Source organism: Pan paniscus, chromosome 1 (assembly GCF_029289425.2).
Source record: "Pan paniscus chromosome 1, NHGRI_mPanPan1-v2.0_pri, whole genome shotgun sequence".
NCBI classification, from domain to species: Eukaryota; Metazoa; Chordata; class Mammalia; order Primates; family Hominidae; genus Pan; species Pan paniscus.
The window spans coordinates 46,382,274-46,506,575 of record NC_073249.2 but is presented as its reverse complement, the minus strand read 5'-3'; the positions used below and the strand labels follow the sequence as shown (position 1 = coordinate 46,506,575).

At 43.6% G+C, this 124,302-nt stretch overlaps 4 protein-coding genes and 1 pseudogene across 10 annotated transcripts; all 5 read right to left on the bottom strand.

The window, feature by feature from the left end:
• Window positions 1-4,144: 4,144 nt before the first annotated feature.
• On the bottom strand, window positions 4,145-15,308 carry RABIF (RAB interacting factor). 2 transcript variants are annotated; one of them, XR_010111112.1, is made up of 3 exons: window positions 15,110-15,308; window positions 6,661-7,387; window positions 4,145-5,279 (listed from the first exon to the last, which is right to left on the bottom strand). XR_010111112.1 is itself a non-coding variant. In XM_008976613.5 (2 exons), the coding sequence occupies exons 1-2, from the start codon at window positions 15,233-15,235 to the stop codon at window positions 7,142-7,144; spliced, it is 372 nt and encodes a 123-aa protein (XP_008974861.1). In that variant the 5' UTR covers window positions 15,236-15,308; the 3' UTR covers window positions 6,620-7,141. The 2 variants fall into 2 exon arrangements, 1 of the variants encoding a protein (XP_008974861.1); XM_008976613.5 differs by lacking the exon at window positions 4,145-5,279 and having other exon boundaries at window positions 6,620-7,387.
• Window positions 15,309-17,260: 1,952 nt separating this feature from the next.
• On the bottom strand, window positions 17,261-54,708 carry KLHL12 (kelch like family member 12). Of its 2 annotated transcripts, none has more exons than XM_003823004.5 (12): window positions 53,215-54,708; window positions 51,100-51,339; window positions 45,886-46,039; window positions 44,301-44,518; window positions 37,169-37,318; window positions 35,130-35,244; window positions 22,999-23,105; window positions 21,667-21,862; window positions 20,730-20,888; window positions 20,323-20,421; window positions 19,378-19,564; window positions 17,261-18,798 (listed from the first exon to the last, which is right to left on the bottom strand). In XM_003823004.5, exons 2-12 carry the CDS (start codon window positions 51,292-51,294, stop codon window positions 18,672-18,674), a joined length of 1,707 nt encoding a protein of 568 aa, XP_003823052.1. In that variant the 5' UTR covers window positions 51,295-51,339; window positions 53,215-54,708; the 3' UTR covers window positions 17,261-18,671. The 2 variants fall into 2 exon arrangements, with proteins under 2 accessions (XP_003823052.1, XP_063457407.1); XM_063601337.1 differs by having other exon boundaries at window positions 54,621-54,704.
• A 14,591-nt stretch (window positions 54,709-69,299) lies between these two features.
• ADIPOR1 (adiponectin receptor 1) lies at window positions 69,300-86,857 on the bottom strand. 4 transcript variants are annotated; one of them, XM_034943888.3, is made up of 9 exons: window positions 86,643-86,854; window positions 82,689-82,755; window positions 79,403-79,637; window positions 76,783-76,899; window positions 74,910-75,081; window positions 73,455-73,641; window positions 72,230-72,417; window positions 70,494-70,687; window positions 69,300-70,170 (listed from the first exon to the last, which is right to left on the bottom strand). In XM_034943888.3, the coding sequence occupies exons 3-9, from the start codon at window positions 79,541-79,543 to the stop codon at window positions 70,042-70,044; spliced, it is 1,128 nt and encodes a 375-aa protein (XP_034799779.1). In that variant the 5' UTR covers window positions 79,544-79,637; window positions 82,689-82,755; window positions 86,643-86,854; the 3' UTR covers window positions 69,300-70,041. The 4 variants fall into 4 exon arrangements, with proteins under 4 accessions (XP_034799779.1, XP_054965512.1, XP_034799777.1 ...); XM_055109537.2 differs by lacking the exon at window positions 86,643-86,854 and adding an exon at window positions 86,366-86,614; XM_034943886.2 differs by lacking the exon at window positions 82,689-82,755 and having other exon boundaries at window positions 86,643-86,857.
• A 3,479-nt stretch (window positions 86,858-90,336) lies between these two features.
• Window positions 90,337-95,791, bottom strand: LOC100967245 (NADH-cytochrome b5 reductase 1). Of its 2 annotated transcripts, XM_003823002.5 has the most exons (9): window positions 95,663-95,791; window positions 95,221-95,370; window positions 95,000-95,072; window positions 94,359-94,465; window positions 93,836-93,965; window positions 93,073-93,156; window positions 92,102-92,187; window positions 91,530-91,629; window positions 90,337-91,163 (listed from the first exon to the last, which is right to left on the bottom strand). In XM_003823002.5, exons 1-9 carry the CDS (start codon window positions 95,675-95,677, stop codon window positions 90,991-90,993), a joined length of 918 nt encoding a protein of 305 aa, XP_003823050.1. In that variant the 5' UTR covers window positions 95,678-95,791; the 3' UTR covers window positions 90,337-90,990. The 2 variants fall into 2 exon arrangements, with proteins under 2 accessions (XP_003823050.1, XP_034799796.1); XM_034943905.2 differs by lacking the exon at window positions 95,000-95,072 and having other exon boundaries at window positions 94,359-94,484; window positions 95,663-95,724.
• An 18,506-nt stretch (window positions 95,792-114,297) lies between these two features.
• LOC100995910 (alpha-1,3-mannosyl-glycoprotein 4-beta-N-acetylglucosaminyltransferase-like protein MGAT4E) lies at window positions 114,298-115,910 on the bottom strand (annotated as a pseudogene).
• Between the last annotated feature and the right edge of the window lie 8,392 nt (window positions 115,911-124,302).

The following is a 124,302-nucleotide window of genomic DNA, read 5'->3' as shown; positions in this document are numbered from 1 at the left end:
TTCTCCTGCTTCAGCCTCCCAAGTAGCTGGGATTACGGGCATGCGCCACCACACCCGGCTAATTTTGTATTTTTAGTAGAGACAGGGTTTCTCCATGTTTGTCAGGCTAGTCTCAAACTCCCGACCTTAGGTGATGCACTGCGCCCAGCCATTCCAGGATTTTTCTAGAGCCTGGCAAGAGCTCCTGAACCAGTTTCATTTCTGTCTTGCTGGTCTATTAGTGTTAAGTCTTGAGCTAGAAGTGGTTTACATTTACACCTGTAAATTTATTCATTCTTTTAATTTATGTGTTTTTTGTACATAATTCTCAATTTTCAAAGAGATGACCACAAATTTTGGTTTTCCACTGTTATTTACATAAGGAAAAATAAAGTGCTGCGGTAAACCAAAAAATAAATATAATTCGCTCTAACCTCTAGCTCCATTTTCAAAAGTCTGCATGAACTTCTTTAAATTAGTCCCATTAAAACGATAACACTACTCAGCAGAGTTTATTTTAAATTGTCTTCAAAACTATTTACTGAACTATTATAAATTTGTCAGACACTAGGCCACGCACCAAGAGCAAATAGGATATTCTGAGTCCTTATTCTTATGAAATTTATCATCCTTAGAAGTGAGGAAGTAGAGTCAGGCATTTAACTTTTTTTTTTTTTTTTTTTTTGAGACGGAGTCTCACTCTGTCACCCAGGCTGGAGTGCAGTGGCGGGATCTCAGCTCACTGCAAGCTCCACTTCCCGGGTTCACGCCATTCTCCTGCCTCAGCCTCCTGAGTAGCTGGGACTACAGGCACCCGCCACTGTGCCCGGCTAATTTTTTGTATTTTTAGTAAACCCCGTGTTCTCTATCTCCTGACCTCATGATCCGCCTGCCTCGGCCTCCCAAAGTGCTGGGATTACAGGCATGAGCCACCCACACCCTGCTATTAACTTTTAAATATGTATAAATTTAGGAGATAATGGAAATGAAATGCTATCTGATTTTGAAGGGAAGAACTGATGTTTAGAAAAGTGGACTTTATATAGAACCACTACTTACATTCTTTTAAAAATCTTACTGTCACCAGGCATGGTGGCTCACACCTGTAATCCTGTAATCCCAGCATTTTGGGAGGTTGAAGCAGGAGGATCACTTGAGGCCAGGAGTTCCAGACCAGCCTGGGGAACACAGTGAGACCCCATCTCTCCAAAAAAAAAAAAAAAAATAGCCAGGCACGTCAGCATGCACCTGTAGTCCCAGCCACTCATGAGGCTAAGAGGCAGGAGGATCATTTGAGCCTGGGAGTTCGAGGTTGCAGTGAGCCACCATCGTGCCATTGCGCTCCAGCCTCGGTGACAGAGTGAGGCCCTGTCCCAAGAAAAATAAAAACCTTATTGTGAAAATACATGTTCAGAAAAGTAACACAGAAGATGTACAGCTCACTTTATTACAGAGCAACTATCAAGATCTTTAAATGTAGAACATTACCAGCATTGCAGAAGCTCTCCTCATGCCCCCTCCAAATCATTACTCCTACCTTTATCATAAATCAAGTGTCCTATATGCATGGGTCTGTTTCTGAGCTCTTTTGTTCCATTAGTCTCTCTATCCTTGTGACAAGCTACACTGTCTGTCCAATAGAAAAATTCTCCCACCTTGTTTTTCTCCATGACTGTCTCGGCTACTCCTCGTTCTCTGCATTTTCATTTAACTTTTGCAATCAGTTTGTTGAATTTCACACACACAAACTTGAGTTTTTGACTGGGATTTACTGAATTTATACATCAGTTTGAAGTTGAGATTGTTAACAGTATTAGGAGTTAACAAACTTTTTTCTTAAAGGGTTAGATAAGTATTCTAAGCTCTGTGGGCTGAGGCAGAATTGGAGATATTATATACTTACATAACCATTTACAAAACATAAAAACCGGCCAGGTGCGGTGGCTCACACCTGTAATTCCAGCACTTGTGGGAGTCCATGGTGGGAGGATCACTTGAGCCTAAGAGTTTGAGACCAGCCTGGACAACATGGCAAAACCCTGTCTCTACTAAAAATACAAATTAGCCGGGCGCACTGGCACATGCCCGTGTTCCCAGCTACTCAGGAGGCCGAGGTGGGAGGCTCACCTGAGCCTGGGAGGTTGAGGCTGCAGTGAGCTGTGATTGTGCCACTGCACTCTAGGCTAGGTAACAGAGTTAAGATCCTGTCTCATAAAAAAAAAAAAGTAAAAACTATTTTTAGCTTGAAAGTTTCTGAGCCTCAATAGGTACTGGCTGAATGAATTTGGCCTGTGGGCTATAGTTTCCTGGCCCCATGAATTTGTTTTCTTTTACTTTCTCTCAGTAATGTCATATAAGGTTTTGTGTTGTGGTCTTACATATCTACTGTTAGTTATGTCTAACCCCTAGTTTTCTAGTTCTCTCCTCAGTTGTGCCTAAGCTGCTGTTAAAGCATTCCAGTGAACTTTAAATTTAGAGACAGGGGCTCACTGTTGCCCAGGCTTGAGTATAGTGGCATCATCATAGCTCACTGAAGCTTCTAACTCCTGGGCTCAAGTGATCCTCTCACCTCAGCCTCAAAAGCAGCTGGGACTACAAGCAGGTGCCACCACACCCAGCTATTTTATTTGTTTTTTGTGGAGACAGGGTCTCACTATGTTGCCCATGCTGGTTCCACTGTATTTTTTCTTTTGTTGAGACGGAATCTCTCCCTGTCCCAGGCTGGAGTGCAGTGGCACGATCTCGGCTCACTGCAACCTCCGCCTCCTGGGTTCAAGCGATTTTCCTGCCTCAGCCTTCGGAGTAGCTGGGATTGCAGGCGTGCACCACCATGCCTGGCTAATTTTTGCATTTTTAGTAGAGACAGGGTTTCACATTGGCCAGGCTGGTCTTGAACTCCTGACGTCGTGATCCGCCGGCCTCGGCCTCCCAAAGTGCTGGGATTATGGGCATGAGCCACCATGCCCAACCAAGTTTCCACTGTATTCTTAATTTTGATTATTGGATTCTTACAAATTCTAGAATTCACTTTTTAAAAAAACATGTTCATGTAGCTGCTGAATTCCCAAACTAGTGTCTCTCCTTGAACATGGTAAGCAGTTATTTTAGTCTGATAGTGCCGATGTCTCCAGCCACTGTGGGCCTGCTATCTTGTCTCACGTGCCTGGTTACATCTTCTTGTACTCAGGATATTGTATTAGCAAAATTGTAGAAATAATCTGGGTTTAGGATAACAACAACATCCTCTAGAGAGGGGTTTTGTTTGCTTATCCAGACTTTGGGCAAACTACCACTCTGGGATCACCTTAATCTAATTTCAAGGATTAAGATCCGTAATCGGAGGCTGGGCTGCAGTCCCGAGAGCCTGTTTCCTACACCGCCTCACCCGTATTCCTGGGGTGCAAAAGACTGAGGGCTTCAACCAAAAGTGAGTAACACCACCAAGTCCATCGCCCTTTCACAGGCCCCATCCCCTACTTCTGAAAGGCTGCTAAAATCACTGCTAAGCCTCTGAATCGCCTCCAAGTTTGGCAAATGCTCCCAGGAGAATGGTGGCCCTCACACCAAGCCCATCTCCCAGGGTTCCCATCTCCTCTGCTGTCCTGGTTTAGCAATTCTTCAAAGTCATGTCGGCTCTCTTGGTGTGTTCACACAGATTTCTAAAGTATTTTGTCCAGCCTTTCTAGTTAACCAGTGAGCTGGGTAGTCCAAAGGACCTATCCACCATTATCAGAAGCAGAAGTCCTCATAGTTACTCAGTTACATGTGTAGCCTCATATCCAACATGGTGACAATTTGTGAAATGTCAGTACACCACTGCCCATCTTTGATTCCATGTTTTTGTAAAACAACAGACAATTATATGGAAACAATCAGGCTTTCACAAAATCAACTGCTCTCCCCAATAGAAAACGGAAGTTTCTATACTCGGAGCAGAAAGCACAGGTTGCCTCTATCTACCCACAGCAAATAGCAGCTGATTCACAAGTATGTACTGAGAGCTTATTATGTGTGAGGGAAATGAAGAAATGACATTTGCATTTTATAGCTGACTAGATAATCAGTTGGTTGACCTTAAGCTAAACCCCAAGGTTCAGGTTTCAGCTCTCCTTTGTTTTTTCAATTTATATATTCTTCCCAAGGACATGCAGAAATCTAATTTCCATTGCTTAAATGCCTTTATTTCTTTCAGATCAAACTGAAAAGGCAGAATAGCAACCTGATATTTTTGGCTACTAGGGCAACATTTGGCAGTTCTCAAAAAAGGAAATAGAAATGACCGATACGTATATCAAAGTTTCACTAGAAATAAAATAAATGCAAATTAAAACAATGAAATACTATGGTTTCCTATTCAAGTCGCTATATATATTTTTTTGTTGTTACTGTTGTTTGTTTGAGACAGGGTCTCACTCTGTTGCCCAGGCTGGAGTGCCAGTGGTGTGATCTTGGCTTACTGCAGCCACCATCTTCGGGGCTCAAGTGATCCTCCCACCTGAGCCTCCCAAGTAGCAGGGACTACAGGTATACACCACCATGCCCAGGTAATTTTGTTCATTTTTTAAATAGAGATGGGGTCTCACTATGTTGCCCAGGCTAGTCTCAAACTCAATTTAAAAAATGCTTAGCTTAGGTTGTGGCTTGTGATGTGAGGGGCCATGTGCCCCTAGAGGCATCTACTTGGGTTTTGCTCCTGACTTGAGTGGATAACTCTGTTTTTCTGCACATGCCATAACGATGGACACGTGACCGTTTGTCGGAAAAACACAGTTCTCTCAATTGCTTACTAAAGCTCATTCAGGCTAATTGGAGAAGGAAGCCATCTTTCCAGGGGAGTAGGTTGGTTGCAAAACTGTGCCCAAGGCCAGCTTGCACTGCAGTCGGGGAGCCCTTAGAAAGTTTGGGGGTAAAGGAATGAGGAAGCAACTAGAAAACAATGGAAGGGACTTCAGATGGTAAGGTTTCTGTTTAGTACTTATTTCAATTTTAGGCCTCCTGAATAGTAGAGGTGGTGACAGGAGGATACCTGAAACCTTGGTTATATAATAAACTTCCTTCTATGACAGTGAGTCATTTTAGAATAGAAATGATGGAATAATTGGAAATCAAGTTGAAGGCTTAAACAAGTCTGCTGATATCAAACTGTTAGAGCAGCCCCGGAGCTATGGAAATTTGTATCCATGCATCTGGATGGAAGTTTGTATCCTGGGTTGGCACAGAGATTCCAGTTGAACCAAAACTCCATGAGGACCATGCCCAGTAGGTTCAGTAAATGATACTATCCATTAAAGAAGTCTTGCCTGTGGGGAAAAGCAAGAGAGATCAGATTGTTACTGTGTCTGTGTAGAATGAAGTAGACATAGGAGACTCCATTTTGTTCTGTACTAAGAAAAATTCTTCTGCCTTGAGATTCTGTTAATCTATGACCTTACCCCCAACCCCGTGCTCTCTGAAACGTGTGCTGTGTCAACTCAGAGTTGAATGGATTAAGGGCGGTGCAAGATGTGCTTTGTTAAACAGATGCTTGAAGGCAGCATGCTCCTTAAGAGTCATCACCACTCCCTAATCTCAAGTACCCAGGGACACAAAAACTGCGGAAGGCTGCAGGGACCTCTGCCTAGGAAAGCCAGGTATTGTCCAAGGTTTCTCCCCATGTGATAGTCTGAAATATGGCCTCGTGGGAAGGGAAAGACCTGACCGTCCCCCAGCCCGACACCCGTAAAGGGTCTGTGCTGAGGAGGATTAGTAAAAGAGGAAGGAATGCCTCTTGCAGTTGAGACAAGAGGAAGGCATCTGTCTCCTGCCTGTCCCTGGGCAATGGAATGTCTCGGTATAAAACCCGATTGTATGCTCCATCTACTGAGATAGGGAAAAACCACCTTAGGGCCGGAGGTGGGACCTGGGGGCAGCAATACTGCTTTGTAAAGCATTGAGATGTTTATGTGTATGCACATCTAAAAGCACAGCACTTAATCCTTTACATTGTCTATGATGCAAAGACCTTTGTTCACGTGTTTGTCTGCTGACCCTCTCCCCACAATTGTCTTGTGACCCTGACACATCCCACTCTTCGAGAAACACCCACAAATGATCAATAAATACTAAGGGAACTCAGAGGCTGGCGGGATCCTCCATAGGGGATCCTCCATATGCTGAACGCTGGTTCCCCAGGTCCCCTTATTTCTTTCTCTATACTTTGTGTCTTTTTCTTTCCCAAGTCTCTCGTTCCACCTTACGAGAAACACCCACAGGTGTGTAGGGGCAACCCACCCCTACACTTGCCTACGAACAAAGGAAGAAAGTTACTTGTCCAGATGTGGCAAATTATAAACTTTTGTATAATGTGGCAAAGGCCTAACCCTCATATCCTACACCCTCCACTCTCATTCTAGGAGAGCCTGAGTAAACAGCCAGGGCTGGGTTTTCCTTGAATGGCTGCCAGATGGGGTTAAAATCTGCTTCTCACCTTCTAGGCTGTAGCAGTGAGGAGCTAATATAAAAAGAAACTACAAGATTTCAAGGGAAGAGGGACCACACCCATCTTCACAATAAAATGTCATTCTCAACCTAGAGCAGAGGTGCTCAAACATGGTATTAGAGATGCATCCAAAGTAATGTTTCTGGTTAGTGGTTTAAATACTGAGTTTTGAAAATGCTTTACTTTTAGAAAGAATAAATTACCGTAGATCACAAGGGTAGCCATACAACAAAGTCACTCTCAGATATTTGTATGCCTTCTTGAATGAGAAAAAGGCAGACTTTCAACTATTAGTACATAAGCATCTTTTGTTATGTGTCATCATAGCTAAAAGGTTGAATACTGCTCTTCTAGAGCAAGAAAAAGAGGGAGCCCCTGGGCAAAACAGAGCCTAGGGAGAATGCCAGGGAAGAGATGAGATTTTTGGAGGTAAGCACAGTGTCCCAAAACTGGGGGAAAAGGGAGCTTAGGAAATGTGATACAAAGTGAACTAAGCAGGAGGCATGTACTTGAGGCTTTAGGAAGCAGGATTAACCCTCTGCATGTTCAAGTGGACATGCTGGTACTCAGTATTTATATTAGCACAGACAAGAAGGCAGCGGAACAGTTATACCACATTAAAGGCCAGTTCTTGTGGGGAGTAGGTTTATCTTTGGAGGTGGAGCTGAGTACCCTTCCCCTCAGTTACTCATGGGAAACTCGTTCCAAGGCCACATAGAAACTGTTCTTGTCATCTAGGCAATGCCAGCCAATTGGTCCAATTTCACAGTCTGCGCAGACCAGAAACTTGATGTTGCCCACGTCCTTGGTGAAGCCCACATTCTCAAAAATGAACATGTCCTCAACCAGCCAGTGTTCCTGGAGGAGATCGCCGTCAGGATTGCTGCCATCAGACAGAGCTGGCTTCTTTCTCATGGAGGGAAGGAAAAGCTGCAGTGGGAGAGAACATAAAGAACGCAGAAGTTGAACTGGCCCAGTTCCATCAACACCCCCTTTCTAGGTACACTTCACATTGCTCCCTAGCAGGAATGACAAAAAAAGAGAAGCCCTCTCGTTAAGCTGTAGACGATGATGCTGGGTGGCTCTTCTTTGCCTCTGGTCTCTGCCCTGATTCTTTTTTTTTTTGTGAGACAGATTCTCCCACTGTCGCCCAGGCTGGAGTGCAGTGGCGCGATCTCAGCTCACTGCAACCTCCGCCTCCTGGGTTCACGCCATTCTTCTGCCTCAGCCTCCCAAGTAGCTGGGACTACAGGTGCCCGCCACCATGCCTGGCTAATTTTTTGTATTTTTTTTTTAGTAAAGATGGGGTTTCACCGTGTTAGCCAGGATGGTCTCGATCTTTTGACCTCGTGATCTGCCTGCCTCGGCCTCCCAAAGTGCTGGGATTACAGGCGTGAGCCTGATTCTTAAGAGAAATGAAAGAGGGGCACCAGCTGGGTGGTCTGGGAACTCGGTTTCACTGCTGTCCTCAACATGGGCCCCACATGGTCCTAGTTTCCCCGGCTCATAATGCTTCAGGCACACTGGCTTTCTTGCCTTCCTCAAACAGCATTAGTCTGTTCTGCCCTCAGATCTTGGCATGGCTAGCTCCTCCTCAGTAGTCAGCTCAAACGTAGCCTTCTCAGGAGGTCTTCTCTAACCAAACAACCTGAATTAGCTTTACTTACTGCCCACTGTATTTTGTTTAAATAGTTTTATTGAGGTATAATTGACATATGAACTGCACATATTTTAAATGCACATCAGCTTGGGCAACATAATGAGACCTAGTCTCTACAAAAAGTAGTTTGAAAAAATTAGCCAGGGATAGGCGTGGTGGTACACACCTGCAATCCCAGCACTTTGGGAGGCTGAAGCAGGAGGGTTGCCTGAGCTCAGGAGTTCAAGACCAGCCTAGGCAACATAGTGAGACCCCCATCTCTACAAAAAACACAAAAATTAGCAGGCTGTGGTAGTGCACACCTGTAGTCCCAGCCACTCATGGGGCTGAGGTAAGAGGATCGCTTGAGCCCAGGAGGTGGTTGAGGCTGCAGTGAGCTGAGATCACACCACTGCTCTCCAGCCTGGGTGACAGAGCAAGACTCTGTCTCAAAAAAAAAAAAAAAAAAAAAAAAAAAAATTAGCTGGGCATGGTGGCAAGTGTCTGTAGTCCCAGCTACTCAGGAGGCTGAGGTGAAAGGATCACTTGAGCCAGGGAGATTGAGACTACAGTGAGCCAAGATCATGCCACTGTACTCCAACCTGGATGACAGAGTGAGATCGTCTCAAAAAGTAATAAAATAAAATGCACAGTTTATTTCACTTTAGCACATGTATACTGGTGAAACCATTATCCTAATCAAGATAATGAACACATTCATTTCCCCTGGAAGTCTCTTCATGCCACTCCTACTTGTTTACTTATTGCTTATTTTCTGAAATTATCGTATTAATTTATTGGCTTACGTATTTACCACGTGTCTACCTCAACTAGAATATCAGCTCCTGGAAAGCAAGGAGCTTACTTTGTTCATTACTAGATCTCTAGTGCTTAGAATAGCAACTGGTATAGAGCAGGATCTCAACTATTTGTTAAGAGAATGAACACAGAATATCGGCTTTGATCTATTCCATCACTATTAGGGATATACCGGATTTATCTTATAAAAAGAAAAATCTAGTTCTACAATTTGGAATTATTAGCTCTAGGATGCTTGTACCCTCCAACCTATATGACTTCTCAATCATTAGGAGAAGGCCTCTGGCACGCACACATACAATTGCTTTAATTTCTTCAATATGGATAGTATATACACTCTTAGCTGTCCCAGACTACCGCAAAATATCATGCCAGCCAAGTTTGTTACCCCTCTGCTCCTCATATGGCTGCTGTCATATCACTTATTTCCCATTTCCCACCCCACGATATACTTTTTTGTTTTTTTGTAATTAGAGATGGGGTCTCTCTACATTGCCCAGGCTGGGTTTGAACTCCTGGGCTCAAGCAATCCTCCAGCCTCAGTCTCCCAAGTAACTGGGGTTACAGTACAAGCCATTGTGTAATACTGTTACTCCAGTCATTCTTTTTGCCTCATGTTAAAGGTGTCCTTAACACTTTGTTCTACCTTAAACAAAAACAGGAACAAGTAGAGGCAAAGAGAGTTAGGAATCAAAATTAAGGAACCAGGAAACCTGAATTCTAGTCGCATCTGTAACTTTCTGTGGGCCTCAATTTTCCTAAATGTATTTCTGGCTTATCCCCTATACTGTAGGTGTGAAATCTCACATATCTTCACACAGATGGAGTAAACTTCAGTGGACTAGTTAAGACATCTAACCAATCAACCAAGAATTCAGTGTGTCCAACAAAACAGAAAACTGACTAAAGCATTAGTGTTCAGGAGGTGCCCAACAAAAGATCACCACCTTCCCTCTCTTGGTTCCCATTTGTAGCACAAAGCATCACCTGTCCAGTTGTCTCTCCTTTGATTTGTGATTTAAAGGTACTACTATAATTAACGGTCCATTCAAGGCATCATATTGGGTCCTGTTTGCTCTATTCCTCAACATTCCCATTTTAACTTAGATCATCTAAGTCAGGCCCACAAGACTATACTCATATATATGCATATGTATGTGCATCTCTGCCTGGATCTCAACCTATTCACTGCAATGCCAAGGACCATTGCTAGGGCCAGGAGATTAGCTATAACATCCGGAATGTAATGAGGCTTTCTGGATAGACTACTGGGGATGGCAACAAAAAAATTAGTATGTAATTTGAGGCAAACTCAACTTGGTGCGAAGTTGCCAGTGAGATCCCTGACCAGATGGGTTGGTTACCTTTGTTCTGTCAGGACCCCAGCGAATCCTGGACAGCCTCTTCAGAAACAGACAGAACACCACAACTCAGTGAGACTCTGCTGATATACTACTAACAGCACCCTTTTAAAAATAAAATACTACCTTTCTCATTGTAAAAATACATTTTCATTACAGAAAACTTGGCAAGCATGCTATAATACAGATGAGAATAAAAACTGTTACAATACAGAGTACACTTCTGTTAACTTTTTCGTAATTTTTTCCCTTCTGGGAATTACTTGTGTTGTTTTCAAAACACATCCGAAAATTCTCTGATAATCCTTCCACCAAGAGTGGAGTCCATACCCCTCTCCTTTGGTCTGGGCAGGCCATGGTGATTGCTTGATGAATATATGCAGTGGAAGTGACAGGCTGGTTAGAAAATGGCATGCAACTTTTGCCATTTCTCATGGGACACTTGCGCGGGGAGCCTTCAGCCACTGTGTTAGAAGTCCGGCTATCCTGAGGGTGCCATGTGGAGACCAGGCTGGGGGGTCCATGTAGGGACGGAGGTGGCCCCAAATCCTGTTCCAGTGCTCAGGTGTGTGAGCCCTCCCAGCCCACAGGCAGACGCGTGACGGAATGACCTCTCTGATTGCCATCACATCAGAGACCCCCAGTGAGAACTGCCTCGCTAAACCCAGTCAACCCCTAAATTCCTGAGCAAAATACATCATTGTTCGGGCCGGGCACAGTGGCTCATGCCTGTAATCCCAGCACTTTGGGAGGCTGAGGTGGCCGGATCACCTGAGGTCAGGAGTTCAAGACCAGCCTGGCCAACATGGCGAAACCCCCATCTCTACTAAAAAAATGCAAAAAATTAGCTGGGCATGGTGGCGGCACCTGTAATACCAGCTACTCGGGAGGCTGAGACTGGAGAATCTCTTGAACCCAGGAGGCGGAGGTTAGGTGAGCAGAGATCGTGCCACTGCACTCCAGCCTGGGCAACAGAGTGAGACTCTATCTCAAAAAAAAAAAAAAAGAAAAGAAAAGAAAGAAAAAGATGCTTAACAGCAACCCTGGCTTCTACCCACTAGATGCCAGTAGCACACCTCCCTCATTCTGACAACTAAAAATGTCTCCAGATATTGCTACATGTCCTCTGGAGGTCTGGGGATGCGGGAGGAATCGAGAAACACATTCCTTTAGACTAAAGAACTCTGGAATGTAAGATACAGTAAGTGCTAGGCCCTGGATCACCTCAAAGGTAGGATTGACAGTCTAGTTCTCCAGTTGTTCCCATCTGCAGACTGAGAGAAAGCTGTAGGCCACCTCTAGCCAGACTCCTTACACCTTTCTGCAGGCTTAACGGCTGGGAGCGCTCCTTTAACACCTGCAGAGATGAGTAACAGCCCTGCTGTAACTGCCCTAATGGTGGTTTATCTGCAATATGTCACAGTTATGACAAAAAAGAGCTACCCCAAACCTTTACGGGGTTTACCCCAAAGCTTTAGTTAAGGAGCTCAGCATCTCAGAAGCTGCTTGTTCTAAGGATGGAACTGTTTTTCCCCACCTTAAAATGTGTGACACAGAGCAGGGAAAGGACTAATAAATAACTGGTTAGAATCTTCCATGAAATTTTCTACCTTCTATTTACATCATGTCCTAGAAGTTATATTTTTGCTGAAATTAGTATTTGAGAAAAGAAAGGAGAAAACAATTAGGACTGAGAGTAAGGAGAACACTGGGTTGGATTACAGCTGAGTTGCTCGAGTCCAGAAAAAGGGCTAGGATTCTTCCAACAGTTCTTTCTCAAGAAATAGGAAATTTCCAGAAATATTGAAGCCATTGTTAAAAAACACAACCCCCCCCCCCAAAAAAAACCCACCTTTTTGCCTTTTTAAAAGAGGGAAAACATTTTAAAACACATAAAATGCATTAAAAAAATTCTTAGGCCCCTTTCTAGAATAGGGGCCACTGTGTTCGTTGAGAAACAAAAAGAAATGTAACATATATAATTTAATTTGCTCACACAATTTTTGGCAAAATCAGTTTAAAACAGCATCAAACAAGAATTAAGAATTTTGACTGGTTGGAAGCTGTAGTGAGTCATGCTTTTGACAGAGCACAACAGGGAACGCGGACGGGGAGGGGAGGGGGGAAGGGAGGGGGGGAAAGGAAAGGGGGGGAAGGGAGGGGAGGGGGAGGGGATGGGAGGGGAGTGGGAAGGGAAGGGAGGGGAGTGGGAAGGGAAGGGAGGGGAGGGCAGGGCAGGGCAGAAGGTAGGTCCTGCCGGGCGGAGCGGCTCACCTGGCCAACATGCTGAAACCCCATCTCTACTAAAAATACAAAAATTAGCTGGGCATGGTGGCGTGCACCTGTAATCCCAGCTACTTGGGAAGCTGAGGTAGGAGAATCACTTGAACTCGGGAGGCGGAGGTTGCAGTGAGCCAAGATCATGCCACTACACTCCAGCCTCGGCGACAGAGTGAGACTCCATCTCAAAAACAAAACAAAAGAAAGATCCTGGCCAGGCACGGTGGCTCATACCTGTAATCCCACCACTTTGGAGGCCAAGGTGGATGAATCACTTGAGCCCAGGAGTTGGAGACCAGCCTGAGCAATACAGTGAGAGCGTCTATGTTTTTTTCTTTTTCTTTTTTTTTGAGACGGAGTCTCGCTCTGTCACCCAGGCTGGAGTGCTGTGGTGCAATCTTGAACTTCTGCCTCCCGGGTTCAAGCGATTCTTGCCCCTCAGCCTCCCAAGTAGCTGGGATTACAGGTGCCCACCAACACGCCCAGATAATTTTTGTATTTTTAGTAGAGATGGGATTTCACCATGTCGGCCAGGCAGTTGTTGAACTCCTGACTTCAAGTGATCCACCCAACTCAGCTTCCCAAAAGAGCTGGGATTACAGGTGTGGGCTATGTTTTTTTTTTCTAAAGAAAAAACAATTAAGAATTTTAAAACAAACTATAAACTCCATTTAGAAGTCTCTTAATTTATGTCAGTTTATAAAATTAGACAAAACCTTGCCATGGAAAAGGAGTATGGGAACTAACCTATATTATGGGCTATATACTCAGCACAGTGCTAAGTGCTTTTATACAAATTCTTCCCTCTATCATCATCTTCATTTTACAACAAGCTTGTCCAACCCGCGGCCGGCATATGGCTCAGAACGGCTTTGAATGCGGCCCAACACAAATTCGGAAACTTTCTTAAAACATTATGAATTTTTTTTTTGCAATTTTTTTTTTTAAGCTCATCAGCTATCATTAGTGTATTTTGTGTGGCTCAAGACAAGTCTTCCAATATGGCCCAGGGAAGCCAAAAGACTGGACACCCCTGTTTTACACAATAAGCAACCTGCATCTCATGGAGGTTAAATAACTTTTTTTTTTTTTTTTTGAGATGGAGTCTCGCTCTGTTGCCCACACTGGAGTGCAGTGACTCAATCTCCGCTCACTGCAACCTCGGCTTCCCAGGTTCAAGCGATTCTCCTGCCTCAGCCTCCCGAGTAGCTGGGATTACAGGCTTGTGCCACCACGCCCAACTAATTTTTGTATTTTTTTTTTTTTTAGTAGAGATGGGGTTTTGCCATGTTGGCCAGGCTGGTCTCACACTCCTGACCTCAGGTGTTCCGCCCGCCTCGGCCTCCCAAAGTGCTGGGATTACAGGCATGAGCCACCGCGCCCAGCCTAACTCTTTTAATGTTAATGAATGATAGTCAGGACTCAATTCCATGTATGTTTCAATTCCAAGATCCATGTTCTTTCCACTGACTCCATAATGCCACTAACTTCGTAAAATTAATTGAGAACTCTACTCCTAAACCTTGAAGTCTTAAAAGAACCCCGGGACCTCCACCAATCTCTAGATCAAAAGTCATCAAAATACCTACAAAACAACAGACACAGATTCCCTTTTTTCCTCCTTTGATGAAAGGCTGTTTTGGAGGAATGGGTGCCTCTTGCTCTTCTACTAGACATTACACTTCACCATCTGTTCAAACACGTGAAATAAAATGATCTGCATATTTTTAGAAATAATTTTGAATGATAGGATGTGTCTATGGTTGAAATGACATTATATTTGCACTTCAACACAGTTTACCGAAATAATTTTTTTTTTTCAATTTTCTCACTTGCGATGATGGTGGTAGGAAGGGTATTAAAATCCCTAAACTGAAGGGGAAAAAAAAGTTTTTCTTCGAAATTTACTTCCAGGACGTCAGGGATCTACTGCACTTGAAATATGATTCATCTGGAAAACCAGAGGCTTCCACTGCCTCGGTAAAGTGGGTAGGTTACCAGGGTTATTTTGCCGCGTCCCCAACACCAGTTGTTCCTGGGGATCCTCTGTGGAGCAGATAGGTGTCCGTCATAAATGAGACGGTGAATTCAGGACTGGCGGGTGAGGTCTAAAGTGGGACAGGAACCCAGCAACACCCGCGGTGAGCGGCGGCCGAGAGGCACCTGCCGGGTCCTGCAAGCTGGCGGGAGCTCCGAGAGCCGGAATGGGGAGCCTCCCTTCCACGCGCCCGCGGAGCACCCGCCCTGGACGGCGGCGGGGCGCACAGCCCGCGCTCGAAGCGGCCCCGGGGGCAGAGGGCCGGGCTGGCTGGGCCGGGTGGCCCAGGGAAGGGTTCCCGCGGCAAAAGATGCCGGGGCGGGACCCGGTTCCCTCCCTAGCCTTCAGCGGCCCCAGGGGCGGAGCCTCGCCGAGCTGAGGCCCGAGGGGCGGGGCTTAAGGCCGCGCGAGGAGGGCGCGGTCGCCGGAAATTGAGGAGCCGGGGTTCAGATTCTGACTGCGGCGGCTCGTCGGGGAGACTCTGGGTGTAAACGGCCTCCAACCTGCCTCCCTACCTGTCGGCGAGAGAAGAGAGCGGTCCCTGGCTGCAGCACCCGGGAGCCGCAACGCTGGCACAGCACCGCCTTCCGGTTTCGGCCCTCGGCTGACACTAACTCGCTCAGCTGCTCCGCTGGTTCCATTGCCGCTGCCGCCACAGGCTCCTCAGCCACGGCTGCGCAGACGCTGTCTCTGCTGGCTCGTTCTTCACTGCGCTGGCGCGGCTTGGCAGAGGCGGGGCGGCGAGCGGACGGTCACTATGTCTCTGCGCAGGCGCCCGCTTCCCCGCTCTGGACTCTACTGCGCAAGCGCCTTCATTCATTGCCTAACCTAAGCGGCTAGGTGTCGGCAGGCTTTGTGACAGGGACACTTCTTGGCACCAGTGACACATCTCCATACCCACCTGGTCACTGGGCTTCACTTAATATTAAAACCTAGACAAATCATTAGGTTGACCTTACTGTTTAGTTTTCTGAGATCTGAATTTAGTCTCCTGAATAAATGGGGACATTATTGGGGGCAATGTGAAGGGAATCTGGGTCGGACTTCCCATCAAGTTTTAGCCACATTAGCTTCTTCTATAGGAAACTACTTAGAGGGGCATGTATCTTTTCGGTATTGGAAAAAGATAAGTGGAAACTTTAATTGCTGGTCTCTTCTACTCATTGTGACCATTTACTATGCGGCAAAATGTGTCAAAGCGCCTTTAGAAACTTACTAGATCATCAGTTTCCTTACGGGGTCGGCACGCTTGTGCACAAAATGAGAAAGGTAAAGATCAGAAAGGTTGCAGCACAACTCTAAAGCTACTGCTCTTAATTAACTAGGATTGTCAGGAAAGCAAGATTATTTCAGACAGAACAGTATTATATATGAACAAGGGTGAGAACAAGTTTAGGAATGGTTAGTAGACCACTGTGGCTGACCCACATTACACGTGGGGAGAAGTGGTAGTAGAGGTAGGTAAGGCAGAGTGGGCCCAGAGCTCCATGGCTTTAATGTCATGCTAAGGAATTTAACATTAATAACATGAACAATGGGAATCTGTGGAATTTTAGGCCAGAAATAACTGTTTGATATTTACTGTCTGCTGTATGTTAAGTACTGTAATGATCCTGTGCTTCAGAAAGATAACCTATGAATAAATAGAGGGGCTAGATTGAAGAGAGGAAAAAGAGTAGAGGTAAGGTATCAGGTAGCTATTACCTCATCAGTCTAGCTCAGAAAGGCCCTGAAGCTAGCAGAGGGAACAAAGATATGGGAATGGAGTTGGAACAATTAAAATTGTACAGAACTTAGAAACTAGCTGGATGTCTGTATTGTGATGGGGGTGACACAAAGCAACTGCTGGTTTTCCCAGGTTAGATAACTAAGTAGCTGGTTGCCAGTTATGGGAGCTTAAAAAAATAAGATGAACCACCAAAGTAGGGGTATCTCTGTATATGTATGTGAGCACATGAAAGTGTGTACGATTGTGAAGAGTGAAAAAGGAGCTGTTTTACGTGTTGATTTTTCTGTAGAACATACCATTGTGGCTTCAGTGTATGAACTATTTGTGAAGTTGGTCTGAAACTCATTAGTCAGCACTGAAGACAGCATAGGAGCCATCAGTCCTTCACCCTCCCCTGGATCTCTTCCTGAGATAGGAAAAGTCACGTTTTATAGGCTTTGGTTTAATTAGCAGGCGCAATCCATCTGCCAAAGTTGGCAGGCATCTTTTAAGGAAAATAACTTCCTCATGTGGCTCCTCCTTCCTTTTGCTCTGGAAGCATCAGGATTGTTTCAGTTTTGCAGGCCTTCTGCATAGCTGTTTATATCACATGCCACAATTCAAAGCAAATGGAAGAAAGGACCGGTGTGACTGAAAGCCTAAAATTCAAGTGGGTGCTAAGTGAATTCAAGATGTCTTTTCTGTATTCCTTTTTCAAGTAACTCCAAGCGTCAGAGGGGCTAATGAATATAGCAAATCAGGTAAATATTTTACTGATGAGAATCTCCAAAGTGTAAAGTGGCTACCTCTTACCTGTGTCTAACAGAGAAATAGCGGAACTAGTTGGCAAACACACAAGATGAACAACTTGAAGAGACAGGAGCTACAGCTGATCCCTACATCTTTCCCTCCCAAATATCTACTAAAGGCAATGTTGGTTAGCCACAAACTCTCGGCATTTGAGACCGCTGATTTTTAATATTTTCTTAAAAAAATACAAAGGAAATTAACTCTGTAGGTCAATACAACTCAGGGAAAGAGGGAAAAATGGAATTTCAGAGCAAAGGTTGTTTAAGTTATCACATTCCCACACTCCTAATACCCACAAAACAAGAATTTCACTCCATGACACAGAGGAACATTGAATGATAGCTCAGAAATGTTGATAGCTGAGGTACTGAAACTAACAAAAGGATTTTGGTTGTCCTTGATTATCCTGTCCTGTGATGAATAAAATCTACACTAAAGGACAGGTAAGGAAAACTTATAGCAGAAAAAAGACTAAATGTACCAAACACAGCAGTACAAACCACTCCTTGGCAGACATGTGCTTCTAAAAGAATGGGGCAGTAATCAGGTAGCTGAACTACTAGGCTACTGTCACTCCCAGCCCATCCCCAAATAAATAGTGTGGAAGTGTAATAGTGTAGTAGTATTTGACCCAACAAAGAAAGGCTTTCACCCCCATTCAAGGCAAACATTGCCATGGCTAGATGAGCCCTGGCAGGTAATAAGATGACTGTAAAATCACAGGTACTTCTAGTTTATCCCCAGTTATACTGAACTCCCACATTGATGTCATCTTCTCTCATCCCAACATTTGTTCACTCTTTTATGCTGTCTCCAGTGCGAAAGACCTCGGGGAAATAAACAGATCCTTCAAATAATATACCCTTCTCAGTCTTCCAGGTTATGTAATACTTCAGTGCTGTTCTAGGTTCACTCACAATCAAATTCAGTTTAATTCACTTAATTCTAACTTCAATTCTGATATACAAATCCTGACCTCCAAAAGAAGTGTCAGATGAGTCTCTCCCTTGTCCCCAAAGTTTTGTGGGGCTCTCCCTTTTGTTTCCCTCTAGAATGGAACTGTGTTGCCCCTAGCTACCTGTAGATGAGAAAATGTAGTTGTTCCTGGAAAAAAAAAAAAAAAGACTTGGATTTTACCAAGTTTACTTAAACTGGTATCTTTCCAATCATCTAGGCTGGATATTGCCCATATCTAGTAGGCTATACTCACCTTAGTTCTTTGCAACATATGAGGCACAACATACATATAGTACACCAAGCATGTGGTAAGTTAGAAATGACAGGAAAGTGCTCCCCAAAGCAGTGGGAGAGGCAATGTGGTCCCTCACATCCATTCAATGTGCATTCTTTTTCCTGGAATATCTGTTACCCACCCTTCTCAGGAACAAGAACCAGGACGACGGGGAGTATGTGTCAAATAAGTACAATCATCACTGCACTGATGCCTGTAATCACTCGGTGCACGTAGTGAGAAACAGACATTCTGGAAAGGATTTTTGATTCTCCCACTAACTGTCCACTGGACTGGTCACTAGCTCTGGATGGTGCTCCAACAATGGTCACTTCTCGCGGAGAACACAAACACCAGCATCACAGCGCTGGGTTCCCATGGATGTCACGACTTCCCAGCTGTCGATGATAGGGTCATAACATTCAATGCTACTTAGCAGGGAATTACCATCATATCTGAGTGGGAAAGAAGCAAAAGAAAGAAATGAGTCAGCTGCGTGCAGTGGCACGTGCCTGTAATCCCAACTATGCAGGAGGCTGAGGTAAGAGGACTGCTTAAGCCCAGGAGGGAATTTGAGACCAGCCTGGGCAACATGGTGAGACCCTGTCTCAATAAAATTTAAAGAAAGAAAGAAAGAAATTTGCCTTCTATTCCTTTCCACACAAGTCCTTTATTAAGGCTGCCACTGGAGGCCAGGCATGGTGACTCTCACCTGTAATCCTAGTACTTTGGGAGACTGAGGTGGAAGGATTGCTTGAGCCCAGGAGTTGGAGACCAGCCTAGGCAACATAAAAAACTAGTCTGGCACAGTGGCGTGCACCTGTGGTCCCAGCTACTCTACTCAGACTCCAGCCGGGGTGACAGAGCAAGACTCTGTCTCTAAAAAATAAAAAAAATCTAATAAAAAAAATCAAGTTGCCACTGGAGATGTCTACCCCTACCCAAGTCTTGTCTCTGTCCAAAAATGAGGATCAGATCACATAGACTCTTGCTCTGGCTACATATTGAGTCTGGATTCATTTCTAAATCCTCACCCTGCAATTGCATAGAGTCTCCCCCGAAGCACTGTGGCCCCTACATAGCATCGTGGAGTGGTCATACTGGTGACAGTTGTCCAGGAATCAGTGCGAATGTTGTATGCTTCAACGGAAGAAAGGTGGGCTGTACCATCAAATCCCCCCACCACATAAATATGGTCATTCAGCAGGGCTACTCCTGCACCTGGGGAAAATGAAGGCATTAGCAAATGTATGGTACTAAGCCTAGAATCTGAATTACAGAAATAAACTATGGTCACTAATGACCAGCTGAGTTCTACAGTAGATGAGGGATATGGACTGGGCCCACACGGGCCTAGAATAATCTAGTCCAGCACAAGTTATTCCATCTATAAACCCTTTGGCTTGGACTTGAAATTATAAAAGATAAATAATAAAAATGGTTCTCTTCTTTACTTTCATTAACTCAGAGCCCAACCCTTCTAATTAGGAGAAAGGGAGGAAGTGAAAAAAAGGCGGCAATAAAGGTAGATGGAGGGAAAGGAGTTGTGATTATGGTTCTGAAGCAATTTTTACCCAGAGTAAGTAAACTAGAACAGCACAGTGCTCTCTCCTTTTCTATATCCCAGCCTGCTCCACTTCAAAAAGCTCTCGGTGAAGGTAAGTAGCTACTCTTTTGTCCTTATGCATTAGAGACTTTATTTAACAGACATTTATTTAACATGTACTACACAGGCAAAATTGTACTAGATATTCTAAAACGTAGGGAGAGAACAACGACATGAAGGCTTTTGCTTTCAAATTTATAATCTAGTTGTAAGTATCAACTGTCTTTATCCTAATATTTAGAGAAAACAGAGACAAGGAGGAGAGCAGAATCTCATTTTTACATTAATCTACGGTTTGTCCCATGCACCACCATTATATATGTAAAGGTCTGACAGCATCGCCTATTGTCCCCTCCCTCAGATCTGGTCTTACCAGAACGCTTGGTGGCCATTGGTGTAACATTAGTCCAATGTCCTGTATGAGGGTCATATTTCTCAACTGAATTTAAGATATTCAAGCCGTCATATCCTCCTGGAAGACAGAGACCATTCCAGAAAGAGTGGTAAATCCTCATGCCCATTCCGGGTCGGTTTTTTTCTGAGTGCTTCAACTAATTATTTTAGTTTCAATTTTCCCACAAGAGTTCCAATAACTCTAAGAGAAATCTGACATTACGCTTATAAGAAAAAGATAATCCCAATTAATGGAAAATATATTAAGACACACCAGGGTTTTAGTTGAAGGGAAGTCTATGAACATCATTCTGGTAAAAAGGAATCCTTACCCACAGTCCATTACCCATTGAGTTCCCTCCCATTCCTGCATCCCAGACTCAATACCTAGACAGTAGATCACTCCACTGGCCACTACGAGTCCGGCACCTTCCCGGGCTGTCTGCATATCTCCCAGCATGCTCCACTGGTCAATGTTTGGATCATACCGCTCCATACTGGTGTGACGCCTGCTTCCATCAAAGCCTCCAGAGACATAGATCATATCTGCTCAGAATAAACAAATTACAGACTATTAGAGAATGAGAGATTTCTAAGAACTCTTTCCTCTACAAATTTTCCAAGGGTCCTTTAAAAGTCTGAGAGCAAAAACAAAGTATTTTTTAATGAGATAAGTCAATTAAGTTTTATAGACAAGGAAGACATCTAAAAAGAATGGGGTAAAATAAAATCCTTAAAAGCATTCAAAGACCACCTAGGAGTTTTCAAAAACACAACTAGTGCCAGTTCCCCACCCAGCACATTGGAACTTGATTTGCCAACTTTGTAGTCAATACTGAAACATCCATGAATATTGAACAGCTTCTATTACACTGATATTTCTGAAAGCAAAAAGGAGTATTTGTCGGCTGGGCACAGTGGCTCACACCTGTAATCCCAGCACCTTGGGAGGCCGAGGCGGGTGAATCACTTGAGCTCAGGAGTTAGAGATCAGCCTGGGCAACATGGCGAAACCCCGTCTCTACTAAAAATACAAAAATATAGCTGGGCATGGTGGTGCATGCCTGTAGTCCCAGCTACTCAGGAAGCTGAGGTGGGAGGATCGCTTGAGCTTGGGGAAGTTGAGGCTGCAGTGAGCCGTGATCACACCACTGCACTCCAGCCTGGGCAACAGAGAGAGACCCTGTCTCAAATAATAATAATAATAACATTTGACCTTAATTTTTTCTCCGTATTTCATGCTCCTGCCAGACAACAGGAGAGGTTAAAAACCCTGGTCCAGCCACAGTAAGATGGAAATAATTGCCCTGCACATCCAGCCTACCTCCCAGGGTGGTGGCTCCAGCAAGACCTCGTCGGACATTCATAGGGGCCACAGAATACCAGACCCCATCCTCATCTGCTGTGTAGTCTAGACATTCCACTGAACTAAGGCGGGAACGGCCATCATAGCCACCAATGACGTAGATCCGGTCATGAAGGGACACTGAGGCCACATAACGTCTCTTACGAGTGATGCTCTATGGATTTGGAGAGAAGAGGTACAGAGCATTTCAGTTAGGCAAGTTTTGGGCCTTACCTTTTGCTATCTTCCCTGTTCTATCTGCACACCTCTCTGCTTCTTCACCTGTCATCATGAACCCTCCTTAAGTGGTTCATCCTCAAGTGGCTCCCAAATAGCTACCTACTGAACGAAATGCCTGTTGTGGTGCTCTTAAAGATACAAGCTTTCTGCATCTCTGCCTCTTTCCAAGGCTTCCAAAAGATGTAACAGCTTTCTGTTATCCAGTATCTGACTCCTTTCTTTTCCGTAAGGCACTGGGCTAAGAGACTGATATCCTTCCATAAAGTAGAAAAGTATTCCCACATTGCTAATCAAAGGATGAGGATTTATTATAAGAACCTTAAAAGATAGGAGGGTTGGATTTCCATGTTTTCTCAGAAATTACTATTGTTCATTCAGCACTGAGAGACATGCTGAGGGAGACAGATACAAACTTTTTTTTTCTGAGTTGGGATCTCACTATCACCCAGGCTGGAGTGCAGTGGCACAATCACAGTTCACTGCAACCTCGAACTCCTGGGCTCAAGCAATCTTCTGCCACAGCCTCCCAAGTAGCTAGGACTACAGGCGTGCACCACCATGCCTGGCTAATTTTTTTGTTTACTTTTTTGTAGAGACAGAGTCTCACCATATTGCCCAGGCTGGTCTTGAACTCCTGGCCTCAAGAGATCCTCCCATCTCAGCCTCCCAAAGGGCTGGGATTATAGGTGTGAGCTACCACGCCCAGCCCAAACTTCTGAGCTCAACTAAACACTGGGTTCAATTCAACACAATTTAACATTCAGTTCAGTTTAACACAGCACGACCAATGAAATGTGCTAGGAATTATACAGACAGCTTAGAAAGGCACCTAACTAGTGGTGGCCATCTGAGTTTCCCTTGACACAGGGCCACTGACATTTCTAAGGCATAATCTTCTAATCTAAACAGTCAAAAACTGTTAAGTAAGTACCTACTATACGCACAAGACTGTTGTAAGAAACATCCTGTTATTAGGCTTTTCTACTCTTAAGGCTGGATTAGCTATGATCTGGAGGCAGAGACTGAGGACATTTAACATCCCTCCCAACGAATGGTTTCACCATTATTTACTGGCAAAAAGCTCCACTCCTGAGTCTTGGGGTCATATTTCTCTACCACATCAATGGGAGACTGCTGGCTTCCGAAGCCCCCAACCACCAAAAGCACTTCATTGGCTCCTGAAGACAAAGGCAGAAAAAAGATGGGTTAGTTCAGCATCCCTGGATGGGTAACTAGTCACAGAGAAGTGTCAACAGAAACAGTTCTAGGATGTCTTCTTTTATGTGGCTGAGGGATGCAATCCGAAATAGGAGATAATCATAAGGCTGACGAATGGGGAGTTATTTTTCCTTGAGGCTGTAGCTCTCGAGTCTCTGAAACTTAAATTTCTGGACATTAAAACTCTAGAAAGCAAACTTCAACATGACACTGCACCATTTCTTTTTTTTTTTTTTTTTTTTTGGAGACAGAGTTTCGCTCTTGTTGACCAGGCTAGAGTGCAATGGCATGATCTCGGCTCACCACAACCTCTGCCTCCTGGGCTCAAGTGATTCTCCTGCCTCAGCCTCCCGAGTAGCTGGGATTACAGGCTGTGCCACCACGCCCAGCTAATTTTGTATTTTTAGTAGAGATGGGGTTGGTCAGGCTGGTCCCGAACTCCCAACCTCAAGTGATCCGCCAGCCTCGACCTCCCAAAGTGCTGGGATTACAGGTGTGAGTCACTGTGCCCGGCAACACTGCACCATTTCAACCTATTGAGATGACTGGCTGACATAATCCTTGAGGTCTTAAGTGCAGGTGAGAGGCTAAAGGCATTCTCTGCATTTAGCCTGAAAAACTCAAATTGGGAGGCTTTTTGTTGTAATGGGGCAAGAACTCTCCTAACCTTGTCACAAAAAAAGCTACATGTTGAAACTTAGGATCCAAGTGATGGATTTAAAATCTCTTTTTCTTTTTCTGAATTGAGAAAGGGTCTCGCTATATTGCCCAGGCTGATCTCAAACTCCTAGCCTAAAGTGATTCTCCTGCCTCAGCCTCCCAAAGTGCTGGGATTACAGGAATGAGTCACTGTGCCTGGCCTAAAATCTCTCTTCCATGAACACTTCCTTCTCCAATTTAGTCAACTATATGATCACATTCCCTGCCAATTCATCAAAACCACCAGGCAACAAAAGACTAGAGTCTTAAAGGAAAAGTCTTTTTCTCTATTTTCCCAAAGAAGCTATTCTGACAGCCTTTATATCTTCCCCTTCCCCTAACGCCTTACTCTGATAAAATATTTCCTACCTTGGCTCTTGGAGACAGGGTCTTGCTATATTGCCCAGGCTGGTCTCAAACTCCCGGCCTCAAGTGATACTCCTGCCTTAGCCTCCCAAGTAGCTGGGATTACAGGTATGAGCCACAGCACCTGGCTTGGCTTTCTTCAAAGAGCAAAGTCTCTTTGAGAAAATCCCCTGTGCATGTGCTCCATTAGAACTCATGGAGAGAATAGTTAGCTGGAGCTTTGGAAAATTCAATCACTAGGAAGCATCTCGGAGACCAAAGTGATCTTATAAGTAACCTGGACTTGAAAGAGCAAATGTAGTACCTTGAAGCTGACAGGAAACACAGATAAACCCCTAATGAAGTAATGGATTTGACAATTATCATCAATTGCTGGGCTAGAATCATTATTTCAAAAGCCAATATATTACTATGAGACATTGTGTGCTTCCTAATGGTGATGAATAGGAAGGACCACACTACCACCTCGTCTTTTTTCCAAAAAACTGAGCCTGACTCTTAACAAGCCTCTAATCCAACCACTAGTTTACAGGCAATACATGGGAGAAGAACATGTTAAATGACACTACAAAGATGCAACAGCAGAGTCTAGAATGTGGGAAATTCTACAGGTCGAACAGCTTGGCTTCTTCAAGAAATAAACTGGCTAGGAAAAACCAAAACAGGATGGAAACTTTTGGATTAAAACGAGACTGAAAAGAGACATGAAATCACGAGCAACGTGTGGACTTTGTCTGGATTCTGATTTGAACAACATAAGTACTCAAAAACAAACGACAAAAAATTATGGAAAAAAATTACACAAACACGTGAGAATAAGGAATTGTGTGATTTTAAACAGTGATAATGGCATTCTAGATGTGTCCGAATTTTTTTTCCTTATCTTTTAGAGACACACGTGGAAGTATGACACATAGGGATGGAATAATATCCAGTCTGGAATTTGCTTCAAAATAGCCTGGGTGCAGTGGCTCATGCCTGTAATCCCAACACTTTGGGAGGCCAAGGCTGGCAGATCACTTGAGGTAAGGAGTTCAAGACCAGCCTAGCCAACAAGACAAAACCCCGTCTCTACTAAAAATACAAAAATTAGCTGAGTGTGGTGGCACACACCTGAAATCCCAACTACTGGGGTGGCTCAGGCATGAGAATGCTTGAACCCAGGAAGTGGAGGTTGTAGTGAGCTGAGATAGCACCACTACACTCCAGCCTGGGCAATAAGGCAAAACTCCATCTCAAAGAAAAAGCTATGTGTTGATAATTGTTAAAATTGAGTGATGGGTATGGGGGATCATTATATTACTATTTTTATGTTTGAGATTTTTCTTAATAAAACATATACACTCACACATAAACCATGGAGTTTTTCTAAGAGAGCACTTGTCTTATGTACTTGCCAAATAAAGTGGACCCTCTCCAAAGTGAGCCAGCAAGTAGGTCTCAGGAGTCAGCTCCTTCGAAAATCAAAGCATGGCCAGGTGTGGCTCACGCCTGTAATCCTAGCACTTTGGGAGGCCAAAGCAGGTAAATCATCTGAGGTCAGGAATTCAAGACCAGCCTGTCTAACATGGCAAAACCCCGTCTCTACTAAAAATACAAAAATTAGCCGGGTGCGGTGATGCGCACCTGTAGTCTCAGCTACTTGGGAGGCTGAGGCAGGAGAATCACTTGAACTGAGGAAGAGGTTGCAGTGAGCCGAGATTGCACCACTGCACTCCAGACTAGGCAACAGAGTAAGACTCCAACTCAAACAAATAATAAAAATAATAATAATAAATAAATAAATCAAAGCATAAGAATGAAGGGTTCTTTAGTGATTGAACTAATTTTATGTCTGCCTAAAATTACTTCAAGTTGGGAGAAGCTAGGACCACAAGTTATTTGTTTCTTCTTTGGGAACACTATTCCCCTACCTATTCCTTTTTCTTACTCCACCTCTTTTCTTCCTGACTTGAATAGACAAGGTAAGTGTGATCCTTCTATCCAAACACATTTCCCATGTAGATGAATATGCCAGCAGATGATGTATGTATGAATAAAAATTCCCACACCAACCAAGAGGTACTTCCTGTGCTATGCAAATTTTAAAGTTTTCTATTGATTTTTCAGCTCTTATTTCTGTTGCTTTATATAACTCCCTGCCCCACCCCCCAACCCCCCAAAAATAAATATATATATCTAAAGAAGTCAGGCACAGTGGCTCATGACTATAATCCTAGCACTTTGGGAGGCCAAAGTGGGCAGATTGCTTGCACCCAGGGGTTCGAGGCCACTTTGGGTAACATGGTGAGACTCCCATATCTAGAAAAAAAAAAAAAAAAAAAAAAGCCAGGTGTGATGGCAAACGCCTGTAGTCCCAGCTACTCCTGAGGCTGACATGGGAGGATCACTTAAGTCCAGGAGGTTAAGGCTGCAGTGAACAAGGTTGTGTTCCTGCACTCCAGCCTGGGGAACAGAGTGAGAACTTGTCTCAAAAAATAAAATAAAGTAACTTAAAATAAAGAAGGCTGGGCGTGGTGGCTCACGCCTGTAATCACAGCACTTTGGGAGGCCGAGGCGGGTGGATCACTTGAGGTCAGGAGTTCAAGGCCAGCCTGGCCAACATGGTGAAACCCCATCTCTACTAAAAATACAAAAATTAGCCAGGTGTGGTGGTACACACCTGTAGTCCCAGCTACTTGGGAGGGTGAGGCACGAGAATCGCTTGAACCTGGGAGATGCAGGTTGCAGTGAGCAGAGATTGCACCACTGCACTCCAGCCTAGGTGACAGAGCAAGACTCTGTCTCAAAAAAATTAAACACAAATACAAACACAAAAATTAGCCAGGTGTGGTGGTGTGCGTTTGTAGTCCCAGCTACTCTGGAGGCTGAGGCAGGAGAATCACTTGAACCTGGGAGGCGGAGGTTGCAGTGAGCAGAGATCATGCCGCTACACTCCAGCCTGGGTGACAAAGCAAGACTGTCTCAAAAATAAAAATAAAAAGGTGCCTTCCGGCACCTTTTGAAGGGTGGGAGAAAAGAAGTAGAAAGGAAATAGATTATATTAAAAACGCAAAGAACTGACAGTACTTCCTGTTGGCTGAAATTTTCCCAATAAACATTCTGGTAACTATATGTCTACAGTGGAACTTCGTAAGAGGTGTTGGTGTGATGTATAAAGGAGTTTGTTTTGTTCTGTTTAAAAGACAAGGCCTTCCTCTGTCACCTAGGCTGGAGTGCAGTGGCACAATCTCAGCTCACCACAGCATCGACCTCCCAGGCTCAAGCAATCCTCCCACCTCCCAGGCTCAAGCAATCCTCCTACCTCAGCCTCCTGAGCAGCTGGGAGCCCAGTGTGTGCCACCAAACCCAGCTACTTTTTTTTTTTTTTTTAAATTTTTTAAAGAGAGGAGGTCTCACGATGTTGCTCAGGCTGGTCTCTAACTCCTGAACTCAAGCGATGCTTCTGCTTCGGCCTCCCAAAGTGCTGGGATTACAGATGAGAGCCACTGTACCAGCCACTCAGGGGTTTTATGGCTCTAAATGGCTGGGATCCTTCGATCACTGATTCCCAAACTTCTTTGCTGTGAAGGACTCTCTTCATTATTTTTCCCAACAGATCCTGTGTTTTGACAGACTGTCTACCAAAGTGAGTTTAAGTAATTAACTTCCTCGCAACTGCCAACAGAACTTTTGATAACTATGAGAGCAACAGTGTTTCACACTGAATGGATATAATTTTAGTTAAATCTAAAGTCTTTATTTAGCCTGTTCAGCTTTTTCTAGCACAAAAATGATTTTCTTTTAGAAAATTTAAAAATAACTCAAGGACTAGTATAATCACCATCCCCACTCACGTATTACCCCTCCCTGTTGAAAAGAATTGAAAAGTATTTTCCTTGTGATTATAAAACATATAATATACATTTTTACTGCTAAAAAAACTTGGAAAATACAGACAGGTATTATGAAAAAAAAATTACCCATAGTTCCACAATACAAAGACACACCAAAATGTAACATAATTTCCTTCCAGCCTTGTTTCTGCACATTTATAAAACACAAATGGGGGCCGGGCACAGTGGCTAGCGCCTGTAATCCCAGCACTTTGGGAGGCTGAGGTGAGTGGATCACGAGGTCAGGAGTTCGAGACCAGCCTGGCCAACATGGTGAAACCCTATCTCTAGTGAAAATACAAAAATCAGCCAGACATGGTAGCACATGCCTGTAATCTCAGCTACTCGGGAGGCTGAGGCAGGAGAATCGCTTGAACTTGGGAAGCGGAGACTGCAGTGAGCCGAGATCACACCATTGCCCTCCAGCCTGGGTAACAGAGCAAGACTCCGTCCAAAAAAAAAAAAACCCAAAAACAAACAAACAAAAAAACCTACAAATGTGACCATATTATATTGTATCCTGATGTTTTTCATTTTCCAAATATGTGAATAACTCTTTTAGTACATGGTTATAATATTCTTAGGCATTTCAGGGTTTATAATTTTGGGTTATAAACAATCACATAAATAACCCTGTGATAAATATCCTGAATATGAAACTTTTCCTGGTTGTTTTCTTAAAGAAATGGGAAGAATGCTGAGTAATGAACCTGAATTAGAAAAAAATTTTTTGAGCCAGGCATAGTGGCTCACACCTGTAACCCTAGCACTTTGGGAGGCCAAAGCAGGCAGATCACATGAACCCAGGAGATCAAGACTAGCCTGAGCAGCATGGCAAAACCCTGTCTCTACTAAAAATACAAAAAATTAGCCAGGTCTGGTGGTGCACACCTGTAGTCCCAAGTCCCAGCTACCTGGGAGGCTGAGGTGGGAGGATCACTTGAGTCCAGGAAGTGGACGCTGCAGTGAGCCAAAATCATGCCATTGCACTATGGTGACAGAGTGAGGCCTTGTATCAAAACAAACAAACAAAATAGATGACCATGGTGGCATACGCCTGTAGTCCCAGCTACTGAGGAGGCTGAGGTGGGAGGATTGCTTGAGCCCAGAAAGTGAAGTTTCAGTGAACCAAGATCATGCCACTGCACTCTAGCCTAGGAGCCAGAGTGAGACCCTGTCTCAAAAAAAAAAAAAAAAAAAAAAAAAAAAAAATTACTTTGAGACATAAGGTGACTTTTTGAAGCTGTTACCAATTATACTCCCACCAACACTATAAAGGTGCCAACTCATTCTACTTTCTGAGGCACTGGATAGTTTTTAAATCTCTGACACTCTGGTAGGCAAAAAATTATGTTTAATTCTTTATTATTAATAAGACCCTATTATTAATTAGGTTGAACTCCCTCCCTTGTATCTAGTAGCCAGCTTTACTTGCCCTTCTGCGAACTGTACACTCAAATCTTTATTGTTTCTCTCATGCATTCTTGGTTTTTTTTTTTTCTTTTTTGAGACAAGGTCTTGCTCTGTTGCCCAGGCTAGAGTGCACTGGTGCAATTATGGTTCACTGCAGCCTCAGCCTCGACCTCCTGGGCTCAAGCATCCTCCTAGCCTCCCACTTCAGCTTCCCTAGTAGCTGGGACCACTAATTTTTTTCTTTTCTTTTTTTTTTTTTTTTTTTGAGATGGCGTCTTGCGCTGTGGCCCAGGCTGGAGTGCAGTGGTGTGATCTTGGCTCACTGCAACCTCTGCCTCCTGGGCTAAAATGATTCTCCTGCCTCAACCTCCCCAATAGCTGGGATTACAGGCATGCGTCACCATGCCTGGCTAATTTTTATACTTTTAGTAGAGACAGGGTTTCATCCTGTTGGCCTGGCTGGTCTCGAATTCCTGGGCTCCATCGCCTGCCTCAGCCTCTCAAAGTGCTGGGATTACAGGTGTGAGCCACTGCTCTTGGCCTTGTCTCATGCATTCTTATGAGCTCTTTACACACAAATGGTTTTAACCCTTTAACCCTTTATCTATCTATCTATCTATCTATCTATCTATCTATCTATCTATGAGATGGAGTTTTGCTCTTGTTGCCCAGGCTGGAGTGCAATGGCACGATCTTGGTTCACCACAATCTCCACCTCCCAGGTTCAAGCAATTTCCCAAGTAGCTGGGATTACAGGCATGTGCCACCACGCCCGGCTAATTTTGTATTTTTAGTAGAGACAGGATTTCTCCATGTTGGTCAGGCTGGTCTCAAACTCCCGACCTCAGGTGATCCACCTGCCTCAGCCTCCCAAAGCGCTGGGATTGCAGGCGTAAGCCACCCCGCCAGGCCAACCCTTTAACCCTTTAAAGGGTTGTTCCAAACCTATGTTCCTAATTTATCATAATTTTGTATATGATTTTTTAATTTATTCAAATACATTTTTATTCTTTGTCATTTCTTCCACTATTTTGTGCCTAGAAAGTCCTTCTTCCCCAGAAGAACTCCTAAGGTTTTAATGTTTTAACCCTAAGTTGGAGACCAATACTCAAACAATCTGACTCATGTAAAAAAAAGCTAGTGAAAGAGTCAACCTGAAAGAAGCCTGTTTGTTCTCTGCCAATGATGGAGTACTTGTTAAGTGAGATTTTTATCTTTTTAATGAGAAAAGCTTGCCTAGGACATCTTACAAGAACAGTGTGAAAAAGCACATTTCTAAAACTGAAGAACCTGGCAGTGGCATGGTCATTATTTTTAGAAGGAGGGGAAGGGGAGTGTGTGTGTGCTGTGATATGTTGTTAGAGAAATAAGGCAGATGCAGGACTGCTAAAATAACAGGGTTCAGAGACTCACATTTCCATTTGCACTGATCTTTAGTTCAAAAAAGGAGACAGCCACAAATTAGAAAAGTAATTTCCACTATATCTTCTTTGAGACAGTAATGGCTAAGGTTAATAACTAAAAATCCCTTATTTGGCAGGCTATTTTAACTTGGCTGTCAATTTAATTTCCTTCTGCTGCATGCAGAAGAGTCATTATCCTGGTAGCTGGTTTAGCAGCCAATATGCATAGAGATGGGTAGAGGACATGATGGTAAGAACAATCTACCTTCTAAGGCACTGACAAAGCGATACTAATAATCTAATTGGAAACTGCTTCAGCATTTCCCTTCTAGAACTTCTGAAAAATAACCTCAAGACTATGAAGATATATAGATTTATAGTTTAATCCCTTAAGGTCAGAGCAATAAGCAAGTTCTCTAACCAAGCAGGAGCCCCTTCTGCTGCCTGTTCAGAGATATGCAAGAAATGTACCTCCAAAGAATCTTCTGGGTTTACTGATTCACAAAAATTTTCATTAGCTTTTAGTTCAATTTAATAAGCAAATAATGAGTGCTATCACGCAAAAAGGAAACATTTTTCTGTGTTGGAAAGTACCTTAGTGACTGAACATTAACTCTTGATATAAAGAACTGGTAACCCAGAGAAGTTAAAGGACTTGTCCAAACAGCAAGTTACTAGAGTGAGTGTCGGAAATTGGAGTAAAAATCAAAGTAAGCAAAATGTCTTATCTCCTAGTGCCAGGTTCTTTCCACTACGTCACTGGCTTTCATGGTATAGGTTGAATAACCCTTATCTGAAATGCTTACGACAAGAAGTGCTTCAGATTTCAGACACTTTTGGATTTTTGTAATATCTGCATTATTTCTTTGCACAACTATTTGCGCATCCCTAATTCAGAAACCCCAAATCCAAAATGCTTCAATGAGCATTTCCTTTGAGCATTATGTTGGCACTCAAAGTTTTAGATCTTGGAGCATTTTGAATTTCAAGATTTTCAGATTAGGGATACCCAATCCGATTTTTTTTTAGACAGAGTCTCACTCTGTCACCCAGGCTGGAGTGCAGTGGCGTGATCTCAGCTTACTGCAGGCTCCGTCTCCTGGGTTCACGCCATTCTCCTGCCTCAGCCTCCCAAGTAGCTTGAACTACAGGTGCCCGCCACCACACCTGGCTTTCTTTTTTTTTTTGTATTTTTAGTAGATACGGGGTTTCACTGTGTTAGCCTGGATGGTCTCGATCTCCTGACCTCGTGATCCACCCGCCTCGGCCTCCCAAAGTGCTGGGATTACAGGCATGAGCCACCGCACCCGGCCACCCAACCCAATTTTTAAAAATAATAATTATTTTTTAAAAAACAAAAGTAATGGCCAGGCATGGTGGCTCATGCCCGTAATCCCAGCACTTTAGGAGGCTGAGGTGGGCGGATCACCTGACGTCAGGAGTCCGAGACCAGCCTGGCCAACGTGGTGAAACCCCGTCTCTACTAAAAAATACAAAAAATTAGCCAGGCGTGGTGGCACACACCTGTAATGCCAGCTACTTGGGAGGCTGAGGCAGGAGAATCACTCGAACCCAGGAGACAGAGGTTGCAGTGAGTGAAGATTATGCCACTGCACTCCAGCCTGGGCAACAAGAGCAACCCTTCCTCTCAAAAAAAAAAAAAAAAAAAAAAAAAAAAAGTTCCTACCCTGGGAGGAAAGGCAAAATTGGGAGTTTATTGTTTAATGGGTACAGAGTTTCAGTCTTGTTAAGACAAAAAGAGTTACAGAGATTGATTGTATAACAATGTATTTAACATAAGTCAACTGTACATGTAAAAAATGGTTAAGATGGTAAATTTTATGCTAAATATATTTTATTTAATTAATTTATTTATTTTTGAGATGGAGTCTCACTCTGTCGCCCAGGCTGGAGTACAATGGCACAATCTTGGCTCACTGCAACCTCCGCCTCCCGGGTTCAAGCGATTCTCCTGCCTCAGCCTCCAGAGTAGCTGGGATTACAGGTATGCACCACCACACTCAGCTAATTTTTGTATTTTTAGTAGAGATGGGGTTTCGCCATGTTGGCCAGGCTGGTCTCGAACTACTGACCTCAAGTGATCTGCCCACCTTGGCCTCCCAAAGTGCTGGGATTACAGGTGTGAGACACCGTGCCTGGCCTGTTACATATATTTTACAAAAAAGAAAAAAAAGACTTCCATCCAGAAGGTATACAAATATTTTCCTATAATTTCTTCTAATATTCTCATAGTTTTTCAACATTCAGTCCTTCCATCTATCTTGTGTTGATATGTATCTGTGTATAAAGCATATGAAACACAGATCACATTTTGTCATCTTGCAGTAATAGAAAATACCATCTACAATGCCCTATCTAAAAGTTCTCTTTTTTAAAAAATGCAGTATCTTTGAGTGGTAAGATTATGGATGATTTTTATTTATTTTTTGCTTCTCTGTATTTCTAAAAGTTCTACATTGAACATACAGTACTTATGCCATTAAAAAATATAGGAGAGGTAGCCAGGCATGGTGGCTCATGCCTGTAATCCCAGCACTTTGGGAGGCCAAGGTGGGTGGATCAATTGCAGCCAGGAGTTAGAGACCAGCCTGGTCAACATGGAGAAACCCTGTCTCTACCAAAAATACAAAAATTAGCCGGGGATGGTGGCAGTCGCCTGTTGTCCCAGCTAGTCGGGAGTCTGAGGCACAAGAATTGCTTGAACCTGGGAGAGGTTGTAGTGAGCCAAGATTGCACCACTGCACTCCAGTCTGGGTGACAGAGCAAGACTCTGTCTTAAAAAAAAAAAGAAAAGGAAAAAAATTATATATATATATATATATATATATATATATATATATATGAGGCCTGTAATCCCAGCACTTTGGGAGGCCAAGGCAGGTGAACTGCTTGAGTCCAGGAGTTCAAGACCCAGCCTGGGCAACAAAGGAAGGCTCTGTCTCTACAAAAAAATACAAAAATTAGCCAGGCATGGTGGCACGTGCCTGCGGTCCCAGCTACTTGGGAGGCTGAGGTGGGAAGACTGCTTGAGTCCAGGAGGCTAACGCTGCAGTGAACTGAGATCACGCCACTGCACTCCACCCTGGGCAACATAGTGAGACCTCATTTCTATTAAAAAAAATAAAAGATAGCTGATAAATCACCATTCTACTTAAACCCATCAGTGAGCAGCTTATCAACTAACACCTTAGCACGCATCATGAGTCCTCAGTCAGATAAAAGGAAACAATAAAACAAAATACCACCCCATACATATAGAGTAATTCATAACTTATAAAATGTTTTTATACACTATACACCTAGGCTTTTGGACAGTGAAGCAAAGAGAATAGGAAATGGAAAGTATGGTGATATCTGAGTATTTAGTGTGTGCCAGCTATAGTGTTAGGTATCTTATATACATTATCTCATTCAATCCTCCCAACACTGAGATAAGACACTAACTCTCATCTTAGTGGTAGACGTATAGGCTCAGATAAATTGATACCTTGCCCAACCAGTCATTGCTGGGGCTTGGACTTGAACCTAGGTCTATTTGCTAAGATAATAGCTAATACACATAGTTATTATGTGCCAAGAAGTGTTTTAAGGCTTTACATAAATAACTTTATTTACTCTTCATAACAATGTTACAGGCAGGTTCTATGATGATTCCATTTACAGATGAGGCAACTGAAGCACACAGAGGTTAAGGTTCCTGCCCAAGTTATTATATCTAGTATGAGGTAAACTGGTACCTGCACCAACAGTAACTGCCAAAACCCATGTACTTTCTACCACACTGGGCTCCTTTTCTTCCTCTCTTCATTCCGGAATGGAAAAACCACATAAGGGGAAGTGAAGAGGTGGATGGAAGCATATACTACTTACATGCCACTATGTGGCACTAAAATTATCTCTAATTCACAGAATCTAAATAATATTGACAAAAAATTGTAACATATTATGTAATGCCTGACAATGTATGAAGTGCTTTTATATTTTATCTCATTTAATTTCCAAATAATTATGTGAAGTAGATAGAGAAGACATCCTTGATTTATAGGAAAGAAAGCTTTGAGTGGTAGAGTGACTTGTCTGAGATGATGGAAGAAAAGGTCTGAAATGAGGTGTCTGTACTTCTTATAGAGTGTTATCTTCAACTACGTTGTCACGTGCAAGAAGTAGTTGAAAAGCATCCCCTCATTCTGCCGAGATACCAGCTTACCTAGGCGAGCCCTTGTCCTGGGTCCCTGCATCTGACTCCGAAGTTCAGGCCTCAGATGAAACTTCTTTGCTTCATCAACCAGATCCCTGCATTGTAAACTACAGCGGATAAAAGGCTAAAATACAGCAGACAGTAGAGTTAGGCACTGGGGATACCTGTAATACTATAAGAGTACAAAGGGCACATGCAAATAATTAACTTCTGACTACAGAAAACCAGTTTGCAAAGCCCTGTGATTGCAGGAGTATTGCTGGTAGTAACCATGCTCTGGGTTTCCAGAAATGATTTTTAAAATTTACTTGAAAAATAGATAACATACTAGATGGATCAAAAATCAAATGACATAAACAGATATGTTGAGCAGTATTTCCCATCTATCTCAGCGCTTACATTTAACTATTTTTACATAGTTTGGATGCCCTTCCAGGGATTATGCAAACACAAGTACATAATAACTAATAAGAATTTTAAGGGGAAAACCAAAAAGATTCTGCTATTTTCTGGGTGACAGGAAGAATCATATTTTGTCTGAAATATCTCTCCCAAGGTTCACAGTCCTGTTGTAATTACCATTGTCTATTTCTGACAGCTCTGTACTGGACATCTTTCATTTGCCTCCCAACTCACTCTGTACCCTTTTCCACTCTGCTCTCTGGCTCAGAAGACTGGCCTATATGAACTGTGTCAATAGGGCTTCCTATGCCTTCTAGCTTCTGGTTGGGATCAGCCCAACCAAAGGTCAAGGTTTCTCTCAAGGCAGTGACTCTACACGATTCTCTTTCCTTTAAGGTTCTAGTAACCACTCCTCAACCTTGTCCCTTCAGCCTTAGGGGCTGTTAATAGCTTATGTCCTAGATCCAGGTTATTTCACTGTCTTTTGTTGTTTCTCTGAACTTGCACCTTTATAAACAGCTTCTTTATTAAAAAAACCTCTTCTAAAATTGTCCTGAGTATAGCATCTGTTTCCTGTTGGGACCCTAAAGGACACAGCTCTAATTAAATGGAACCTCTATTAACCTGACCCAAGAAGTTCTTAGTCGAACTGGAAAGGAAAACAAACAATAAATAGTAGTAAACACTTATGTACAAAGACTTGGTTTTAAAAGTTTTCACATAGTAACTTACTCAATGCTAACAAGAACCTATGAGGAAGGTACTATTATCATCCCTGTTTTACACATAAGAAAGCTAAGGCACAAATATATTAAGACATATTAAGTTCACAAAGTGGTGAATTTGGGATTTCAGGCCCGAGTCTGGTTCCAGAGTCTGTGCTCCTAAACACAATGTAAAGAACTAGATACAAGGGATATGTGAATTGGTTGTAAGAAAGACAGAAATCACAAACAGGAGAAAAAGAGTTTGAGATGTGACACTGACCATGCTGCAACTTTTCTAATGTGAACAACTGAAAAACTGTTTGTAGTTAACTAAGAGATCTAGGGCTGGGTCAGCAAGAGGAACTCTTCTTGCTGGGTTACCTACATATTATAAATCAATGCTCCCTCGAAGTATGGTCCAGGCAACACAGGTGGTATATATGGTAAAAATTATGAAAAAGTATCACAGATAACTTAAGTTGGAGAAACACTTTTATAAATAAACTCAACATGATATGACTAAAGTTGACACTAAAATGCATCAAACTCCTTTCATGCTGGCTTTACCAGAAGTCAAAAATGAAGAGGCTTGCTAAGTGTGGCATAAGGGCAATTTGGAACAATTTATGTTTAATGGAGAAGGGGACAAAGTTTATTATCAGGTGTTTATATAAAACACTCAGAGGCATGTAAAACAAAAAGACAGCAAAACACAAAATTGAACCACAGATTTTCATTTGTGTCAAGAGCCTGACTTGCCAAGAAATTCGCTTTTCTTAGAAATATGCTTGGGGACTACCCAGCACCACTCTCACTGGCATTCCTAGAGAGGCAAAACAGGAGACTCTGTGCTTACATTAAAATACTCAATTTTGAATACATAACACTAAGGTAAGAGTCCGTCAAGGTTTTGGATCCTGAGAGTGTTGCACTACTTACCTCAGCATCTATTACATCTGTGATATACCTGGGGGTTAGTAGGGGCATCCGCACATACTGTAGCAGGTTAGGCAAGGATTCTTCCCGCTCTTTCTTGGCATGCTTCACCCAGTTGATGACAGCCTCAAAGACTGGCTCTTCAGAATCCACCTGTAAATGTATAATTACACACCGTGGATCCTACTTTTCCAATTAGCTCACCATCTCAAAACGTAACCATGTTCACTTTCTCCTTCCTGCTTCCCATTGCCCACCACCATTATTTCCCATCTTCCAGAAATAGCTAGGCTCTTGGGAAACAATTTTTTTCAGACACAGCTAACAGACCAGGAAAAGAATTATAGTCAATTTGGGTTAAAAAAAAAAAAAAAAAATATATATATATATATATATATATATATATATATATATATATATATGTATCTCTCTCTCTCTCTCTCTCAGATAGATAGTACCTAATAAATCACCAGTCACATATTGGCCTTCGTTTCAGAATTTTTCCCATTCCTGAATTGCTTCTGGTCTTCTCTATAACTTTAAGGGAGGTAGGTGGGGGAATCTGTTGCCTTATTCGAAATCAGCTCTTGAAATAATTTTAAGTCATAATTGTTATCTAATGATCTCCAGGCTCACCCCTCAAATTGTTCACCCAAGCCTCTGAAGCAGGAGCTTCTCTAACATCACTATGTTGCAGTTTTCAAAAGCATTATCACCGTTCTGCCCGTGGACGCCGCCGAAGAAGCATCTTTAAAGTCTCTCTCCTCCCTGTCGTCATGTCTAAGTCAGAGTCTCCTAAAGAGCCCAAACAGCTGAGGAAGCTCTTCATTGGAGGGTTGAGTTTTGAAATAACCAATGAAAGCCTGAGGAGCTATTTTGAGCAATAGGGAATGCTCACGGACTGTGTGGTAATGAGAGACCCAAACACCAAGTGCTCTAGGGGCTTTGGGTTTGTCACATATGCCACTGTGGAGGAGGTGGATGCAGCCATGAATGCAAGGCCACACAAAGTAGATGGAAGAGTTGGAGAACCAAAGAGAGCTGTTTCAAGAGAAGATTCTCAAAGACCAGGTGCCCACTTAACTGTGAAAAAGATATTTGTTGGCAGCATTAAAGAAGACACTGAAGAACATCACCTAAGAGATAATTTGAACAGTTTGGAAAAATGGAAGTGATTGAAATCATGACTGACTGAGGCAGTGGCAAGAAAAGGGGCTTTGCCTTTGTAACCTTTGATGACCATGACTCTGTGAATAAGACTGCCATTCAGAAATACCATCCTACGAATGGCCATAACTGTGAAGTTAGGAAAGCCCTGTCAAAGTAAGAGATGGCTAGTGCTTCATCCAGCCAAAGAAGTCGAAGTGGTTCTGGAAACTTTGGTTTGGTCGTGGAGGTGGTTTCGGTTGGGATGACAGCTGTGGTGGTGGTGGATATGGCGGCAGTGAGGATGGCGATAGTGGATTTGGTAATGATTGAAGCGATTTTGGAGGTGGTGGAAGCTACAGTGATTTTGGCAACTACAATAATCAGTCTTCAAATTTTGGACCCATGAAGGGAGGAAACTTTGCAGGCAGAAGCTCTGGGCCCCTATGGTGGTGGAGGCCAACACTCTGCCAAACCACGAAACCAAGGTGGCTATGGTGGTTTCAGTAGCAGCAGTAACTATGGCAGTGGCAGAAGATTTTAATTAGGAAACAAAGCTTAGCTGGAGAGGAGAGCCAGAGAAGTGACAGGGAAGCTACAGGTTACAACAGATTTGTGAACTCAGCCAAGCACAGTGGTGGCAGGGCCTAACTGCTACAAAGGAGACATGTTTTAGACAAATACTCATGTGTATGGGCAAAAAACTCGAGGACTGTATTTGTGACTAATTGTGTAACAGGTTATTTTAGTTTCTGTTCTGTGGAAAGCGTAAGGCATTCCAACAAAGGGTTTTAATGCAGATTTTTTTTTTTTGGCACCCATGCTGTTGATTGCTAAATGTAATAGTCTGACGGTGATGCTGAATAAATGTCTTAAAAAAAAAACAAGAAAGAAAAGCATTATCAATTAGCCTTCAAGGAACTACTGTGTATTAGGCACTATGCTATTTGAGAAGATATATCTAATTAATCATCTGGGGAACTTAGGTCTAAGCATACATATGACCAATTAGATAATGTGAGATACACTCTAAAAAAACCTACACTACATCATTGGAAGGACCTAGGTATATAATAACACCTAGGACTTCCCAAAGACAGACACCTGAATACAGGTCCTGTGCCCCTTCTACCAGCCCCTACAGAGTACATATTCTGGGAGATACCTTTCAGAGTGTCACTGTGAATAGATAAAAAAAACTTTTCCTAAGAAGTGTGATACTCTAAAAATGCAGATGTTTCACAAAGTTCATTCATTTGAGGGCGTTACTGAACCCCACTCTTAACTGCCAGGCACTGTCCTGGAAACTGATTACACAATGGTGAACAAATCAGATATGGTGAACAAATCAGATATGATCCTTGCTCTTAAATGGGGAGTCAAACTGCTAAATCAGAAAAATGAACAATCTCACTATTATTGCATACTACATAGGAAAGGTACTGGGGCTATGAGACAGAACAACATGAGATTTCCTAGTTTAGATTGGTGAGGCAGGGAAGGCCTCCCTGAAGAAGCAACAAATTGAAATCTGATGGATGAGTAGCAGTTAGCCAGGGGGAGTAAGAGAGTACTCCGAGGCAGACAGAAGAGCACACTCAAAAGCACTAGAAATGCATTGTCCAATACACTACCCACGCGTGGCTATTTACATTCACCGTAATTAAAACTAAATTAAAAATCAGCTTCTCAGTTGCATTAGCCACATTTCAAGTGCCCAACAGCAACACGGGGCTAGCGGGAGCAAACCAGACACTATAGATATAGAGTACTTCCATCTTCATAGAATGTACTATTGAACAGCTCTGTTCTACAGCAAAAAAGAACTGGCAGCTTGAGGAAATGACTAGAAGGCTAGTGTAGCAGAGTGAATGAGGGTGATAGAGGAGTAAAATATGAAGCTGGAGAGTTAAGCAAGGGCCAGATACAGAGAGCATTAGAATACTGGATTTGACTCTCAGAGCAACTTGAAATCATCCGAAGGTTTCAAGCAGGCTAGTGATATGATCATATTGATGTTTTGTAAAGATTATCCTGGCTATTGTGGGTAGAACAGTTTAAAGGGCCAAGAGCTAGAAGAGGTTAGATGCTGCTCTGGTACATTAGGCAAAAGGTGACGGTGCTTACTGGACTATAGTTGTGGCAGTGGTGAGCCACTGGAGAAATACTTGGGAAGTTAAACTAACCCAGGCAATTGTTGGATAAGATGCAGGGGAGGGTACAGAAGATGCCCTTGATCTTAACTTAAAACTTTTATATGATTGGCAAATAGTTTTAAGCAGATACATGCTAGACTCTGACACATTCTAGGTTAAATTAGGTATATCAATTTAAAGATGGAGTTTTTCAATCATGAGCAGAGGTTTTTTAGTTTGTTTTTTTAAGACTAATCAAATGGGCTGGGCGTGGTGGCTCACGCCTGTAATCTCAGCACTTTGGGAGGCCGAGGCGGGTGGATCACGAGGTCAGGAGTTTGAGACGAGCCTGGCCAAGATGGTGAAACCCAGTCTCTACTAAAAATACAAAAATTAGCCGGGTGTGGTGCGCACGCCTGTAGTCCCAGCTACTTGGGAGGCTGAGGCAGGAGAATCGTTTGAACCCAGGAGGCAGAGATTGCGGTGAGCCGAGATCGTGCCATTGCACTCCAGCCTGGGCGACAAGAGCGAAACTCCGTCTAAAAAAAAAAAAAAAAGACTAATCAAATGAAGCAGCAGGTGTGGAGCAAGAACAAAGAAATCTGTAACTGATTGTGGTCAACAGTTGTAAACACCACTGCCCTCAGACCAGCCATGAGCAGACAATCATGAGCAGAAGATAGAATAAATTAGAATTGCAGAAAAACAGGTAACAGGGAAGAAAAAACCCAAACATTAATGCCTCACTACAGAGAAAAATAGATTTTCTCCACAATAGATTTTCACAAAGAATTCTCTTGAGTATTAGGTACTGGCGTTCTTATTTTATGCTCAGAACAGTCCTGTGTACTCAGCACTAATATCTACATTCTATAGAAGAGGAAACTGAAAATTAGTGGTTAGGTAACACATGCCACCCAGCCAAGACTAAATCCCAGTTGGACTCTAAAACCCATGCTGTTTTAACCAATATGACATCCTGCTTCCCATTGTTTTAAGTACTATTATTTTATTTAATAAGAGGGAGCAATAGCAACTGGGAGTCAGACATCTGGTTCCTATTTCTGGCTGGTATAGGGAACAGAAAAATATATGTCACTTGCTTTCTTTCCAGAAAAAAAGCAAAGGGCAGTCTTGACACACACTTAAAAAAAAACTATACATAAGAGTTCTCAAGCTGTTTTTCATTTAAGCTTCTAAATAAGGTTAGTTATTTGTTCTCTCTGCCCCATCCAGTTTTATTCCAAAGCCTGTATAGTTCCAAAAGAAATGACTTCTATGATTATTTCCTGATTTGGACAATTAGAAACAAACTGAAAACATGACGAGCTCATAGTTGAGTGATTAAGAGAAGAGACTCTGGAGCCAGACTACTCGAATTTGAAACCTGGCTCTACCACTTACTAGTGGTGGTATGATGGTTAAACTCCAATCTTCACTTTCCTCCTGTGAAAAATGAAGATGTGAGAATTAAATTAGATAAAAATACCAAGAATGGTGCCACTAGAATGGAAGCTCCAGTGGACAGGGATTTTTGTTTTGTTCATAATTTGATCTGCAGCACATGGAAATGTTCTGGGCACACAGTAAGTGTTCAACAAGTATTTAGTAAGTGAACCAACAGTAAATGCTGAATAAGTATTAGCTATTATATGTAGTGAACGTCAAATCTGTAGTGCTCATTCTATTCATTGTATTTTCCAATATGTGTACAAATCAAGAAAAATCAAGATATTCTAGTGAATTGCCAGTTTCCAAGTCTGATGAATATGTTTTTTGGCTATGCCTGCCACTTCAGCACAAGGATACAATGTCCCACACTAAGAGGCTGAGAACTAAGATTTTAGCAAATTCTTGACTCAATAGCATTTGCAACAGCAGCTTCTCTGGGCTGATACAGAGCCCAGTATGTCAGGCTGGAAAATAATTCCTCTACAGTTGGAACCAATGTGACCAATGTGCTCTAATCCATTTTCCCTCAGAACAGTCACTAGAGAAAGGTGTAAAGAAACACTTGGCTAAAATTTGATAAGAAATATACTTAAGGCCAGGAGCAGTGGCTCACACTTATAATCTCAGCATTTTAGGAGGCCGAAGTGGGTGGATCACCTGATGTCAGGAGTTCCAGAGCAGCCTGGCCACAATAGTGAAACTCCGTCTCTGCTAAAAATACAAAAATTAGCTGGTGTAGTGGTGGGCGCCTGTAGTCCCAGCTACTTGGGAGGCCAAGGCAGGAGAATCACTTGAACCCAGAAGGTGAAGGTTACAGTGAGCTGAGATCACACCACTGCACTCCAGCCTGGAAGAAGTATACTTAAGACATGTTATTATATTACCCAAATATCCTAGTTTTAACAAAATAAATCAGGAGAGAGTAATCATTTAGTTTATGGAAGTATATTAGAGGCTTTCTTTAAATGGTATTGCCTGAGCCTAGCATTGCTTGAGCCTAGCAGTTCAAGACCAGCCTGGGCAACACAGCGAGACCCCATCTCAACAAAAATTTTAAAAAATTAGCCCGGTGTGGTGATATGCAGTTCCAGGTACACAGGAGGATGAGGTGGGAGAGCTGCTTGAGCTCAGACATCCAGGCTGCAGTGAGCCATAATTGCACCACTGCACTCCAGCCTGGGTGACAGAGCGAGACCATCTCAAAAGAAAAAAAAAAAATTAAAGAATTGGGCCACTGGAGATCAATACTATGGGCTTCAAAGACATCTAATAACTATATTGGACTTCTCACTCCAATTCTTAGCCTAACTACAAACCTATATGCAATAAAAACTCTGCTACTGGTACTCTGATTTAGAATTAGGATTGACTTTTCTTCTGTGTAGGTTAAGTCACTGAATGCCTGCCTGGCACAGGCAGTATCCCCCTGGTAGGTGAAGTATTATTCCTTCTTCCCCCGCAAGAGACAGGGTCTCCCTCTGTTGCCTAGGCTAGAGTGCAGTGGTGCGATCATGGCTCACTGCAGCCTCAAACTCCCAGGCTCCAGAGATCCTCCCACCTCAGCCTCTCAAGTAGCTGGGACCACAGGTGCTCACCACCATGCCAGGTTAATTTTATTTTTTTGTAGAGACAGGGTTTTGCCATGTTGCCCAGGCTAGTATAAAACTCCTGGACACAAGCAGTTCTCCTGCCTCAGCCTCCCAAAGTGCTGGGATTACAGGCATAGGCCACTGCACCTGGCCTACTATTCCTTTAACATCCAGTTCATGTGTCCCTCCCTTTCATCCGCTGCATCCTCACAAGACAGTTATGATTTGGCTCCTGCTTCTGTAGATCCTCACTTCCAAACTTTTGTCTCTTCATTTCTGATCCACTCCTGAGCAAAGATTTATTCTTCTTTCTTCTATGTAATGTCCTTACTTTGTATAGGCTCACTATTCTCATTATCCTCTTTATAACATTTTTTTGGTCTATATCTCTGTCTCTACTAGCAGGTTGTGAATTTTCTGAAAGCAAGAACTATATTTACCCACTTGGGGATCTGTAGCACCTGGCATAGTAAGTGCTACATAGTAGATATTCTCAATAAATGTTTGTGAAATGAGTGAATGGGTAATAGAGAAGTGGTCTACAGATACCTACTTTACTTCCAATTTCTGCTTATTCTATACTCTGTTTAATAGTGATTCTTACCCACTGGGATCATATATCTAATTGAAGAAAGTGGCAAACTCCCTCTCCATAAAAATGCAAATAAATTTGGTACAGGAGGGGTTAATGAAATCTTTGAGCCAAAATGCAAACTTGATTATGAAGCCCTGATGGTAAGTAACTGCATCCTATTTGCAAGTTTTGTAATTGCCCAATCTTGAAGAAACCATAACATCAAGACAAATCCGTACCTGAATTTCATCACACTTGATTAGCTTTTCCACCTCTCCTTGACTCAGAAGAATGAACTCTTCATGCTGTACCACTTCAGGAAAATGCTTCTGGCTAAAAACCTCAGCTGCTTGCATCAGGTCAACACAATTGTGGGTTTCAGCAAAATCCCTAATACCCAGGCAATTAGAAGGGTCCAACTGACTTTCTAAGAACTCACAGCAGGCTTGTTTCACACCTAGGACAGACACAGGCAGCAAACACTTTAGAATAGTTGGACAGGTGTGATCTAGGCTATATTCTTGTATCTCAGCATCTTCTCTACATGTTATCAGATGAACCCTTGTTTCAACACCTAAGAAACAGATTAGAAATTCTATGCTTAAGGAACTTAAACTCTATTTCTGGCTTATGTACTGTGCCACTTTCACCAAGACCTTTACACCTGTCTCTGCTTAATCTTTAAAATGAGTATTGCAAGATGAATCACATCCAGAGACCTGGCACAATTCAACAAAAATGCCTATAAAACTCTTGGGAATCAAACTATAAAACCAATTACGAATTCAGCATAATGTATCCATTTTCTACTCTACATGAAAACTTACTAAAAGACTAGAGTGAAAGAAAAGAAGAAGATAGTAATAACAAATCTCATATTTATCTAATTGAAAAGTTCAGAGTATTTTAATGTTATGGCTATGCACTAATGCAAAAGCTTCACACTGTTTAAATCATGTATTAAAAACTAAAAGTGTATCAATTATGTATATATAAAAACTGAAAACATAACTGAATGTTAAAAAAGAAAAACTGGGGACCAGGAACGGTGGCTCGTGCCTATAATTCCAGCAATCTGGGAGGCAAGGTGGGAGGATCACTCGAGCCCACGAGCTTGAGACCAGCCTGAGCAACATAGAGAGAACTCATCTCCACACACAAAAAAATTTGTTTTAATTAGCTGGGTGTGGTGGCATGCACCTGTGGTCCCAGCTACTCAGGAGGCTGAGGTGTGAGAATTGCTTGAGCCCAAGAATTCAAGGATACAGTGAGCTGTGATTGCACCACTGTGCTCTAATCTGGGTGACAGAGTGAGACTCTGTCTCAAAAACAAAACAAAAAACCTGGGAATTGTAAGGGAAAACAAACCACCTGTAATCCTGTGAAAACATCATACTTTAATATTTTGTGCATCAATTTAAATTTCATTTATCTTAATGAAATACTACCACTTAATGGCCAGATAGATAAAGAGTATCCATGTAGGCTACGTATAGTATCACTTTTTTATGATATTTCCTTGTAGGTGTGTTACATACATGTATGTAAGAAAACACATAATTTCTCCTTCCTCCATTTTTTTTTAAAAACAGAAAAGGTGCAAATGCTGTCTTTTATAGAGCCAAATACTCATATCTGGAGAAGTTCCTTTATAGTGCTATTGACATCTTATCTCTTATTGCTCAATAAGACAAAAGCCATGGCCAGTAAACGTGAACATCCATAGTTTGTCTCCAAAATGTTCATGATTAAGTTTACACTATTAATTTTCAACCTTTCCAGGGCTATTTTGACATAAACAGTAGCAAGTTTTAATGTCTGTACCTTTCAACTGAAGCAGACAGGCTGCAGGAAGCAGTTCTTGTACATTCTCCACTGTCACATGTACTGTTTCTGTGTACACAAAGTCCAATAAAATTTCCATGGTAGAGGCAGTCAAACCTTGGATGTCAACATAAGGTTTCCCCTTCTCTGAGAGCTGAAAATTCAAAAGGTATAAAAGAATGATGGTTATAATTCCACAAGATAAAGGCAGAATCTCATATCTAAGAGCTTAGAGATGTTAATAATATTAATTGAACATTTATCTTTAAAAATTACAGGCCAGGCGTGGTGGCTCATGCTTGTAATCCCAGCACTTTGAGAGGCCAAGGCAGGCAAATCACCTGAGGTCAGGAATTCAAGATCAGCCTGGCCAACACAGTGAAACCCCATCTCCACTAGAAATACAAAAATTAGTCGGGCATGGTGGCACATGCCTGTAGTCCCAGCTACTCAGGAGGCTGAGGCAGGAGAATTGCTTCAACCCAGGAGGCGGAGGTTGCAGAGAGCCAAGATTGTGCCACTGCACTCCAGCCTGGGCACCAGAGTGAGACTCCATTTAAAAAAAAAAAAAAGGTAAGAAAATAAAAAAATAAAATTATGCTCTATTTTGTTGGATTTTTTTTTTTTTTTTTTTTTTTTTTGAGACGGAATCTTGCATTGTTTCCCAGGCTGGAGCGCAGAGGCACCATCTCGGCTCACTGCAAGCTCCGCCTCCTGGGTTCATGCCATTCTCCTGGCTCAGCCTCCCGAGTAGTTTGGACTACAGGCGCCCGCCACCATGCCTGGCTAATTTTTTGTACTTTTAGTAGAGACGGGGTTTCACCGTGTTAGCCAGGATGGTCTCAATCTCACCTCGTGATCCGCCTGCCTCAGCCTCCCAAAGTGCTGGGATTACAGGCGTGAGCCACCGCACCCAGCCAATTTTGTTGGATTTTAATAAAGCAAATATGGCACATTATCTGTAGCTTTCCAAATGAAGTGGGTAGTTATCTATACGCCAGGAATAAGTAATAGGTAACACCTTCCTGGAATAGTAATTTTGCCAGTGAATAACTTTAAAAATCTATTTCATATTAAAATACAGATGTATTTTCAGAATAGAATGCAAAAGTTCCATGAACATAACACTGGTCCGTGAACTTTTAAGATAAGACACAAAATTTCAAAGAAATTTCATGTTTGCAGAGGACCCTGTGGGTTATAACTCCAGTCTCTCCAGGATTACCTAGTTCCTATCATCTGTCCTTAGACTACCTTTTTTTTCCCTTTTTTGAGATAGGGTCTTGCTCTGTTCCCCAGGCTGGAGTGCAGTGGTGTGATCTCGGCTCACTGCAACCTCTGCCTCCCAGGTTCAAGTGTTTCTCGTGCCTCAGCCTCCCAAGTAGCTGGGATTACAGGAGTACACCACCACAACCAGCTATTTTTTTTTTTTTTTGACACACTCTTGCTCTGTTGCCCAGGCGGGAGTGCAGTGGCGTAATCTTGGCTCACTTCAAGCTCCACCTCCCAGGTTCAAGCGATTCTCCTGCCTCAGCCGCCTGAGTAGCTGGGACTACAGGCACATGCCACCATGCCTGGCTAATTTTTGTGTTTTTAGTAGAGATGGGGTTTCACCATGTTGGCCAGGCTGGTCTTGAACTCCTGACCTCAAGTGATCCGCCCACCTCAGCCTCTCAAAATGCTGGGATTACAGGCGTGAGCCACCATGCCCGGCCCTTAGACTGCATTTAGTAATGATGAAAAAGAACATGCAGGTCATCCTAAGGGACTTTCTTATGTAACATCATCTGAATACCAATAAACTATTTGTTACTTTTTCAAAATATTGGGTTAGACTAACTGAATTGTTAGCAGTATATTTAGTCTAAATTGTTAGTAGTATATCTTCTTGAAGCTATGAGTACTGATGAGGCCAGATAATCATAGAAAACTGTTTAGCTAAGAGAAGAAATCTTCAATTTTACAGGAAACTATCTGAAAATACCTTATGAAAATTTTACTAGATCTTAATCTTAGTTTAGAAATTCATTTTACTTAAAAAACTCTGGTGCATCTCCATTATTAACTAAATGGCTTTAACGTTTTTTATTTCTCCATCGGCCAGAGAATAACCAAAAAGCACTCTCTACCAAAGCCAAGAACAAAATCAATCCCTAACACTAAAAGAGTCACTAGCACATTATTTTGAAGAAACATATTAGGTTTTATTAACATTTAATACAGTACTAATATTCATAAACAATTACTATCCCAACACATTAAATGCATTTAATAATTATGATACTGAAATATGTAAGTACATGTATTCCAGAAATTTCTCATTCAATAAACTACATTTCCATCAAATAGTTTAAATATGGAAACAATTTCACTTTGTAAGAACTTAGAGCAATTATACATTTTACATTTATATTTTGCTTTAGAATTTTTCAGCATGCTTCTCATTTACTACTATTTCATCTGATTCTCACAGCAACCTGGTAAGGTAGTTAGGTCTGATATTATTACTATTTAAGAGATAAAGGGGGGCCGGGCACGTGGCTCAAGCCTGTAATCCCAGCACTTTGGGAGGCCGAGGTGGGTGGATCACAAGGTCAGGGGATTGAGACCATCCTGGCTAACATGGTGAAACCCCGTCTCCACTAAAAATACAAAAAATTAGCCAGGCGTCAAGAAAAAAAAAAAAAAGAGAGAGAGAGAGATAAAGGGTCTAAAGATCAAAGAAGATCCAAGACTTTTTTTTTTTTTTTGAGACAGAGTCTCGCTCTGTCGCCCAGGCTGGATGCAGTGGCGTGATCTGGGCTCACTGCCAGCTCCGCCTCCCGGGTTCACGCCATTCTCCTGCCTCAGCCTCCCGAGTGGCTGGGACTACAGGCGCCCGCCACCACGCACGGCTAATTTTTTGTATTTTTAGTAGAGACGGGGTTTCACCGTGTTAGCCAGGATGGTCTTGATCTCCTGACCTCGTGATCCACCTGCTTCGGCCTCCCAAAGTGCTGGGATTACAGGCGTGAGCCACCACGCCCGGCTGAAGATCCAAGACTTAACCAGTCACTTAGCTAGTAAGAGACAGATATCATTCTTATTAAAGTATTTCAGGAAAAAAAAAAAAGAGAGAGAGAGACAAAACCCAGGTCCTCTTGCCTCAGTCTTGTGATCTTTCAATCAGATGACATTTGAGGAGCATTTCATGGCTGAAGAGAACAAGGAAACCATCCAGTTCAACTACTTTATTTTACAGATCAACCCAGTGAAGTTAGATGGTTCCCAGGGTTTATACAGAATTGCTAAGAGAACTAAGCCTAGAATCCAGGTCTCTGGACTCTCTCCTTTAAACAATTACTCTCAAAAATAAAGACAAAACCATCTAGCATTTCCTTGCCTAATGTCAGTTTTTAAAGAAAGAAATCATCACTGATGAGAAAAAAAGAATTAATTTCCAAATAACAAAAGAGTAAAGACACTATTTTCAAGCTGACAAAAAATAGGATGCACAATATATAATTAGCAATCAGCAGTTCTAGTTCATTTCTTGCTCAGCAGCTGCTGGGTGACACTCTCTTTACCCAGTTAAATTCCAAATGCTTCTGATGATCTTGGGTATATCTCATGGAGAACAGTAGAGGACAGGGATTTGCTTTGGTATATCACACAAGTTTATTTAAAAATTAGCCTGAATTAGTTGGAATGACCTGTCAGGTTCCTGTTTTCCCTACTAGCCATGTGACTGAGCATTGGCTCATAGTATTTTTAACTATACCAGTTTTAAAATTAGATTGTAGTATATAAAATTCATACTTCGGAGGCTAAGGCGGCACAAGAGTTACAAACTGTTCAGGCTTTAGAGTTGGAAAATATAAAATGAAATCCCACCTCTAGCACTTACAAGCCATGGGACTTTGGGCAAGTGATTTAATATCTGAAACCCTATTCCTTCATTTGTAAAATGAGATGGTAATACCTACCCCTAGGGTGAGTCAGATATGCACAACAATTACTAGCACAGTACCTGGCCCATAAAAGGTAGTTATTACCATCATAGAATACGCCTCTCCCATTCTGATCCAGCAGCAATATCTACACTAAGACGATAGAACTAAAAAAACAAAAAACAAACAAACAAACAAAAAACTTGTGCTTAAAAAGACTTTTAAAACAGTGTTTTCATAATGAAATATTTCAGGCATACATGTAAGTGTAAATTATATAATAAACAGTGGTGCACCCACAACTGAGCTTTGAAAAAATAAATCAAGATAATTTATTTAAATCTGCTCTTAAAATGAGACTTGGGATCTTGAAAAACAAAGATTTGCAATGTTATTTTCTGTTCAGCTTTCTAAGAATATTCAACACAATATATTCAACAGCCTTACTCTACATTTCAAGTATTTTGTCAGGCAATTACTAAGTAGTGTTTCTTAATACTTTGTGAGCACTACCTGTATTCTCTCAAGCCAACCTTTTCCTAATTCCCTTTGTTAAGTGCTTATGAGTTAACATCCTTTTTCAGGTTCTACGCTCTACGCCTGTACAGCTATTCATTAAAAACTCTTCTTCCTTTCATTTGAAGTTATCCTAAAATTTACACTGATTTTCTTCACATATTGTTAGGAGGAGTGGGATGCGGTTTGAATCCTACTCCTCTCTCCTTCCTTCCTCCTTATCCCTCTGGTATTCACTTAAACATTTTTAAACTTTAGAAGGAGAAAAGGCTGGATGCAGTGGCTCACACCTGTAATGCCAGGTGTGGCCACTCTGGGAGGCCAAGGCAGGAGGATTGCTTGAGCCCAGGAGTTCAAGACCAGCGTGGGCAACATAGTGAGACCCTGTCTCTACAAATAAATAAATAAAATTAGAAACAAAAAAAGGAGAAAAATTGGAAGACAAATTTAAGAAATAGTAAAATCCAATAGCTGACATTTGTGTGTTTTACTACATATTACACTATTCTAAGCACTTCGTATGTTATTTCATAAAATAATCTTCACAACAACCTTAATAACCATGTGTTACATATTACTATTATCCCTAATTTAAAGATGAGGAAACTAAGGCATAGTCATCTAAGTGGTAGATCTTATCCAGAATCTGCCAAAACATCACACTGTAAAAATTCAAAATTATATCAAACTTCCACTATTTTATTCAGTGAAATTAGACAACTAGAGTTCCACGGGAGTTTCATTTGTGTAGGGCTAATTTAACACTTACCTCACTAGTGAACATGGCACAGAAGTAATCACTACAGGCAGCCAGCACAATCCGATGGGCAGGGAAGTCTTTCTGCTCTACTCTCAATGTCACATCACAGAGGGTATTGCTCTTCCTGAGGGAGTTCATTGAATTGAGGATGGATTTAGCATGAGTATTTGTCATTATGTCTTTGGGGGCCATAATGCCTCCCATAAAGCAGTGCGGAGAAAGAACAAAATGGGTCCTTGGATTCTGCAACTACAAGAGGAAAAAAAAACAATGAGCATATTCAAAGAACTAGGGAAACTGAACATATTTAATTAGCTTTACAAATTAAGAACCTAAGAGGCTTCCCCAGACCCAAACATACACAAGTTGAGGGCACTCCTATGCCTGGCATCACCACCAACCACTATCTAGTCCATGTAAAAGCTCTCTCTTCTTCCTCTGAATTCCTCTATCACGGAGTGTCCCTACCACTTGACATTTATTATGATCAATGCTGAAATGTAAGTAGAGATAAACAGTATATGTCTTGTAAATCTTGACAAGGTTCTTGTCTCAAATGATAAACTGAAAATATAAAATTTCTTAAAGGTGTTATATCATTACTATTTAATGTCCTTAAGTAGATAAGTATTTAGAGCATACATATAAAGAGGATCCTGCTTTATATGTATGCTTTCTATCCTAGAAGTTGCACAATAAATGTTTAGAATTTAATGTAAGAAAAAGTGTGTATTCAACTTCAACTTAGAGCAAGAAAGGCCAGTCAGTAAAAATAAACTTTTTTCTAAAGAAGTATCCAAATGATATGTCTGATGACTTCCAAACATATCTGGATTTCTTCTTAAAATGAAACTTCAGGCCGGGCCCAACAGCTCACTCCTGTAATCCCAGCACTTTAGGAGGCTGAGGTGGGTGATCAGTTGAGGTCAGGAGTTTGAGACCAGCCTGGCCAACATGGTGAAACCTAGTCTCTACTAAAAATACAAAAAATAGCCAGGCGTGGTGATGCGCGCCTATAATCCTAGCTACCAAGAAGGCTGAGGCCCGAGAATCACTTGAACCCAGGAGGTGGAGGTTGCAGTGAGCCGAGATCACACCACTGCACTCCAGCCTGGGCAACAGAGCGAGACTCTGTCTCAAAAAAAAAAAAAAAAAAAAGAAACTTCAATTGAGGACCCATTACCTACACTGAATAATGGAAACCACGCAAGTTATCGATGGACTTACACTTGCTTAAGATATTGAAGCTCTTCAACAAGAGGGTATTCCTACTCTACATCTGTAAATGTCCATTACTGTTAAAGAATCGATATTGGAATCCAAAACTTTCTGAAATGATCCGGGGGGAAGGAAATCAAACTGTGGTCTCCAAAAGTCCACAAGTCACAATTAATCTTTCAACAGGAAAAATGAGATCCTAAATTCTCATCTACTTCTGTTTGTAGTTGGCATTTTACTCTATAAGCACTATAGATAATCCCTCCAACAACTCTGCAAGACCCATTTTACAGAAAAGCGGGTGATTCATCAAAGCATATGTTTTTCAAAAAGACTTAAGTCAACTTAGTTGCAACTCTAGGGGTGTAAAAAGGTCTGGAACAAATGTCCATTTACTGTGAAGACAGCCCGGGGGGGTGTTTTATCGTTTCCGTGTCAAAATGACAGTACCCTGGTGCAGAGTGGTCTTCCTTCTAGGGGATTCCTGCCTCAACACTCCAAGTCTCAGCATATCCTTCATCCTCACCCTTCTGAAGTGACCTATTTTCTAGAACTTTCGTTAACATCTGAATAGAGGGATTCCACTTCGGGAGATTCGGGGCAGGGAATGGGTAGTAAACTCGGGAAATACTAAATTCTACAGAAGGAAACGAAGTCCTTCCTCCTAATACCACCAGGCATATGGCCGCCACCGCCAGGTGGAGGTATCGGAGAGGGGCAGTTCAGGGGGAGAGTTGACAGGGCGACCGAGGCCAGATGCCCCACCCCACTGCCAGCCTTCCTCCTCTGTCGGGCACGTCTCCCATTCCGCCTTGCAGGGAGACCAAGGATGGGGGGTAGGGCCATAACCCGGAGTTGACGGACAGGAAGGGAAGGGCTGACTGCCATCACTTCCGCGCAACTCACCTCCGCTCCCGAACCCACACAGCCGCACCGGGCCCGTCCCCAGCCTGTGGGGATGGAGTGGGGCGCGGGGCCAGCAGGCGGCTCAGGAGGAGCCGAAGCGCCACCGCCGCCCAGACCCGGAGGCTCTGGAGGCTCTGGAGCCGTCCGGGTCTGGTCCCTGCGGCCGCGCGACGTGATGACGCAATGCAGCTGGAGCACCGCCCTCCTCCCGCTCCAGAGTCTGCGTCACGTGAGGAGGTGGTGTCACGTGACCTGTCTGTACCCTAGCGCGGGGCTTCTGTACGCTGCTAGGAAGCCGAATTACAAAAAGGTCGGGTGGGCAGGGAATGGTGGCTCACCCCTATAATTCCGGCACTTTGGGAGGCCGAGGCGAGCGAATTACCTGAGCTCCGGAGTTCCAGACCCGCCTGGGGATCACGGCAAAACCCCGTTTCTACAAAAAAAAAAAAAAAAAATTAGCCCGCACCGCGCCTGTAGTCCCAGCTACTCGAGAGGCTGACAGGAGGTTCACTTGAGCCAGGCAGCAGAGGTTGCAGTGAGCCAGGATCGCCACTGCACTCCGGCCTGCGCCACAGAATGAGACCCTGTAAAAAAAAAAAAAAAAAAAAAAAAAAAAAAAAAAAAATGTCCGGGCGTGGTGGCTCACGCCTGTAATCCCGGCACTTTGGGAGGCCGAGGCGGGTGTATGACTTGAGGTCAGGAGTTCGAGACCAGCCTGGCCAACATGGTGAAACCCTATCTCTACTGAAAATACAAAAAAAGTAGCCGGGCGTTGTGGCACGCGCCTGTAATCCCAACTACTCAGGAGGCTAATGCAGGAGAATCGCTAGAACCTGGGAGGCGGAGGTTGCTGAGCCGAGATCGCGCCATTGCACTCCGGGCTGGGCGACCGACTGAGACTCTGTCTCTTAAAAAAAAAAAAAAAGGCCGGGCGAGGTGGCTCACGCCTGTAATCCCAGCACTTTGGGAGGCCGAGACGGGCGGATCACGAGGTCAGGAGATCGATTCTGGCTAACACGGTGAAACCCCGTCTCCACTAAAAATACAAAAAAATTAGCTGGGCGTAGTGGCGGGCGCCAGTAGTCCCAGCTACTCGGGAAGCTGAGGCAGGAGAATGGCGTGAACCCGGGAGGCGGAGGTTGCAGTAAGCCGAGATCGCGCCTCTGTACTCCAGCCTGGGCGACAGAGCAAGACTCCGTCTCAAAAAAAAAAAAGAAAAAAGAAAAAAAAGAAAAAACAAAAAAAAGGCTGGATGTTGTGGGGTCCGGCAGGGAGCCTGGGAATGTATCTACAGCTCGGCGATTGGCTGAGCCTGAGTTCCTCCCTACCGCTCACTAGGCAGGGCAGGCAGAGAGAATTCCAACGCTTAATATGCCAAGCATCTGATTGCAGCAAGTATGTTTTACCTTCCAGGTACTGAGAAACTTTTTGACATCGAGAAAACCCACAGAGAACTCAAATTTATTCACGTCCATTGTCCACAATGGCCTTTTCGGGCCGAACAACGCTGCGGCGAGAATCCTCTGAGCCTTAGGATCCACAGACCTCAGTATATACTCTGCATCATAATGGGCCCTGTCATCACCACTGAATTGATTCTAAGGAAATTCTAATTGATTCAGGAAATTCTAATTTATTTTGGTGCACTTATCTTAGTGACTGAAAAGGCAAAAAGCGTAATTAGTTCAGCTTATCTGAATGTCTAGACAAATTGTGTTTGGTAATACTATTATCCTCTGTGAGCCCTTTGATTCTTTTTTTTTTTTTTTTTTTTTTTTGAGACGGACTCTTGCTCTGTCGCCCAGGCTGGAGTGCACTGGCGCGATCTCTGCAACCTCCGCCTCCCGAGTTCAAGCAATTCTCCTGCCTCAGCCTCTCCGAGTAGCTGGGAGTACAGGTGCACACCACCACGCCCGACTAATTTATGTGTTTTTAATAGAGACGGTGTTTCGCCATCTTGGCCGGGCTGGTCTCGAATTCCTGACCTCGTGATCCACCCGCCTTGGCCTCCCAAAGTGCTGGGATTACAGGCGTCAGCCACAGCGCCTAGCCCTTTGATTCTTAAGGGTACTAAAACCATAGCCAAGTGGGTAGCATTCTAAATTTACAATGTGTCCCCATCTTCCATATCATACCTTCCTGATCTAAAACTGTCCCTGACTCACACATTGTAGAGAAGAATGCAAGATTGGTATATTATTGGGGGCATTTTGGAAATATTCGTCGATTTTAATAAAATTTTCCTTCACATATACTCGTGCACATGTAAAACGATGTATGTACAAGATTGTTAACTGCAGCATTGTTTGTAGATTAGATCGACAACAACCTTAAATGTCCATTAATAGGGAACTGATTCAATAAGGTATAGTACATCCATAAAATCCAATACCATGAAGCTGTGAACAATTTATATACTCTATTATTGGTGTAAAAAGGTGGAAGATATATTCATATTTGCTTGTGTATGTGTAACATGTATTTGAAAAGACAAAATAAAGTGGTAACCTTGGTTTCTTTGGGGAAAGGAACTGTTTGGTTGTGAGACAGGGTGGGAAGGAGATTTTTGCCCTTTGTAATTTATTTTGCCTTTTGAATTTTGCATCATATGAATTAAAAATAATGTTCAGAGCCTGGTGCGGTGGTGTACACCTGTTGTCCTATCTGCTTTGGAGACTGAAGCAGGAAGATTGCTTGAGCCCCGAAGTTCGTGACCAGCCTGGGCAACGTAGCAAGAGCACGCCTCAAAATATATTTATATGTTCAATTTTTTAAAAAGTAAAAATAGGCTGGGCACAGTGGCTCACGCCTGTAATCCTAACACTTTGAGAGGCCGAGGCGGGCGGATCACCTGAGGTCAGGAGTTCCAGACTGGCCTGGCCAACATGGCAAAACCCCGTCACTACTAAAAATAAAAAAATTAGCCAGTCATGGTGGCGTGCGCCTGAAATCCCAGCTACTCAGGAGGCTGAGGCCGGAGAATCGCTTGAACCCAGGGAGCAGAGGTTGCAGTGAGCTGAGATCACGCCACTGCACTCCAGCCTGGGCAACAGAGCAAGGCTCCATCTCAAATAAATAAACTAATTAATTAAATTAAATAAAAAGTAAAAATAATTCCTTGTTTTCAGGATGTAAAATAGTACTTTAATGATATTGCCTAATTCCTGACTGTTAAATTAAGGATTTTTCCAAATATGAGAAGGAACTTAATAATAAAAGAGGCTTTGTTTAGAGTATTCCTACTCCTTTTATTCACAAAATAAAAGATGGAGAAGTTGTTAGCAAGATTATCACACCAAAGGAACTAGTTCAGACTTCTGACTTTTTTCTTCTTTTATTTCCTCTTTTTTGTTAATATTTGTGGGTACATAGTAGGTGTATATATTTAGGGGGTACAGAGGGATTTTGATACAGGCATATAATGTGTACTAATCACATCATAGAAAGTTGGGTATCCATCCCCTCAAGCGTTTATCCTTTGTGTTACAAACAATCCAAGTATACTTTTAGTTATTTTAAAATGTACAATTCAATTATTATTGACTATACTTACCCTGTTCTATCAAATACTAGGTCTTATTCATTCTTTCTAGTTTTTCGGTACCCATTACCCTCCCCACCTTCCCCCAACCCCCACTGTCCTTCCCAGCCTCTGGTAATCATCCTTCTACTCTCTATCTCCGTGAGTTCAATTGGTTGGTTTTTAGATCCCACAAATCAGTGAGAACATGCGATGTTTGTCTTTCTGTGCCTGGTTTATTTCACTTAACATAATGACCTTCAGTTTGATTCATGTTGCTGCAAATGACAGAATCTCATTATTTTTAATGACTGAATAGTACTCCATCATGAATAAGTACCACATTTTCTTTATCCATTCATCTGTTGATGGACACTTAGGTTGCTTCCAAATCTTAGCTATTGTGAACACTGCTGCAACAAACATGGGAGTGCAGATATCTCTACAATACACTGATTTACTTTCTTTTATTTTTTTGAGACAGAGTCTCACTCTGTTGCCCATGCTGGAGTGCAGTGGTGTGATCTCGGCTCACTGTAACCTCCGCCTCCCAGGTTCAAGCAATTTTTCTGCCTCAGCCTCCCGAGTAGCTGGGACTACAGGTGCAGGCCACCATGCCTGGCTAATTTTTGTATTTTTAGTAGAGACAAGGTTTCACATATTGGCCAGGCTGGTCTCGAACTCCTGACCTCATGATCTGCCCACCTCAGCCTCCCAAAGTGCTGGGATTACAGGCATGAGCCACCACACACAGTTGACTTACTTTCTTTTGGGTATATACACAGTAGTTGGATTGCTGGATTGTATGGTAGTTCTAGGTTTAGTTTTTTGAGGAGCCTCCAAACTGTTCTCCATAGTGGTTGCACTAATTTACATTTCCACCAATAGTGTACAAGGGTTCCCTTTTCTCCACATTGTTGCCAGCATTTGTTATTGCCTGACTTCTGCATAAAAGCCATTTTAACTGGGATGAGATGATATCTCATGTAATTTTGATTTGCATTTCTCTGATTAATTATGCTGAGCACCTCTTCTTATGCCTGTTTACCATTTTTATGTCTTTTTTTGAGAAATGTCTAAATATTTTGCCCACTTTTATTTTTTAAATATCTATTTATTTATTTTGAGACAGGGTGTTATTCTGTCACCCAGACTGGAGTGCAGTGGTACGATCTCGGCTCACTGCAACTGCTACTCCTCTATGCTGGGCTCTAGCGATCCTCCCACCTCAGTCTCCTGAGTAGCTAGTATTGCGGATGCATGCCACCACGCTCTGTTAATTAAAAAAAAATTATTTTTTATGAGAAGAGGTCTCACTATATTGCCCAGACTGGTCTGGAACTCTGGACTAAGCAATCCACCTGCCTCAGCCTCCCAAAGTTGGGATTACAGGTGTGAGCCACTGCACCTGGCCTTAACCAGATATAATCAGATTATTAGATTTTTTTCTATAGAGTTGTTTGAGCCCCTTATATATTCTAGTTATTCATCCCTTGTCAGATGGATAATTTGAAAATATTTTCTCCCATTCTGTGGATTGTCTCTTCACTTTATTGATGGTTTCCTTTGCTGTGCAGAATCTTGTTAACTTGATGGGATCCCATTTGCCCATTTTTGCTTTGGTTTCTTGTATTCATGCAGTATTACTCAAGAAATTTTTTCCAACCCCACTGGAAACAAGAATCTTTAAAAAAAAAATAAAGAAATTTTTGCCCAGACCAATGTCCTGGAGATTTTCCCCAAAGTTTTCTTATAGTGGTTTCATAGTTTGAGGTCTTAGATTTAAGTCTTTAATCCATGTTGATTTGATTTTTGCATATGGTGAGAGATAGGGGTCTAGTTTCATTCTTTTGCATGTGGATATCCAGTTCCCCCAATACCATTTATTGAAGAGACTCTTTTTCCCAGTGTATGTTCTTTGGCAGCTTTGTCAAAAATGAATTCACCATAGGTATGCGGATTTGTTTCTGGATTCTCTGTTGTGTTCCATTGTTCTCTCTGTGTGTTTTTATGACAGTGCCATGCTGTTTTGGTTACTATAGCTCTGTAGTATAATTTGAAGTCAGGTAATGTGATTCGTCCCATTTTATTCTTTTTGCTCAGGATAGATTTGGCTACTCTAGGTCTTTTGTGCTTTCATATACATTTGAGGATTGTTTATGTTTCTGTGAAGAATGTTATTGGTATTTTAGAGATTGCATTGAATCTGTAGATTGCTTTGGGTAATATGGACATTTTAACAATATTGATTCTCCCAATCCATGAACATGGAATATCTTTTTATTTTTTGATGTTTTCTTCAATTTCTTTCATCAGTGTTTTATAGCTTTCATTGTAGAGGTTTTTTATTTCTTTTTCTTTTTCTTTTTTTTTTTGAGATGGAGTCTTACTCTGTTGCCCAGGCTGGAGTGCAGTGGCATGATCTCGGACTACAAGCTCCACCTCCCGGGTTCACACCATTCTCCTGCTTCAGCCTCCCAAGTAGCTGGGACTACAGGTGCCCACCACCGTGTTAGCCAGGGTGGTCTCAATCTCCTGACCTTGTGATCCACCCGCCTCGGCCTCCCAAAGTTCTGGGATTACAGGCATGAGCCACCGTGCCTGGCCAAGATTTTTTATTTCTTTGGTTAATTCCTTGGTATTTAATTTGTGGTTATTGCAAATGGGATTACTTCTTTTTATTTATTTTTCAGATTGCTTGCTGTTGGCATATAGAAATGCTACTGATTTTTGTATGTTGATTTTGTATCCTGAGACTTTACTGAATTTATCAGTTCTAATAGTTTTTTGGTGGAGTCTTTAGGTTTTTCCAAATGTAAGATCATGTCATCTGCACACAAAGATAATTTGACTTTTTCCTTTCCAATTTGGATGGCTTTATTTCTTTTTCTTGTCTGATTGCTCTAACTAGGACTTCCAGTACTATATTGAATAACAGTGGTGAAAGTGGGCATCTTTTCAGGTTCCAGATCTAAGAGGAAAGGCTTTCAGTTCGATACAAGCTGTAGGTCTGTCATATATAGCTTTTATTATATTGAGGTATGTTCCTTCTATCCTTAGTCTTTTGACAGTTTCTATCATGAAGGGATGTTGAACTTTATCAAATGCTTTTTCAGCATTAATTGGAAGGATCATATGATTTCATTCTGTTGACATGATGTATCACATTGACTGATTTGCATATGTTGAATCATCCTTGCATCCCTTGGAAAATCCCACTTGGTCATGATGAATGATCTTTTTAATGTATTGTTGAATTAGGTTTGAAAGTATTTTGTTAACAATGTTTGCATCAATATTCATCAGATATGTTGGCCTGTAGTTTTCTTTCTTTCTTTCTTTCTTTTTTTTTTTTTTTTTTGATGTGTCTTTGTCTGGTTTTGGTATCAGGGTAATACTGGCCTTGTACAATGAGTTTGGAAGTATTCCCTTCTCCTCTATTTTTTGGAACAGTTTGAGTAGGCTTGGTATTACTCTCATTATAAATGTTTGGTAGAATTCAGCAGTGAAGCCATCAGGTCCCAGGCTTTTCTTTACTGAGAGATTTTTTATTACAGATTTGATCTTGTTACTTCTTACTGGTCTGTCCAGGTTTTGAATTTCTTCATGGTTCAATCTTGGTAAGTTTTATGTGTCTAGGAATTTATCCATTTCTTCTAGGTTTTCCAATTTATTGGCATATAGTTGCTCATAGTAGCCATTTTTTTTGTTTTGTTGATCTTTTGTATTGTTTCCTTCATTTCAAATTCATTTATTTCTGCTCTGATCTTTATTATTTCGTTTCTTCTACTAATTTTGGGCTCTGTTTGCTCTTGCTTTTCTAATTCTTTAAGATGCATCATTAGGTTTTTTATTTGAAGTTTTTCTTTTTTGATGTAGACACTTTTAGCTATAAATTTCCTTCTTAGTACTGCTTTCACCATATCCTATAGGTTTTGGCATGTTGTCCTTCCATTATCATTTGTTTTAAGAAATTTTTCAATTTCCTTCTTGATTTCTTCATTGGCCCACTGGTCATTCAGGAGCATGTTGTTCGATTTCCATGTGTTTGTATAGTTTCCAAAACTCCTCTTGTTATTGATTTCTAGTTTTATTCCATTGTGGTCTGAGAAGATGCTTCATATTATTTCAATTTTTTTGAATCTTTTAAGACTTGTTTTGTGACCTAACATATAGTCTGTCCTTGAAAATGGTCCATATGCTGAGGATAAGAATGTGTATTCTGCAGCCACTGGATGAAATGTTCTGTAAATATCTATTAGGTTAATTTATTCTATAGTGCAGATTAAGTGCAATGTTTCTTTGTCGATAGTTGATATTCTGTCTGGGAGATCTGTCCAGTGCTGAAAGCGGAGTGTTGAAGTCTTCAGGTATTATTGTGTTGGGGCCTATCTCTGTCTGTAGCTCTAATAATATTTGCTTTATATACCTGGGTGCTTCAGTGTTAGATGCATATATGTTTACAAGCGTTATATCCTCTTGCTGAATTGTCCCGTTTATCACTATATAATGATCTTCTTTGTCTCTTCTTGTTTTTGTCTTAAAATCTATTTTCCTTTACATATAAGCATTTCCCCTAATAAAATCTTTGCACATATAATTTCATCTTAGAAAGTGCTTTCCTGAGAACTAGACTAACACACAGGACATCTGAGAATTTCTTTGGGTCCTATTCATTTGCAATAATCCAAGTTTACTAAAGTTCCCAAAGTTGCATTTTTTAAAAATTGAAAATGGGTGTTGTATTAGTCTGTTCTCTCACTGCTAACAAAGATATATCCCAGACTGGATAATTTATAAAGGAAAAAGGGGTGTTTTGTTTTTTTTTTTTTTTTGAGATGGAATCTTACTCTGTTGACCAGGCTGGAGTGCAGTGGTGCAATCTCTGCTTGCTGCAACCTCCACCTCCCAGGTTCAAGCAATTCTCCTGCCTCATCCTCCCAAGTAGCTGGGATTACAGGCATGAGCCACCATGCCTGGCTTGTTTTTGTTTGTTTGTTTGAGACGGAGTCTCACTCTGTCGCCCAGGTTGGAGTGTAGTGGTGTAATCTTGGCTCACTGCAACCTCTGACTCCCAGGTTCAAGTGATTCTTGTGACTCACTCTCCTGAGTAGCTGGGATTACAGGTCTCTGCCACCACACCCGGCTAATTTTTTTGTGTTTTTAGTAGAGATGGGGTTTCAGCATGTTGGCCAGGCTGGTACTGAACTCCTGACCTCAAGTGATCTGCCTGCCTCGGCCTCCCAAAGTGCTGGGATTATAGGCATAAGCCACCATGCCCAGCCAGGAAAGAGGTTTAATTGGCTCACATTTCAGCATGCCTGGGGAGGCCTAGGGAAACTTACAATCATGGTGGAAGGGGAAGCAAACATGTCCTTCTTCACATGGCAAGAAATGCCAAGTAAAAGGGGGGAAACCCCTTATAAAACCATCAGCTCTCATGAGAATTCACTCACATGAGAACAGCATGAGTGTAACCACCCCCATGATTAAATTACCTCCCGCTGGATCCATCCCAGGACACACTGGGACTATGCGAACTATAATTCAAGATGAGATTTGGGTGAGGACACAGCCAAACCATATCAGATGGCTTATAGAACACACACACAGACACACACACACACCCCAAATTAAAAAAAAAATAGGAAAATATATATTTTTAAATTTTATTATTATTATACTTTAAGTTTTAGGGTACATGTGCACAATGTGCAGGTTTGTTACATATGTGTACATGTGCCATGTTGGTGTGCTGTACCCATTAACTCGTCATTTAGCATTAGGCATATCTCCTAATGCTATCCCTCCCCCCTCCCCCCATCCCACAACAGTCCCCGAAGTGTGATGTTCCCCTTCCTGTGTCCATGTGTTCTCATTGTTCAATTCCCACCTATGAGTGAGAACATGCGGTGTTTGATTTTTTGTCCTTGCGATAGTTGGCTGAGAATGATGGTTTCCAGTTTCATCCACGTCCCTACAAAGGACATGAACTCATCATTTTTTATGGCTGCATAGTATTCCATGGTGTATATGTGCCACATTTTCTTAATCCAGTCTATCATTGTTGGACATTTGGGTTGGTTCCAAGTCTTTGCTATTGTGAATAGTGCCACAATGAACATACGTGTGCATGTGTCTTTATAGCAGCATGATTTATAATCCTTTGGGTATATACCCAGTAATGGGATGGCTGGGTCAAATGGTATTTCTAGTTCTAGATCCCTGAGGAATCGTCACACTGACTTCCACAATGGTTGAACTAGTTTACAGTCCCACCAACAGTGTAAAAGTGTTCCTATTTCTCCACATCCTCTCCAGCACCTGTTGTTTCCTGACTTTTTAATGATCGCCATTCTAACTGGTGTGAGATGGTATCTCATTGTGGTTTTGATTTGCATTTCTCTGATGGCCAGTGATGATGAGCATTTTTTGATGTGTTTTTTGGCTGCATAAATGTCTTCTTTTGAGAAGTGTCTGTTCATATCCTTCGCCCACTTTTTGATGGGGTTGTTTTTTTCTTGTAAATTTATTTGAGTTCGTTGTAGATTCTGGATATTAGCCCTTTGTGAAAATATTTTTTAAAAAGAAAATGGATGGCTTATAGAGATAAGTTAGGCTCTCCCCTATTTTTTGATTTACTGATAGGAAAAGGGGTAAAATCAGATTCTTAGCTTTTATTCTTCGCCTTTCTTTAATCCAAGCTCATCAGTGTTTTTGTCATTTGTTCTGTAATGCCTAGCACATAACAGGTCCTCAAGTATTTAGAAAGTAAGTGAATGAACCAGAAGTATGCAATTAGAGAAAGAAGGTAATAGTTACTTGCTGCTAGTTAGCAGTTCTGACAAAATCAAGAGAAGATATTGAAAACAGGAGCAAAAGGAATTTTTAAGTGATTTGAGTCTTTAGAACACGAGCTTTAAATGAGAATGACCTGGATTCAGATACTGGCTCCAAACCTGTCCATCACCTTAGGAAAAATTATTAGTTTCCTGGAGGGATCTGAATTTGCAGCCACTAGTATTGAACTGGAAGGAAACCTAGAGATCACACCTGATGTAACTCCATCCATTTTCTAGATGAGGCAATAAGCAGATTCATAGCAGCTGAAATCCAGTGTGGTCCTCAAATCTGTTAGGTGCTAGGCACTATGGAATAAGTAAATGACAAACACTGATGAACCGTGATTAAAGAAAGGCCGAGGCGGGCAGATCACTTGAGGTCAGGAGTTCAAGACGAGCCCTGGCCAACATGGTGAAACCCCATCTCTACTAAAAATACAAAAATTAGCTGGGCATGGTGGCATGTGCCTGTAATCCCAGCTACTTGGGAGGCTGAGGCAGGAGAATCACTTGAACCCCAGAGGCGGAGGTTGCAGTGAGCCGAGATTGCTCCATGGCACTCCAGCCTGGGCAACAGAGTGAGATTCTGTCTCAATTAAAAAAAAAAAAAAAAAAAAGGAGGCCAAGAATGAAAACTGAGAATCTGATTCTATCCCTTTCCTATTAGTGAATGAAGAACTAGGGGAAAGAGTAACTTATTTTCTAACTACATTTACTGTGTATTCCACAGAGTCAACGATATAAAATGACATACCAAAAGTACCAAATAGGTGCCCAATAATGTTATCTCTTAGATCGTCTTTCCCTGATCTTGTCTAGTACGGAGAAATGAAGAAACACACATTAGGTTGTTTTTTATTTTATTTTTTTAAGAGATAGGCTCTTGCTCTGTCACCCAGACTGGAGTGCAGTGGTGTGATCATAGCTCACTGCAGCCTCCAACTCCCGGACTCAAGCAATCCTCCCCCACACACTAGGCCTTCTCGACAGCTGTGGATCTCATTTCCTTATCTAGAAAATGGAGTTGGATCAGATATGATCCCTAGGTTTCCTTCCATTTCTTATACTAGCGGCTGCAAACTGAGATGCCTGCAGAGGCCAGCAGATGACTGCACTGAGACCATCACTCTAGGTAGGGACCATGATGAACTGGAGTGCACCAGCCTTCTATAAAGGACATACATAGCTGCTTTTGAGCAGCAGTTGATTGCTCTCACTGTGCAAGGCCAAACATGTCTACGGATGTTTTTGATGTACAGGTCATCAGTTTGTGACTTCTGCCAACAGTTCCTTAAGCATTTTTTAAGACTTAAAATGGTTTTGGATTAAACATATAAAACACTCATTGCATAAAGGCAGTGAGTATCACATGATCTTAGGCAAAAGGATCACGTAGGTGCTCACCACCTAACTTAAAATAACATAAACTTTAAAGATTCTTAGTCCTTCAGAGGTAAACATTATTCTAAATTAACATTCCCTCTTTAAAGTTTTTACATTTGTATCCTTAAACCTATCATTAATTTAGCAAGTTTCTTAATTTTACATACACGCAATTATGCAAATGTATTCTGTTGCTTCCCTCCCTTCCTGCCGATCTTATTTCTGAGGCTCAACCATGTTGTTGCTTGTCACTGTAATTCATTTTCTTTTTTTTTTTTTTTTTTTTTTCTTTTTTATTGATCATTCTTGGGTGTTTCTCGCAGAGGGGGATTTGGCAGGGTCACAGGACAATAGTGGAGGGAAGGTCAGCAGATAAACAAGTGAACAAAGTTCTCTGGTTTTCCTAGGCAGAGGACCCTGCGGCCTTCCGCAGTGTTTGTGTCCCTGGGTACTTGAGATTAGGGAGTGGTGATGACTCTTAACGAACATGCTGCCTTCAAGCATCTGTTTAACAAAGCACATCTTGCACCGCCCTTAATCCATTCAACCCTGAGTGGATACAGCACATGTTTCAGAGAGCACAGGGTTGGGGGTAAGGTCACAGATCAACAGGATCCCAAGGCAGAAGAATTTTTCTTAGTACAGAACAAAATGAAAAGTCTCCCATGTCTACCTCTTTCTACACAGACACGGCAACCATCCGATTTCTCAATCTTTTCCCCACCTTTCCCCCCTTTCTATTCCACAAAACCGCCATTGTCTTCATGGCCCGTTCTCAATGAGCTGTTGAGTACACCTCCCAGATGGGGTGGTGGCCGGGCAGAGGGGCTCCTCACTTCCCGGTAGGGGCAGCCGGGCAGAGGCGCCCCTCACCTCCCGGACAGGGCGGCTGGCCGGGCGGGGGGCTGATCCCCCCACCTCCCTCCCGGACGGGGCGGCTGGCCGGGCGGGGGGCTGACCCCCCCACCTCCCTCCCGGACGGGGCGGCTGGCCGGGCGGGGGGCTGACCCCCCCACCTCCCTCCCGGACGGGGCGGCTGGCCGGGCGGGGGGCTGACCCCCCCACCTCCCTCCCGGACGGGGCGGCTGGCCGGGCGGGGGGCTGACCCCCCCACCTCCCTCCCAGACAGAGCGGCTGGCCGGGCAGAGGGGCTCCTCACTTCCCAGTAGGGGCGGCCGGGCAGAGGCGCCCCTCACCTCCCGGACGGGGTGGCTGGCCAGGCGGGGGGCTAACCCCCCCACCTCCCTCCCGGACGGGGCGGCTGGCTGGGCGGGGGGCTGACCCTCCCACCTCCCTCCCAGACAGAGCGGCTGGCCGGGCAGAGGGGCTCCTCACTTCCCAGTAGGGGCGGCCGGGCAGAGGCGCCCCCCACCTCCTGGACAGGGCAGCTGGCCGGGCGGGGGGCTGATCCCCCCACCTCCCTCCCGGATGGGGCGGCTGGCCGGGCGGGGGGCTGACCCCCCCACCTCCCTCCCGGATGGGGCGGCTGGCCGGGTGGGGGGCTGACCCCCCCACCTCCCTCCCGGACGGGGCGGCTGGCCGGGCAGAGGGGCTCCTCACTTCCCAGTAGGGGCGGCCGGGCAGAGGCACCCCTCGCCTCCCGGACAGGGCGGCTGGCCGGGCGTGGGGCTGACCCCCCCCACCCCCCTCCCGGACGAGGAGGGAGGACGCTCCTCACTTCTCAGACGGGGTGGCTGCCGGGCGGAGGGGCTCCTCACTTCTCAGACGGGGCGGTTGCCAGGCAGAGGGTCTCCTCACTTCTCAGACAGGGCGGCCGGGCAGAGACGCTCCTCACATCCTGGACGGGGCGGCAGGGCAGAGGTGCTCCCCACATCTCAGACGATGGGCGGCCGGGCAGAGACGCTCCTCACTTCCCAGATGTGATGGTGGCCGGGAAGAGGTGCTCCTCACTTCCTAGATGGGATGGCGGCCGGGCAGAGACGCTCCTCACTTTCCAGACTGGGCAGCCAGGCAGAGGGGCTCCTCACATCCCAGACGATGGGCGGTCAGGCGGAGACGCTCCTCACTTCCCAGACGGGGTGGCTGCCAGGCAGAGGCTGCAATCTCGGCACTTAGGGAGGCCAAGGCAGGCGGCTGGGAGGTGGTTGTAGCGAGCCGAGATCACGCCACTGCACTCCAGCCTGGGCGCCATTGAGCACTGAGTTAACGAGACTCCGTCTGCAATCCCGGCACCTCGGGAGGCCGAGGCTGGCGGATCACTGGCGGTTAGGAGCTGGAGACCAGCCCAGCCGACACATCGAAACCCCATCTCCACCAAAAAAATACGAAAACCAGTCAGGCGTGGCGGCGCGCGCCTGCAATCGCAGGCACTCGGCAGGCTGAGGGAGGAGAATCGGGCAGGGAGGTTGCAGTGAGCTGAGATGGCAGCAGTACCGTCCAGCTTCGGCTCGGCATCAGAGGGAGACCGTGGAAAGAGGAAAGAGGAAAGAGGGGAGAGGGGAGAGGGGAGAGGGGGGAGGGGGGAGGGGAGAGGGGAGAGGGGAGAGGGGGGAGGGGGGAGGGGAGAGGGGAGAGGGGAGAGGGGGGAGGGGAGAGGGGAGAGGGGAGAGGGGAGAGGGAGCTCTATCTACCACACAGTCTTGGGTGCAAAGTCCTCGCTGAATCTGTAATTCATTTTCACCAGCAGTGTTTCGTTATATGAATACACCAAGATATAGTTTTCCATTCAACAGTTTTGGACATTTGGCTTGTTTGCAATATTTTGCTACTACAAACAGCTGCAATGAACCCTTTGGTACAAGCCAGGTTTTTCAAGAGCGGTGTGTTTCAAAGCGTGAGTAGTGACCCATTACTGAGTCATGAGAACAATTTAGTGGGTCAGCCAGCACTGTTTTTAAGTGAAGTAACCTAGGTTAGATATCAGATGCATTTCATATTGTATAGTGTCATTTCACGAAATGTTTGAATGTTGTCAACATGTATACACTCTTTGTGTGTCCACGTGAAGTGGTCCTGCAATGTATACTTCCACCAGCAGCATCTGGTCTGCTCTACATCTGCACCAACACTCAATATTAGGCTTCTAATTTGGTTTCAGTCTGGTTGGAGTAAGACAGGTTATCATTTTGGTTTTAATTTACATTTCCTTGGTTACTTGAGGCAGAGAAACTTTTCCTGTTGGTGTAGGTGGATTATTTTTTTAAAAGGATAATTTGTTCTTCCATTGTAGAAACTTGACTCTTGACATGAACCCAACTTTAACTCAAAAAGACTGCCCTTAAACTGCCTGCATTAGCTGAGAAGTGATTACTGATATCTTGCGCTATATAATGAATAGAACTCATGTCAGGTTGAGTACAATTCACAATAGCACCGAAAAGCATGCAATGACCCCTGGATGAGACAACCTTAGGCAACATGGGATATATCCCTAAACTTTGGGATGTATTCCAACACTTTTGATAATCTTCTAATTATTATTACTATACTTTTTTTTTTTTTTTTTGAGATGGAGTATTGCTCTGTCACCCAGGCTGGAATGCAGCAGCATGATCTTGGCTCACTGCAACGTCCGCCTCCCAGGTTCAAGCAACAAGTAGCTGGGATTATACGTGCCCGCCACCATGCCTGGCTAATTTTCATATTTTTAGTAGAGATGGGGTTTCACCATCTTGGCCAGGCTGGTCTTGAACTCCTGACCTCATGATCCACCCACCTCAGCCTCCCAAAGTGCTTGGATTAAAGGTGTGAGCCACCGCATCCAGTCTATTATTTTTTGAGACAGTCTTGCTCTGTTGCCCAGGCCAGAGTGCAGTGGTGTGATCTCAGCTCACTGCAACCTCCACCTCCCGGGTTCAAGTGATTCTCGTGCCTTACCCTCCCGAGTAGCTGGGATTACAGGCGCCCACCACCACATGAGGCTAATTTTTGTATTTTTAGTAGAGATGGGGGTTTCACCATGTTGGCCAGGCTGGTCTCGAACTCCTGGCCTCAAGCAATCCACCCGCCTCAGACTCCCAAAGCGTTGGGATTACAGGCGTGAGCCACTGCACCCAGCCCTGAGAATCTCCTAATTATTGAACACTACTATAGCATACTGATTTCTCTAACAAGATGGTCTGTTCTTTTCAAATGGCTCTATGAAAAAAAAAAATTTTAAAATGTAAAAAGATAATCCATGCAACAATTACATAAAAAAGTAAAGCTGTATTGGGGAATGGATGCTAGGAATTCAATTAGGTCCATTTATTGGCCTGCACGTGCCAGCCTGTCAATGCCTATGATTCAAATTTGTGCCTCAGGAGAATCTGAAATTATCACAGGTCTTACTTAATGTTTTGGAGTTGTGTGCAAATAATCAAGACCATACATGTGAAATCTTTGAATGCCAAGTGTCTTCTGTACTTTCTTTTATTAACATCATAGTCTTTGCATCAAGATACATAGCAATGATAGCAGGTTTCTTTTTAAAGCTTAGTATTAAATATTAAATATCTTTCCCCATTTAAATTTTACATTACTCTGCCAAGAAAAAAAAAAAAATTAAAACTCAAGTTACTTGAAGCCTGGACACACTTCCATGATTAGGCGGGCTAGGTAAAAGTTGGTGGCTTTATTCTTCCTGCTCTATAAGCAGATCCAGGCCCTAGAAAGATGGGACCAGGGTATATAATTGTTTTTGAAAAGTGTGCTACAAAAATGGATGGCCTGTTATAAGCCAGGATACAAAGTTAAGGATGGGGGTAAGGGAGGGACATTTTCTTCCAGAAGAAAAGACAGAATTTCTGAAGAGTCCCAGTCCATAATTTTCCCAAAATGGTTGGAGGAGAGGGTAAAATCTCAACATGAGTTTCAAAGTACTGTCTCTGTGAGGGGCCGGTAGATGCCTTGCTGAGGAGAGGGTGGCTAAGTTTGACCATGCCCCATCCCCAGCTAGGAGAATGGAAATGGAAAGTTTATTGCCCAGTGGGTGTGAAAGTGGGCTGAAGCTTGGTTGGTACTGAATTCTCTAAGAGGTTTCTTCTAGAAACAGACAACTCAGACTCTTCCTCTCACTTCAGCAAAGAAGTTATTTTTAAAAGCACTTGGGAAGTTCCTCCTCCACCCCCCAGGTGGGAAGGCTCAGAGAAGGGTGTCATCAGTACAGCCGCCTTCTAGGCCATAACGGAATTCCTGAAGGTTGGAGACTCCATAGAAGTGGACAAAGGCTGCTGCCACCACCAGGACATGGAAAATCTGATGAGACTGGAACTGTAGGAATAAAAAGAAAAGAGCCTTTAGGATAATGCAAGGAGGAATAAGAAACAAGTAGGAGAAAGCATTTGCTTCTTCTAGTTTCTCCTTAATTAAACAAATTTGTTAATATCATTAAAGTGGTATATTTAGAAAGTTTTAAAAACACAGTCCTTGTCAGAGATACACCAAAATGTTAATATTGATGATTTTCCTTCAATGCACATATATGTACCTCCAAACACTATATGATCCCAGTCTCTTACCACCTTTTCCTCAGCCCTTTAACTTTGGGCTGTTCACTCACCATCATAGGACCTGCTGGAAGATTCATTTCTTACCCATATGTCAAATTTTCCAGGAAAGAAGCGCTCAGGAATTCGAGCAGCATAAAGGCCAGCTCCAGTGATGTACATCACAGCCATGAGGAAGAACCAGCCCATCTGGCCCACTGTGGTGGCCTTGACAAAGCCCTCAGCGATAGTAAAGTGCATGGTGGGCACGACGCCACTCAAGCCAAGTCCCAGGAACACGCCTGAACAGAACAGACATAAGACTGTCAAACAAGGAAACAGCCACCGCATGGAAGGCACTGCTATCTTACTCTGGAATTTCAATGTTTATGATAATTAGCTATTTTTGGATGAATAGTACATGTTTAGGAAACTTAGCTACAAGATGGATAACACTCAACAGATATTTCTTCTATGTCCTGAATGGGAAGAAGCTGTGTAAGTGCTTACTACCTTTTAAGCACCAAGAACAAAGATCTCATATTCTTCATTATCTGTTAAGGAATTTAGGTAAAAATGGTATGTCAAGACTCTCTGATGGCTAACTTGGGTACAGAACTTAGATGTCAAGGCTTCAGTTGCCTCCCAAGTCAGAGAAGCATAGGATAGGCTTCCTGTTAAGATCATAAAAGTCTTACATAACCAGAACTCTGACCTCCTGAGTAGACAGATATACCCAGATTAGCAGTTATCCTGTAGCTGCTGGGACACACAAGTAAGGCAAGAGCAAGGGAAGAATGGGTACGTGTCTCATCATTACACTACACATAACTGAAGGGCAGGGACCACCTCTCCATCTTTGTAAATACCTTTGTTTAAGCACAGTGCATGGCACGTGGCTGGTGCTTGATAAATATTTAATTGCTATTATTTTTTTCTTTTCTTTCTTTCTTTCTTTTTTTTTTTTTTTGAGATAGAGTCTTGCTTTGTTGCCCAGGCTGGAGTGCAGTGGCGTGATCTTGGCTCACTACAACCTCTGCCCCCGACCAGGTTCAAGTGATTCTCCCGCCTCAGCCTCTCAAGTAGCTGGAATTACAGGCACCTGCCACAACGCCAACTAATTTTTATATTTTAAATAAAAACAGGGTTTTACCATGTCGGCCAGGCTGGTCTCAAACTCCTGACTTCAAGTGATCCACCTGCCTCGGCCCCCCAAAGTGCTGGGATTACAGGTGTGAGCCACTGCTCCCGGACAATACTTAATTATTTTAACTGAAGGTTAAAACATAGCAGATATTAATTGTAAAGGGACTAAAGACTAGTGGTAATTGGTGGTGTTGCTGCAAGTAATAAAAGCTTAAAATAAGAGTCCAGATGAGATGAGACAACACAAAGATGTTTATGCTTGTAGCTATTACTTTGTTACCTGTTTATGCTCAAGGTATTTTCATTCACCAAACCAGGTATTCCATTCCCTTAGTAAAATGCCTCTGAGTGTTTTAATTTTAATCCCTTGGTCTGAGCTTGGGACTTGGGTCACTAAAATTACTGTGCTTGCTACATTTTTAAACTGTCACAAACCAAGTATAAGAGTAGCTACATCTGTGCTTGCAGTTAATTGACCAGCTGGGTAATGATCTGTCCTATTGGCATTCTACTGAAATAGTATGACACTTGGGGTTGAGAACTGAGCTTTGAAATTGATGCTGTTTTGAAAGTTCTGAAACACAAATCAGGGTTTGGGTAGGGTTCTCAAGCTGCAAACCTTAAGGCTCAAATAGGTTTGAGCCTATCAGGCCTAAGGTCTAAATACCTCTGAGGTGTACGTACATCTTCCGACCTACCTGCTCTTGTCTGCCGGTGCTTAGGAGTGGCAAACCGGTCCCACTGAGCCACAATGATGGCAGAAATGCCCAGGACACAGACGATGGAGAGGTAGATGAGCCGTGGCTGTGGGGAGCAGTAGAAGGAATAATAGAGCCAGGGGACAAAGCTCCCCATAATTAGAAGAGCAATCCCTGAATAGTCCAGTCTAAAAAGAACCACAAAAATGAAACAAATCAGTGGGGGAAATGAATTTGTATGGCTCATTTAACTAGCTCTTTCTGTTCTCCACCTGCTCCCAGATTTAACCATTCCCTCAATCTATCCTGTATTGTAGATTCCCATACAATCTATCCTGTATTCTGGATTAAAATTCCACAAGGTCACTTCTATTTTACGATGGAAAAATCTCTAAGAATCCCCATTCAAAGAACTCTATCCCTTTCCCTTACTAGTGAACAGCCGTATCTCCTGTAGTAGACACTTGAATTTAGAAATTCCATCACAATCCAGCTGGTTCCCAGCATCACACTCAGGAAAGGCTTTGAAAATTCTCCTATTCTGATAGAATGAGTTCTAAAAACAAAATTCTTAAATTGGGAGTAGTATTAAGGGATACTCTAGCTTTTTCTATCTTAGTTGACTTTTTAAATGAGGAAAATGTACCTTCTTACTGGTGTTGTTAGAAAAAACAAAATAATACACCACTGTCGCCACCAAAACCAACAATAACAACAAAAACAAGCAAACAAATAGAACCTCAGGCTCACGGCTGGGCAAGAGAGAAAGCACACGATGATGGACATCTGGAGCTTCCAGCAATGCATGGGCAGCAAAGATAAGCTTTACTTGACTGCTGGGTAGGAGCACCAGCAGAATGAAGCATAGACTATTTACCACACCCTACTTTGGCTTGGGCTAATAGTAAGTTACGCTTGTACAAGGTCTTGGAAAGCAGCCAGTGCACTGGCACTCTAAGCCTCACAAAAGATAGTACTTTTCAGGTAGAAAATATATGCCACAATTGGTCTCTCCATCTGTTGAAGAGGATGCAGTAAGTCTGTTCGTGAAGTGTTTAAGAGAAAAGCTTCATCACCCCACTATCGCCACAGAACAGAGAGCCTTTCCTCTGGCATATCAAGAAACCTTTAGGAGTGATATGAGCTCCTATCACCCAGTAAGCACTGGGATCTCAAGATGTGACAACAGTGCACAGTATTTTCCTATGGTGTTCTTTTAACTCACTTGGAAAAAGTCCGAGAGACTTTCTCTGAATGACAATAGACGGTGTGAAAGAGCCAGGAGAAGCTGAGGCAGAGCACTGCACCCAAAAAGAACATCCCAAAAACCACCTTCTCCTGTAGAGGGGCCATGAAGTACATATTTGGTCTGAGCATGGTCAAGATTCCCAAAAAGAGAAACAGCACGAAACCTGCAGGAGGGTAAAATAAAAAAAACCTGTAAGAAAAAAGGGAATGTGTACACTTTGACGGTTGATGTTTTTGAATCAGAGAGCTACAGGCAACATCACTAATCATCAGGGAAATAAAAATTAAAAGCACAATGAAATACCACCTTACTCCTGCAAGAAAGGCCATTATTAAAAAGTCAAAAAACAACAGATGTTGGCATGGATATGGTAAAAGGGGAATGCTTATACACTCCTTGTGGGAATGTAAATTATAAATTAGTATAACCTCTGTGGAAAAGGGTATAGAGATTCCTTAAAGAACTAAAAGTAGAGCTACTATTTGATCCACCAATCCCACTACCAGGTATCTACCCAAAGGAAAAGCAGTCATATGAAAAAGACACATGCACATGTATGTTTATTGTAGCACAATTCACAACTCTAAAGATATGGAACCAACCTAAGTGTCCATTGACCAATGAGTGAATAAAGGAAATGTGGTGTATGTACACCATGGAATACTACTCAGCCATAAAAAGGAATGCAATAATGTCTTTTGCAGCAACCTGGATGAAGCTGAAGGCCACTATTCTAAGTGAAGTAACTTAGGAATGAAAAATCAAATACTGTATATGTTCTCACTTATAAGTGGGAGCTAAGCTATGAGTACGCAAAGGCATATAGAATGATATAATGGACTATGGAGACTCAGAAGCGGGAGGGGGAGATAGGGGTGTGGGACAGAAAAACTACATATTGGGTACAATGTACACTACTAAGGTGATGGGTGCATTAAAATCTCAGAATTCACCAGTATATAATTCATCCATGTAACCAAACCCCCCCCACCCCTTTGTAACCCAAGAGCTATTGAAATAAAAAAAAAAATCAGAAAGCTATGAGGTTTAGCTGTGTAATTGCAGTCCAATGTTTCAAAGAAAGTGGCACTGGTCACAGAAACCCAGACAAAAAGACCATATTTTGAAATGTTGGCATTTTACTTTTACAGTTGGAAATTACGAAGTACAAGGAATTGTCTCCACCTAGAACAGTTCTGCCAGGGATCACAAAAAAATATCTAGTCCCAATTTCTTTGGTTTCTAGGCCTTTTACTCTCAGTCTTAAAGATCAGTGATCAAGGGTCAACCAAGGTTATTAGCTTAAAGTCATTAGTAGTTTAAAGGTAGAATCCCAGCTGCCAATCGATCTGAACAACTTTGTTGGGCTCTATAATCCCTTCGCAGTTAGGGAGACAACAAATTCCACCTTTCCCCATCCAAATCACTCACCAAGCAGATGGGTCCAGATGTTGCCAGTTTCTGTATGGATGCGGAAGATGCTCTTGAAGCAAGCCCGAAAGGAAGGCATGGGAGGTCTATGACCATGTAGCAGATAGTCGTTGTCCTTTAGCCAGTCAGGGAGCACATCATATGGGATGACCCTCCAACGTCCCTCCCAGACCTAGAACATATACACTTTCTCTGGGTAGGGCACTAGATAGTACCTTCCCTAAGGACAAGCAGTGATGGAGAACTAGTCTAGGAAGATGTCAGTCAGGCTCTGAATGGTCCTAGGTAATAGTGGAGAACCAGCCTGGACTGGGGGATATCCAAGACATAGCATGAATGGGGCTAGCAGAGTCCTGACTCATATTTTGACCATTAAAAAAAAAAAAAAAAAATCCTGGCTGAGTGTAGCGGCTCATGCCTGTAATCCTAGCACTTTGGGAGGCGGAGGCAGGTGGATCACCTGAGGTCAGGAGTTCAAGACCTGCCTGACTAACATGGTGAAACCCTGTCTCTACTAAAAATACAAAAAATTGGCCGGGCATGGTGGCGGGCACCTGTAATCCCAGCTACTCAGGAGGCTGAGGCAGGAGAATGGTTTGAACCTGGCGGGCAGGGGTTGCAGTGAGCCGAGATTGCACCACTGCACTCCAGCCTGGGCGACCGAGCAAGACTCTGTATTCAAAAAAAACAAAAAAACAAAAACAAAAACAAACAAACAAAAAATCTCTTTGTCTTTGTTTCATGTTAGTTTATCTGGAGAAGTTTTAGGTAAGTGTTTCTCAACCTTTTAAGAAAATATGGTCCAACCAGGCTGGGCGCAGTGGTTCACGCCTATAATCCCAGCACTTTGGGAGGCTGAGGCGGGCGGATCACCTGAGGTCGGGAGTTCGAGACTAGCCTGACCAACATGGAGAAACCCCGTATCTACTAAAAATACAAAAATAAGCCAGGCGTGGTGACACATGCCTGTGATCCCAGCTACTCGGGAGGCTGAGGCAGGAGAAGTGCTTGAACCTGGGAGGCGGAGGTTGCAGTGAGCTGAGATCGTGCCACTGCAGCTGGGAGACAAGAGCAAAACTCTGTCTCAAAAAAAAATATATATATATATGGTACAACCTCCTTTAGGCTACTTGAAATTTCAAAATTGATATACTGAATAAAAACAAAAAAATTATAAACGTTGTTTTAAAAAATGTACAGATCCCTCCTTTGTCCCTCTCCAGGAGATTCTATCTCATGTCTCATCCCTCCCCCCAATTAGATTCTAAGTTCTTACCACATCTTTTTAGAGTAGGGGTTCTTAATCTAGGATCCATGCACTATGGACAGGATCCAGGGAATAGATGGAAAAAATTGTATTTCCATTTACCTCTAAGTAAATTGAGCATTTTCCTCAATTATAAGCATAAGCAACAAACCACAGTATTAGTAGAACTTGTGGCTTTGTCACCAATAGAAATCAGATACTCTCACACGTTAGTTCTGCAGGTATCTCAAAATACTGTTTCTATTCATCATTACTTAGAAATTACAAATTTTAATAAAATACATTAGTGCTCATCATTCATGTATATTTAATGTGTTAACAAAGGCATTCATATTACTGGCATATTGAAATATTTTGATGACTTCCAAAGGCGCCCCTTGCATAGAAAAGAATCCGTTTAAGAATATATTTTGAACAATGCCTCACAGAGTAGGCAGTAAAAATTTAGCCAGTCTTCACATTGATTTACCTCATCTTAACCAAAAAACAAATCCACTCCTTCCCAGGAGTAAAAGCTCTTCGACCCAGTGCAAGCTTGCTGGCTGGGGACATCCCAGACAGGCCTGCTGCCCTTCCCCTTCCAGGACAGAAGCTCATAGGCCATACCTTGTACACAAACTCTTCCATCTTCTCCATGGCGTGGTGGGCTTGCAGGGGAAGTGTCAGTACCCGCACCTCCTCCTCTTCTTCCTGGGGCACTGGGCATGTTTGCTCTTCTTCAGCCTATGGGGGAAAAAACCCACAACAATCCAGGGAGTCATCTCATAAATTGTACTATTCCAGAGCAGAGAGACCCAGAAAAACCCAAACCTAATGCCTTCTGCCCAGCCTCTTTCCTACAGAGGGTCTTGTGGTCTCTTCTCCAAAAGCATACATACTGAGTTTACAACACTAGTTAGAAATTTATTAATACTTCGTAAATGCTGTAGTGAACATTCTATGCAGTGCGTAAAAGAAGGACTGTCACAGAGACTAGCATTGGGGGAATACACCAGCTCTAGGTACTGAATGACATCCTTTTCTTTAGGATAGTGGTTCTTAACTTTCCTCAGTTTCCCAAAGAGTTCTCTTTTCTAAGCCATTACATTTTCTTTCTTTCTTTTTTTTGAAATGGAATATCCCTCTGTCACCCAGGCTGGAGTACAGTGGTGCGATCTCTGTTCACTGCAACCTCCGCCTCCCAGGTTCAAGCAATTCTCATGTCTCGGCCTCCAAGTAGCTGGGATTACAGGCGCCCACCACCATGCCTGACTAATTTTTGTATTTTTAGTAGAGATGGGGTTTCACCATGTTGGCCAGGCTGTTCTCAATCTCCTGACCTCACGTGATCCTCCTGCCTCGGCCTCCGAAAGTGCTGGGATTACAGGCTGAGCCACCATGCCCAGCCTACGTTTTCAAAACAATGAAAAAGACAGAGTCTCAGAGAGTTCCATAACAATAATTCTGTTCAGAGTTCCCTGTTCACTGACTCTAGGGATGCTGTCATGATTGAAACTTTGTATCTACAGCAGCTCCCAGAAGTACCAGGGCGTCAGAACTGGTTCCATGGAAAACAGCGGTACTGACCCCAGGGCCTAAAAAAGCGCACCCAGAGGGCCGGGCGCGGTGGCTCACGCCTGTAATCCCAGCACTTTGGGAGGCCGAGGCGGGCGGATCACGAGGTCAGGAGATCAAGACCATCCTGGCTAACACGGCGAAACCCCATCTCTACTAAAAATACAAAAAATTAGCCGGGCGAGGTGGCGGGCACCTGTAGTCCCAGCTACTCGGGAGGCTGAGGCAGGAGAATGGCGTGAACCCTGGAGGGCGGAGCCTGCAGTGAGCCGAGAACGCGCCACTGCACTCCAGCCAGGGCGACAGTGAGACTCTGTCTCAAAAAAAAAAAAAAAAAAAAGCACACCCAGGAGAGCACTTGCCTGTGAAAGGGAGAGAACTTTCTCTCTCTCTATCCCAAGGCTCCGAATCATGGCTATAGAAAGCCTGGCAGTTCAACTCCTTTTCTGGGCTATTTCTCTCCTGTTGCTGATGGTCACTAGTAAACACATGGTCCATCTTAGATTTTGTGCTACAGCTTCCAGCCAGTCTACCCCAACGTCCATTCTCTCTCTTCATAAGTAACAAAGCCCACGGTTTTGTTCAGGGTGGCAATGTTACTGCAATTTTACTCAGGCTGCACTTTCTAACCTCCACTGCAGCTGAATATAGTTATGTAAGTAAGTTCTGGCCGAAGTCTTATGAGGTACTTCCTGATAGTCCCTTTATTTATTTTTGTTTTTCTGAGAGGGGGTTTCACTCGTTGCCCAGGCTGGAGTGCAATGGCACGATCTCGGCTCACTGCAACCTCTGCCTCCCAGATTCAAGCGATTCTCCTGCCTCAGCCTCCCGAGTAGCTGGGATTACAGGCGACTGCCACCACACCCAGCTAATTTTTGTGTTTTTAGTAGAGAGGGGGCTTCACTATGTTGGCCAGGCTGGTCTCGAACTCCTGATCTCAGGTGATCCACCTGCCTCGGCCTCTCAAAGTGTTGGGATTACAGGTGTGAGCCACCGTGCCCGGCCCTGATAGTCCCTTTAAAAGGCAAAGAGTTGGCCGGGCACAGTGGCTCATACCTGTAATTCCAACACTTTGGGAGGCTGAGGCAGGAGGATCACTTGAGCCTAGGAGTTTAAGATCAGCCTAGGCAACATGGCGAGATCTTATCTCAATAAAAATAAAAGGGAAAGAGAGGGCCTTTCTTCTCGTTTCCCTTTCATGGTGGGTAGAATGTGGGTATGATGGGCACATATTAAGAGTGATGGGAGAGCAACACAGGTGCCTGACAGTGGTGGATCCTCCATGTCAGCCCTGGATTCATTACTTCTGAAATTCTTTTGCTTGAGAGACTTCTGTCCTGTCAAAACTGTAAGGATTTTTGTGTGTTACATGAAGTCAAACCTAATCCTAATTGACTGCTTCCTTCATTCATTCAGATATTTACTGATTATTTATTGGACTGCAGGCCTTGTGCTAAGCACTGGTGTTACAAAGATGAGTGCATTCCCAAAAGCTTACAATGGGGAAAGCAGACAACAAGATGTTTATAACAGTATCATAGGGACTTGGATAGAGACATTTCCAGGATGCAATGTTCCTCCTTTTGGATGGTGAGCTCTTAAAAAAGAGAAAATGACAGAGTTCTAAGGAGAGAAACTGAACAAGGGGATGACTCCTGGGAAGATGACTTACTTTGGGTGGGTTGGCGATTACCCGTTTGCCCTTCTCTTCTAGCAGGGGTCCCAGTTCAGCCAGTTCCACCGTGTCAGCTTCCCTGTTACTGGCAGGAGCCCCATTCCCCTGTGCCACCACAGATCCTTTGTGGGAAGACATCTGGCTGGTACCTCAATACCCTGCAGCTTCAGCTTGGGGAAAGGTTGGGGTCTCTCAGCCCCAGGGGGCAGAGATCTCCCTCTGATGGTAGACACTAAAAGCAAACACAAACATGAAGGATTGACAATTTATTCCTCTTACAGTTTCATTTCTATACTCTAATACTGAATAAGAAGCTAATCAACTCATATCCTGTCTCCAATTCTAAAGGCCAGTTAATTGCTTAAATGAAATCTATTCCTGTCCTCCCTCTTTAATGTCAACCTTTACCCAGAACCTCACTAATCTTATAGGTAAGGCTGAAAATGTAACACCTAGTTGCTTGCTTTCATATGATCTATGGTTACTGCACCAAACTGTCACCATAGAAAAACAGCTACCCACCCTCAACTCCCTCCCACAGGTATGGAACCATTTAGTGAGAAGAATCTCATCTACCACTCCCAAAGCTCACTCTGCCCAAGAAAGGCCTAGCTCTGAGACCGAGGAACAAAAATATAAAGCCCACATCTGGCTGCAATTACTACAAGATCATCCAGGCTTAGAAATGAATTAAATGCCAACTGAACTCAGTTAGACCTTATCTACAAATGCTCTGATAAATGTGTCATACATACAAAAGGAACTTGGTTGTGGGACAGATGCCTAGTGGTTAATTTCTCTGCGAAGTCTACTAATTCTATTATAGGATTATAGCCTGAGTTCAACCCTGGGATAACAAGCTTTCATCACAATCTGTCCTGCAAGCAAGCAAGAACTTACCTGGAAGCAGGAAGGTGAAGACAAGGAGGCAGCCCCAATTTACCCTTTGCCACACACATACCTAATAACCAGCTCCACAATAACTTGTTTCAACCACCACAACCCATAATCTAAGCCCCACTCAAATGAGTATTTCAGAAACTAGAGACAGGCACACACAAAATCAGAAAAACCCAGAATTCCATTTTCTAGGAAAAATCTCAGACACTTTAGGTTTTCCTGGGTTGGATTTTCACAGTAGTCTTTAATCAGGCCTCAGGGAAATGCAAATAAAAAAAGAGGGAAAGAGGGAGAAAGTTTCCAAAGATTTCCACTATGCTGTAAATTATTAGTTCTCTCCCCACCTCTACCCCCATACAAAGGACTTTATTAGTTATAGCAATAGCAGTAGCCAGAATATTAGCATTTTCTTTCATTGGTTACCCAAGCCCCACCCAAACCCAAATAACCACATTGCAATGCAGGGAGGGCCAGGTAACATCTGCACATGGAGTGGGTTGCATTCCAGGAGAGGAAACTTAAGCTTAGGGAGCCCCAATCTTTTATATTGGGCAGTAAACATAACTTTGCTCCTGAGGGAGACACTATATCATCCATGGCTATTCACTATATACAAATATCTTTGATATCTTCTGTCAGTTCTTTTTTATCTAAGAGTAATCACAATTCCTTCTCAGGGATTATAAATCTCTTTCTCTGACTCCCTAACTCTCTCTGTCTCTCCCCCTCCTTCCCTCCTGGAGCTGGGACACCCTTCTTTTCCTGCCCTTGGACATCAGAAACTCCAGGTTCTCCTGCCTTGGGATTCCGGGACGTGCACCAATAGCCCCTTGGGTTCTCAGGCCTTCAGCCTTAAACTGAACCAGTTACGGACTTTCCTCATTGTCTAGCTTGAGATGGCATACTGTGGGACTTAGCCTCCATAATCTCATGAGCCAATTCCCCGAATAAATCCCATCTCTATCCATATGTATGTATCCTATTGGTGCTTTCTGGAGAACACTTACTAACACATCAGGTAAGGGCAATCCTCAAGCTTCTAAACAGTCATGAGTCATGCTATGCTCAACCCACAAGCACAGTTGAAAGCAACCAGCAATCTAGTCCAAGACAGACAAAAACAATAACTTGCTATACAGCAGACCTTTATATGGTGTCAACACATAGACAGTTCCTCTTCCTTTAAATGTGCAAGACTCTGACGAGATGCCAGCACACAGTCATAGTGAACAATTGAGCTAAGGAGAACAGGAAGCTGGAAGCCTATGAAAACCTCGAGGATGGGCAACCCGCGTGAGAGGGACACAAGGAAATCTTTCTCAATAGGCTGACCTCAAAACATATTTCCTCAAAGTGAAGTACTACTGAATCAGCAGCTTTACTAAAAAATACTTTATATCGCAAGCAAAAAAAAAAAACAAAAACAAAAAACAACTTTATATCACAAGCAAAAAACATAAATATTTTTGGGCATCTTAGATAAATCTGAAAAGAGGGGCACACTTAGCTTGGGATACTGTTGGCAGTAACTTAGATCAGGCTACCAGGGCAGAAACAAAACAAAACAAAACAAAATTCTGGTTCTGAGATGCAATACATGGATCATAAAATAATAAATATACTTTATTTTAGTTAGAACCCATTTCAAAATGAATGAATGAATGGGGCAGATTCCAGCTTGCCAGCATATGACTTAGCTTCTAGCCACTTAGATAAGGGCTTATGTGCATTTTCTTGTGCTTGTGGTGGCTTCTCTTATCCCTTTCCCCAGAGTAAGTCAACACATTCATTGAATATTTAGCAAGTGTATTTAGGACTAGCACCCTAAGGCATTCTAAGACACTGTGCAAAATACAAGTTGAACAAGTTATAGTATTGTTTTCAAAGAGCCAGATAACATAGGTAGTTTGTGATACGCACAAAAATAAGTGATACAATTTGATTGCTCCAGGAGGGCAGTGGAGGGAGAGAACCCCTCAACTAGAATGGTCACACACTAAATTTAGTAACTTTGAGTGCTATGTAACTATTTTACTAGAGGCAATGAGAATAATATAGAGAAAATTTAAGTTGGGCAATTAGGGTCCAAAGATCATGTGCAGAATCCAGATTGGCATTCTTACTAATTTCATCATTTGATCTGAAAAGTTTTTATGCCCTCAAGTCTTCTGGCTATCATCAAAGTCTTTTCCCTTTTCAGTCCAAATCATTTACTATTAGTTCTTCCGATTCCCTCTAGCTCCTCTATCACTAGCTCCTATACCACCTCTCTACATCTTCTAGACCCAGAGCCACCAAAACCTGAGACCCCAGTTAACTCACAAACCAGCCATCAGCTACAACTCATCATACAAAATATATCATCATGCATTAAAGTACATACAATGGAGGTCAATGGAGATCATGTCATCATAGTGAGCAAAGTCCATTGTCCAGTTTGGTCTTCTAAACTGTAGTAACACAGAGACAGGAAAGGGAGAGATAGGGATCGGACGTCTGGCAAGAAAGAAGAGCAAATAATACTAGGATCTGAAAATACCACTTCTATGGGGTGGATCACTCACAAACAATGGAGAATTACAAGTGTGTTTTAGTCTATGGTGTAAAATCAGAACAAACCCCTAAGGTGTTAGAACGATCCTAGGTGAGCCAACCTTCTGCCAGCTTTCTATGTCCTTATGTATTTTAGAGGAAATGCCTTTCCCCTCAAGCTTGCCACACCCAATATTGCAAATTATATTTGAGCCAAACTCGACTGAGTGCATTTTTGATGGGATTTCTTCAACTCAAGCTAATAAACCTTTACCACTAAGCTTTCCAACTGGGTAAACCTAGGATATTAGAGAGTAAAGCTGTGGAGCAGGGAGGTTGTTTGTACTCCTATAAATAAGATAATCCTGTGCCAAACTTGGGGAAAAGATTGATTTTTAATCACCAGCCAGTTAGCTGGAGAGTTATTTCACTTATAGTTTTTGGAGACATTTATATTGTGAACCAATTCCCAAGTTTTCCAGGCTACAGCACACCTTTTCTGGAGGCAAAGACACAAAGTTTCTAAGAGTTTAGTTCCCGGGCCTTTAGAGAGTCTATGAGTAGCCTCTATCCATACCTAGCTTGATTCTTGTTCTAAAGCAAGACCAGTCTAGCAGTATAGACAAAGAATACAGCCATTTTCCCCCTATCTACTGTCTCTTAGGCAGGATAATTTCACAGCTTTGTTGGAGAAATATGAATCAAAGCAAAGGCACATGTTTGAAATCACCGAACTACAGTATATAGGGCCTCAGCTCTCCTACTCGATGCCAAGCGTCCCAGACTCTGAAGTGGAAAAACAGTCTGACTTCCTTTGTAGCTCTTCCCCAACAGAAGTCTTTTTTTTTTTTTTTTTTTTTTAAAGGGTCTTGCTCTGTCATTCAGGCTGGAGTGCAGTGGTGCGATCTCAGCTCACTGTAGCCTCAATGTGCCAGACTCAAGCGATCCTCCCACCTTAGCTTCCCAAGTCTTAGTAACTGGGACTACAGGCATGTGCCACCATGCCCAGCTAATTTTGTTTATTTTTTGTAGAGACAAGGTCTCACTATGTTGCCCAGCCTTGGCATCCCAAAGTGCTGGGATTACAGGTATGAGCCACTGTGCCTGGCTGAAGAGGTGTTTTTGAGCCCTGACAGACAGGCAAACTTTGCTAATGTCATGACAAAAAAAAAAAGTGAACAGTATACAGGCATATGAAGGATTTTAATGCCAGCCCATTTTTTCTTTTTGGAGTCAGGGTCTTGCTCCCAAGTTCAGCCAGTTCCAGGCCCAGGCTAGAGTGTGTGGCACAATCATAGCTTACTGCAGCCTATACTCCTGGACTCAAGCAATTCTCCTGCATCAGCCTCCCAAAGTGCTGGGATTACAGGTGTGAGCCACCGTGCCCAGCCAATGCCAGCCCCCACTTTTATTTTTGGAGACAAGGGCCTCGCTCTATCCCCCAGGGTGGAGTGCAGTGGCATGATCTGCTCACTGCAACCTCCACCTCCCAGGTTCAAGCAATTCTCTTGCCTCAGCCTCCCAAGTAGCTGGGATTACAGGCACCTGCCACCACATCCGGATAATTTTTGTATTTTTAGTAGAGACAGGGTTTTGCCATGTTGACCAGGTTGGTCTCGAACTCCTGACCTCAGGTGATCCACTCGCCTCAGCCTCCCAAAGTGCTGGGATTAGAGGCATGAGCCACTGTGCCCGGCCTATGCCCCCAACATTTCTGAGCAGGAAAAAGGGAATCAACTTTTAGCATGGTGAGAGGAACAAAGTCCAGGAGGTGACATTAGGGACAAATGGACATAACGTTGATGAGTACTGGTCCAAGAAAAAAAACTCACCATAATTCACAAAGCGTCTAGATATAAAGACGACTGCTTATCTTACCTGTGTGATAATAAGTAGATGGGACAGGATAATGTAGCAGGAGTGTTAAAGGGTTTCAGTTTGGCTTTGTATTAGAAGTCAAAGGAAATTTCCTATGGGAATAGAGAACAAATACACTGGCCTAGAAAGAAGGGCAATTTCTAACCTTCATTAATCTGAGAATACCGATTGATTACTTACAATACGCATGGTGTTGTGGCCACAGAGACAAGGCAAAGAGGAGTCAGAGGGTTGAAATGGTTGTTGGCCTCTAAATGGGGGAAATAACTTTGCTAATATCATTACTACAAGGCTTAGTGCCATTATGTGCAGGAGGAATTCAAAAGAAAAGTGCAACTTTAGTTGAAGTGATCAGAAAAAGTTTTGTGGAAGATTTTATGACAGGAGATTGATAAGAGATGGAAACAGGGCATTCCAGGAGGGTATATGGTGTGAACATGCCATGAAAGAACACAGTCCCCAGGGCAGTAAACAATTCATTTTTCCATAGAGTCCTGGAAAGGTAAAATGAGGCCAGACTTAAAAAACTGAAAATAGCCTAAAAGCCTACTTAAGGTGGTGTACTTTATAAATCAGCAATGGGGATCAGTGGATTAATGTTGCTCCCTGTTATTTTTCTGAGATTCTCTCCTACCTGCAGGCAAAGTCTTGACCATTGAGAATAGAAAGCTTTCAGATTCTACTCTACAATTAGGTATAGTTTTGCGGAGGTCTACCATAACATGGGCCTTCACAGGTAACATCAGTTTTTATGACTGATTTCCCAAGTGCAAATCACAATATGGGTACATAAAAGTTATTCCTGGAGTAAATACATTTAGTGGCTGCAAGCCGGTACCCTGACATTGCAATCTGTTTAGCACCACCCTAAATTCCTGGCAGTATACAGATAGTATACAACCTCAGAAACCGAAGTTGCACCATCGTAGCCTACCCAACTACTAGGAAAAGAGAAAAGCAGTGAACCGACCCCACTATTACTTCATTTCAGAAAAGAACCAGCCATTACAATCATTTGTTTTGTAGATGGCAGCCTATGTATTCTCCGCTGTATTTTCTAGCCCGTCTTCTGAATCACTTGAGGGAAGTACTATGGTTAATCTAGTAAAGTACCATGGCCTCCTAGTGCTCCTTTGACATCTGAAACGGTGTAAACTGAAATTGGCCTTGTCAGTTTCCCATTCTCCCAAAGAGCACCAGAAACTGAGGGGAAAAAAACACTTATCTATTTTCTTAAAAATCGAAGGCTTGAAGACCAAAATTCTCAAACGGAAGATAGTATACATCAATCCTAGATACCTAAGGTAATGAAATTTCATTTTCCCCCAAAGTACCTTCGAGTCTGCCCCGCATTTCAGCCTTCAGGATTACCTTAACCCTGCAGAGCGATCACCAACCTCCCTTCCCACCCCATCAAAGTGAGGGCACTGTCAGGACTTGACCTGCCAAAGATTGTTGGTGGAGGAACCTTAGGGCTTCCTGGCAACCCAATGCGGCTGTTCCCCGCTGAGAGGCGGTTCGCGACCTAGGCCCGCAGCCCTCCCTCCCCACGCGCGGCGGCCTCGGGGCCAGGCTTAACTCTGGCTCTCTGGTCCCGATCTGGGGAACCCATGCATCTCCACCCCGTGGGGCTAAAGGCGCAGCACTCACAGGACTGCCGGGAGTCGGGGGACAGCCGGGGACGAGCGCCCACCGCACCTAGGCCGCCTCGGAGGCGGCGCGCAGTGGGAGGGGCCGGAAATGTTTACAACCTCGACCGGCTGGATGCCTGGAGGCCAGGCGGCTCCTTGGCTGGGGCCCGAGCCCCCTGGCAAGTCGGAGCGGGTTCCCCCCACAGCTGTCTCCTCCGCAGGCCTGGGTCGGGGCCCCCGGGGTCCTCGCGCTCCCGCCGAGTCCCTGCCCACCGCGCAGCCCCTGGGAGACTTACAGCCGGGCGGGCGGGCTCTGCTGGGGGCCGCGGTCCCCCGCGCTACATCCCGCGGCGCTGGAGGCGGCCTGCGGCCGAGCGGCCCCGATCTTCAGCGCCCTCCCCGCGCCGGAAGGGGCGCGCGACCTCCCGCGTCACCTCCGCAGCCGCGTCACCTCCTCGCGGGCTCTGCCTGGGCCCTCCAATCCCAGGCCTTCTCGCGGAGTCCCAATCACAAGCCCGCGCCCGCCGGCCACACCTCCCGCCCCGGGCCCCGCCCTGCTGCCCCGCCTTCCCTGCCGCCTGCCCACCTCCCCGCCGCAGCCAGGTAACCTCCACCCGGCCCGGGGTAGAGGACGTTTGTCGGATTCTACACTCCACCTCGTTATCGCAGCCTGAAGTGCGTGATGGAGAAGAAATTTCAGAGAATGAGACAGAACGTCGGGAGGGAATGCTGAATTTTCTACCATACACCTTATCTCATCTCCTCTGTCCCCAAGGCTAGTCGTTTCACCTCTGAAACACTTCTTAATCTCTTCTTCAACCGCATGGTCCTTCCTTCCCTTCCACAAACTATTTATTGAGCCCCTACCATGTGCCAGGCCCTGGGCTAGACCTCAGTCTGCCTCCTGTTATTTTCTTATCAGAGAGCAGAATTGTTTCTAACTACTCTTGCTGGTGAACCCGTGCCCCAGTTCCTGCTCCCACAGGCACCTAGAGTGCAGATCGCGAGACGACATAGGGTAGTGCAGCACTTGTCTGAACCACACAACACAGAAGGGGATTTCAGGGTCTGGCCATTTTCTCATTTCTCCCAAGAATGAAATAGTATTATTTTATTCCCACTTTTCAGATGAGGTAACTATCATTTGGAGGGGTTCACTAATATGCTCAAGGTCACAGACTGGCCAGGGACAGAAGCTTGGCTCTATGTGACTCTAGAGCCCCATGCTCTGGAGCCCCAGATACAGCAATACACAGTTGCTGAAAAGCAGAAAAGCAATGTCAATCTTCCTCTTGTGAGCAAACCTTTAACTCACAGGATTATCATAAGGATTAAACTATCTGATGTAGATAGAGTACTTGGCACAGTACATCAATATGGCTGTTAACTCAAAAAAATTTTTAATTTTTCTTTTTTAGGGACAGGTTCTCACTGTCACCTAGGCTGGAATGCAGTGGTGCAATCATATCATAGCTCACTGTGCAACTAGTGCCATTCTAGAGGCAGAGAAAGTGACTCATTGTAATCTGATATAGGTGCTTCAGGGACGTGGGGTTAATTCTCTTGGTCCTAGTTAAAAGCATGGGCTCTGGAGTCACATAGAGCCAAGTTTCTGTCCCAGGCCAGTCTATGATCTTGAGCACATTACTGAACCCCTCCAAATGATAATTACCTCATCTGAAAAGTGGGAATAAAATAATACTATTTCATTGGGTCTTTGTCAGGATTGAGTGAGATAATTCATGCAGGCTCTTATTATGAGGCCTAGCCAATGGTAAGTGCTTTATAAATGTTAGCTATTACCGTGTTGCCATTTGTATAAAACCCTCAGAAACTTTTCACTGTCCACAGGATTGAGTCCAGGTTTCTTCAGCATAGTGTTTCGAGGCTCTTTGCGAGCTGGCTCTAACTTCTAAGGCCTCATCATTCTCCATTTTCCCTCTGGCATGTTGGGCCTTGGTGAACTAGTTCTGTGAAGTGAACTTCTCTTTCATTCCTCCAGGCTGTTGCACATGCTGATCCTTCTGTTGGACTGCCCTTCTCATTGTCTGCTGCAAGATGCCAGCAGTTTACAATGCCCACTTCTAGGTTTGACTTTGGCCTCAGACAATCCTAAATTCACATTTAGGCTCTGTCAGCCACTGACCAGCTGTATGACCTTTGGTAAATTATGAATCTTCAGCTCACATGATTATCATAAGGATTAAATTATGTGATGTAGATCGAGTACTTAGCACAGTACCTGGTACATGGCTGTTAACTCAAAACTATTTTTGTTTGTATTTTTAGGGACAGGCTCTCAATCTGTCACCTAGGCTGGAGTACAGTGGTGTGATCATAAGATCATAGCTCACTGCAGCCTCGAACTCCTGGGCTTCACGGGATCCTCTCAACTCAGCCTCCCAAGTAGCTGGGCTACAGATTCGTGCCACCATGCCCAGTTAATTTTTTATTTTTGTAGAGATAGGGTCTCACTATGTTGCCCAGGCTGTCAAAAATGTTACCTCTCTTTCCCCCCTTCCTCCCTTTCTGAATCTTTCTCAACCTCTTCCCAGCTGCACTTTGTATGTACCTCTGCTATGGTATTAGTCACACTGTTATAATTATTTGTCACTTGTTGGCTGGGCGCAGTGGCTCACGCCTGTAATCCCAGCACTTTGGGAGGCTGAGGCGGGCGGATCACGAGGTCAGGAGATCGAGACCATCCTGGCTAACACGGTGAAACCCCATCTCTACTAAAAATACAAAAAGTTAGCCGGGCATGGTGGCAGGCGCCTGTAGTCCCAGCTACTCGGGAGGCTGAGGCAGGAGAATGGTGTGAACCCAGGAGGCGGAGCTTGCAGTGAGCCAAGATTGCACCACTGCACTCCAGCCTGGGTGATGGAGCGAGCCTCCGTCTCAAAAAAAAAAAAAAAAAAAAAAAAGTCATTTGTCTGTCTTAGACTGTGAGTTCTTTGGGGGTCTAAGACCAGTGTTGGTCATACTTTTATCCTCAGGGCCTCGCATAGTGCTTGGCACATGCCAGATCCTTAATAAACATTTGTATGTTGACTGGATGAGACAAAAACCCATGCAAGACAAGGAATGGTGATCTTCCACGCAGGAAATTCTCTTTACAAGCCTGCTTCACTATCTGAGCCCAACGTTCCTAAGCAAGATTTTCCTTCCTGGAGGTGAGGTGGCTGAGACTGTGTTACAGAGCCCAGTGCCATACACATATTAGCTGATCAAGAAATGTTGGATGGAACACCACCAACAGAATTTACTGAAGGTTCTGCCCTGGGGAGGAGTGAATTCTGAGGGTCCCACAAATCTTTCTCTCGGAAGCCCCAGAAACAGCAATAGACAGTTGCCGAAAAGCAGAAAAGCAATGTCGACCTTCATTCTGAGCCCACCACATTGTTTTGTTGAAATGGGAGTAACAAAGAAGAATCTGGAGAGGCTGCCCTAGTCCTACCCTGGGAAAGGGAGTAGATTGGGTCATGCTACACAGCAGAGGAGAAGGGTACTCAGGACAGATGAGCCTGGGGGAGGCCAACTCTATCTGGGCATCAACAATTCCGGCCAGGGCTGGTGATGTCAGGTTACTTTTTAAAGAAGAAGGCTTCCCTTCCAAACAGAAAGACAACACTTTGATTTGTGTGCCAGGTTCCCTGAAGGATAAATATGGTGAAGGATAGGCCAAGAGAAGGAAGAAGGGGAAGAGTGGCCTATCAAGGGAACACTGTGAGGGGCAGCTGGGCTCAAAAATGTCCCCTCTAATGTGTGTTCTCCTTCCCCCACCTCGAGAGCCTCCAGGGAGAAGCGGAGCTCTGGCTCTGCTGAGACAGCTGCTGAGATGATCACTGAGTCTGCTGGCAGCTCACATTTCAGCACATGGTACAACTTCTCAAAGGTTCTTTGGAACACCTGGGAGAGTTCCATGGTGGCAAACCCTTCCTCCCTAGGTCCTCGGGGATTTGGAAACAAGGACCCCAGACACAACAACCCTTTCAATATCACACAGGGGCCTCAGCCCCATTTATTTGCACAGCCAGGGGTTCCTGCCACAAACAGCAGTTTTTGATTATCAGTAGCTGTTTCCCTCTAGCCTGGGCAGGGGCTGAGAGAGACACACACAGAAATATGATATTTCAGACTCCTTTGAGATCTGAAGAAATCATTTCCTCCTTTCTTGCCATCTCCATAAGACCACCTCTGGAAGTATGCTATGCTCAACTTATACTCACACATACAGATTTGCTCATAGGTTGAACAGTGAAGTTTAAGTAAAACCCATTGCACAGACTGTTCCTTTCATCACAGACACAAAGAAGGTGAGAGTAAGATGCTATCAAGGAACTAGCCAATCTTGGACCAAGCGTACATGCTCCCTTCCTTCTTACTCCATGGAAGAGACTGCTCCATGGGCCTCTCCTGGACCTGTTGCCACGGGGAGATTTAGGAGGCCATCCAAGGAGTGACTGAGCCTTGGCCCTCTTCCATGGCTACAGGAATATTGTTCCTGCAGGTACTATCCAGATTTCAGCTCTAGATGTAACTGAAAAAACCTGAAACTCTCAGGAAAGGAATCTAAGGCTTATAGTGCTTGAGTACTGATGGGGAACAACTGCAGCGAACAGCACCAGGGAAGCTGGAGGATGCTCAGTAGGTGAATCGCATCTTTTGTGAGTAGCCCAGTTTGTCCAAGTTGGGATGGCAGGCCAGCTGCACCATTGGGGGTGGCCCACAAAGCAGTACCAGCACATCATCCCCTGGAGCAGGCAGGTGTTCCCGGATCATGTCGGCAGTCACAAAGCCCTTGCTGTAGGCCCAATCTGAAGTATGGGGAGAAGAAAGTACTTAATACTCCAGATACATGCTGGCAAGGGGATGTGGTGCTGTGAGACTGGGGAGGGCCCTGAAAGGCTCTGGAGAAAGTGTCAAGTGGTAGCAGCAGCTGGGAATGGGTATACTCAGCCTGCCTCAAGCTGAGCCTTAGCAGCACAGCCATCCCTGTCACCCACCTGGTAAACAGGAACCCAAAGGAAAGGGACCAGGAGATCACTGTGTCTGTGCACTCAGACTTCCGAGTTGGCAGTCTGAGGCAAGGTTGATTTCAATGAAGCCAGAACTCACAAAGGGGCAAGGCTTTGATTTTGACGATGAGGGGATAGTGGTATGTCCAGAAATGGGAAGGATACCTTTTGGGGGATGATCCAGAGTGAACCAGAGCTTAAAGCGATTGGGATAGCGGGCCTGCAGTTCCTCTAAGTCCTCCCGCAAGATGATATCCTTTTCTGTCTGAAATGCAAAGGGGAAGGAAAGTCTTTAGGAGTCTTCTCAGGCCCACATAAAAAGTTTTCTGCTATACAACTTTCCAACTAAGAAAAAGAAAGGGAAAGCAAAAGTTCTAGGAAATAAGCAAGACTTGCAGTGCTTTTAGGGAGTTAGGATGAGGAGAAGAGGGGAACAGCCTTTATCTACACATTATGAAGGAACAAAGATGAATATTTAACCAAGAAGATCTAAGTTTCTGTGCTCCAGACTAGATACCTTAAAAGTTTTCTTCTTTCCTTGGGGACCAGGGAAGGAATTTGATTCAGTGCTCTGTCCTTTCTCCTCCTTATTGAAAGAGGACCCTGTGCCTTACAGAGGGGACCTTGGGCAGAGGCTAAAACAGGGCACTGGGCCAGTTCTGCCCATCCATACCACGTCTCTCAGCCCTACCCACACAGCAACTTTGAAGTCTTAGGGTGGAGGAAAACAAACCAACCTGGTTGGCAAAAAGCAGAAAGCACTGGGTTGGATCTTCTGGGACTTTTAGGATGGCCCGGATCAGCTGTAGCATTGGGGTGATTCCTGCATGAAGATACCCCACAGTGAAATGTACTGGCCACACTCTCTGCCCTGTCCTGGCTCCTTAGCTGACCAGCCCTTTCATCTTCATTCTGCTCATTCACCACTCCACTCCATTTTCCTTTAGCATTCTCATCCTCTAAACTCTTCCTGCATATTCTCCAACATCTGTATTTCCGGGCACCCTTCAAATTCATCTAAGTTCATATTGTAGAAATCTTTCTTAGGAACTAATCTAAGACTCTTCTGAAAGTCCTTTGGAGGCTAGGACTCCAAAGTCACAAATGACTACAAGTACCTCCGGATTCAATGATGAGGGTTCTAGAACACTGTATTTGCAGAGGTTAAGTGCATGTACTTAGGCACTAGGCAGAGCCAAATACTAATTTTGCTCCAGGCCATTACCAGTGAAATAACCCTGTGGAAATCATTTAGCCTCTCTGGAACCCCATTGTCTCTCTGTAAAAGGAAAAGGCTAGTACCTACTTCATAGATACCTATATATGTGTCTAATTTATGTGTCTAATATATAGTAGTGTATTAGACTACACAGTGTCTAATGCACAGTAGTGTCCAATGCTAATTTTCTTTCTTCCTAGCTAGTCATTCCTAGCTGCTTCTCTCTTCTCTCACCTAAAACTATTAGATCCATTCAAAATGAGGAAAGCTCATTTAATTTGTTTCTCTAATTCCATCAGTTAAAATATTTTTTTGGTTTCTACCTGCTTATGATTTTGTTTTTCAGATACTAGGGAGTTCTAAGCATTGCTGGAAATCCCCTGATGAACAACAGCTTGGCTATGATTACCAGTCTTCAGAGGGTCACCTAGGAATTTGCATGGCAACAGTCAACAATGGTGGGAGAGAAAGGCCCTCAGTGTAATGCACCTGTCCCGCCGGCAATCATTCCCAGTTTCTTCGCCACTCGGGGTTCTGGTGGAGATTTCTTGTTGGGCTGAATGTTAAAATGCCCTGAGAAGTCAGGTGAAGAGAGCAGTGGAAGAATAAAGTCAATACAGCGAACTTAGAAAACAAATGCAGAGTTGAAAATATGCCTGAGGCCAGTTGAGCAGCTGCTATGACATCTGATCCTGGAGCTTGGGTGGAAGCTTGAGTTGAGCCAGCCCTGACAATAATATACTTGAGGGACAATGGGGCCAGGGCTATCTGTGAGTCAGTTCAGCGCCACACAGTGTATCAGCTGCTTCTGGCAAAGTGTCACTCCCTGGTGAAGGAGACAGGCACAGAGCCAGGTGTGAATCTATTTTCCCAAGTGGCACACAGCAGCTCCAGGGACTTGCTAATGCACCCAGCTGTTCCCATGGGAAGGGCTGAAAGCTATCTCTGGCTCGCTCCACAGCTCACCCAGGGGGGCAAATTTTTGAAGGTGGGGAAGAGGGGCACATGTTTGCTTTAGTAATCTCCACAGCTGCCATGGCTAGGGAATTCAAGTGGAGGAGGAACTGCTTCCTGTGGCAAATGGGGCTGAGAAACATGCCTTTCTATTGTATCAGTGCTATGTTTAGAAGGAAGGGCGGCCCTGGCCCTTACACACGTGCATACACATGTGTACACACAGCCATACTGTGCCAAGAGGACTATGGGAACTGATAAAGTGGGAGACAGGCTCAAGGAGAAGACAGGTCATTACCTTTTCCAGTGTAAGTGAGCAACCCGCTTGGCCCCCGAAACTCCACCACATCCCCAACCTTCAGGCTATCCAGGTACTGAGACATCTTCCCTCCCTCAGGAAATTTGGGGTGCACACCCTTCAGGTAGACCTTACAAGACAGAGAGAAAAATACCTTATTTGGAATGTCACTGGTTTCTGAGCCCCATGTTGACTAAACCTCCCTGAGGCTGGGGCAGGGATCAGATATGTGCTATCTTTTCCCCGTCTACATACTTTCTTTTTTTTTTTTTTTTTTTTTTTTTTTGAGTCAGAGTTTTGCTCTTGCTGCCCAGGCTTGAGTGCAGTGGCGCAATCTTGGCTCACTGCAACCTCCGCCTCCTGGGTTCAAGTGAGTCTCCTGCCTCAGTCTCCTGAGTAGCTCATACTTTCTTCACATCTACAGAGTACATACCATTTCCTGCTGTCAGGCAAATCTTAGAAATTTCTACAAATCCCAGAAAGAATGGGTAAGCAGCCCCTGGGTCCCTTCCTAGCCCCTTACCTTGATGACAAGATCCACGTAGCCTTGATCCTCATCACTGGTGACAGGAGTGTATGGCCTGATGACCAGGCTGCCATCAATTCGGGTGGAGAGGTAGATATGTTTGCCTGGGGACCGTGCAGAGAGCTACATAAGGGTTGTCTGTGATGTGCTGCATCCCTCAAAATACTCAAAGAGATTTGAGAGAACAAGATGACTTGCTTCCTGCTGTGGTCCCAAGGAGCTACCAGGCAGGGAAGATTTGCCCCGTTGAGCCCTCAGTTGGATCTCTTATAAGCGCCCAGTTGAGGAAACACTTATTTCCAGCGTTTCCTGCCAGTTACTGCCAGGACCTTGACAGATGAGTCAAAAGGGTCTGGGCAATGGGAAAAAGTTAGTAGTGCTTGCTCAGAGGGAGTAATTAGCAAATCCTGCAGGGAAGAGGCAAGACTGTTGAGTGTTAAAGCTGGATGGGGGTCATGGAAGCCACACCCTAGAGGGGCCCAGTGGCACCTCACAGCTTGGAGGATGCAGAGCCAAGTGGGGGAAGGGGAATGGTGTGTGGAGCAAACCGGTTGAAGCAGCGTGTTTCATGAGACCCCAGGAGGGGAGTCACCTTCTGAGGATACCAGGGAAAGGAGCCCATTCCACACTTTCCTTACCCACAGGCAGCCCCAGAGTGTGGTGGGCGGTGGGCAGGGCAAAGCGGAACCTCTTGGTGTTGTGGCTCACAGTCTGGAGGGTGGAGGACACAAGTGTTTCACCAGGCGCGCCTGGCGCTGCCACGTCCCTTGGACATCCCAACCACCGTGGGTGCTGTACCCTCCATGCCAGGAGCACTCTGGTCCCCTCCTTCACCCTGGCCCTTTCTTCCCCAACTTACCGTCTTGTCTAGCAGTCGTAGCAGGTACTTTTCATTGGGGTCCAGGAGAGTGACCTGAGGCCGGCGGGACCTCCGAACCAAGTAGGAGCCCACAGCCAGGCCGAGCAGAGTGACCAGCCCCACCCCCAGGGAGGCCAGCAGGACGGGGCTCTGTGGGTAGAGGAGGCAGCGTGACCGCCAGGCTGGGTAAGAGCCCGGGGCTTGGGTGGTGACCGTCCCAGGGGTGGCGATCCCGAGCTCCAGCGCGGAGGCATGCCAAGGGCAGAGGGGTAACCTGGCGGAGTCCCGAGCCCGGATGTGCGAGATCGGGACCCCAGCATCCACGGTGGGCCCAGAGCCCTGCGGGGCGGGGTCGGCAGCGACAGCCCCTGGTCCGGAGCTGAGTGGCCAGAACCAGATGGGGAGGGGTCCCCCAGTGGAGGATACTGAATGAGGGTCTTACCGTCTGGATCCCCATGACGGAGCGCCTTTTCCTCCACCACCTGACAAGCCGACAGATCCCACAATGCGCCGCGGGGCGGGTCGGAGGGCGGGGCAGGCCGGGGGCGGGGCCTGGCAGGAGGCGGGACCTCGCGGCTGGGGGGGGCAGGAGGCGGGGCCTGGCGGGGGGGTGTCTGTCGGGGGCGGGGCCTAGCAGGAGGCGTCGGCGGCGGGGCCTTTTGGGGGCGGGGCCCGGCAGAGGCGGGGCTGGGCCCCTCTGCGCGCCACACTTTCCCTCCGCTACTCGGTGGCTCAGGGTCTCCGGTGCTTATTCAATACTTTTTTTTTTTGAGTCGGAGCCTCGCTCTGTCGCCCAGGCTGGAGTGCAGTGGCGCGATCTCGGTTACTGCAACCTCCGCCTCCCAGTTTCAAGTGGTTCTCCTGGCTCCGCCTCCCGAGTATCTGGGACTACTGGCGTGCGCCACCACGCCCGGCTAATTTTTTTTTTATATTTTTAGTACAGACTGGGTTTCACCGTGTTGGTCAGGGTGGTCTCGAGCTCCAGGGCTCAAATAATCTACCCGCTTCGGCCTCCCAACGTGTTGGGATTACAGGGGTGAGCCATCGCGCCTGGCCCCAAGATCTTTTAAGACCGCAGCTCCAGCCTCTCCTCCCAGCGAGGTGGTCCCTGCCACTTCGACCCGCTTATATCCGAACTGGATGGGAGTTCTGCCTAAAGTAGAACCACGCTAAATTGGGGGATTGGAAATCTCTTGAGTCTGCGGGTGCTAAGCGGAGAGTGTAACGATGAACCAGAGACAGGCTCAAAGTAGAGCAGAAGGGCCTGAAGTTAATCATTGTGCAGTCACCTTAGTTTTTCAACCGGCTGAATTGCAGCAAGAGAATGGAACAGCCCAGAGGAGTCTCTTACAGGAGTGAACAGTGGCATGGCAACTTCATTTCCTTTTGACAAAAGACTGATTTTGTTTACAGCGCCAAGCCGTCAGCCTATGAGGATCATTCAGGAGCTTCCTTTGGTTTCAAAGACCAAGCTTCACATCCTGATTTGGGTTCTTGTGCCCTTAGGGTCAAAGAAGTGGGCTTTGGAGGCAGAGTGTACAGAATAAGAATCTTGCCTCTAGCACTTATTGGCTCTGTGACCTTAGATAGCTTACTCAACCTGAGTTTCTTCATCTACAGATGGATATAAGATGGATATCTACAGATGGATATATATTATTATCTACAGATAGATTGTATCTAGTTCATAGCCTTGGTGTGAGGCTTCAATGAGATATGTTAACGTGCTTAGTGTAGTGCCTGTCATAAAGCAAAATATTCAACAGATGGCAGCTACTGTTATAACTTAAAAGACAGCACAGAGGGTCAGCTACGGTTTTAGGAATGAGCTCTGCCTGGGGCACAAGCATGGGACAGGAGGAGGCAGGAAAAAACATCAGGAGCCGCTGGAGCTACAGATTTCCCAAGATGACCATTCTTTCTCATACATGAGTTTCTCAACTAGAATGACATTTGCTCTTTGATATACAGTGATGGATGAGATCTCTGTAGATGTCAGTGTCAACATCTTAAACTAATACCATCAGGGCAGCAGGGACATTGGAGCCCCCAGTTTTCAGTTGTATTTGGTGAACTCTGTGAGTGATCCAAGAGATACTTAGTTTTCCTTTTCCTCTCCACTGGCTGAAAATGTTCCTAAGACCCCAGTACATGTTCCTCTGAATTTTTGAAGCAGCCTGCACACTGACTTGAGGGAAGTGAGTGCACCAGGTCATGGTGACGTGCCAATCCATGCAGAGAGGGTTGAAAAGGGGAAGGAAGGGACCCTTCCTCTTTTCTGTTCCAAGAGAATGAGGCGATTATGTTCCGGTGCTTCTGACACCCCCACTGCTGGCTTGGTTAAGAAGCCACACTACTGATCCTTGCCACTGCTCCACTCTGGCTAAAGAGGTTCTAGGCCTTCCTCCCTCTAGTGGATAGATGTGGCAAGAGAGGGGGAAGTATGGAACCAAAGGAGAGCATAACTACAACTCGGGCTTCTCTCAGTGATTGCATTTTCTGAACCCCAAAGTGGCACATTCTAACAAGTATGAGTGTATCACTGGGAACCACAGGACAGAATGGTTGGGTGTGGGCTTATCCTGGAAACTAAGTGTTGGACTCAGTAATTGTGGGAAGGCTCTTTTGCTCCTGAAAATGAATGCTGCAGGAGTGGTGGGAAGGGGCTGATGGCCTGGCAGGTCTTCCTGTCTCAGATTCTGTGGTGAATTGAACTCCACTCCACCACGACTCATGGTAATCTTACATTACTCCTAGTTTGGAGGAAAAGATAGGCATTTCTGAATTTTTCTTTAACCCAATCTTTTAAGTTTAGGATTTCCTCCTGGGTATACGATAAAGAATAGAACAGGCTGGGTTCACGCCTGTAATCCCATCACTTTGGGAGGCTGGATGGATCACTTGAGCCCAGGAGTTTGAGACCAGCCTGGGCAACATGGCAAAATCCTGTCTTTACAAAAATACAAAAATTAGCCAAGTGCGATGGCGCTGGCCTGTAGTCCTAGATACTAAGGAGGCTGAGGTGGGGGGATCGCTTGAGCCTGGGAGATCAACGCTGCAGTGAGCCATGATTGCGCCTCTGCACTCCAGCCTGGGCAATAGAGCAAGACCCTGTTTCAAAAAAAAAAAAAAAAAAGAATATAATGTAGTGTGAGGGGGAAGTAGAATTTCAAACCTGTGTTTTATAATTCTGAATTAGGATGTAAAACACAGTGGCCCTTTTTAGATAAGATATCCAGAAAGAAGCTTGGAGGAAGACTTGCTCATACAGAGGAGATGGCATGGAGGAATCAGACCAGGAGATGTAATAATGACAAAAAAATTAACATTTATTGAGCATGTGCAATATAGCAAGAACTAGGTAAATTGCTTTTCACGTATTCTGACAACATCCATTTAATCCTGACAACAACTGTGAGATAGATATTATCATTAGTAGTCTCATTTTATGGAGTGGGGGGAAACTGAAGTTTAGGACAAGTAAGTCACTTGCCCAAGATCACCTACTAAATGGCAAACTCTGCATACCAGGCAGCTTGATGTTGAAAACTAACAACCTCACACCCTTTTTGAACTTTTTTTTTTTTTTGAGACGGAGTCTTGCTCTGTCACCCAGGCTGGAGTGCAGTGGCGTAATCTCGACTCACTGCAACCTCTGCCTCCCAGGTTCAAGTGATTCTTCTGCCTCAGCCTCCTGAGTAGCTGGGATTACAGGCATGCGCCACCACGCCCAGCTAATTTTTGTACTTTTAGTAGAGACGGGGTTTCACCATGTTGGCCAGGCTGGTCTCAAACTCCTAACTTCGTGATCCGCCTGCCTCAGCCTCCCAAAGTGCTGGGATTACAGGCGTAAGCCACCGTGCCTGGCTGAACTTTTTAGTATGGAAACTATCAAACATATACAAAAGTAGACAGAACAGTATAATAAAGCCCGACGTACCCATCACCCTCTTCAACAATTATTAAATCATGGTCAGCTTTCTTTCATTTCTTCCCCAGTCCGTTCCTTCCTCCAGTATTATTTTTAAGCAAATCCCATACTTTTTATAACTTTGTCCTTAAATATTTTAGTGTGTATCTTTAAAAGCTAAGGACTTAAAAATAGCCATAATACCATTATCACATGTAAAAATAATTAACAACAATTACTTAGTTTCATCAGATAGCTAGTCAGTGTTCAAAGTTCCAGCTGTCTCTCTTTTTTTTTTTTTTTTTTTTTGAGTTGGAGTTTCACTCTGTCGCCTAGGCTGGAGTGCAGTGGCATGATCTTGGCTCACTACCAGCTCCACCTCCCAGGTTCACGCCATTCTCCTGCCTCAGCCTCCCGAGTAGCTGGGACTACAGGCGCCTGCCACCACGCCTGGCTAATTTTTTGTATTTTTAGTAGAGACGGGGTTTCACTGTGTTAGCCAGGATAGTCTCAATCTCGTGACCTTGTGATCCATCCTCCTCGGCCTCCCAAAGTTCTGGGATTACAGGGATGAGCCACCGTGCCCGGCCTTTTTTTTTTTTTTGAGATGGAGTCTCACTCTGTCACCCAGGCTGGAGTGCAGTGGCGCAATCTCGGCTCACTGGAACCTCTGCCTCCCGGGTTCAAGAGATTCTCCTGCCTCAGCCTCCTGAGTAGCTGGGATTATAGGTGACTTCCACAGCGCCCACCACGGCGCCTGGCTAATTTTTGTATTTTTAGTAGAGAGGGGGTTTCACCATCTTGGCCAGACTGGTCTTGAACTCCTGACATTGTGATCTACCCGCCTTGGCCTCCCAAAGTGCTGGAATTACAGGCATGAGCCACTGCGCCTGGCCCCAGCTGTCTCCTTTTAAATTTGTAATTGTCATACATTAAAATAGACTCTTGGGCATACAGTTCTGTGAATTCTAGAATATGTATAGATTTGTGTCACCACTATAATCAGGACATAGACCAGTTTGATCACCCTGCAAAACTCCCATATGCTATCCCTTTATGGCCACATCCTCCCCTTACCTTTAACTCCTGGTTATCACTGATGTGTTCCCTGTCAATACACTTTTGCCTCTTTATGAATGTCACATAAATAAAGTCTATACAATATGTAAGTTTTTGAGTGGATTTCTTTCACTCAGCATAGTTTGAGATTCATCCAAGTTATCATGTGTATTTATGGTTCATTCTTTTTATTGCTAGTAGTATTCTGTTGTATGGCTGTATCATAGTTTGTTTATCTATTCATCAGCTGAAGGACATTTGAGTTATTTCCAATTTTTGGTGATGACTGAAATTGCTTTAAACATTCATGTGCAGATTTCCATGTGAACCTAGTTTTTATTTCTCTGAAATATCCACAAGTGTGATTTCTGGATCACACGGAAGGTGTATATTTAACTTTATATAAAAAGCTGCCAAACTGTTTTTCAAGGTGATTATACCATTTTGCCTTCCCACTAGCAATGGATGAGAATTCCAATTGCTGTGGCATTTTCATTAGCACTTGGTATTGTCAGCACTTTTGATTTTGGCCATTCTAATAGGCATGAAGAGGTATCTCATTGTGATTTTACTTTTTTTTTTGTTTTTTTGAGATAGAGTCTCCTCTGTCACCAGGCTGGAGTGCAGTGGTATGCTCACAGCTCACTGCAGCCTCAACCTCCCAGGCTCCAGCGATTCTCCTACCTGAACCTCCCTGAGTAGCTGAGACCACAAGCATGTGCCACCACTCCTGGCTAATTTTTAAAAAAGTTTTGTAAATACGAGCTTTCACTTTATTGCCCAGGCTGATCTTGAACTCCTGGGCTCAAGTGATCCTCCCGCCTTGGCCTCCTAGAGTGTTGGGATTACAGACATGAGCCACCATGCTATCCTCATTATGATTTTAATTTGCGTTTATCTAATGGTTGATAATAATAAACATGTTCTTATTTGCCATCTATATATTATCCTTGGTGAAGTGTCTGTTCAAGTATTTTGCCCAGTTTTAATTGGATTGTTTTCTTCCACTTGAGTTGTGAGAGCTCTTTTTTTTTTTCTCTTGAGATGGAGTTTCGTTCTTGTCGCCCAGGCTGGAGTGCAATGGCACAGTCTCAGCTTGCTGCAACCTCTGCCTCCAGGGTTCAAGTGATTCTCTGGCCTCAGCCTCCCAAGTTAGCTGGAATTACAGGTGCCCGCCACCATGCCCAGCTAATTTTTGTATTTTTAGTAGAGATGGGGTTTCACCATGCTGGCCAGGCCAGTCTCAAACTCCTGACCTGAAGTGATCCGCCCGCTTCGGCCTCCCAAAGTGCCAGGATTATAGACATGAGCCACCACGCCCGGCTGAGAGTTCTTTATATATTCTGAATACAAAACTCCTTGTTGGATATTGCAAATATTTTATTTCAGCCTGTAGCTTGTCTTTCCATTGTCTTAAAGTGTCTTTTGCACTGAGAAGGTTTTCAGTTTTGTTGAAGTCCAATTTATCAAAAAAAATTTTTTTTTAGATGAAGTCTCTCTCTGTTGCCCAAGCTGGAAGTCTCTCTCTGTTGCCCAAGCTGGAGTGCAGTGGCACGATCTTGGCTCACTGCAACCTCCGCCTCCCGGGTTCAAGTGATTCTCCTTCCTCAGCCTCCCGAGTAGCTGGGACTACAGGCATGCGCCACTATGCCCAGCTAATTTTTGTATTTTTAGTAGAGACAGGGTTTCACTATGTTGGCCAGGCTGGTCCAATCTATCAATTCTTTAAATGCAGCATGCTGCACATTTAAAGCGTCACATCGGAGAACACTTTGCCTAACCCCAAGTTATAAAGATTTTATCCTATATTTTCTTCTAAAAGTTGTATAGCTTTGTGGTTTACATTTCTATCCATGATCTATTTTAAATTTTATTTTGCATGAAGTATAAGGTTTAGGTTATGGGTTGTTTATTTTTGTATACAGATGTTCTTTTGTTCCAGCTTCTTTTGTAGAAAAGACTATCCTTTCTCCACTGAGCTGCTTTTGCACTCTCCTCAAAAATCAGTTGGTATATTTTTGTGGGTCTATTTATGATTTCTGTATTCTGTTATATTGAACTATGTGTCTGTCCCTTCATGAATACCATACTGTCTTGATTCCTGTAGCTTTATAGTAGGTCTTGAAATTAGATAGTGTGATTACTCCAACTTTATTCTTCTTTTCCAACATTGTTTTAACTATTCTGGTTCTTTGCCTTTCTATATAAATTGAGATTAGCTTGTCTAATCTCAATTCCAAAAGAATTCTGCTGGGATTTCAATTGGAACTGTGTTAAATCTATACATCAATATGGAAGAGAATGAGATCTTTATTATGTTAAGCTTTCAGATCCATGAATGTAGTGTTTCCATTTCTTTAGGTCTTTTAAAATTTCTTTCATTAGTATCTAATAATTTTCAACATACACATTCTGTAGATGTTTTGTTAGACTTATACTTAAGTTTTGGCACAACATTTAGTTATAAACAATAAGAAACTTGAAGAAAATTGCTAGATATAAGATGAAGCTAAAATAGAATGAAGTCCATTTCACCATAATTATTAAATATACATTGATAGTTTAATATCAACAGAAAATACAAAGTACCCAGGAAATAAAAATAACAAAGGAGGTACAGAACTCTTATGAGAAAATTATCAAATTTCCTTAAATGACATACAAAGAAGCCTTCCCATTTCAGTGGATGGCACCTCCATCCTTCCAGTAGTTTGGACAAAAACTTTGCAGTTATCCTTACTCCTTTTCTCAATGCTTACAACCAATTTTCGGAAAATTCTTTTGGTTCCGTCTTCAAAATATATTCAACATTTGGCTGTTTTCACCACTTCCATTGCCACCACTCTGGTCTAAACCATCATCTTTTCTTGCCTGGATTCCTGCAGAAGCATCCTCATTGGCCCTGTTTCCATCCTTGTTCCTCTGTAATCTAGTCTCTACATAGTAGGCAGAATATTACTTTTATAACTTCAGCCGGATCATGCCAAACCCTTCACTCGAAACCCTGCAATTCTTCTGCTTCACACTTGTTTATCTTCATTGTCTGTCTCCCGCTTTAGTATGTAAGCTCCATGAGGGTTGCAAACTTGGTCTGTTTACCGATTAACCTCAAGTGGCTAGGATAATGCAAATAATAAAAGAGGCATTTATTTGCTCTAGGAAAAATATTACACATAAAATATAATCACAGATCACTACTGCTTAATCAAGAGGTCAAACAATTCCCAAACACAGTGAAGCTTCTAGACTGACTTGCCACATCTCCATAAATCCAGTCGGTAAGGAAACAGTGGGCCCTTTAGCACCCATGACACAGCAGGCAGCATGGGCTTAACAGTTCCCCTTTCCCTGAAAGTTCCAAGAGGGAACTTGGTGAGTGGTAGCAATGTTGAGTGGGCCTGGGTGGATGCTGAGCGCACAGTGGATCTGTCTCATAGTTGAGAAATGCTATGCTTAGGAAACCCCCAGTCTTATAAGGGGACCACTAGCAAGCCTACCCAATCTTTGCCCCACAGGGAGACATTATCTTTATTTTTCTGGTTAGCAAAGAAATCTCTGGGGAGGGAGAAGTGGGGAGATCTTAGTATTCCTTAATATGGCTGGAGGACCATGCCTCTAAATTTCTCCCAGAGGGAGTCACTGTCTTAATAAACAAATCTGCCCTCTGCAAAAGGAAGACACTACCTTTAGCTTCTAAGGCTGTTTGCTGCCCAAACATCCTGGAAAAGATAGTCTGAGATGTACAAATTCTTTGGAGAATTGTCCCACAACTACTTGTTCAGCAGTGAATATTTTACAAAAGCATCATAATGTAATCATTGATTTAACTATATTGAAAGAATGGGGCTGGGTGAGGTGGCTTACACCTGTAATCCCAACACGTTGGGAGGCCAAGGCAGGTGGATCACTTGAGGCCAGGAGTTTGAGACCAGCCTGGCCAACATGGTAAAACCTCGTCTCTACTAAAAGTACAAAAATTAGCCAGGCATAGTGGTGGGTGCCTGTAATCCCAGCTACTCGGGAGGCTGAGGCACAAGAATCGCTTGAACCCAGGAGGTGGAGGTTGCAGTGAGCTGAGATTGTGCCACTGCCCTCCAGCCTGGGTGACAGAGTGAAACTCTGTCTCAAAAAAAAAAAAAAAAAAAAAAAAAAAAAAAAAAAAAAAGAAAAGAAAAGAAAAGAAAGAATAGGAGAAAGATAAATGGATATTTGTTGACTTGGATAAAAGGACATGTCCTAACATGACAAGGAATTGTCTATAAAACAAACATTTTAAAATGGCAGTTTAAGTATGTTATTTAGAAAGATGGATGCAACACTAGAAGAAATAGTAGAGAGCCTTATAGTTATGTTTAGGGAACAGAACTAGGGCCAAGGGAGGTGGGGCTGTTTTTCTCTTTCTCTCCCCTTCCTCCCTTCCTTCCCTCCTTCCCTCCTTCCCTCTTTTCCTCTTTCCTTCCTTCCTTCCTTCCCTCCCTCCCTCCTTCCTTCCTTCCTCCCTTCCTTTCTCTCTTTCTCTCTTCCTTTCTCCCTCCCTTCCTTCCTTTTTTTTTTCTTTCTTTCTTTCTTTTCTGTCTTTCTACAGAGTTTCGCTCTTGTCGCCCAGGCTGGAGTGCAGTGGCGTGATGTCGGCTCACTGCAGCCTCCGCCTCCCAGGTTCAAGCGATTCTCCTGCCTCAGCCTCCTGAGTAGCTGGGATTACAGGCATGTGCCACCACGCCCGGCTAATTTTGTATTTTTAGTAGAGATAGGGTTTCTCCATGCTGGTCAGGCTGGTCTCTAACCCCCGAACTCAGGTGATCCGCCTGCCTCGGCCTCCCAAAGTGCTGGGATTACAGGCATGAGCCACCGTGCCCAGCTGAGGCAGTTTTTCATTATAATCCTTTTGTTGCTATTTTTTTTTTTAATCTCCAGTGATCTGTGATCATGCCTCACTGAACCTGACCGATCAGCAGCCTTTGATCCAGCTAATTATTACCTGCTTTTGAAGCACTGTCTTCACAGCACACTCAATGGTTTTCCTCCTACCTCTGTATCTACCCTTTCCCACTCTCTTTTCTTGGTCCCCCTTCATCTGCTCTACCTCTTAATGTTGAAATGATCCAGGGCTCCGTCCTTGCTAATCTCATGGCTTTATATGGTGACAAATTGCAAATTGTGCAACCAGCAAGTCATTAGAAATCGTGACAAGAACAAGTTTGGTTGAGTGGTAGAGGTAAAATCTTGGTTGGAGGGAGTCTAAGAGAGAAGTTCATAGATTTATAAAATATAGGTATAATCCTTTCAAGGATTCAGATTATTTTTACACTATAAATCCCAAGTAAAACCTTATATTATTGACCAAACACAAATCTAAATGTAAAGACTTTACATTCATGAATTCTGTCCCTTATAGCTATTTCTCCAGACATGTTTTATGTACCATGACTTATTCGTCGAACTAGTGGTTTTGCCTTTTGTGGTAGAAATAATTTCTTTTGACCTATCTGCTGTTTGAAAAATCTATTCTCTCCTTGCATCATTTGAACACTCTCTGCTTGTAGTACAATTGTTTAAATGTGGTCTCACCCTGTCACGAAAGCTGTTGCTGATTTATCAAAGAGCAGGGTTTCTCAACCTTGGTGCTACTGACATTTTGGGCTGGTCAATTCTTTGTTGTCAAGGGCTGTTCTGCCCATTATAGTTTGCTTAGCAGTATGAACCAAAAGTATCCAAGACAGGTCTCGATCAACTTAGAAAGTTTATTTTGACAAGGTTAGGGATGCACCTGTGACACAGCCTCAGGAGGTCCTGACTACATGTCCCAAGGTGGTCAGAACACAGCTTGGTTTTATACATTTTAGGGAGACATGAGACATCAATCAATACATGTAAGATGTACTTTGGTTTGGTCTGGAAAGGCAGGACAACTTGAAGCAGGGGCTTCCAAGTCATAGGTAGATAAGAGACAAATGGTTGCATTATTTTGAGTCTTCGATCAGCTTTTCACTGAATATGCAATTTACATGTGAGGTGGGGGTAGAGGATCACTTATGCCTTAATTTGGCTCAATGAATCTGCAATTTTACATAAACAAGAAGGCAGAGGGAGCCATCAGATGCGCATTTGTCTCAGGTGAGCAGGATGAGTTTGAGTTCTTTGTCCCGCACCTGTGAAGAGAAGCTATCAATTTACTTTGCCAAGGTGAAATTCAACAGAACTGTTTTAGGGTAAAGATCCTGAGGCCCACAAGGAATTTCCTTGCAGGCAAATTGTGAGGAAGGTATGTAGCTTTAAAAAACAAAAATCTTTGTAGCTATCTTATTTAGGAATAAAATGGGAGGCAGGGCTGGGCGCGGTGGCTCCTGCCTATAATCCCAGCACTTAGGGAGGCTGAGGCAGGTGGATTGCCTGGGGTCAGGGGTTCAAGACCAGCCTGGCCAACATGGTGAAACTCTGTCTCTACTGAAAATACAAAAATTAGCTGGGCCTGGTGGTGGGGACCCGTAATCCCAGCTACCTGGGAGGCTGAAACAGGAGAATTGCTTGAACCTGGGGGGCAGAGGTTGCAGTGAGCCGAGATTGTGCCACTGCACTCCAGCCTGGGCAACAAGAGGAAAAACTCGGTCAAAAAAAAAAAAAAAAAAAAAAGGGAGGGAGACAGGTTTGTCTGATTGACACAGTTCCCCGCTTGACTTTTCCCTTTGGCTTAGTGATTTTGGGGTCCTGAGATTTATTCTCTGTTCACAGCAGCATCCCCAGCTGTTGCACTAGATGTCAATAGTATCCTCTAGCTGTGACAACCAAAAATATCTCCAGACATTGCCAAATGTCCCCCAGGGGGGAAATTGCTCCTGATTGAGAACCATGGTTGAAAAAAGGACCCTGGAACAATGGAATGCAGGGAGGCTTGGAAGAAGGTATATGTAGGGCGAGGGTAGAGTGGAGTGGGGAAGCCAACTCAAACACTTCTTTATGGTCTCATTTTATTTTTGCTTTTGCTCTGTTCTTTGCCACTCTTTGTTGTTTAAAACAGCCCAAGTTTCAGCATCTGTTTTTCAGCATCTGCTTTCTTGCCATGGTAGAGGCTGGGGTGAGGAGCCAATATCTGGAGAGAATTAGTGCCTTCCATGGGCACAGAAAGAGCCCTGGAAATAACTGAGATTGATTGTTTCTTTCTTTCTTTTTTCTAATTGTTTCTTTAATCTTTGTTTTCCTGCCCACTACCCCTTATTGTGAGTGGTGCTGTGCCTTGATCAGTCTTTGCTAAGGATGTGGTCTGAATCAAGTCCAAGTTCTCCATGCCTCTTTGAGCCTTGTAATTTGTCAAAGAATAAAGGGAAAAATGGTATTCCAGGAAGTGAGTAGAGTGTAGGGTGGCCAGTAGCAATGAGCTGGCAGACGTAGGCCGTGACTAGATGGTATTCTTGTGAAGAATTAGGAGTTAACCCTTTAAATGATGATACTGATGGTATTAGCTAATATAAACAAGCCCTTAGTACATGCCTGCTACTGTTTTAAGTGTGTTTCATTAATTAAATCATTTAATTTTCACAACCTCATTAGTAGGAGCTATTTTTATTCCTGTATTAGAGATGAGAAAAATGCCCAGAGGGATCAAAAGAACTTGCTCAGGAGGCAGAGCTATGTTTTTTATTCATGCACTCTGCCTTCAAATCCTCATTCTTAAGGCCAATGATATTTATCTACCACATGGTCACTCTAGAAAATGCCAGTGACATTGAACAAGGTTCCTATGGAAGTTGGGGATGCTTTGTTAGATTTTTGTTGGTTTTGTTTTGCCTTTAGTAATATCTGTAGTCGCTGGATTGTTTTCAGTGGGGAGATTTCTTCAGGTACTGGGACAAGGTTTCTGACAAGCATGAGAGGTCATCAGGGCTCCTCATGTCTTGATAAGATACAACTGACACCAAGTACTGACCCAGACATTGAACTGCTTCCATCTCTTACTACACCTCATCTCCCTGATATCTTTTCTCCCATGCTTACACAGATTTAACTCAGTGGTGCATCCCTATAGTCATTGCCTTGCATATATTTTTAACTTCTTTGCTTCTGAATTCATTGTATAAGATTGGAAAATCCACAACACAGTTTAAATCCAATGGTCAATCTTCTTTATTTATTCTGAGCCTGCACCTATTTAGCTCACCATGGCTGGGGGAAACACACAACCGTGCTGGCTGGCGTCATGTTGAATTCATAATCAAGAGCCTTGAGTAGGCCCTTAATGTTGTCTGTAATGCTTCCCCAATCCATTCTCTCTCATAATCTCACAGACAATTTCCCACCTTCTCTGTCCTCTAAGCCTCCCATACCTTTTCTCCATCCTCACTCTCAATTCATGACTTTGCCTCTTTTTTTTTCGCTGAGAAATTAAAGTAATCAGAAGAGAACTTCTACAGACTCCCTCCACCATATCTACCCAGCCACCAGCTTTAGCACCCATATACTCTGCCTTCTCCACCTGTTTCCATTAGTTAATTTAAAATCACTCCCTCTGCTCAAGCACTGGATCTCATCTCTCTTCCTCTAATGAAGAACACTGCTATACAATTCTCCTATAAATAAATTACCAGTGATTTATTTATTGGCTTCCTTCCTTCATGGCAATCAAGTTTGCTACATTGACTGACTTTTCCTTTCCCAAAAGATTTCTCTGTGGCGGGTGACACTGCTGGATAGCATTTTACCCGTAGTAGAACTTCTTTCAAAATTGAAGTCAGTCCTCTCACATCCTGCTGCTGCTTCATCAATTGTTTATATAACATTCTAAATCATTTGTTGTCATTTCCATGTTCATAGCATCTTCACTAGCAGTGGATTCCATTTCAAGAAAGCCCCTTCTTTGATCATCCATAAGAAGTAACTCCTTACCGGTTTAAGTTTTATCATGAGATTGCAGCAATTCAGTCACATCTTCAGGCTTCATTTCTAATTCTAGTTCTCTTGAACCAGAAGTACCACCTTTGCAGGTACTTCCTCCACTGAAGTCTTGAACCCTTCAAAGTCATTCAGGAAGGCTGGAATTGACTTCTTCCAGACTCTTGTCAATGTTGATATTTTGAACTCCTCTCATGAATAAGAAATGTTCTTAATGGATCTGAAATGGTAAATGCTTTCAGAGGTTTTTCAACTTATTTTTCCCAGATCCATCAGAGGAATCATGCAACTGTCACTTCACTAGGCCGGGTGCAGTGGCTCATGCCTGTAATCCCAGCACTTTGGGAGACTGAGGCCAGCAGATCACTTGAGGTCAGGAATTCCAGACCTGCCTGGGCAACATGGTGAAACCCCGTCTCTACTAAAAATAGAAAAATTAGCCATGCATGGTGGCGGGTGCCTGTAGCTTTAGCTACTGAGGAGGCAGAGGCAGGAGAATCACTTGAAACTGGAAGGTGGAGGTGGCGTGAGCCAAGATTGTGCCACTGCACTCCAGCCTGGGTGACAGAACGAGCTCCGTCTCAAAAACAAACAAAACCAAAAAAACTATAGCCTTACTAAAAGTATTTCTTAAATCATAAGACTTGAAAGTCAAAATTACTCCTCGATCCATCCATAGATGGCAGAAAGGATGTTGTGTTGGCAGGCATAAAAACAATATTAATCTTCTTGTACATCTCCATCAGAGTTCTTGGGTGATCAGGTACATTGCCAATGAGCAATAATATTTTAAAAGTAATCTTTTTTTTTTGAGCAATACTTCTCAACAGTGGACTTAAAATATTCAGCAAACCATGCTATCAACAGATGTGCTGTCATCCAGGCTTTGTTATTCCATTTCTAGAGCACAGGTAGAGTAGATTTAGCTATTTCTTTAGGGCCCTAGGATTTTTGGAATGGTAAATGAGCATTGGCTTCAACTTAAAGCAACCAGCTGCATTAGCCCCAAACAGGAGAGTGAGCCTGTCCTTTGACGCTTTGAAGCCAGGCATTGACTTCTCCTCTCTAGCTATGAAAGTCCTAGATGGCATCTTCTTCCATTAGAAGACTGTTTCATTCACATTGACAATCTGTTGTTTAGTGTAGCCACTTTCATTAATAATCTTAGCTAGATCTTCTGGATAACTTGCTACACTTCAGCTCTTGCTGCTTTACCTTGCACTTTTATATTATGGGGAGGGCTTCTTTCCTTAAACTTATGAACCAATCTCTGCTAGCTTCAAACTTGTATTCTGCAGCTTCCTCACCTCTCTTAGCCTTCATAGAATTGAAGAGAGTTAGGGCCTTGCTCTGGATTAGGCTTTGGCTTAAGGGAATGTTTTGGCTGGTTTGATCTAACCAGACCACTCAAACTTTCTCCCTGTCAACAATAAGTCTGTTTCACTTTCTTATCATTCGTATGTTCACTGGAGTAGCACTTTAAATTTCCTTCAGAAACTTTTTATCTACATTCACAGCTTAGCTAACTGTTTGACACAAGAGGCCTAGCTTTCAGCCTGTCTTGGTTTTCAACATGCCGTCCTCACTAAGCTTCATCATTTCTGGTTTTTGATTTAAAGAGAGAGACGTGATTCTTCTTTTTACTTTAACACCTAGAGGCCAATGTAGGGTTATTAATTGGCATAATTTCTTTTCTTTCTTTCTCTTTTTTTTTTTTTTTGAGACCAAGTTTCACTCTTGTTGCCCAGGCTGGAGTGCAATGGCACCATCTCGGCTCACCACAACGTCCGCCTCCCTGGTGCAAGTGATTCTCCTGCCTCAGCCTCTCGAGTAGCTGGGATTACAGGCATGTGCCACCACGCCCGGCTAATTATGTATTTTTAGTAGAGATGGGGTTTCTCCATGTTGGTCAGGCTGATCTCGAACTCCTTACCTCAGGTGATCTGCCTGCCTCAGCCTCCCAAAGAGCTGGGATTATAGGTGTGAGCCACTGTGCTCGGCCTCTTTTTTTTTTTTTTTTTTTTTGAGATGGAGTTTTGCTCTGTTGCCCAGGCTGGAGTGCAGTCAGTGACACGATCTCGGCTCACTGCAACCTCTGCCTCCCAGGTTCAAATGATTCTCCCTCCTCAGCCTTCTGAGTAGCTGGGATTACAGGCATGTGCCACCGTGCCTGGCTAATTTTTATATTTTTAGTAGAGACAGGGTTTCACTATGTTGGCCAGGCTGGTCTCAAACCCCTGACCTCACGTGATCTGCCCACCTCGGCCTCCCAAAGTGCTAGGATTACAGACGTGAGTCACCGCGCCCGGCCAGTTGGCATAATTTCAACATTGTGTCTCAGGGAATAGAGAGGCCCAAGGAGAAGGAGAGGGATGGGGAGTGGCTGGCTGATTGGTGGAGCAGTCAGAACACACACAACATCTATTGATCAACTTTGCTGTCTTTTAAGGGTTAGTTCATGGCACCCCCAAATAACATTAGTAACATCAAAGATCACTGACCACAGATCACCATGACAGATATAATAATAATGATGAAAAAGTTTGAAATATTTTGAGAATTACCAAAATGTGACACAGAGACATGAAGTGACACAGGCTATTGGGGAAATGGTACTGATAGTCTTGCTCAATGCAGGGTTGCCACAGACCTTCAATTTGTAAAACACACAATATCTGCAAAGCACATTTTAAAGTGAAATGCAGTAAAGCAAGATATACCTGTATAATTTTCCATGCTGTTACCTCCAACTTTTTTAAAGTTATTAGATTCAGGTGAGCCTCTTATTGACAGGAAAAGCTGTATTTGTTTTCCAACTGAGTAAGACAGTCTGTTTTTGGCTAATGCCAAAATGTAGTTAATTTCTGTTTTTAATAGATTATATTTATATTTATGGATTTGTTTATCTCCAATGTGATTTATATCACAGCACATACCTTTTACTTTTATTTTTATTCCCTCTTTTATTGCCTAAAAAGATTGGGATTGGTTGAGTTTTTCTTTTTTTCCCCATTACATTTCTTTTTCTCTCTAGTTTGGGCATTAAACACTATTTCTAGCATTTGGAATTATCCTAAAAATTTAACACAAATGTTTTTACTTAATGTTTATAGTTAATATGATTACTCTTCCGTTGAACTAGAAACTTAGAATACTTTAACCCTGATTAGCATCCCTCTTTCTCAATATATAAACATGTATACACACATATTAAATATATTTAAAAACGAACACTTCAGTATATAGTTATATATTTAGAAATCTATACACAAATGAGAAATTACTGTTTCAGTGTAAGTTAAAACAATTTTAGCTCCCTGTACATTTACTAATTTCTCTTTCTTTCTTTCTCTCTCTCTCTTTCTTTCTCTTTCTTTCTTTCTTCCTTTTTTTTTTTTTGAGAGGGAGTCTCACTCTGTTGCCCGGGCTGGAGTTCAGTGACACTATCTTGGCACTGCCAAGTCAGTTCCATCCTCTGTCTCCCTGGTTCAAGCGATTCTCCTGCCTCAGCCTCCCGAGTAGCTGGGACTACAGGTGCCTGCCATGGCACCTGGCTAATTTTTGTATTTTTGGTAGAGATGGGGTTTCACCATGTTGGCCAGGTTGGTCTTGAACTCCTGACCTCAGGTGATCCACCCACCTTGGCCTCCTGAAGTGCTGGGATTACAGACATGAGCCACCGTGCCCAGCCAACATTTACTAATTTCTTTCTTTCTTTTTTTTTTTTTTGAGATGGAGTCTCACTTTGTCGCCCAGGCTGGAGTGCAGTGGCACAATCTCTGCTCACTGCAACCTCCGCCTCCTGGGTTCAAGCAATTCTCCTGCCTCAGCCTCCCGAGTAGCTGGGATTGCAGGTGCGCACCACCACACACGGCTAAGTTCTGTATTTTTTTTATAGAGATGGGGTTTCACCATGTTGGTCAGGCTGGTCTCAAACTCCTGACCTTGTGATCCACCCACCTCGGCCTCCCAAACTGCTGAGATTACAGGTGTGAGCGACCATGCCCGGCCTTAACATTTACTAATTTCTTTTCTTTCTTTTCTTTTCTTTTTCTTTTTCTTTTTTCTTTCTTTTTTTTTTTTTTTTTTTGAGTCTTGCTCTGTGGCCCAGACTGGAGTGCAGTGGCGTGATCTTGGCTTACTGCAGCTTCTGCCTCCCAAGTTCCAGCGATTCTCCTGCCTAAACCTCCTGGGTAGTTGGGATTACAGGCACATGCCACCATGCCTGGCTAATTTTTGTATTTTTAGTAGAGACGGGGTTTCACTATGTTGGCCAGGCTGGTCTCAAACTCCTGATCTCAGGTGATCCACCAGCCTTGGCCTCCCAAAGTGCTGGGATTACAGGTGTGATTACTGATTTTTGCTGTTAAGTCCCTTACTGCTGTCATCAATATTTGGTTCATCTTATTATTCATACATCTTTAAAAGCATCCAACACTATGTATGCATCCAGATATTTGCTGATTAGATACATGAAAGAATGTGTGAGCCTAACTTCTTATTTTCCAGTGGAAATAGAAAGATTCTGCTGTAAGTGACATATTGTTTCTTCCCTCAAGAAGGTTACAGCTGCTGGTTTAGCTATTCTTAACTCATTTTTTTTTTTTTTGAGACAGAGTCTCGCTCTGTCACCCAGGCTGGAGTGCAGTGGCGCGATGTCAGCTCACTGCAAGCTCTGCCTCCTGGGTTCACACCATTCTCCTGCCTCAGCCTCCCAAGTAGCTGAGACTACAGGCGCCCGCCACCATGCCTGGCTAATGTTTTTGTATTTTTAGTAGACACAGGGTTTCACCGTGTTAGGCAGGATGGTCTCGATCTCCTGATCTCATGATCCGCCCGCCTCTGCCTCCCAAAGTGCTGGGATTACAGGCGTGAGCCACCGCGCCCGGCCCTATTCTTAACTTTTTAGGAGAAGATATGGAACATATCAATGCTTGAATGAAAGTAAAGTATCTTCTCCTTAGAAAAAATGCACATATGAGCCTACAACAAATTTTGCACATAGTTCTAGGAAATTAACGGATACTTGAAGCATCCATCTGAAACCCAGCTCAGCAAACTTTGCTCTGGAAAGGTCTCAACCTTGGTACATTGGAGGTTTGGGTCTACAGATGTGAACTAAAGTCAGTTCCACCCTCGTGAATATACTATTAAGACTATTGCCTACTCTAAATAGAGCAATAATTCCCTCAAAGAGAGATCCGAGGGCGTTATACCTGTATATAGACAAGAACAAGGCAGTTCATGGTGACACCTTCCCTCTCCCTGGTGCTTGGAAGCCAGAAGGATATTGTCTTGGCTTCACCCCTCATCAGACTGTGTCATCTATCTTAAAACTCATCATTAGGGGGACATTACATCTTATCTTGCCCGGGACAGTCCTGGTTTATATCTCTTGTTCTAGTGCAGTTTTTAAGAGTGCTTCCTTTCCTTTCACTTTCAAAAGTGTCCTAGTTTGGGCTGGGCGCAGTGGTTCACGCCTGTAATCCCAGCCCTTTGGGAGGCCGAGGCGGGTGGATCATCTGAGGTCGGGAGTTTGAGACCAGCCTGACAAACATGGAGAAACTCCATCTCTACTGAAAATACAAAAAAAATTAGCCAGGCGTGGTGGTGCATGCCTGTAATCCCAGCTACTCAGGAGACTGAGACAGGAGAATCGCTTGAACCTGGGAGGCGGAGGTTGCGGTGAGCCGAGATTGCGCCATTGCACTCCAGCTGGGCAACAAGAGCAAAACTCTTCTCAAAAAAAAAAAAAAAAAAAAAAAACAGAAAGAGAAAAAGTGTTCTAGTTTGAGCAATAAATTGTATGACCTCTCTACTAAAATGAGTAGCCTTTGATTGGTGCCTGGGTTTATTTCTTTCCAACCATGTAGATTCCATTCTCAGACCCACTTCTTCCAGAATCCCCATTGTGCCCTCTATCTCTCCTCTTCCTCAGGCTCAGTCCAGACTTTGATCTGCTTGATCAGGAGTCAAGACTCTTGAGATGCCAACACCAGCAGCCGGATACAATTCAACTGTTCCACAGACTCTTCTTCAGAAAATACTACCTGGTCCAAATTTCCTCCCACCAGTGGCCCTAGCAGGGCATAGCGAGCACAGCTTTTGGGATCCTCCTGGGGGTCATAGCCCAGTTCCACTTGCCCCTGCTGCAGTCGGTACCTCCCGTCTTTGTCGGAGCCTGTCAGCACTGCTATCTGGGTGTCTTTTGTGGCCTGTCCAGAATCACTGTCAAGTAGTTTCCTTTTAAAGGATTTAAGGTAGAGTAGCCCTCCTTGTTCAGTGTATAAGTGTATTGTAGAATCACAGCCAACATTGATACCATGTCAGTAAGGACAGTAGCAACAGGGTTGTCTGGTTCACCAAAGACCCTGTCCTTCTCCACAGAAAAGCACGTCATCAAACACAGAATAGTTGCCTGTGTGGTGGAAGACAGAGGGACTGAAATGAATAGGAACATTCTGGGCCAAGAGAAGACGAAATTCAGAGAGAAGCAAGTGAGTAGGAGTGTCCTTATGGAAGAGGAGGAAAAAAGTGTTCAGGCGGGAGAGGTCACTGGTGCAGAAAACTTTCCCAGAGATGCTCAGGTGGGAGAACTCCAGGATCACCCAAGGTAGTTCTTTCCAGGTTGATAAGGCTGATAAGGCCGAAGAGATGGCAGCAGCGAATTTGGGGGTGCAATGAATATGATCTTCCAACAAAAGAAAGTAATCAGAGAGGTTGCTACCAAAGTTCATGAGGAGGGCATGATCTACTTTCTGTCTGGAATAGAGGGCTTCACAGAGTGATGAGTGATTAATGTCACTCAGATCTCCTGGGAGAGGGGAGCTATGATTGATCACCAGCAGCTTCCCGGCCCTAATCTGTGGTGTGAAGAGACCTGAAATAGTGGCAGCTGTTTGGCCAAGCCATTCAGGGTCAGGACCTGACAGGTGGACCAGCACCATGATATACTCCAGCTCACGTTATGAGGAAGCTTGGAACATGGACTGCAGGTTGTCCAAGAGGTAGCTCCCACGAGGATGCTGCATTGAGGCAATCCCCACGGTCAGCAGTCCTGGGGGAGACATGAGGCACATGAGCACTTCAGGATGGTGAAGCATTCCTAGGACTCTCCTCCCAGGTCTTCTCCTTAGGTTGATCCCAGTGACAATTCACATTCCTTTTCCTGGGACATGCAGTCCAGATAGGAGGTTAATATCTGATCAGAAATTGTGATGTGATTTTCTTTGGTCAAAGTATTTTGGTCAATATTTGGAAGGCTCTTGGGGAAGCTTTATGAAGGGCAAGGCTCTCTCTCATGGGCAAGACTGCCGGGTACCAAAGGCAAATTGCTGGCTTGGCAAAATATCTTAGCCTGGCCTTGACCTTCAGAGTTATCTCAGCTACCACAGGTCAACCAGACCTGGATTAGAGGATCTCTGGAAATCTATGTAAACCCAAGGGTCCAATAGTCTACTGCACTGAGATCTGAAGTCCACATGGCCCTCTTTGCCTACCCTCTACCCAATGCCTTTTCCCGCGCTCCCTCCGGCTCCTCCCCCTTCCTGTTTTCCCCTCCCTGGGGGCCAACCATGACTGAGCTTCACTATGGGACAGCTCCTTCCCAGGGTCACTATGGCCCTTCTGTCCTGTTGGTCATTCAAGGGGTGACCAGGTGGGAGGAAAACACACTCAGGATCATAACATGGATCAAATTCCACAGCATGGCCCTGCCTCAGAGCACACACACTCTTTCCTCGCCACTGGCCAGTCAGTTCCCTTTTCAACCCTCCTTCCTTTTTCTGGCCAAAATACCCTGGCTGATCTTCCCCCAGTCAGGCCACTCCCTCCCAGGTACTCACTCTTTTCCTGGGGACGGGCTCCAGCTAGGGATTGGTAGCTAGCCTGCTGGAGAAGTTGGGAGTCTCTCTGCATCTCCTTGAAGGTTCGCAGATGGTTCTTGCTTTCAGAGTTGATTTGTTTGACAGCTATTTCCAAGCTATGTCCTCCTTTTCCTTCTGAGGATAAGATATGTCAGTCCTGAGGTTCACCCCCAGATTCTCTGGAGACAATTGAGGAGCAGCCTTTGAGGACAGGCTGGGCAAGCCTCAGTTTCCTGTGCCCAGGGAAGCCGAGTGTGGGGCTCAGGGAACCGCTTTCCCCACCTCATCATGAAACCGCACAGGGCTTTCCAGCAGAGGCCATGGGTCCTAGGTTGGGAAGTGGGGCTCCCTGGTTTGTGTGGAGTGCCTGCGGGAAGGGTTAAGTCTTGTGCGGAGTAAGCACTTGCCTGCCCTCACCGTTGTCAGGCTGGCCAGTGTCGTCTACCTTGGCTTAGGCCTGGGCTAGGTTCTGTGAGATGTGCTGGCACCCAGTGCCTGGCCCTGTCCTCAAGGAACATAGGCCCCAGTGCCTCAATTCTAGAGTCCTTTCTTTTGCTCACATCTGACCGTGCACACATTTCTGAACCACTCCCCACACCTGCCCTGTGCTTAGCTCCAGCTGGTCTGAGATGTTTTAGCAAAAATGTGAATTTCAAAGCCTGGCCAGGAACTGTGTGGGGTTTGGTCTTCTCACTTGCAGATGTTGTCCACTTAGGGAAGCTATTTCCAATCTTTCATGTGAGAAATGGGAAAAATCACATCTCCATGCTAGGTCCTGATTGGGAAGTGGCCAGCACCCAGGTCCTCATTGCCTGCTAGTCCTGCCAGTCAGCCTGGTACTTTAGAGGTGGGTGTGCACTGCCCTCTCCACACCTGGAGTCCCCTTTCTTCCTCCTTGCTCCTAGTCAAATCCCACTGATATATGAAGGGATAGTGGAAAGTGGCTGTTTTAAATTCAGGGATTTAGAAAGTAACTGTGAATCAAGCTGGTAGTGTTGGTTTTGAATGATTTTTTCAATAATACACAAGTCCTTTGCAGAGTTTTTGAAGGAAAGCTACAGGAAGACTCTATCACTCCTATTCCATACCCTTCTGGCAAGCAAGTCTCCTAGTAACCACAAATTAGGCATCTCATTGTCAGTTGTCTCCTATGTCTGGTACTACTCTGTTTTCCCCTGGAAATGTCTGTTTTCTTTATCTATACTTCTCCACTGTCACCATTGATGGTTATAACAAATTACTCATGTATTTCTTTCATGGGTTAGCAATTTACAGAAAGTAAATTGCCTTTTTTTTTTTTTGAGACAGGGTTTCACTCTGTTGCCCAGGCTGGAGTGCACTGGTGTGATCTTGGCTCACTGCAACCTTTCCCTCCTGAGCTAAAGCCATCCTCCCACCACAGCCTCCCAAGTAGCTGGGACTACAGGTGTGCACCACCAGGCCTGGCTAATTTTTTGTATTTTTGGTAGAGATGGGGTTTCACCATGTTAGCCAGGCTGGTCTCAAACTCCTGATCTGACTACCTCGGTCTCCCAAATTGCTGGAATTACAGGCATGAGCAACTGCGCCCAGCCATCTTTTCTTAAGAAAAACAAAACAAAATTATTTCACTTCCTTTATGTTTATTAAAAAAAGTATTCTGTCTTTACTTCTCTTTTCTGAGAACATTTACAGCAATTCTAGAGTTTCCCACATAGATGGGGCCTAAATGTTGACTTTTATTTAGCTATTTTCCTACTTAATAATTGAAAACGGGTTCCACTATCAGGTTCTGGTACTCACCAACAGAAGTTTATATTCAGCATTTTGGATTTTCTCACGGAGAAAGAAGCTCAGGAGGAATAAGGATATAATTGCTGTGACATATTTTCCAAGGCAATGATGCATGCTGCCAGGGGTTGGATGTAGCTCTGCAGAGAAATGTGGGCAGCACATGGATTTTAAGTACCTCCTCGTAGAGGAGCACACAGGCGCCATTTTCTTACCCTTTCCCTTTCTGTTCCTACTTCAAGGTATCACTGGCTTATTCTTTCCTGAGCTCTCTCCCTCTGCATACTAACACCTCTCACCCCAAATTTTTGCTATCTAAAAACGGCAAAAATTGCCATCTAAATGGCCTTTTAAAAGGCCGAGGAGCTTGATTCTATTTATTCTTTACATTCTGTACCTTCCTCATGGGTTTTCAGATGTATTCTTATTTTCTAGTTTTTTTATGACAGGAAGTTAACTAAAGATACATTTATTCACCTGCTTAAGCCAAGGATACGTCTTAGGAGGATCATGCAATAGAAGGGAAAAACCCTCTTGGAGAAGGGATGCAACCAGAAGAGGTGTTGTACCAAGGAAAGGAAACCAAAATAGAAGGTAAAGGGTCCGAGTATGATCCTTTCAAATCCCACATCTCCACTAAACCTCCCCCCTCCTGTCTCTCAGCCATTATGCTGACTGATTCCTCAAGGCTTACCCTTCCAAACTCATGTTTGGTTGGGGCGGTAGAATTTTTGTAGGAGTTTCTACCTCAGAGTCAAGTAAAAAATCGATATTTGAATATAAGCCCTTCATTGCATGCGCCACATTTCCAAGGGAAATATTGAGGTAGCAAGGAAAATGGAAACTAACTGGAAGTTTCTAACCATGTGAAAATTCTCACCATAATCAGAGCAGTATGTCCACTGGAATCATTTAATCTGTCTTTGGCTCTTGGATCACACACAGACAAATATAATTTGAAGTTCCTCTGAAAGCAGGGTTTTTTCTGAAACTAAAAATAAAACAGCCTTAGTGTCTGAAGGGCAGGGCTCTGACTGCACAGAGTAGGTTGAAGCCACTGAATGTCTCCTATAAGACCAGCCAAGCCTGGTCAACACTCTCAGGAGACACTACCTAGCAACCATTGTTCTTTCTGAATGGGGAGCAGGCAGCTCACCATCTCCCCCATCACTTGTAAGTGAAGGTTAGATTTGAGTGGTGAGAAATGTTAACACCAGCTTTCTAGCTGTGGTAAACACAGTAAGTCTCTCTAAATATTCCATTTGCTCCTCTATTCCTGGCCCCCTTGCAGTTAAGTGAGGCCACAATACTAACTCTAGCCAATGAAAAAATGAGTGGAAATTAGTATGTGTCCTTTCTGGGGTAAGACAGTAAAAAACCCACATGAAATTCTCCATTTTTTCTCTTCCCTTACTCTGGTGACTAAGTTGGCTATGCATTCCAGATGGCATAGCTGCAAGACAATGGAGCATCTGTCAGCCTAGTTCCCTGAGTGACCATATGGAGCAGAGTCAACACCTGGATGAGACATATAATTTGGGGGAGAAATAAACTTTTATTGTCTTTAACCACTGAGATTTGGGGTTGTTTGTTACCACAGCATAACATAGCTATCCTGATTTGACCCAGTATTTTAGAAATCATTCAGAATGCAATTCCACCACTTTGAATTAAATTGGCAGGTTTTGAATAATACCTTCAACAACTTACAAAGCCCTCATGGAGAATTGTAAAGAAGAGCTACAGTGAGCTGTTGAGTCTTTCTTCATTACTCTCATTCCACATCCCCTTTCCAGGCTAAGATCAGGCCCAACGGGTAAGTAGATCTGTTAGTTACCACAAATAGGTCATTAAACCTCTATTCTTTCCTAGACCCCCTGATGTTAATGTTTGACCCAAGAAATTTCCATATTCTTCCTCTGCTCTGCTTCAGTTTTATCATTGACATCATCCCACTTTTCCCCTGGCCTTGTGGAATTTTACTGTATGTGTGCATGGCCCAGTAGTCTTGACTTGAGGAAACTCCCATGCAGATTTCTGGAGCTCTTTTTCCTGCATAGTTCTCTCCTTCCTGGAATTCTGCTCTGTAATGTCTGTGGTTCAGAAATTACCTCAATGCAGAAAGCCAGGGAAACTGTAAGGCTTACTTTGTGTCTGTGCTTTCTCTCCTGGGTTACTTGTTGTTCAATGTCCGAAGGCATTTTTTTTCTTATATTTTATCCAATTTTCTAGTTGTTTATAATAGGAATTTAATACCAGTTCTAATTACTCCATAAAGATCCTAAATTCAACTTTTAAATCTAAAAACATCTACAATTATAGATGAGCTTTACTTAGTGATAGTATTATTTTGCTAAAGGCACATGTATAAAACTATAGCATTATGCTATAGGTCATGACTCACTTGAGACTAAATAAGCATCTTTTTCCTTTTCCTTCTCCTACCCCTTTCTACTTTTTCTTCTTAGTCTTTAAAAAAAGCTTCCTCATCTTCTTTCTTCTCTCTCAACCAAAATGCTTCTTTAAAAAAATTTATGTAGAAGTAAAAATGAGCATAAAATTTCCGGTATAAAATACAATTATTAGTCTAAGAGCTAGTATTATTGTAACTTCAGTTTGAGACTCCGCATTTTGTTTTCTACATCATTTTAGAGACTAATACATTTTAAAAAACAACTATTAGTCTATGTTTTTGGACACACAATGTATAAAGATATTTTATGATATCAATAGCTGAAAGGGGTGGGGAGTCAGCAGTATAGGAGCAGAGTTTTTGTATCTATTGAAGTTAAGTTGGTATAAATTCAAATTAGAGTGTCATAACTTCAGGATGTGAAGTGTAATCCCCATGGCAACCTTAAATAAAATGGTTATAGAATATACACAAAAGGGAATGAGAAGAAAAGTAAAACATTACACTACAAAAAACCCCAGCTAAACACAAAAGAAGACAGTAATGCAGGAACGAGGAACCAGAGTTATAAGGCATATAGCAAAACAATAGCAAAACCTGTGTGAGATTTTCCTACATAGCCCTGGTATTTATATGGTTTATTTAAAAATTGGCCCACATTGTTATTTTTCAAAATATAGTTTTCTCGTATTCAGCTGTCCTTCCTTTACATTTTATAACTTGACAATTCTGAGTATTACAATAGTGATTCTTTCCTATTACCCACTGTTGATGCTTTTAGAGAACTTTTATATATTCTACAAATATTCTTTCTTCTTTGTTTTGAGGCAGTGTTTTTTTACTCCTGTTGCCCAGGCTGGAGTGCAGTGGTGCAATCATGGTTCACTGCAGACAACTTCCCTGGTTCAGGCAATCCTCCTGCCTCAGCCTCCCAAGTAGCTGAGACTACAGGTGTGCACCACCACACCCAGCTAATTTTCTGTATTTTTAGTGGAGACAGGTTTTTGCCATGTTGCTCAGGCTGGTCTTGAACTCCTGAGTCCAAACCATTTGCCCACCTCGGCCTCCCAAAGTGCTGAGATTACAGGTGTGAGCCATTGTGCCCGGCAAAATATTCTTTCTTACCCCGAGTTTTTTTTTTTTAATCATCCTACTGTATTATATTTTATTCAAAGTATTTGTTAGCTATCCTGACATTCTTGATCATTGGACCATTATCCTATGTACATTAAAAAAATTTTGTGACTAGCACATAATAATTGTACATATTTATGGAGTGTAATGTGATGTTTCAATACCTGTATAAATTGTGCAATGACAAAATTAGGGTAATTAGCATACCCATCACCTTGAACATTTATTTATTTGTGAGGATAACATTAACAAACCTCTCCTCTAGCTCTTTTGAAACAGACATTATTGTTAACTCTAGTCATCCTAGTATACAATAGACCACCAGAACTTATTCCCCCTATCTAACTACAGCTTTGTACTCACTGAACAATCTCTCATGATGCTTGCTCCCCAACTACTCTCCCCATCCTGTGGTAACCACTATTCTAGTCTACTTCTTTTCTTTTTTCTTTTTTTTTTTTTTTGAGATGGAGTCTCGCTCTGTCCCCCAGGCTGGAGTGCCGTGGCGTGATCTCGGCTCACTGCAAGCTCCGCCTCCCAGGTTCACGCCATTCTCCTGCTTCAGCCTCCCGAGTAGCTGGGACTACAGGCACTCGCCACCACGCCCGGCTAATTTTTTTGTATTTTTAGTAGAGATGGGGTTTCACCGTGCTAGCCAGGATGGTCTTGATTTCCTGACCTCGTGATCCGCTCGCCTCGGCCTCCCAAAGTGCTGGGATTACAGGCGTGAGCCACTGTGCCCGGCCTATTATAGTCTATTTCTATGAGAGTGACTACTGAGGTACCCCACTCGACATACCAAAATTTTGTCATAGCTTATCAAGGAACTATATTCTAGGACCTCCCTTTAGAAGAGGAAGAAGAAATCACAGAGGGAAATTGGAAAATACTTAGAGATAAATGAAAATTAAAATACAACATACCAAAACTTAGAGGATGCAACAAAAGCCATGTGGAGGGGTTAATTTATAGCTATAAATTCTCATATTTAGAAAGAAGAAAGATCTCAAATCAACAACCTAACTTACAGTTTCAAGAACTAGAAAAAGATAACAAAGTTCAAAGCTAGCAGAAGGAAGGAACTAATAAAGATAAAAGCAGAGATAAACAAAATAGAGAACAGAAAAATAATGAAGAAAATACGATGACTCACACCTGTAATCCCAGCACTTTGGGAGGCCGAGGTGGGTGGATCACTTGAGGCCAGGAGGTCAAGACCAGCCTGGCCAATGTGGTGAAACTCTGTCTCCACAAAAAATGCAAAAATTAGCTAGGTGTGGTGGTGCACATCTGTAATCCCAGCTACTTGGGAGGCTGAGGTGAGGGGATCACTTGAACCCGGGAGGCAGAGTTTGCAGTGAGCTGAGATTGCACCACTGCATTCCAGCCTGGGTGACAGAGCGAGACTCTGTCTCAAAGAAAAAGAAAAGAAACTAATCCAAAAGTTGTTCTTTGAAGAGACGAACAAAATGGATAAATCTTTAGCTAGACTGAGTAAGAATAAAAGGAGAGAAGACTAAAATACTAAAATCAGAAAGTGGGACATTACTATTGATTCACAGAAATAAAAAGGATTATAAGAGAGTATTATGAACAATTGTATGCCAACAAATTGGATATCCCAGATTAAACGGACAAATTCCTAGAAACACAAAACCTACCAAGACTGAATCGTTAAAAAATAGAAACTATGAGTTGACTCATAATTAGTAAGATCTAATCGGTAATAAAAAAAATCTCCTGACAAAGAAAGCCCTGGATCTGATGGCTTCTGTGGTGAATTCTACCAAACATTTAAAGAGCTAACATGAATCCTCAAGCTGTTCCAAAAAATTTAAGAGGAGGAAACACTCCCTAGTTCATCCTGTGAGGCTGGTTTTGCCCTGATACCAAAGCTAGCAAAGATACAACAAGGAAACTACAGATCAATATCCCTTTTGAACATTCATATAAAAATCCTCAATAAAATACTAGCCAAAAGAATTAAGCAGCATCTTAAGGATTATATACCGTGATCAAGGGGGATTTATTCCTGGATGTAATAATGG

What these genes read in the sequence shown, in the direction of transcription:
- RABIF (XM_008976613.5), bottom strand. Translation starts at nt 15,235, where the DNA reads ATGGAACCAGCGGAGCAGCTGAGCGAGTTAGTGTCAGCCGAGGGCCGA. An exon ending in CTCTCTTCTCTCGCCGACAG is followed by an intron (nt 7,388 to 15,109) that starts GTAGGGAGGCAG and finishes CTCCCACTGCAG; the next exon opens with CTTTTCCTTCCCTCCATGAG.
- KLHL12 (XM_063601337.1), bottom strand. Translation starts at nt 54,689, where the DNA reads ATGGACGTGAATAAATTTGAGTTCTCTGTGGGTTTTCTCGATGTCAAA. An exon ending in TGGAGCCACCACCCTGGGAG is followed by an intron (nt 20,889 to 21,666) that starts GTAGGCTGGATG and finishes TATTCTGAGCAG; the next exon opens with ATATGATCTATGTCTCTGGA. An exon ending in AATGGCCACCAAGCGTTCTG is followed by an intron (nt 19,565 to 20,322) that starts GTAAGACCAGAT and finishes CATTTTCCCCAG; the next exon opens with GTGCAGGAGTAGCCCTGCTG.
- ADIPOR1 (XM_034943886.2), bottom strand. Translation starts at nt 79,543, where the DNA reads ATGTCTTCCCACAAAGGATCTGTGGTGGCACAGGGGAATGGGGCTCCT. An exon ending in GCACCGGCAGACAAGAGCAG is followed by an intron (nt 70,688 to 72,229) that starts GTAGGTCGGAAG and finishes TGTTCTGTTCAG; the next exon opens with GCGTGTTCCTGGGACTTGGC. An exon ending in CTGGAAAATTTGACATATGG is followed by an intron (nt 70,171 to 70,493) that starts GTAAGAAATGAA and finishes TTATTCCTACAG; the next exon opens with TTCCAGTCTCATCAGATTTT.
- LOC100967245 (XM_003823002.5), bottom strand. An exon ending in CACTCTGGGGCTGCCTGTGG is followed by an intron (nt 94,466 to 94,999) that starts GTAAGGAAAGTG and finishes CACGGTCCCCAG; the next exon opens with GCAAACATATCTACCTCTCC. An exon ending in ACGTGGATCTTGTCATCAAG is followed by an intron (nt 93,966 to 94,358) that starts GTAAGGGGCTAG and finishes CTGTCTTGTAAG; the next exon opens with GTCTACCTGAAGGGTGTGCA.